Raw genomic sequence first — 142,548 nt, 5'->3', positions numbered from 1 at the left:
CTGCTGCGGTCTCGGAGGTGAAAATGCAGTCTGATGGCCAAAATGCAGAGACTCGGAATAAGTCTCTATCATTAGGCTGCCTGAATGCTAAACGAAGACCCTTAACCGCTAACATGGCACTTTAATGCACTTCACATTATTCCTCACTTCTCATTTTACATCTTCTTGATGTGCACTGCCCATCCCAGTCAGTATAGGCACAAGGCGAGAGGACACCCTTCGTGTATGGAAGATTATAAGCACAAAAATTCAAATGGCAATTCATTTTGCAATTGTCAATTCAATATTCAACCAGAGCATGCATTTGTCATTTCAATATTTAATCTGTGCATGTAATTTGAAAATACATTTTGCAATCGGCAATTCAATGTGCAAAGTGCTTATGCAATCCTTAATTCATTTCATAATGTTTTGAATAAAAAATAGAATGACAATTCACTGAATTGCATTTCGTTTTGCCATGGGCTTTTTGCCTCTTTATTCAAATGGCAATTCATTTGGCAATTGTCAATTCAATATTCAATCAGAGCATGCATTTGTCATTTCAATATTTAATCTGTGCATGTAATTTGAAAATACATTTTGCAATCGGCAATTCAATGTGCAAAGTGCTTATGCAATCCTTAATTCATTTCATAATGTTTTGAATAAAAAATAGAATGACAATTCACTGAATTGCATTTCGTTTTGCCATGGGCTTTTTGCCTCTTTATTCAAATGGCAATGGCGTCCCCGGGAATTGCATTGCATGTTGGGGAGAAAACTCAATTTGCAATTCCCAACTGTCAGATCGCTCATCAAGGTGGACCTTCATTAACGACGTCACTTCCTTGTTTAGGGCCTCGCTACCATTGATTTGTTCGTTTAGTTAGAATGAGTAATGGCGGCTGAAGAGCTTGCAGCAAATATTTCTGCCTTAGCAGATGACATGGAAATTAATCGGGTATCAGCAGTAGATGCGTTTGATAGGTTGTTTGTGTTGTCACAGAGGGTAACCAACTGCGTGACTTGATGTAACGCCTGAGCTACATTAGTTTGCACCCTTCTCGTATCAAGTCCAGTTAAGATTGTAAGTTCCTCTACCCTCTGTGACAACACAAACAACCTATCAAACGCATCTACTGCTGATACCCGATTAATTTCCATGTCATCTGCTAAGACAGAAATATTTACTGCAAGCTCTTCTGCCGCCATTACTCATTCTAACTTTTTTTTTTTTTACGTTTTAAAGAACTTTATTTAGAGCAAAACAATTACAAACTCAAACAAACAGTTACTTATAAAAGTCTACATAACAATATATCACACCTCCTGTGGTAAAAGCATGTTATTGCAATGATATAATCAGCATGTTACAATCAAATAAGGAAAAGTGCAACTAGTTATAATTATTACAAATAATAAAAATAATAAATAATAATAAAAAAATTTAAAAAAAATAATAAAGAAGATAAAGGGGGTTTACTCATTCTAACTAAACGAACAAATCCGTTGAATGGTAGCGAGGCCCTAAACAAGGAAGTGACGTCGTTAATGAAGGTCCACCTTGATGAGCGGTCTGACAGTTGGGAATTGCAAATTGAGTTTTCTCCCCAACATGCAATGCAATTCCCGGGGACGCCATTGCCATTTGAATAAAGAGGCAAAAAGCCCATGGCAAAACGAAATGCAATTCAGTGAATTGTCATTCTATTTTTTATTCAAAACATTATGAAATGAATTAAGGATTGCATAAGCACTTTGCACATTGAATTGCCGATTGCAAAATGTATTTTCAAATTACATGCACAGATTAAATATTGAAATGACAAATGCATGCTCTGATTGAATATTGAATTGACAATTGCCAAATGAATTGCCATTTGAATAAAGAGGCAAAAAGCCCATGGCAAAACGAAATGCAATTCAGTGAATTGTCATTCTATTTTTTATTCAAAACATTATGAAATGAATTAAGGATTGCATAAGCACTTTGCACATTGAATTGCCGATTGCAAAATGTATTTTCAAATTACATGCACAGATTAAATATTGAAATGACAAATGCATGCTCTGATTGAATATTGAATTGACAATTGCCAAATGAATTGCCATTTGAATAAAGAGGCAAAAAGCCCATGGCAAAACGAAATGCAATTCAGTGAATTGTCATTCTATTTTTTATTCAAAACATTATGAAATGAATTAAGGATTGCATAAGCACTTTGCACATTGAATTGCCGATTGCAAAATGTATTTTCAAATTACATGCACAGATTAAATATTGAAATGACAAATGCATGCTCTGGTTGAATATTGAATTGACAATTGCAAAATGAATTGCCATTTGAATTTTTGTGCTTATAATCTTCCATATTCGTGGGATGCCAGTCCATTGCACGGCGCGCACACACACATCGTGCAATTTTAGAGATGCAAATTAGGTTAACCGCATACCTTTGTATAACGGAAGGAAACCTGTGCAATTTGGAGAAAACATGCAAACTCCACACACAGGATGGAGGTAGGATTATAATCCGTGACCCTGGGAATGTGAACCGTCACGCTGGCACAGAATTACGGTACTTACCTACTGTGACTCATGATTCATAACGGTAAAACAGTTTCCCCTCCAGTACAGTAGGTAGCAGTATTACTCTAACTGGGATCTTCATGCTTGCAGTTTAGGAGAAGAAGAGTTCGCGTGGCTGCGTGCTGCCAGAGTACTGGGGGACTGTGTGTCCGGGCGGTCGGAATATGGATGATGAGATGTCAGATAGCTGGGAAGAACCGGCAGAGGGAGGGGTAAGAGACAGGACTCTAGTGGGTACTCGCTATTTACGAACTCTCGCAGGCTTAGGGGATACCCTGGGGAAGCGTTTCAGCCATCGAGGCGGCCGTGCTGCAGTAGACGTGGGGACGTCGTAGCGAGGCGCGGCGTGAGGAAGTCGGCCGACACTTAAAGGGGCAGGACGGTGATTACGACGGCGCGAGGAAGGCATTGTTCGTACAATTTTTACTTTAAAAGCGATACCTGAAGGTTTTGACAATATTTAGCGAGTGATTCCTCGAGTAAAGGAATGTCGTGTGTGTATGTTCTTCGAAAAAAAAAATGAAGTGAAGCCGGTCTCAAACTCCTGTCTTGTGTAGCACATGGGCTGGTAAAACTGTAACCGCGGCAAGGTTATCTAAATTTAACTTAGCTAACAGTCCTTTCATTATCCCCGAAGTCGAAACCACTTTTTTTTTTCTCTCAACCAGCTTTATAAAATTTATTGTTGTTGATGTGATTTATTTGATCGCAGACTAATGAACGTGATGCTTTTTTGTGTTAATTAGCAGGCGTTGGATACTTGGCTGATTTTGCAGACATTCATATGGTGATACAAATGTACACCGAGGAGCAAAGAAATGAAAGAAAAATACGTATGAAATGTATCTTGTTATTCATTTAATTTTATCCTGGATAATAAAAAATGCTTTTTGGCTCATTCTACACGATATCTGTCTAGACACGCCCGACTAGGGAATCCCTACCGCAAAGCAAACAAGCAAAGCTTTGACTTAGTCCCCATCGTGTTCCCTACATTTTAAGAACATATATTGCAGGGTTAAATATTTAAATGAAATTAAATTAAATTAATGACAAGTGCAGTGACCGTAGCCATAAATACACTTCTGATCTCTGCTGATCATAGTTTTTCACTGTCCAGTCTGCGGTGTTCAAGTTCTCTGTGTGTGTGTGTGTGTGTGTGTGTGTGTGTGTGTGTGTGTGTGTGTGTATATATATGTGTCTGTCTTTTATATGTATGATGTATGAAATTACTTTATGCAATAGATAACCCACTAACCAAATCCTTTGCCCCTTTAACATCACTTAATTTTGTTACATTCTCTCTGTTTTGACTTTTTTGGATTTCTGGCAAAGGGTGCCTGTTTACCTTTTCTCCTTTTCCCCGAATGCAGCAAATGCAGAGACAGGAGGAGAACTTGAGGATAAACCAAAAACATAGGTGGGTGTCACTAAGAATGATCTCAATTGCTGTCTGTCTAAAGTGTATGTCTTGTCTGTGGATTATGTCTGTATATGTATAGACTGAGAAATATATAGGATCGAAGTAATGATGCTGGTTAGTTTCACTTTGGAATATTTCGTTTGATTATTTTATGGGTTGTGACTACTGAAGAGCTGCATTAAGGTGTGACTCTGGTTGTAGAGTGGAGGAAATGGTGTAACAGTGTCATTCTAGGGTCAAACCACGTCTTAGAATGGTTAACTGGTGATTGAAGTACTGTTAGTTTTTGATGCTTAGTCAACCCTTGTATACGAGCATATTTTAACTAACGTGGTGACACTGTGATGAAACCTATGTTTGCTCCAGCAGAATTTTGGCCAGCAGTTCTGGCCACTGTCCACTTAAGACCACAGCCATCATGATCCAGGACGGTGCACCGCCTGCAGCACCCCAGCCCCAAATCCGCATCTTGAAGCGACCTTCCAGCAACGGTTCGCTGCACCCCCCTGCCGGGCCACCCCGACCTCTGCCTCAAGTAAAGTCCCTGGCCCAGAGGGAGGCGGAGTACGCTGAGGCTCGTAGGCGAATTCTGGGCAGTGCCAGCCCCGAGGAGAGCCCTCAGGACAGCCCGAATGCAGTCAGGTAAAGACCTCCATCCCATAGTCGTCTATACTCTCAACACAGAGATACTTTTATCAGGAGAAAGCTAGAAAAGGTGGCAGGTAATTGGTCTCTATAGGATTTTAAAACTTTATCACTGTATGATTAAAGCATGTGTGTCTACAGCATATTGCGCACATGCAGTTTGCAAGGATCTTAACAATCAGTCGGGTTGAAACCATTTATAATTTATGCTAAAACATTTGTACATTTGTTTTATAAGAAACAAACCTTGGCAAGCTTTGCGATTTTGGTGGTTGTTCCTTTTCAAGAGGATCTAGTATTTGTTTATAAGTCAGTGTAATGTTTACCCCCACAGTTTTGTATGAGTTCTGCATGCTCTGAAGACAGTTATAATTATTCTCTCTCTTGCTGTTGGACGCACTCATTAGGCCGCGTGGCACATTTGTGAGAAATTTAACAGAAATGAGTGGGGAGGAGAAAAGTGAACAAAAACTGTTCACCAATATACATTTGTCTCCTACTGCATGGAAATATTCTGGATTCCAAAGAGACACTATTAAGCAAAAGCAAGTGATTTGTCAGCGTGGGTTTTTGTCTATTGGTACAACTCATGTCAACATGAGTTAGCCAGCTTATTAGACAGACTCTATTGGTAGACAGTAACAAGTTCTAAATTAATGTAGCTTATTTCGAATAAATTTTCAACTCTTTTTTTTGTTTTATAACAATATTGCAATGTGAATGTTTTACATTTATTTCAGAATAAAAAAGGTAGATAGTTGTCACGGTAATCTGGATGTGGGTTTTTGTTTGTTGTTTTCAATCAGGACACAGTAGAACCTCGGAACTCGAATGCCTCTTAACTTGAGCAACTCGGACAACGGGTCTGTTCAATTGTCTTCGACTTCTACCTCGACCAAAATCTTGGAACTTGACTGTTCCTGCTAAAACTTTTATGGGTTGAAATGCATTTAACTCTGTGAATTTGGACGTTGAATGGGTTGGTCAAGAAAAATCTAGTGGCAACTTGACTGAAAACTTCGAACAGAACAAAACAAAACAAGACCGGATGAAATTCGCATTTCTGATGGGCTCACACAAAGGCAAACGGACCTACTGGGATGCCGATGCCTATGAATCGCTCTGTCTCACGGTACCTTTGGGCCGATTTTGATGTAGAAAAGCTATATTCCTGTGTTCGCTGTGAAATTTTTTGTTATATTTAGTGATACGGTAATCATGGCCCCTAAGAAAGTGAGCAATGACAGCAGCAACCCAAAGAGGGAAGTAGTGAGAGTAACCGTAGAACTTAAAAAGGAGATTATAGTGAGACTTGAAGGTGCTGCACGTGTGTTTGCTCTCGCTTCAGAGTGTGGGATTGTCGTTTATTTCATGTTCATTATTTTTGTATGTGTGCTTTTTCATATGTGTATTAGTTTTATATTGATTGTTAAAGCCTTTTATGACTAGCTAGGAAGGTATGTTTAAATGCGCAATCATTTGGGGGTCAGGAACGACTTAAATTCATTTACATTATGTCTTATGTTGAAATTCAACTTGGACCTCGACCAAATCGAAACTCGACCAGCTTTCTGGAACGCATTAAGTTCATGTTCCAAGGTTCCACTGTAATCTGTAGGATTGATGGTTATACCTATTTTTTTTCATGGATGCTTAGAACAATCCCGTCAAGCCTTAAAATACAGAGAATCCGAAATAGATGGTTAATCACAGGCAAACATTTAATTCTCATTTTATCACTATATAAAATACAAGTTAAAATACTACTAGTCTTCGGTTGATTGCAGGATCCTCATACAGGTCGATCCTGGTGGTTTTGATGCAGAAAAAATATAATTGTTGGGAAGAGGTGCGATTTTAGAACAGCTAGTTTAAAAAGTTTAGAGAGTCTGAATAGGCATCCCAATTTTCTCTTGTAAGTGGGGCCCTGTGTTCAGTTATTTTGTTGGGAAGCCATTTAATTGCTAACAACATCTTTGAAGGTTTGAAGAAAAATTGGACTTATCTGATTGGACTGCGGCACCGAGCACTTATTTTTGCACAGTTCTGTTTTGAGGTTCAGACTGAATGTTCATCGATATTGTGCATAAATATTAAATATCAAAGTGGTGTTTTATCATTCATTAATGGAGTGTCCATGTGGAGTGTGATCCACATGTTTGCTCCTAACCCTGCCTGTAAATTTCCGTAGTGTAACTGAATTGGAGTGCACAGTAACGAATGAGCCGTGCATTATGCCCCATGGGATATGTGATAAGGATAATCACTGCCCCACTTAGGTATTGTAAAAATAGAATCCTGGTTAATTTTGTGTGGATGGTGCTGCAGTGGAGTTTTTTTGTTTCCAAATGTTTTGAGTGTAACGTCTTTTTTTTATATATGAATGGGTGAATGTAGTGATGAGCAGAGGCATGCAGGTTGCAGATGCATCCGTTGACTGGTGTGCGCAGACTGACTGCTGTCTCCCTCTCTCCCCCAGCAGGCCCGTAAGAATGAACACACCCCAGTTCCCTGAAGAGTCCCGCCCCAACAATCAGGCTGTCCGCCAAACTGTCAATCCTGGGGGCGCGCAGGGCTTTCGCCAGCGCAGATAGAACTCACCGTCCCGCCCTGAGGGTGGGGAGGATGGGGGTGGGGGGGGGGACATGAGCTGTAGGTCATCTTGACCAAGGAGGCTGAATATTTGGAGGCACGAGGGGACACAGTGTTTCCTCTCTGCCCTGGGTGAGGATGTCCCCCACTGTCCCGCCGTGTGGGGAACGTGGGAGAGATTGGGCCGCACAAGAGGAAATGGGACAATGGACATACAGGCTAGGCGATTTCTCCCTCCTTTCACCTGACTACTTGCACTGTGCTGTTGCTTTTGCGAGACACTGTTCACTGTGACCCCCCCCCCCCACCCCCACCCCATGTCCTCTGAATTGCTTCATTACCTTTGTGTCCACCTCACCTGCCTCAGCTGGCCCACTGTGACTGGCACTCGGTTTCTGGACAAGGCAAAGCGGCCTTTGAGGACCAGGCGGCTGGCGGGGGGGGGGCTTAGGCCTTTGTAGTCGGCCTGGTTTGTGAGGCAGAGCAGCAGCGAGACCCTCTGAGGCTGGAAAGCAGACACTGGGAGTTCGAACTGTCAGCCATAGATGAAAAAAAGAATGGAAAAGTTAGCCAGCCAGCATCTCCTAGCAATATTAAGTATAGTAATAATTCTGATCATCCCTTTTATATACTGTCCACATGGTTAAGTTTGTCAGTGTTTTAAATTTGGCTTAACAATAGTCTGATTTTATAATGATAACCTGGTGGGTTTAAAATGGGCGCGGAGATCAGGTGAGTGTTGGGTTTGTGTACAGTGCTGTTTACAGTTGTTTTTGAAATTCTCTTTGCCTTCCTTAAGCTCAGATTTTCTATTTATAAATTAAGATGCAACGGCAACTAGAATAAAACATAATCCACTGGTAGACTGAAGTAAAATGTAAAACAGCTTTTCTGTTTTTTTAATTTGATAGCAATTTTAATTGAAATCAACAGGAAAAGTTTTTTTACAGAACAATTTGTACCAGTGTTTGAACTTGGCATGTGGTGCCTAGAACGATTCTAATAAATGGGTATTCTGTGCTTGTTTTTGCTAAAGTTTTTTTTTCCGCAGCGTATTTTGATCATTTTCCTTCCATGCCTTGCAGATGATAGAAAGAGTTTTAACTAGCACATTCCTTAATTATTTCCATCTTCCTCTGTATGTCATGGTTTTCCGGCTTCCAGTAGTTTGATCCGCTGCAAGGACATTCTAAAGCTGGCTGACGGCTTTGGTGATCTCGTCGGGAAAGGGGGATGTGCTTAAGCCCGAGAACATGTATAGAACAATCAATGTCAGGAGAAGTTTTATATTGTTACAATTACTTTTTACCGTTTGCCTGATTATTTAACACTAGGGTGGTGCCTTTAGTTATCTGCAAATAATCATATTCCCAGATGGGGAATGAAAATGGTTTTGGTTGTTTGCCGGAGACACTTGACCTTTGTGAATGTGATAAATCGGAATGTATTTGATGGATCTTATTACTGCTTCACAAAAACATTATTTGAATGAAGATCTACGTCTGAGTTCACGACAAGTCACATATAAAATGAAGCAGCAGCACTAGGTGGCAGCAAAGGAAAGGGTAACTGTAGAAGATGTTTGGTCTTGTGAACACAGTAGCTCAAAGTATTTGAAACAGCTGGGGATATTGGATAGGTGATGATTTGGAACCTATTTCATTTTGAGATAAGTTGCATCAAAATTGAAGCAGTGTCTGGTAAAACATGAAAGGACACAGATCTGGCCATACAAAGTTGGGCTTTTTATAGATTTTCTTTTTAGGTGTGTAGGGGGTTAGATTGTAGAGGTTGGAGGGTGTGGGAGGAGTAGGGATTAGACGGGGAGAGGGGAGGCGGGGCCGTCTGGGGACTGCAGTGTTGCTGTTCCGACTGCATCTAGTTTGAATAACTTGACTGATGTTTCAGGTATTTTATTGCACATTATATAGTGTAATAAAATTATTTGCCCTCAATTTCCATGTGTTAAATGTAAAACCTTAAGTCCCTGAAGTACCTTACTGTCTGTTGATTGTCTTGCTGGAAGAGTCAACTAGGTGAAGCAAAACCTTGTATGCTGCTATGGCAACCAAAACATGACAGATTTTTGTTTTATTTAAAATGGTTTTCTACTTCTCAGTCTTTCATCACAAACTTACACAAATTTGCAATAGATCACACAATCTTAGGACTTTGTTTAAATATTTATTAAATGCTGGAAGCTCTACAATTGCTGTTTGGGTGCTGGATAATTTTTAATAGATGGTCTCTCAGGAGATATGCATGATTTGTGAATGTAGGGTGTATTTTTAAAGGATTTATTGTAGCATTGTGTTTTTTTTAAATAACTTGCTTAGGGGATTCCATAATATTGCTTTAAAATCTTCAAATTTAACCTTTATATTTCACCTCTTGTGAAACAGGTCAAATTTCATAATTTTGTTATACAAAATAAATGAATAATAATTTTAAAACACTTTGGTATTATTAAAAGATATGTGTGGTTTTGCATCAAATATGTCTTTAAAAAAACACATTACTGCATGCAGGCTGGAGATCTGCTGCCTTTATTCATTTTCTTCTCCTCCAGGCAGGAATGACAGATGAAGCACTGAGCAACATTATCTCTTGAAGACTTGTATCCGATATCTCTGAAAACAGATTGTGGAAATATAATTACATTTGTTTGTATTTCATTGGTTTGTTTGCATGAGTATGACGTGTACAATCACCCAGTGGCCACAGGAATGCTATTCAAGAGGCTTGGTGATTCTGAGTTTTCCACAGCGTGAGCTTTGTGAATAAAATTGAAGAGCAGTTGATACTGACGTTCACCACTTTATTTTTAAAACATTGTATTTAAAAACGATAGGATTGCCTGCGAATGTAATACTAAATATAATACAGAATCCAGCTTCCAACCACTTACGCTGCTCAGGGTAACTCGGGGCACAGGGTTGGGGTGCAGCCTGGTCCAGATGCCAGTTCATCGCAGGGCAAACACTCGTACATTATGGGCAATTTAGAGACAGCATTAGGCATAACTGCTGCTCTTTGGACTGTAGGAGGAGACCCAGACAACCTGGAAAGAACAGGTTCTTCACACACCCACAAAAGAGGCAGAATTTAAACCCTCAAGCCCAAAGGTGTGAGACAGCAGTGCAACACAGAGCTCCTCCGCTGCCCTTTCATAGAATCAAAAATGAACAAACTGCCATCATTCTCCAATGACATATACTGTAGTATATAATTATAAAATCAGTTCTCAATCACTCTGGCATGGTGTGATTGTGCTGAACATCATTCAATGCAAATTGGAGCTGTAAACATAATTGCCTAATTGCTGGACTAGGAATAAGACACATTGGTGGTGACAAAATTCCAGGAATAGCAAAAGGACGGAAACGTCAATTTACTACACCAATGCCTGCAATTGCATTGTTCGTGTCAAACTACAGCTTGACGCAGAGCCGTCGCTAGACATAAATCTCTACTGGGGCACTGAACCCCCCCCCCCCCATTACTCAAATCACACAATTTTTTGAATACCTGCTGTATGTATGAAATGTGCTATACAATGTGCTCAGGTACCCAAAGGCCATTAACACACGCCCCCCCAGGTGTGTCCGGAAGAGTGACAGGAAGTGACATCCATGCAGGACAATTCCATCGAATGTGCCTAAGTATTCCATTCCTTGGACAGCAAGCAGAGGTGTTAAATATGACCGATTAATAGCACTTTAGAACAGATTTACCGGGGTGAAACCTCCCCCCACTCCGGCCAACAACTTTTACCGTTATCATCGCTCCATTCCCTGCAGTAGACAAATATATCATCATGGAAAACAGCCCAGGGGCCTCTGTGCATGTTAATGTGCCTCTGATTGGCTATCTTGCTCACCTGATTTAAATACCATTGAGAACATTGAGAATAGTCAGATTTACAGAAAATGAGATAACCACACGCATCTCTGAGCAGCACCCAGCAGGCTGCAGTGGCTGAAAGCGAGACAGACAGATAGATCTGGAAAGGGCAGTAATGCTATTTGTTAATTATGTTACTCTATAATCTTTGATCATTATACTTCTTCATTGTTAGATTGTAAAACACATTGATAAAAAAAATGTATCTGCTTCATAATTGTGCAAATAAATTTTTGAAAGAATTGTTATATTTTCCCCTGAAAGAGACATACATTTTTTTTTGTATAACGTATCTGTTCAACAATAAATGCAATCCTGCCTGATAGTTATGCAGAAACTGTAGACTGGGGTGTCTCCTGGGACTTGAACTGGTAACCTTCACATTGTTTAATCCATGTCCTTAACCTCGGCATAAAGTATTAAGTCCATACACCCATCTTCCATAATTACTTATACCTCACAGGACTATGGAGGAAACACCTTGGATGTGATGTCAGGCCATTGAGGACATGCATATACATACAAGGCTAAGATTCAACGCTACATCCCGGAGGTGTGATGTAACAGTACTAACCAGTAGCACCATGTATCACCATATCATCCATTATATAAAATGCAATCTAAAAATTGACATGGAATTCAAATGAAGTAAGATCCTGAAAAAATGTGTTTGAAGGTAATATGCTTCAACGGGAAAAGCATAGACCAAATATATATATATATATAATGAAAAGAAAAAAACTCAGTGTTATTCCTCAGTGTATTAGGTATAGTTGGTATTGGTGTGGTAAATACTACAGCACTATACTCCATTGTGCAGCAGGAGTACTTCCTTCTTTAGTATAGTCTGCCCAAGGTTCCCCCATTATTAAAGATATGAAGTCTTCAGCATATCCCATATGGTGTAACTACAGTGTGTGTTCTTTGGTCATAAAACCCTGCACTAGTTAAAGCTTTAGAAAGATAGATAGATTTCTCTTATATTTGGCTCTCATCTGTCCGATTATAGGAAGCACAGTTTAGTGCGAAATTATTACTGAACAAACTACACACAGTGTCGTATTCCTTCACAGGGTAAATAGTTAAAATATTGATTGCACACTTTATATTAAACTTTGTAGAGCGCAATTCTTTATCCCTCATTAGAAGGGAGATATATGATATTGTACACGTACAAATAAGTCACATACAACATAGCTACATTATGATGAGAAAATAAACATTTAATGTGGTGGATTAAAAACATATAGGTGAGAGCCCAAGCAGAAGGCCAAAGTATTGCTCAGATTTTGGCAACAAAATCCTTGGTTCTCCTGTCAAGGACTGGGATCAGTGATGCTAACTTAAGCCAATCACAGAGCACTGTGTAGGCGACAGGGTCTGATCAAGTGGGGGCCAGGAGGGGGCGTCTGACAGGAAGGTTTCCAAACGCTTGTACAGTTTTCTGGACTCCTTCTTCCGCCTTAATCTTCGGCAGCAGTCCAGTGCGCCTTTGTCAATGAAAATCTATAAACAAGAAGATAGACATTTCATGCGGATGTGTCATCGCAGTACGGATAAAAAACGGAGGCAAAAAGTAAGAAAGGACAGGTCAGCGTCAGACTCGGTATATGTGGTTCGAATCTTAAAAAAATCTTTATATGCAGACTGATTGGACAACAGGTAAAGATCTTACTGACCTCCCACAGGTAACAGGTGAACAGGTTGAGCGCGGCCAGAGCTACTAACAAAAGTTTATAGTTCATGTCCGTGACTTCGCTCAGCTTGAACAACCTTCGCAGGAAGGGCACTGGATACAAGACCAGCCAGCTCATGGCACCAAAGAAGAGCAGCAGCAGCAGGACAAACGGCACTGGGACCCAGAGAGACAAAGCGGACACAGCGTCAGGGGAAGAAACTCTGCTGCGATAAACCCGGCTAATATTCCAAACACAAGAAACACATAGCGATGAGTCCAAAGCAAAAGGTCTGCCACTGGATGTTTCTTACCATTCGCATAAAGAGGCTTCTTATACGGATACCCTTTGGTTAGCACCACAGCCATAATGATGTACTGAAAGCCAGACAAGGCAAACACACTGGTGTCCTCAAAGTTGGGCAAGTTGGCTGCCCCGGTTACAGTTGAGTTGAGGGGAATGTACCTGTGACGGATATGGGAGATTGGTTGTGGCATCATACAGGAGGTGCTTCAATTTAAAGTAAATTACAAAGCTTACACAACGGTTTAACAATGCTGAAACTGAGACAAACTGTGATACAAATGTACCACAATCTCAGGTTGTGGTTCCAGAACACAGAACTGCAATACACCCCCCCAACCCACTGCCACCACTGCAGGTGCAGCCTGTTATACTCTCATTAGGTTACTCATTTCACAATTAATACTATAAGACATGCAAAAGTTAAGGCAAGCTGTTTATTTTGGAAATGCTACACATTACACCTATTTTAGTGTCTTTCAACTGCATGTGTCACATGACTATTTTGGTCCAATCATAATCGAGTGTTCATGGCCATAGTATAAGCTAGGTTACTTTCCTTAGCTCAAGATGGATAATAACGCTCTTTAGTGTCCAAAATTGTTGGTAATTTAATAAAACCCAGAATTTTTCTTCCCTGTCTTTTTCTTATTTACCCCCCCCCCCCAAAAAAAAAAAAAAAGATCTGAACCGATCTATGGATTAGGAGCATTGTTACACCCCTAACATTTACCCATTTATACAGACTGATGTTATACTAAAGCAATCAGGTTACAGCATAAAAGCAAGATGCGAGTGGAAGCAGCATCTGCTACACTATGAGTGACGTTCAAATAGATCTTACTCCCCTCTTAAGCCCCCATGCTTCTCACCAGCTTTGAGTCCTGGTGATGAGAAGGGCAGACACCTGAATCAGCACCAGAAGTATAAAGTGCACCAGCAGGCTACCCAGAACCAAGAAGCGGAGCAGGCTGGCTGGGGGGCGCCGGGGGTGCAGCTCTGCATTGGGCCCGCCCGTCCCCATCACAATGGCCAATGATGTGACCAGCACCAGGTCAAAGAACAGGAACTGCAGGTCGCCGAGGTTGGTCTTCACCTGAAAAAGGGTGGGACAGATGCTGTGAAGCTCAAGTGTCTAGGATGAGTGACGCTACTGAGCACAAACATAAGTAGGTAACCAAACACACACAAAAAAACACAGACACGCACTCACAGTGTAGAGGATGAGGACAGAGCAGAACTGGATCAGACTGTAGACGGCCATGTACTTGAAGAGACTAAAAGACGTCACCAAAGAACATCTTCCTTCCCTAAAAGAGAAAGGCTGTACATGTAATTCAGGAATGAAAACATAATTGATCATCAAAAACCACATTCATCAGGACACCAAGATTTAAAGATTTAAAATCACTAAGGTAATAATAATAATAATAATAATAATAATAATGATTTCTTCAACTCCTTGCCTATTCTTACTATGACATTAATGTGAACATCAGTAATCCTCAATGAAAACAACCTGCATTATTCTTATTACAAACGCCGGAGATGTGTTTCCTACCTAATGAGCAGCGGCACACAGCTGATGCTGCCAGAGCTGGACGTGAATGGGGAGGCGACGGACGCCTCCGCCTGGGACAGGGACACGCCTGCATCGGCCGCCTTTAAGGCCCCGCAGTCATTGGCGCCGTCCCCGCACATGCCCACACAGTAACTGGCAGGCAAGAAGGCAATCCCTGACATTACATTACATTACATTGACATTACTAAACTCTTTATGACAATGCATCTTTTTCCCTTATTAGTTCATTCTTACATTTCTTTTAATGATGCCAGTTTATTTGGCCAATTTGCATTTATGAATACAGGTAAATGGGGATTATTTTGTTTTTGCATTCCCCATCTCTCTCTCCCATTTGATACACACATGGACACTAATGGTGTAACAATTTATTGATTAGGCTCAACATATGGATTGTTCAGACCACAATACAATTTAATTGATTCAATTAACAAATATCGATTAATATCATTAGACCATGACGGTATGCCAAAATGCTGCTGAACAAAAATAATCTGTGAAAAAATCTCTCAAAGCTATCTAGAGACTCAATAAATGACAGTACATTTTATGTAGTTTAGTACACCTGTGTTCCTATGGTGTCTAAGAGTGTGCTAAACATAGCCAAAAATAGTTTTTTTGTTAAAAGTACAAATACAAGACAACATGTTTCTTATGCAGACATTTTCTGTGTTTTTTGACACACACTAAGCTCTGCTGCTGCATCTCAGTGGCTCGTTTCTGGCAGTTTATCACAAGCTTTGATGAGTCTATACTTGTCATTTGGAGGAAATGATTTTCCTTTCCCCATCATGTTTTCTGTGCATGTTGCATTAGCCTCAGATAGCCTAGCTAGCCAGAAGCAGATGGGTTACTGCAAGGCACAGCAGGCAAGTAAAAAAAAAATTACCATAGTTTAAATTTTTTCCATATGTTGTCATGTATTAAAAAAACCCAAAAATGAACAGTAAGTGGACTACTTGATTACTAAAAGCAAATTATTTGAACAGTATATGCACAATGATTCTGTCCCAAGCTTTTTGATTCATATAAGTGGTTGGTCGCTATAATCATGATCACTGTATGATACATTTCCACTGTATCACCAGATATCAAATCGCTGCCTTGCAAAATTAAAACTGAATAGTACCGTGGCAAAACATTTACACCCCTATTAAACACAGGTGAAAGTAAAGCTTGGGGTCCAAGCGCAAGGTCGACCCATTTATCTGGCATATCTGGAGCAAGTCTTCAGGCAAAGGACCTTACTCAAGGGCCCCATGGAAATACTTAATGCATTTTGTCCCCCCCCCCTTTCTTTCATCCTTTGTCCTATCCCTCCCTCCCCTCCTCCCTCTGTCATGCCCGCCTCGTACGCTCCTCGTGTGTGCCACGCCCCCTGATTACCCACGTGTGCCTCCCTGATCGTACCCAGCTGTGTCTAGTTATTTTTGATCTGTCCTGTCTATTTAAATCCAAGTCTTGCATGTATCCCTTGTCCGTCACTGATGTTCGTCGATGTCAGTGCCTGCCTTTTGCTCCCGTCCGTCCCGTCCTTCAATAAATCCCCAGTTTGCCCCGTATTCCGCCTGCCTGCCTGTTCCTGCTCGCTCGCACTGCCTTTGCGCATTACCCGCGCTTCCGGATCGTGACACCCTCATTCACTCACTTGAGTTTCTGCAGCTCAGTGACCAGCTGAGTCTTCTGGTCTGGGGTCATGCGAGCATACACCGTGCCTCTCATCAGCACCTGTGTGCATGGGGGCGAAGCCAGCAGAGAAGGCAAAAGTCTTAGGCAGTCAGAGGAAATGTTTAAAGCTATTTATCTGGGTAGTAAATATATATTTGCCCAGAAAGTAGCACAACCGAACGTACGCAAATTAACAGTAACAATACAAGCTAACAGGAATTTCTTCTATCCCCCCAAAAAGTTACTGATGGCTAGATGAACACCGTTTCCGTTCCCAAACCTCTCCTCTGCTGCACCTCAGCCATTCCATGTATTCTTTACATTTCACCACCAGGTCTCTTAATTAATTTACTTAGTTAAATAACTCAGTGAGGTATTGATTAGCCATACAAGGTTTTCTAGTGGTCGAGTCAAAAAATATATGGGCATATTGGATGGTTGCTGGAAATGCTGAGCAGATATTAGGAGAGGTTTCGAAATGGCTAATTATCCTGACACACTTTGATAGACATCAAGTTTTATACCAACATGAAGATCATTTAGACATTTTCTTTGACTTTTGCACAGTACTCTATATAAAGGCCTCACAGATGTTGTTGAATGTTACCTTTGGTAGGTATTCAGGAAAGTGGTCACAAAGGACAGAGAAAGACTTGCCATTGATGGCCAGGTGATACCCGGAACTTCCTTGGTAGAGACTCTATGAATGGAAATACAGGCTTCATGAAGTTGCTTTCAGTGGATAGACCAGATTTACTTCTTACGCACAATCAATTCAATGGTAAAATATGTAATGCAGCTGTGAGAAGGTTAATGGCACATTGGTGCCAATTCCAGGACTGGGATTGAGTGTGAGGTGTATATTTCATATAACGTGAACGCATGGTAAATTCTAGGGATGAGTCATTGTTGAATATTCAAATGTTTCAAGAAAGCGTATAAAATATTAAAAAAAATAAAATTAAATAATCAATAAGTCATTTTAAAAATCATTTAGCAGTAATATAATTAGTTGTGATTCATCCGTTCTCCGTTAAGTTTTACAATTTATTCGTTAAATTTCCCTCCACTGTTATAGCATGAGCTCTGCATCCGCTCTCCAAGTCAATCTATCATTTTTGTGCTGCCTCACTCATAATGTGGTGTGTTTGTGGTAATTTTTTAAAAAACTTGAGGTGAACAAGCAAACAATGATCATTTGTCTTTCATTGCATAGAAATATGCTGGGTTCATAGAGAGGATACTGAGGAAAAGCAAGCGATTTGTCGGAACTGCTTTGTCTGTTGGCACAACTCGCAGGAACAAATGTAAGAGAATCTGACTATGCTGCTACTGTTAATTTTCTATGTACATTTAGATTATCATGGTTGTTGTTAACCAGAATGAACTACTGACTTGCTTTCCCAGTAGATGATGTTTTATTTTGCTTTATTTTCGGGAGATTTATAAGTCCTATTTTTGTTTTATAAATATCTTAATATTTAATATCAAATATTTCAAATGTGTCTTATTTTCTCCTATATCATTTAGCCCTAATTTCATGGCTAAATGCTCCAAATCATGTCAAATTGAGTAGGCTATAATCCAGAGCTTATGGTTAAGATTGTTAAAAATAAAGAAATCAAAGTTTTATTGTATGCTACTGCACTTGAGCTAATTTGAGAGTTTATCGGAGTTTAATTTCAGTTTCAATTTAATGCATTCAACTTACTTTTTAATGTTTCAGATTATCCTTTTGCAGCAACAAGTAATGCCGTTTTATATGGCAAAAAATGTGTTTTGGTCTGTACTCCGCACACAGTTCTCTGGGTGGGGTGGGGCTTATCAAATATTATTTGAACAATGACTGGCCAAATTTGACTAGTAATTCTGCCTGAAATGGCCATCCCTAATAAATTCCATTTATATGGGTTAGACAAACATTCATTTTCACTGCTAACACAATGAAAGTTGCCAGTAATAATTAGTACATTGCCACCATTTTGACTTCTCATTTCTTACCAGTGCTGATACATCTGTAAGTTACAGTTATACGTGTTTGATGCAAAAGTGCTTAGTCTTTGATGCTTATTGATTTACAAGTCATGAGTAAGCTGAAGCGATCTGCACTGGAGATTTGGTATAATGCAGTTAGTACAGTATTGTGCTATTACCTGCAGAATCTCAGTCCTGTTTTCTCCCATGTGAAATCGTAGCGTTGCCAGTGAACTGGCACCAGGGGGGTTCGCTTGTACAAAGATGACTCTGTCATCTGATGGTACCATGCCACAAGTCCGGGCCACATTCACAGCAGTCAGGATGTTGTCACCTTTGGAGATTCAAGTGTGGCACTATCAGAAAGGATTTACCTGTTTGTACACATGCTGATGTATGTACAGAGATGGAGAGAAACAGAGCGTCTGAAAAGCAGCCCCAGTTCTCGCCCACTCTCTCACCTGTGACCATGACAGTTCGAAGCTGGGCGTTCCTCAGAATGGTGATGACACCTGGCGTTTCCGGCTTCACCACGTTCTTCATCACCAACAGACCCAAGAACCTCATTGAGCTTTCTACGGCTTCCCTGTGGAACAGCACGGCTGCAGTTGTATGTCTCCCTGCTCTACACAGTACAACTATAAAATGTGTATCAAACACTGAATTTTAGGACTATTTAATTCTGACCTCTCAATGGTCTTCAAGCACAGTGTTTCATCAAGAGGTTTATAAGCCAGGGCCAGCACCCTGAACCCATCATTTGCAAAATGACTCAGAGTGTCAGAAAATGTAGCAGGAACTGCCAAAAAACAAAAGGAGATTTAAACACGTCCATTTTAACCACACGCAAAAAGAATGCACAAGCCCAGTTCATTTTTACACAGATCTCTGACTGTTAGACAGAAATCTCTCTCTTATCTATCTTTCGGGCAAAATTTTCATTTTACTATTCAGGAGGTACATGCAGAACGACAGGCACGTGCCAGCTAATGGACAGCAGAATTCTAACCACTCACTGCTCTCCTTCAGGCAAAGGCTGGCCACTGTTTCAGGAGCTCCTTTGAGGAAAGCGAGGGCACCATGTCCTCCTGGTCCCACAGTAACCACACTCATCCTCTGTAGGGTGGATGAGAATGGGAATCTCCGCAGGATAGCCACTGGCTCACCGATGGACTGACATAAAAAACAAAATCAGGCATTTGTCCAACACGTGTATAATCATACAAAATAAAATTAAACAAGATGCCGTCAGAATAACAAGGATATATTCCCCCGAGGGCCCCTTCCCATCTAATCCTCTCACACCCCCCCACCTCTCCAAAAACATCTTCATTAAAAGCCCATCTTTGTGTGACTTGTCTCAATGTAATCTGGTTCACCAGATCTGCATCTGTGGCTGCCCTTCAATGTGCCATGGGTAATTTGAGTAATTTCTCTAAAGATGAAAAAAGTTCCAAACCTTCTCCTATATAAAGTTAATGTGAAGTTTGAAAAATACCTTTTGAGTTCCGTTAACAAGATCAAGAGTCTGGGGCAGCCTTCCTGTTTGCTTCAAAAATGGATTACTTACAGTTCTTCACTAATATAAATGTGCCTACAAAGTAGGGATGGGCCATCCTATGATTTAAAATGTACTTTTCATGTAAATCGTATAAATCGTGACCTTTTATGTTCTCCATATAAATTTTCCAAACTTCACATAAAACTTCCATAGCCACGAATAATGTGGATCTGTGCTACATTCACAAACCAACAGAATTGGTTCCTACTACATGGCTGTGGTAATTGGCCAAATAATATATCAAGCATTTCTATCACAGGGTCTCTTTCATGCCTGACAGATTTGAAAAAACAATTCAATGTGAGCTACTGGCATGGCAGATGACAAGCTGGTGTCAAAAAAGAATTCAACATCATAACGTGGTAGTGGGGCGGCTTAGTGCGCAGTCAGATATTTCTCAAAGCAAAGTTATCGATAAACTTTTATGGGCAGTGGTCAGTATTTCCAGGGGTATTACGACAAATCTATTCAATTACCTTAAAAAGAAGAATCAGACAACTTTGTTTAATATTTCAAATAAACTTTAACTCAGGTTTAATGCCAATTTCAAAAACAGTGTCTTTAATGGAATATTGTGTTTTAAATGGTGCTAATAGAGCAGTCCTTCGGCCTGTCCATGTCTGAATATTCTTAACAGTACACTTCAAAATTGGGAAAAAAAGATCGCAATTCAGACAATGGATCGTGATTGTGTGTTTGATTTTTTTTGGAAGATTGCCCACTGCAAAATCAGGAAAAGATTTGTGAAATACTTTTTGAGTTATTGCGCTAACGAGTGTCTAAGGTAGTGGTGGTGGACCAGTCAGAAAACTATGTGTTTTCCTGTCCAGGAAATACAAAAATTTGGAGACAATAAATGCTGCCATTGTTTCCACTGGTAAACCAATCCCTAAGAAGAAAATTCCTCCTCATAGGTCACACATGGCATTAGTATTCCTTAGCCTTCCCTTCATGTCTAAGGGCATACTCACACTAAGCCCAGTTGCCTTGTACCATGCCCAAGCTGACTGACTGACTAGCCCGTCTCCTCACTCCCCTGTCAGTCTGTGCTCACATTGCACCTAATGCTTGGGACATGAGCACACTTTCAGCACAGTTAGCGATTACACTAGATGCATACTGTGCTTGAGGCCAACTACCCTGCTATGGCCCACCTCCTCAAGCAGACATGGGCACAGATATATAGTGTAGAGAATGGTACAGATCCACTAGACTCTGAAGGTCAAATGTGCTCGGGCATGGTACAGATCGCCTAGTGTGAATACATCCTAACTTTCCTTGAAGAAGGGCCAAACTCCCAGCCACCCCTTGGAAGATTACCCACAATGCCATGAGGTTGCAATTCAGATGCCGGTGGTCTCATCACTGCCAGGACACGAAAGCTCCCAAACTCCCCCACAATCTCTGCAGTTTGTTCATCCTCCACGGGCTCCTCTAGTTGCTAAAGACACCAAAATAGCCATTAGGCACATGCTAGAAGTCAAAGAAAGACAATGCACATGGTGAATGTATGTGACTGAAAAGTATAATCCACACAGCAGGCATCATTTGCTTTTACAAAGACCTCTCACACAGATCCCCTTCACCTTATGCCACATATATTATTTTCCAACACAAAATACCACTGACACAAACCTAAATAAATAGTCACCTACACTCACCGAGTACTTCATTTGGATTAACTGTACACCTGCTTATTCATACATTTATCTAATCAGATAAGGAGCGTAATGCATAAAACCATGCAGATATAGGTCAGGAACTTCACTTAATGTTCACATCAAACTCCAGAATGAGTAAAAAAATAAAAAAATAAAAAAAGTGATCTCAGGGAACTGTTGTTGGTGCCACACAAGTTGGTTTGAGTATTTCTGTAACTGCTGATCTCCTGGGATTTTCGCGCGCAACAGTCTCTAGGATTTATTCAGGATGGTGTACAATGACGAGAGCACCAGTTCTGCAAATGGAAATGTCTTGTTGGTGAGAGAGGCCAGAGGAGAATGGCCAGACTGTCTCGAGGTGATAATCTGAGTTACCGTAACATTTTATCACTCAGATTATGAACTGTGGTGAGCAGAAAAGCATCTCAGAACGCAGAACACATCGAACCTTGAGGCGCATGGGCTACAATAGCAGAAGACCATGTCAGGTTCCACTCCTGTCTGCTAAAAGCAGAAAGCTGATGCAGCAGTGGGCACAGGCTCATGAAACTGGACAGTTTAAGACTGGAAAAATGTAGACTGGTTTAACATGTCTTGATTTCTGCTGAGGCATGCAGATGGTAGATCAGAATTTTGCATTAACAGCATGACACCATGCACCCACCCTGCCTTGTGTCATTGTGGTATAATGGTGTGGGCAATGTTTTCTTAGCACGGTTTGAGCCCATTTATACCAATCGATCATTGCTTGAATGCCACAGCCTACCTGAGCATTGTTGCTGACCCAGGGCATCCCCCAATGTTTTTCCACCATGAAGATCAATTGTTGCTGTTTGTTCATAGTGAGTCAGTAAGCCGTCCTGGGGGGTGTACCACGAAGCAGGATTAAGGGAAAGTGTGACTTATTTCAACAAGTCTGGCTCATTTAGGTGGGAGTTCCATTCCATCAAAGTGTCTTAACCCCGCTGAGCTACCACGGTAACTCAGGCGATTGAACATGTCTGCTCCTGGACTAGGTTAGTTAAGCACTGTCTCAAGGAACGTCTGATGTGTGGGAACAGGTTCCTAAAAGACCGTTCTGTCGGACGAAATTCCGCGCTCTCACTACTCATGTCATGCAACAAATATAATAAAGCCTATAAAACTCACGTCTCAGCATTCCGATCAATTCCAAAATAATCAAAAATAAAGGCGTACCCATATTACAAAGGTCAAACATGAAATGCAATGACTGAAATTGAGAAAAAAAAAATCCGTTAAAATAATATGAACAGGAAGATATTTTTAGATTTTGTTTAGTCAGTGTCTACTTTGAAAGTTTATTTGTAAAAAGCAACAGACAAAACACGGTTATTTGTGCAGAACATTTCACACGGATGCGATTGAAAGTATTTTACGGAGATCAAATAATACTGAATAACATTATACCGAACGAATGAGATGTAACCCAGAAGGTTATCCCATTGGTTATGGGGATTGAACCAGGAACTTTTGCGGTGTAACGCGAGAGCATAAACCACTGTACCAGGCACTTGTAACATTTACATAACTTACGCATTAAATCTGTCTGCAATTCATCTCCCGGGCTTCATTCATTCATTCCTGTATGGCCGACAGGATTTATGGTGTTCATGTGTTTCTTTTAATGACAACAATAAAAAAAAATGCACAGATTTTTTCTGCTTTTCAAATAATTGATGCGGCACATTTTCAGACGCGCGCTCTGCGTCCGCTGGTGGGAGCACGCTCACCTGTGTGTGCTCACACGTGTCTGTGCACGCGCATCGGGGCGGAGCTCTGCCACGCGCGATACAGAGAACAGAGGAGAACTGTAAACGCGCGACCGTGTAGAGACAAAAATGACAAGCTGTTGTGTAAATAAGATAAATAACATAAGGTTATTTAATTTGTTTAATAAAAGGACAGACCTGTTCTATAGGAAAGGTAACCTTAAATGACTTCTGTTGTGATCTGGCGCTATATAGAAAAGAAGGGGCAGGAGGTGCTGTTGGGCGGGGGGGGGGGGGGGGGGGGGGGGGGCGTCCCCTTAATATAATGGTAGGAGAAACACTGCACAGAATTGCTTTTTTTAGCGATTACACCTCTGTATTTTTCGTACAGTTCCATCAGTAGCGTTTGTTCTGCAGCAGAGAAAAAAACACTGCTCTTGTTTTACATGCTTTCCGACTCATTTGATCGGTCTATCGTTCATCCATTCATGTGGGGTTCTTAAATATCTCAGGGTCTGCGCAAGTCAGACTAGTGTGTCTTGTATGAGCCTTGATTAGTTAAAGCTGAACTGCGTTAGTGGAATGACATGTGGCCAAGTTTAGAAATGGCGCTAGTTTCAATCTGACTTTTTCGGGAAAGTCTGGCTTTCTTTAGCTACTTCCGTGGAATAACCCCCTGGTCAGTAACATGAAACATTGCAATGGCCTAAGTGTATCACAAAGCCAAGGACATAACAGTCACCACTGCCACTCACCCAGCCTGTGGACTCGATCATCTTGAGCTCCAGGGGGTCTCCAAATGACTGGGATTCCAGCAGTGCCACGGAGTGGCAGGATACCATGGCCGAGAGCATGGGGCCCTGAGGCAGCATGCGGGGGTCGGGCACAAGCTCTCCAAAGCCTTCCCCACCACCCTCCAGAACACCCCACACGTCCAGACCGTCCTCCGTCAGCGTGCCTGTCTGCGGGCAGGGAAGGTGTTGAGGGTAAAGTACAGGAACAAGAGGCTACGATGTCTGTGTTGAAAATGCATGCAGAACCAAACTGCAGGTTAATGACAACAGACAAGGCAGACTGCAGAAATGCTAGTGGAAAAAATAATGTACGGGTTTTAAGTGGAACATATTCAGAATCTACTGCCCCAGCAAAGCAGCTTCTGAGTAAGTCGAATGCTACGCCTCCCTGAGGCCTCCCTACTGGCCAGCTGCCTGCTCACCTTATCAAAGCAGCAGAGTGATATCTTGCCACAGACATTGATACGGGGTGGACTGATGCAGAACACGCCGTGACGCTTGAGGCGTCGCTGTGCGTAGATGGTGCCCGTCGTCATGGCAGCAGGCAGAGCGGGCGGCACCACGATGGTGACGATGTCCAGGGCCCGGATCACCACCTCCACCCAGGGAGTCTGGAGCCAGAGGTCCAGATAGGTATGAATTAGTGTGTTAAGATGCAGCTGAATACATCTTACTGCTGTAAGTTAATGCTTAAAGGAGTGTTGTGCGGTTTCAAGTCTCAGGCTCACTGATCTTGCAAGTTTCATGGAGCTACTGGTCAATTAACACCTGTTTGATATAGTTCACAACTTACAGATCAGATAAAATAAATAAAATTACTATTATTATTATTCAGTAACAATAAGAGTAGCTACATACGATACTGTACCATACTTCAAAGTGATGAATCTCTGATGCCGCGTGATGTTTTCACAAGCGTCACAAATGCGTGTGTTCATTATTACGGACCACTGTATTTACCTCAAATTTTTAATACAACAGGCTTCCTGGCAGTCCCTTTGCAGGTACGAGTCCGTCCGCAAGTTGGACGTTCTTAACTTGGGGACTGCCTGTAAAATGACAACTGTACCCCTCGCACTACCAAGGGCAACATTTTGTATCTTGAGTGGTGCAGGAAACACCAGTACCGTAACTAACATAGCGCTTTAGGCTCATGAAGGAATCTCACGGCCACATCCTTCTGCTTGTTTTTAACTCATGTATTTGAATGACAGAATCTACCAATAAAATTAAATGGTACAGGTTTGCATCCCACCCTTGGTACGTAGGCATGAAGTCTGCATGTTCCCCCCCATGTGGCTCAGGGTTTCTCCAGTTATTAGCCACAGGGCTATCAGCACGCCTTACTTAGCAATATGTTAAGTATAATAATCAGTAGTGTTAGGCTCACCATGCTTATGCTTAGGATCACGGTGCTGTAGATTGTGCCTATCAGAGCTGTAACATAAAACAAGGGGTACGGCGGTGTCACAAATAAAACCCATTAGCATTAAAAATTAATAGCAGGAGTATTTCATTCATTTGCAAGACCTAAAGCAGTACACAAACAGATGGCACCACTGCGTAGATAGATGTCTACACTCAGTGAGAAAAGAAATTTACCCAGTGCCCCAAGGATGAGCAGGAACTTCATGGAATCTTGGTAGAAGCGGAAGTTTATTGGCAAAGGGAAAAGTATGGAGCTGATCAGGTCACCCTTAGCTGTGAAAAACCCTGAAAGGCAAAAGCGGTAAATCACAAACCCACATAAGCCGTTATGGGAAAGGGCTTCGAAAATCTGTCACCCTCACTAAAGCTGTGATTCACAGGCACGGCTCAGAGCTGATTTGACATTCTATCAGCTACACTGGGGAGGGCTCCCCCTATGTTCTGCTTAGTTTAACGGGTTGGTCTCCTCTCATGTCTTTTCTCGCATGCCTGGAACCTGCGACACTCAGCAAAACCCCAATTTAGTGCCGACTAACAGGTGCTGTCACATATTGAATCATGCCTTTCTGATATACCAGCATGGGTCACTAATCACCTTTTGCAACTCAACCTGTCCTCCGTGCAGCGGACTACAGAAACGCTATAATGTTAACATACACGTTATATCGATGTATCCATTCAACTGCTTCGACTAACCACAGAAGGAATGGCAATGCAAAACTAGACATTTCAACATGCACACAAACGTGTATGATCGCCCACATATAAACATACAATTGTTCACCTCAAAAGTATGTTTGTGGTAGAAAGCCCATATTAGCAAGCAAAACATATCAACTGTTAGCGAGGTCACAAGACTGGACTTTGACAGCAACACCACCAAAACACTATTGAAACTCTACTGCTTGAACCTATAACATCAGAGATGGCAACTGTACCTGCTGACTCATTTTTAACCTCAATTTCATGAGAAAAACATAACAGTTACTGTAATTTTAACTTTTATGGTAATAAAACCAATAAGAGGCTCTAGCCAAACACAAGTTTAAGGCATTCACTGAACATCATCTGTCGTTCCACATAAAAGATACCGGTACCACTTTACAATAAGGCTTCCTTTTGCCATTTGTAAATGGTTGTAACTCATTAATAAAAAGAAAACTGTGTTATAAGTTGTTTAAAATTGTCTATTAATAATTTACAAAGTGTTACAACCTAATAACCAGATTATAAACCATTCATAAACCCTTTATATGGGTAGCCTTATTGTAAAGTGGTGCCAAGATACTAAATTTTAAAAGGCAACAAGACGCCAGGTTAACTTTGACAAACAGAACTCCTGGCAATGCATAAAACCTGTCTGTACCGTAGATATGCCGACATCTTACCTGTGCGTGTGACCACAGCAAGACCTCCTCTCCCCCCCTGGCGGCCCCCCCTGGCCTGGATAACTTGTGTACCACAGAATAGGGTATGTCTGCGCTGAGAGTCAGGACTGTATTTGCCTGCACTGAACGGAAGGGGAGTTTTCATCACAGGCACGCTTTCACCTGAAAGAATAGCGGGGTTGCAGTGAGACAGCAGGCCTGCTACATTTACCAACATAAGGGGCCATATTATGCTTTTCTGGTCTTTCCCTTTCCTTTAGTGTGTTATAAAGTTATTGTGCAAGAAAATGGTCTGCAAAGTCATAAGAACCAAACTACATGCCAAACATAATAACTCTCACCACAGAAACCCCTCTTCTTTAATCTGCCTAAAACACCTTGTTGGAATTCCAACCCTTACTTCCGTGACATGGTGAGGTCATCTTGTAACACAACCCTTATTGGCCGCCTACCTGCAAGGATCTGTCTGCAGACTGCAAGACAGGGGCGGAATGTGTAGGGTAAGCTGACCAATCAGGAAAGCTGACCAATCAGAGCAAACTGGGCTCATCGGGGGGTAGGGCTTTAACATAGCATTCCAGACGGAGGGTGAATACAGATGGACAGCATAAGAAAAATCATGTTTTTGGAACATCGAAGCATGTGAATCTATTCTAGTAGACCCCAAACATTCACGAACAGTTAACTGTGGATCATAGGGCCCCTTTAAGATGGGACTGGAGCTGGAAGGTTAAATACCTGTATAATAAGCACGTAAAATTAAGCTCTAGGTAAACACTCTAGGTAAAACAACAAAAAAATCATGAATAAATGTAAGATGATCAGACAGAGTAGTATTATTTAAATAGTAGTCCAATTTTTCAAATGTAATATTCCAGATGCATATTAAATCATGGGCACATAGATTTTTGTAATCAGCACAAAGAACAGCTTCACCTCTAGTTATATTCGTATTTATTCACTTGCTTACATTATAAGTCTATTAGATTTTTGAAATTTAACAAAAAATCTTTAATGTTAAAACAAAAGAATAAGAAGAAAAAAATATTAAATAAATCTGAAAATGCAAAGCAAACTATATGACATGAAAAAGCTTATTAATAATAGATAAACAATCTGTGCCTCACCAGTGAGCATGCTCTCGTTGATCATGCACTCCCCAACCAGCAGGGCGGCATCACAGGGCATGAGCAGGCCCTCTGGAGGTATCAGCACACAGTCCCCAGGCACCAGGTCCATAGAGCTCACGATCTCCTCCTCTGCCGGTGAAAGGGAGACAGATGAGTAAGTCTGAGCTCCATGGAGGATCAGGATGTGGGTAAACGACACTCGAGGCCAGGATCGGGATGTGGGTAAACGACACTCGAGGCCCAGGATCGGGATGTGGGTAAACGACACTCGAGGCCCAGGATCGGGATGTGGGTAAACGACACTCGGGGCCCAGGATCGGGATGTGGGTAAACGACACTCGGGGCCCAGGATCGGGATGTGGGTAAATGACACTCGGGGCCGGGATCGGGATGTGGGTAAATGACACTCGGGGCCGGGATCGGGATGTGGGTAAATGACACTCGGGGGCCGGGATCGGGATGTGGGTAAATGACACTCGGGGCCGGGATCGGGATGTGGGTAAATGACACTCGGGGCCGGGATCGGGATGTGGGTAAATGACACTCGGGGCCGGGATCGGGATGTGGGTAAATGACACTCGGGGCCGGGATCGGGATGTGGGTAAATGACACTCGGGGCCGGGATCGGGATGTGGGTAAATGACACTCGGGGCCGGGATCGGGATGTGGGTAAATGACACTCGGGGCCGGGATCGGGATGTGGGTAAATGACACTCGGGGCCGGGATCGGGATGTGGGTAAATGACACGCGGGGCCGGGATCGGGATGTGGGTAAATGACACTCGGGGCCAGGATCGGGATGTGGGTAAATGACACTCGGGGCCAGGATCGGGATGTGGGTAAATGACACTCGGGGCCAGGATCGGGATGTGGGTAAATGACACTCGGGGCCAGGATCGGGATGTGGGTAAATGACACTCGGGGCCAGGATCGGGATGTGGGTAAATGACACTCGGGGCCAGGATCGGGATGTGGGTAAATGACACTCGGGGCCAGGATCGGGATGTGGGTAAATGACACTCGGGGCCAGGATCGGGATGTGGGTAAATGACACTCGGGGCCAGGATCGGGATGTGGGTAAATGACACTCGGGGCCAGGATCAGGATGTGGGTAAATGACACTCGGGGCCAGGATCAGGATGTGGGTAAATGACACTCGGGGCCAGGATCAGGATGTGGGTAAATGACACTCGGGGCCAGGATCAGGATGTGGGTAAATGACACTCGGGGCCAGGATCAGGATGTGGGTAAATGACACTCGGGGCCAGGATCAGGATGAGGTAAATGACACTCGGGGCCAGGATCAGGATGTGGGTAAATGACACTCGGGGCCAGGATCAGGATGTGGGTAAATGACATGCAGGGCCAGGATCAGGATGTGGGTAAATGACATGCAGGGCCAGGATCAGGATGTGGGTAAATGACATGCAGGGCCAGGATCAGGATGTGGGTAAATGACATGCAGGGCCAGGATCAGGATGTGGGTAAATGACATGCAGGGCCAGAATCAGGATGTGGGTAAATGACATGCAGGGCCAGGATCAGGATGTGGGTAAATGACATGCAGGGCCAGGATCAGGATGTGGGTAAATGACATGCAGGGCCAGGATCAGGATGTGGGTAAATGACACTCGGGGCCAGGATCAGGATGAGGTAAATGACACGCAGGGCCAGGGAGACACTCACCGCCAGAGTCCCTGCGGACGGTCACATTGACCACCAGGTGAGCCATTCTGCGCAGGGTGTTGCTTTGCTGAAACACAGGCAGCCCACCAGTCAGTTGTCCCTCTCATGTGACTAATCAGAGCATCACACAGATTTCACTAGTGTCACAACAAATATTCCTGCCCTTAAGTGACCCAAAAAAGCATGCAAAAAGGAAAGAAACTTTATTTTTGTATGCCAATCTGCATAAATATACATCCTGGCGATGCAAAAATTGACATGAGGCACAGATGACCTTTATCCTAAGATAATGAGATATTAGGTAGGCATGGTGACTCAGTGTGTAGAGAGTTCATTACGCTGGCACAGTGACTGACTGCATGTGGGAGTTCATATAAGATGGCATGCCGACCAAGAGGGTAACACTGATGCCTCAAGCCTTCTCCACGGGGGATTTGAACCCCATCCCTGCTGTGTGTGTTTGTTTCTCCTCCCCATGCTAAGTGGGCCTCGTCCAAGTACCCCAGCTTGTTCCCACTGTCCAAAGCTGTGCAGTTGGGAGAACTCAAGCCGCTAAATTACACGCAGTGTGTAACTACCATGTTTTATGTGCTACCCTGCATTTTGCGCCACGCTGTTTGAGATCCAGACCCACCCAGAACCTTGCATTTTAAACTCACAAGAAAATATGAAAGATTGCTCTTGCTCCTGCTCCATCCTCACCTTACGAATTTCATAGAGGGAGATGGCTATAGAAATAAGTGAGATGACAAGGATGCAGCCTGCATAGTAGAAGTAGTTGTCGCTCATCCATAAGACGATACTGAAGATCTGGAACAGGTAGAAGGGATTGAGGACCTGCAGGGGAGGAAGTGAGGGTCAGCTGGGCTAAGCAGGACCAAGGGGCTCCAGCAGACAGAAACAGACACGTGGATGGAATCCAGCACCTCCTCCACCAGCAGCCGAGCACAGGACTTCACAGGAACATCTATGAGGTTTGGCCCATACACCTTTCTCCTGCAACCGGATTTAGGACAGGACACATTTAAGCGTGAGCACAGAGCGAGCAGGGAGATGAATGTAGAGGTGCAAATGTACATCTGTAGGTGCATGACTGGACATATAATTGTGTGACCATCTGTATAAGAAAGAAGTGTCCGTTCACCTGGAACTCTGTTCGTGGCGACTCAGCCCCCCCTGCTGGCGGTATATGTCAGAGGAAGTCCAGTCCTCACTGAGGACACTGTGTAGAAAGACACTTTGAGACTTCTGCCCCATTTTAATGCATGAACATTATTTAGCTATCTTGGCGATGTTTTAAAACAGGGGTTCTCAACTACTTTTGGGTTGCAAAACCATTTTCATTTGGTCAGGGCTCGTGTGGTTAAAAAATATACGCATCTTTTGTGATGTCTGACTTTTGTGGTGGCAAATGATGCAAGATTCCGTGGCAGAAATCTGATGACCCCAATGTCACCATTTTTGGTGAAACAAACAAATACAAACAAAGCACTCAGAGTAGCAACTTAATAACTGAGGAACAATATGGATCCGCAGGCTGGGTCACTTGAGAACCACTGTTTTAAAACTTTCAAGATTTTCTTGAAGTCCTTCAGTGTGCCCCTCCTGCAAATCCTACCTCACAGGACAGAAGGCACCCTTCTTCATCATCCAAATGTAACGAATCCCCTCAAATATAAAGCAGCGAAGGGATGATTTCTAAAAAAAACCCAAAAAAACCAACATGGTAAGAAGAGGAATTCATGACTGACTGCACTCACACAGCCCCCAACCAATGTCCAAAAACAGCTCCCTGACCTGCTCGCTGTGAAGGTGCACTGTATCCCTCCAGTCAAATTCCTCAACATCACTGGCCGGGTGTTCAGTACTGGGGGGGAGGGACACGCACTCGCCTGTGTATGCTTCATACCCAAAGCAATCACACAGCTAATCAGAACTGAGCACACACTTTCCCTTGCTGGGCTTACCTGCCATCATCCAACTCCAGTATCTGTACTTCTACAACGAAGCTCTGCCCATGGGCATTCTGGGGCGGGGGGAGGGGGGGGGTACAGGACAATAAGCAGAGGAACCATCCAAGTCACATTCCAAAGGCAAAAAAACCATCTTCATTTTTCAGTCTCTAACCCATTAGCTTATCCAGAAATCCCTGTACTTGTAGCGGGAAAAGACAGAACTGTTCCAGTTTGAAAATTCAATACAAGACAAGCTGGCAAGACAAACTTATTAAATACTTAAAAAGAAGATGCAAACACAAATTACTTGACACTACAGGCTAGCCGGTCACGGATACAATGAAGCTGACAATGCAAGACAGAGCTCTCATATTTCTGCTAGTAGGAGTGCAGGGAAGGCAAACAACTGAACCAGTTGTACAACTTTCTCCAGTGTCCAAGGTCTTTCAGTTGCTTCAGTCTAACAGAGTTTAGTACAATTCATCTCGTATAAACACTGTTGTACTCTGTTTGAATGGGGGACCAAAACATTCGTTAAGTTTTTCATAATGTATAAAATAAAGTTGGGGCCAATAACACTGACTATGTTTACCACAGCAATTATAGAATACAGAATAAGAAAGAACTGAATAAATTTTTAATGCTCCCATTTCCAAACTACAGAAATCAAGTCAGATACTAATGTTTAGCGGTCCCTGAAGTCCAATCTCACCCTTACGAGTAGAGTATCAGCCAGGGCCAGGGGACAGAGGTTACATCGGGCTAACACGGCCAGACGGGGGCGCCAGTAGAACAGCAAGAGCAGCAGGCCCACGGACAGCACGGCAAACACGCGGCACAGCCACACGCGCCAAGGCACAAGCCGGTAACCCTGCACATCCTGGGGGAGAAACACAGGAGGTCATCAGCAAAGGCTGCTGGCCTGCACAGAAGGACAAGGGCACCAGGCATGGAGAACACTAATGACCCAGCACACCTATCAATACATATACAAAACAAAAACCCAGTTAACACATTACACACTGTTCATAGCATGCTGCTAAAACATTTAACAGAAATGAACTAGATAAGAACATCTCAATTTGGAATTATAAAACTGATTTATTTTTTATTGTTATCTTTTTCTTGGCTTGTCTGGTACCTGAATTCTAGATCACTTAAAATCAGTGTTAAAGTAATGAACACAATACGTTTATGATGGATTTCACACTTTGTTCCATTAAACATCTCAGAATGCTTGTGCATGTACTGCTTTAAATGCCATCAGCATGGCAGCGCGGTGAAAATGTCCCAAGGACTGAAGCATTGTATTTTATGATGAGGTCGGCAGGGAACACACCATATTGGAGATGGTGCAGTGACAGGGGTCACCAGACCCGGCCAGTAATGGCTGACTGTTACCTGCAAATCAAAAATAATACTTCAGTCCCTTTAAATTGTTACAGCATATGCTAGGATTACGCAACAGCAATAAAGCAAGAGCTAATGGTCGACAGCTAACAGAGTTAAACTGTACGCGCAAAACCAACTTGCCACCAATTGCAGCCTCACCTGTGCTTATTCTCCATCTTCAAAATGAAGAATAGAAATGGTCTGTGATGATTCAAAAGAATCGTCTAAGCAACATAAAGGAAAATGTGCTCCTACACAGCAGTATGTCGCCACTGGGCGTGCAACCCCGGGCAAACATGCACTATGTACACACACCGGTTGGTTTACCACGCTTTTGTTTTCCCCACATACCCTGCAGGGTGTGTGTCCTCCTTCCCTGTTTTATGCGTTTACAAGAATAGCAATCAAGAACTGCAATGCTGATTACACAGAAACGACATTGGTGATTCATCAAAGGTGATCAACAGGAGAATTAAATGACTGCTGCAATATCAGACTTATTTAATCATACAGCAAAATTGTTGTCAGCATTCATTCATTAAAAAACAAAACATACTGGCCTAAGTGCAACTGTTTTCATTACTGACAGCATATTCTGACTAATACAGCATAAAATCTGATGGGAAAAGTGACATATCAGTCTCTCAAAGAGCACTGTAACATTACTGCAATAGACTGTAAATTGTATTGTTCTGACTGCTTGAAATTTTTTTTTTTGTTATATTATACCTAAAAAAGTAACGTTTTGTTTAAATTTGTTGTAATTCAGACTCATTAGCTGGGGGACACAATAAAGTAGTTGTTATTGTCGCTGTTGGTGTTATTCAGATATACTTTTCTGTGTAATTCCGTTTTATGCCAGGGTTTATTTGCATTGGGCTTGTAGAAACGACGCAGAACGCAGGACACAAAAGTTGGAAACCAAAGAATTACATTTCGATTTGCTCAGTTTACAAGTACTAATTTAAATGCAACTTGATGCGCCTTGCTGGTTTCTCAGCCAGACTTAACTGCGAGTAAGATACGGAGCATATCATTACTGGTAAGTGTCGCGTTTAGTCCGGTTTATCTCTTAACGACAGCATTATTTCCGCCTTCACGAGTATCCCTACAACACACAGTGGCCATATTACTACACTGTGCGACTTACTTCTGGGTGTCAGGTCACTGTAAATTAATTTTAAAAGACGAGCCATTTTTCTTCCGGCATTTTTTCCCACCTGCTACAAATTTGAGGTAATCTCCCCTGTGTCAACAGACGTCTATTTCAGGCATATTGTAATGTTGTCATAATTTCTAATTGCGTCGATTTCTTTTACAATTCCAAATACTGTACAAAAGCGTCCCCTGAAGGTTAATTAATTTGACCCTTTAATTTTTATTCCAAGTAACCGGAGTCTGATCTGGACAGAGTAAAACTAGCACAGACGGTTGCATCTGCTTACAAACCAGTATTGCAGGTTTTAGACAGACCAGTAAGTGTAAATAATTTAAATTACTTACCTTTAGTTAAGAGTTACAGGCTTCACGTCTTCCGAATAATCGGCTCACTCCAGATCGATTAAATTAAATAGAACGATAATAAGTGACTCTCGAGGCAAACAGTAACCGCCGGTGTAGCACCTCAATTTACCTTGGGAGCGTGTAGCCGCAAAAGCCCGCCTCTCCTGCTACATTCTACAACGAGCACTCGGCTTCTTTCATTCTTTAAATATTTGCAATGAACATCCATATTTATGTCTTTCATAGCCGAGGTCTATCTTTAAATCCAGAACGGTTTATTTCAAAATTAAGATTCAGTACAGTGTTGTGCTTATACATCTGCTTATAGGGTACAATACGACCAACGCCAAGTCTTAAGTTGCAATGAGACATTAAATAAATGGTAAATAGGCCTATAATGTATAAAACATTTTTTTTAAATGTAAGTTTCATACCATAAATTGTCAGGGGTACTTTCACGTTAAACGCCATTCATTCATTCATTCATTCATTCATTTATTCATTCATTCATTTTCTCTCTCACACACACACAGGCTATTGATACATTCTTGTTCATCATATAGACAGCAACTGTATGAGACAGACAGGTACCAACGCTCATATTATTCTTTAAAGCAACAAAATCTCCCTCTTCAGCAAACGACATACAGCGTCATACATCAATCTGACCACTAGTTTTTGCAGTCTGCAGTAACATTTTTTATTTCATTCGTTTTGTTTGGCGTAAGTTACTAAGTTTTGCGGTCGCATTTTCCACATTGGTTATGTATATTTTAGTGAACGCGTGGTTTTTCCAGAACACAATTTCACCCGATGAAAATATGAACGAATATTTTGGGATGCTCAGGTAATAGTGTGGATCCAAAAACTGGGCATAGACGCGATAGAGTGAGTTCTAAAATCATATACAGCGAACACTTAAACTGACAAGCAAAGAAAACAGTATTTTTCAGTCAGCGTAATCATTAACACCAGTTCTCCTTAAATAATAAAGCGACCACTGTACTTTGCTGTTACTGTAAACAAGTGCAAAAACAACAACGGTTTCCCGTAAAATGGTAGGACGAACGGATCAGACGGTGCCAGAAAATGTAACGTGGTGCACGCACGCTCGAGACTACATGCGCAGACTTGCGAGGTACAAGTCAGGCAGGCGGATCCCGCAGTGACGCGCTGGAAGAGATTTGACACGAGAGGGCCAGCTGCCGAGTCTGACAGGCAGCTGATCGGGTAAGGAAATGCGCTCGCGCAGGAGAGATTCTCCCTTTAGTTGCATTTTTTTTGTACCAGTAATAAGTATGATAACTATCGATTTTCAGACTGTGACATACTGTGAAACCAGTACAACAATACAACCCTATTGCTGTTTCACTGGGCCTCATAGTGAGGGGCTCACACATGCACCACATTTCAAGCATCCTGGACACTCCCCCAGTGGGCTGCCCACAGTGACCCTAAACAGGCCCCAAAGCTGGCAATGTGGGCACACTGTGGGCATACTGGGGGCACAGTAGGGTTAGGGTTAGGACATACTGGGGGGAAACTGTGGGTGTGCTCTGTGGGTCTTTAACAAATAAAATAAGTTTAGTCCTATAACTGCAGTAAAGCACAACATTACTGTTAATGCACATGCAGAATAACTGCATATATTGAAAGTACACGACCCAGTAGGATAAGCGGTTTGGAAAATGGATGGATGGATGGATGTTGAAAGTAGCAGTAACAAACTAAGAGCCATATGTTTCAAAATACACATACACAAAGAAAAAATTTGTAAATATACACTATATGGACACCTCTTAATCATTGAATGCAGGTGTTTCATTCAGATCCATTGCCACAGATATCCACCCATCACCATAACTGCTTAATTCCAAATGAGGTTGCAGAGGGGACCGAAATCTATCTGGGGAACAATGAGTGCAAGCAGGAACCAACCCTGGAACAACACACCACAGGGCTCACAATCACAATTACGGGGCCAACGTAGAGTTGCCAATCAACCTATCCTGCACACTTTTGGAATGTGGGAGGAAACTGGAACCCCTGGCGAAAAACAAATGCAAATACGGGAAGAGCATGCAAACTCAACACAGAAAGGTTCTACACCTGACCTGGGGACTGAACCCACGACCTTCTTGCTGTGAGGCAGCAGCGCTAACCACTGCAGCACCGTGCCGCCCTGCCACAGATATAAAGGTACAAAATCAAGCGCTTATAGCCATGCAGTCAGGTTTGCAAACATTTGTGAAAGAACGGGTCATTCTGAAGCGTGGTGCTGTCATAGGATGTCATCTTTGCAATAAGTCCGTTTGTGAAATTTCTTCCCTGCTAGATATTCCATGGGCAACTATAAGTGGTATTATTGCAAAGTAGAAGTGTTTAGGAACAACAGAAACTCAGCCACAAAGTAACAGAGCGGGCAAAAATTCCCACAGACACACGAGAAAATCTAGTGGAAAGCCTTCCCAGATGAGTGACGGCTGTTACAGCTGCAAAGGGGGGACCATATGGATTTAGAATGGAATGTCAGAAAAGTTCCTGCCGGAATAATGGCCAAGTTATATTCTAGCAAAATACGGCATTTTCAGTTTTATAAGCTACTCTTACGACACTAGAGTATTTTGGGACTGCATAACAAGATGATGTCTGGATCACAGAGGAACATGACTTATTGTGAAATAAAGCTAATGATTACACACTGATTTAGCTATGATTATCGGAGATAGCCTACATGTAAGAATTTTAGTTTAAAACATTCAAAGATTAACTATTATCAACAGAATGCAAAACTGTAAAAATGCAAAGCAAAAACCATACCTCCAACATATGGCTCCCGGACACAGAGGTAATGAGGTTGAAAGTGCTTATCATGTGAATGGTGTGAAACTGAAAATTAAGGCATATTCACTGATAAGTAAAAGGTTGGTACATTGTGGTATTTAACAACTCTAAAAGCGGCTAAATGTAACAATAAATGTAACATTTTACTCACAGGGAATGCCTTTAAACAGGACTAACAATGGAGGGTCGCAAAGATCGATAAAACCCTTATGATGAGCTCACATTTTCTACGCAGTTATTCCTCGACTTTCCTAGGGTTTACGTTCTGACGAACCCATCCTAAGTCGAAAAAATCGAATATAATACGATAGATAAAAAAGTAACCGCACAATATGTTGTTCAACACTACAGAGACTGGAAGCGTGGCTGGGTGGATGCTGCCATCTCCCGGCATCAATAAAGTATTGTCCATGTGCTAGTTCAGTGTCCTCCGTGACATGGATTATCAGGTCACACTAATCGTAAATCGTAACTTTGTAAAGCGAGGAGCACACATACATGAATAATGAATTCATCTACTGATAATTTGGTGAATTTCTTTTATATAAGCCCACTTCTAATTCTACCAATTAGTTAAATTATATCTTTTAAAAAGGGGGTTAGTCATTCAGAACAAACCAAGAGTGAAAGTAGGTTTCCGAAGTGGCCAGGTAAATGGATAGTTGCTACTGCAATTCTGATATATATATATATATATATATATATATATATATATATATATATCAGATGGATGGATGGACATGAGATATATATTTTTTATTATATTGTATTTGTTTATTGTATTTGGTGATATTAGATATTGCGCTTTGTAATTCAGACCGCTAGATGGCACACAATGCATTCGCGAAACAGATGATCAGCCACTCATTAGCTGGGAGACACAATTTAATTTAAATGCAAAGGTCTGTTTACAGAGGGTGAATGAAATCAAATTAAATGCTAGGAAGTACACGCCCCCCCCCCGTTTCCCGTTCCTGAATACTAAATGTGTCGCACAATCAGGTACAACGGTACTACAAACCTCTCATAGGCTTGCATGGATTAGTTTCTCGTCGATTCGCCTTTTTCAAACTGAAAGACCTCTAAGCATGGGCGTCGTTAGGTCCGATCACGCAGGGTTACAGCCCCTAGTATTTTAAGCTTAGACCCTAGTATTCCAAGTCTAAGCTTATAAGTATTCCAAGTCTAAGCTAAGTATGTCCAAGATAAACGTGAGTTAGCGAGTTAATGATCTTTCAATAGTTAGAAACTCCCCTTTTTACTTTCGACTAAGCGACAGCAGCGCAAATGGAGCTGATCGATATGTATTGTGACGTAACATTGAAAGTAAAGTTTAATTATTTACAGCTGGATGAATTCTACGCCTCAGTTAAGAGTGAAAAGGGTGCCTCCATTCGCTAAGCAGCACAGAAAGCCATTGTGTTATTCGGATGTACATGCGTGTGACTAAAGGTTCAGTGTAATGAACATTAACACGTCACAGATCGTAAATGAAAGAACCTCTTGTGCTGTTTTACGGATCGTCAAGACACAGCTATCAACGGATTTTGATGCTCTTGCGGTCAGCAGTCCTGCTTTCACCGACGAAAAATCATCGGCATTAGTTACATTAAAAAATACACATAACTTGGAGATTAAATTTAGGCCGCTAATGTACTCCTTGGTCCAAAAATTGTACCCATCCCTGGTTTAGTCTATAGTGTTTTCCAAATAATTCCATAATTGCACCACTTACTAAAAGCTGCATATTTAACAATTTTAAAAGGACACAGCATTGGTCAGATATGATAATCTTAGTCATCTTTGTTTTAAGTTTTCCACCACTTCTTAAAGAGCAATCGGCTGATACACCTAATATACAGCACAATAAACTTGTCTGATAAACATCCATATATCAGAAGGCAGAACTAATATATTTTATGTAGTGTATAAGTAAAAAAAAGGCTGGAAAGGATTTGGGCCTGTTAGGAACCTGGATGGATGGATGGATAGACAGACAGACACAGACAGACAGATAGATAGATAGATAGATAGATAGATAGATAGATAGATAGATAGATAGATAGATGCTCTTCTATACACTGTGTATTAACTGAACATAACATACATAACTGTATTCAGAAATGTAAACATTACTACCTGGGTGGCAGCAGAGACCCCAGCGTATCGTTTATAACCTGGGCCGGGGGGGGGCATATATTTTTATACGTAATCAGATAAGCCTTTTTGCAGCAGGTCATTAGACCTGTACTGGAAATATTATGAACAGTTCTAACCATCCCCTTCAGGGGGTGCTATCTGGGAGACATTTAGCCACCTGCACATTCCACTGCAGTGTGCTAAATCTCGTTACTGGGGATCATTCCCGCCTGCTGCCATTAGACACCACAATGCCTCCTCCCAACGTGCCACTCCCACACAGCCATAAGATGTCAGCAAGTGACCCATCTTGTACAATGAAAATCCAATGCCATCTGCTCTTTAATTACACATATAACCACCAATTTGTCTACTGTGTACTTTCTGAATTTGTCTGCACTGTGTACTCTCTTTGCACCATGCCTGATTTGCACTATATGTTTGTTTGTCTGTGCACAACATTCCTGCTGCTGTATGCACCAGGATTTCCCCAAGGGGTCAATGAAGTCCAACTAGATCTTAAAAAAAATGTAGCTATTCATTATGATTACCATGTGAGAACTAGTCAGATGATAACCCCATCACAAGAACCCCCGAAATACAGAACGGGAACAGAGAATTGCTTTGCTAGCAAAGTGGACTAGACACTGCATATTTTCAGTACTGTATAATTACTGCATGTAATGTGACTTTTGTGCTCAGTGGAACTGTTAAAATATTGAGCTTGTCGCTGCAACAGCAGGCAAAATCCATGTTAACCACCAAGCAGTCTTTGATGTTATTAGTGGAAGTGCATTTAATAGGTGCGTTTACTTTGTTTACAGAAAATTTTAAAACATCAAGTGTGATTTTTGCCTCTGTAGCAAAAATATTTTGTAGTATATCTTTATCCCCAGTAACCTTACATAAAACGCATGCAAAAATTACAAGTGTAATTCCAATAAAATGACAGCATTCTCGGTGTCACGTGACTTAGCATGCACGAATCCAGCCCTTTGCATTGTTTTCATATGGCGACAAGGGAATCGGGGCGGACTCTTAGCAGAAATAACATTTTTATAATGACACTGACTCTGTCAACTGACAGTCATTGTAAGCGCTGAATATTATTTACGAAAACGCCATCAAATAGGATGATAGACCTGAGGATAAGAAAATCTGCGACACAGGCTGGGTATCCAGCACAGTCGCAGAGGTGGCTAACTAGCTGGATAGAAGGTAAAGGCACATACAACAGAGAAGCTTACATGAAACGCAATGTGCAGCCTCTGCCATAAGTCAATGACCAAATGACTGTTCAACGAAGGGTAATACATACATGGAAAAATATTTCATCTACCGTAACTAGGTAGTGCAGAAATGGCACGGAAGCTAGCTAATGATAATAACAAGTAAGGAATAAAGAATCGTAAACCGTATCAGTGGAAGTTGCTTCCCGAACTCTGATCACATTCATTTTGCTCATATTATAATACTTCCCATTATTATTTTTTTAAAAGGAAAAAAAACAGCTTGGCTCATTAAACAACATATGCATGTAGCATTCCGTTATTACATGCAATCGGAAAATCTAATTCAATCGAAACAAAAGCAGGTAGCAATACTGGAGAAAAAGTTTTATCCTGGTGTTCAGTGTACCCTACCTGGATCCATATTTCACTGACATGCGGGCCGGCACCCCACACTCCCGCACTCCGCTGCCGAGCTGCTCGCCGCCACCCTGCTGCTCGATTCTTTACACGTGACTATAACACGCCGCCCCAAAATAGGACAACGTAGCGGGGCGAGCAGAGCGAAGCCGCTCGGTGCGTCCTGTGTGAGCGTAAAACTTATATTGTCTATGTAAGGCTCATTGCATGCAGAGGCGATCAAATTAGAGAACAAGAGTCTTTTTCTAAAATACAAAGTCACAACTTATCCGGATTCAAAATTATTATAATATGAATAGATGTATTTCATCAGTGTCAGCCAATATAAAAACAAGAAATTTGAAGACGGCATGCAATAAGTATCAGGCAACAGTTATATATTTTTTTGTGTGGAAGAACCTTACAGTACAAATGAATTCTGTAAACTTTTTAATATGTTTCAGAAACTAAAAGGAAGCCTGGAAGTCAGGGGGCGTCAGAAGTATTTTGAATGTGAGGGGGAAACACTGGAATAAAACTAATATTTTATGTTAAATGTTGGGGGGGGGGGGGGTCCAAACGAATAATTATGAAATGTGAGGGGGACACGTATTTAATGGCGGCGACGCCCATGATAGAAGCCCTTGCTTTCAATGACTGGCAGATCAGTGCCCACAATTGATTTTGTCCCACTCGTCTTCAAGTTTCTTCCACAATTTAGTAACTGTAAGTGGGTTTGTTTGCCATAATTTTGTTGCCAGTTACCTTCCAGAGATTCTTGATAAAGTTTAGATCAGGACTGGGCTGGAACTTTAATCAACTGGATGTTCTCAGCTTTGAGAAATCTCTTCACCCGCTTTACAGTATGGTAAGGGATGTTGTCTTCCATCAAAGTGATTGGCTGACTGCGTGATGCTCGCAGGGATGGAACCTCATGTTGCAAACGGAGGTTCTGATGCTCATTAGCATTCACCTTACAATGTAGCCATGTGAGAGGCAGAAAACATACCGCATACAATGACTCCCACCTTTTCTCAATTCTTCACACACTTTTGGTGGCGTCTTTCCTCAATTCAATGCCACAAATAATGTATCCCATCTGAACCAGCTAAGTTAAACTTGCTTTCATCACTGAAATTAAGAGCTAGTCTAGCTTTCTCAGTCTTCTTGCTAAGTGACTTAGTCACCAGAGAGTGGGCTTTCAGTCCATATCTACCCAGATGATGTGACCCTTTCAAGACAAGTTCTCGCCCTGCCCAGAACTAATTTGGTGAGTAATTCCAGCTGCAGTGTTGAACAGACCCGCCCATCAACAGTTTCCCTATCATCCTGTTCACTTGCACGCTCATCATATGTGGGCAACCAGCCTTTTTTGGGACTTAAATTACTTACTTTTATTGTACAGCTTCAATTTTCGAGAAAGGAAGCTTTTGGAACAAATAACTTCTCTTCCAGTGGCTAAGAGGGTCCATCCCATCAGGCTTCATCTGAACAAGCTGATGTCTCAGGGTTTCAGGCACCTTGTAAAATACCTACCTATGTCGCCAAAAAGATTGGGGTTGCCAGATATTTCAAGATATTTCAGATTAGTTCCAAAAACTGTGAAGCATAACAAATTGCTCTATAATTTTGATCCCGTCCCTACACACTTCTTGTTTAAACCATAGCTTTCGCTGATGAACTATGATTAAAATAGAATTCAGTGATTAATTGTCATTGTTGACACGCCACAGCACACAACAACAAAATGTGTCCTCTGCATTTAACCCATATGTGACAATGTGATTTAGCAGGGGGCAGCTAATTCAGGGAGCAGTGCTTGGGGGCAGTACCTTGCTCAGGGTACTTCAGAGGTGCCTTGCTGGTCGGAGATTCTAAACATCAAACCACCACTACCCTAACCCACCACTGCTCATAGAAAATCTATTTGTGATAGAATAACACTGAAGTTGGATAAGCTGCGACTTTCTATATTACAAAAACACCCCATGTTCTGTAATTTTGATTGCCACTGTATATACACTTCTGTACTATGATATGTAATAAAACATTAATGAATGCTTGTTCATAACTATGTGCCTGACAGTACTAAATGAAAATGATGGATGTACTGTGTACATCATAGGTTATGTGTGGAGGGGGGATGGCGTTTTAATTCATTTGACTTTAATGACTGAATTTATTTTTGATAGACATTAACTTTTAATTGCGGTAAACATTTTGAACATTTTCGTAAACATTTCCCTGCTCAAAAAAAAAAAACAGCATAGAACAGCATGATTTCCCTGCCGGTCTGTGCTGGTTAGGTGCTGGTTTAGCTGGGCTGCTCTACCTGCACATGCAGTTGGACCAACAGCAGTATTTCATTAATGATGCTGGTCCACCAGCACTAAGACACAACATATGCTGGTATAACCAGCATATATTTCAGCAGGGTAAACATTAGTTTACAGGTATAATTGTGTTTTTCCCAGAATGAAGCTTCCTCTTTTGAAATGGCAGAATCATCTCGAAAGTGAGCTGCTTGGGACAGATTCTTAAACTTAAAAAAACTAAACAGAACAGTACAGACAGGATTACTGCAGGCACATGGTTTAGTGGCAGGGTTGGATTGGGATTAAATTTCTTGACAATCAGGCGGGACGACATAAATTTTGCAGGCCCATGTACCTGTCCCGCCGGGAAAATGGGCATCTTGATTCCATTATGACTTCAATGCATTTATTTCTTAAAATGTTTTATATGGTTTAGAATTTCTATGTTCATTTTATTAAGAAGTGTTGAGCTTCTGCATGGTGACACTTTGTTATGATGTGTAAAAGCACATGACTGCATTTGTGTCATTTGCAACTTTTTGTGCCTTTTTTGTGCATTCGTCAGCTGTTGTGTAAGTCACTTTGAACAAAAGCCTTCGACAAATGAATAAAACGCAAATACAAAATATCAAAGTGTATAAATGAGCAACAGTCAGTTTGCATTGTCACCTAAGAAAAGAATGTAATATAATTAAGACATTATTTTAACATTATTCATCGCCTATAGAAGAATCTGAATTAATCTGCGCAAGCATTTAAATGTGTGCTAACCTGACTACCTGTCACGGCTGCAGACGAGAGATGACCCAAATGCAGACTCGATCGAGCAAAACCCGCGAAAGGGGTCTTTATTGAAAGGAGTGGACAGGATACGAGGTACAACATGTTGACAGGTAACAATAGGAAAACTGGGAGCACTAGACTGGGAGATGCTAATATACCTGAGTAACAAGGGATCGAACACAAGGCAGCTGTGAATGATTAACAGGAGTGTAGGGACAAGAGATAAGACTAACGAGTGACCCAGTGCTAGTCAGAGGAAAGGGCTGGCTGCAGACAGGGAAGTGCTGGGATTAGAGAGAAGCCTCCACCCTCAACCCAGAGACCAGGGCCCACTATTTCCCTTGAGGAGCATGACGAGCCGCTGTTCCAGAGCTGGTGGTCCCCTGACAGTGACATTCACCTCCTGCAGCTGCTGGTGGACTGAAGTCTGCACACCACCATCCTGAAGTTGGTGCACAGCCTGATCGAGATCAGCCATTTCGGGATAGTAAAGATCCCAGCCAAGCTGTGAAGACGGCTTCTACTAGCCCAGTTGTGGGCAGGACATTGAGCACACTGAGCCGTTTGTACACTGCTATAACACTGCACTGCAAGGAAGGGCCCAGGCTGCCAGTCCCAGGTGCCTGAACAGCCGAATCAGGTGGAGGGGCACCTGTAAAGAGGGTCAGTAAAGCTGGGAATCACTATTGTGCTCATGGCTAATGGAGCAACAAGTGGCAATAGGTGTACACAGACACCACCACCAAAAAGCTTGTCAAGGAGTTCTTCTACCAGCCCAGCGACACCAAGGTGCAGCGATCCCTCTCAGGTAGAAGCACATCTGCAATGCAGGACCCAGTTCGGGTATACTGCCCCATTCAGAAAAAGGGGCAGTCACCCAAATTGCACAGCCACTGAAGGGGACTGGAGAGATCCTGGAGCGACCTCTCTGATATTGCATAGCGTCTACAATTGCCTACACCAGAAGTGGTTTGAACCATACCGGCCCCTGGTCCATGCCGACCTCCCCACATCGGGTGAGGTGGCCCTAGAGGAGGGACGTACTCCAAGGGGCATGAGGTCTGTGGCTCACTGCCCAAAGTGACAAAGCCGCCTCCCTTCACATCTCCAGGACTTTGGGGTGGACTTTGGAGATGCTGTGGATGGCTGATCCCTCAGGTAGGGACAGTGTGACACTGTCTTTCCGAACTTACTTTTGTGACTCCCAGTATGCTTTGTGGTATGCCAGGAGGTCGCATAAGCAAACTGTTTTTATTAATTTAATGCTGTCGGTGTTGCAAATAGTGAGTGTTTAATCTCTGTCATGTGTTGCTGTGGTGTGTTTGTGTGTGTGAATGTTAGTGTCAACCCTGAGTGTGAGTGCCATGTGAACTGTTGGCCCCTTCGCCTGTGTCGCTACAAGTTTGCACTAGTATCAGGCTGTCAATGAAATCGAAAGCTTATTTGAATAAAGTATTGTCTTCTTCAATACATCCCATGAGCTCATTACATTATTTTTAGTATATCATTTATTCATTTTAAAAAAGAATTTGCTCATTCAGAGCACCACACGCTAACTCAGCTGGTATATGGTCCATCCTTAAGCAGTCATTAAACTACCCAAAAATTTTCTGATTCTCACATCCCTTTTTATATCTATATTAAGACACTTTGGTGGAGGGGGATGGGATGAGAAAGTGACACATTAAATCTAGCTTTTCCAGTTTCTTTTCGATCTAGCTTGTCAACATCTCTACTCATTTTTCACTCGGGAAAACAGAGAATCTAATACCAAATACCGATTGGTCAGGCTTTTCAAGCTGATTGGCTAACTGGGATAAGTGTGAAAATGGGATTAGCCAAGAAGACCAGTCGATCTCATATATGACATAGGCAGCAAAGAACAGCTACATGATATGGGGGGAAGGTGTCAAAGATGCTATTAGGTTAGTACAGTGTGATAAAAAAAATTGTTAATAGAGCTGTCAAACGATTATTATTATTGAATTCAGGATTAATCATATGCCTCGGTAATTAATCGCATATACAATCTCATAGTCTGTTTATTCAGTATAGGAATTAAATTCTGTTCGAAATCTTTGCTAATCCTATTAACACAAATTAACGTAATGAATGCATCTCAGTTTGGACGCTGTCATGATCTGTCTCTGTCTGTCATGCTGACCACCCTGTGTCTTCTCCTCTTGTTTCTGTCACCCTCACTGGTTTCCCATTTGGTTTCTCCCGTTACACGTGATACCTAGTATTTAGTCAATTGTTATGGCCTGCGCCTGGTCCTCATGTAGCCTTTGTTATTAATGTATATATGTGCCTTGACCGGGCATCGCAGATGTTTTTGTTAATGCTGCCTGTTGGTTGCAGCTCATATTAATGCTGTGTGTTATTGTTTTCCCTGCCTAACCCTGTAGTTTGGCCCATATGCCTCCTTATCCATTTTCCCTGCCTAACCCTGTAGGTTGGCCCATATGCCTCATTATCCATTTTCCCTGCCTAACCCTGTAGTTTGGCCCATATGCCTCCTTATCCATTTTCCCTGCCTAACCCTGTAGTTTGGCCCATATGCCTCCTTATCCATTTTCCCTGCCTAACTCTGTAGTTTGGCCGATATGCCTCCTTATCCATTTTCCCTGCCTAACCCTGTAGTTTGGCCCATATGCCTCCTTATCCATTTTCCCTGCCTAACCCTGTAGTTTGGCCCATATGCCTCCTTATCCATTTTCCCTGCCTAACCCTGTAGTTTGGCCCATATGCCTCCTTATCCATTTTCCCTGCCTAACCCTGTAGTTTGGCCCATATGCCTCCTTATCCATTTTCCCTGCCTCCAGTTTTGACCCCTCACAGTCTCTGTGTGTGTCTGTTTAAAATAAAGTTCCCTCACTTTGCCTACTGCTGTATGTGGATCCTCTCTTCTCACACTCCATTACAACATATGCAACGCATCGAAATTCCCCACCCACTCAACATACATAAAGATAAAAGGGATGCTGGACACTTGACGGTCTCCCCTTTGTTATTTTACCCTCTCTTTCAGTTATCCAACAATAAGCATGCAAGGGTTAAGGGCAGATGGCAGCAGTCAGATGTCATTAGGGTAAGTCCCCTTCGCAGTTAAAAATCCACAGCCACATACAGAATCACACCCCAGTACTTTCAGGATCACTTTCAGTATTACAGTTGCACAAGAACAGCTGGGAAGTCCATTCCCCCAGTAACTAGCACCGCTAGTGCTGCAGCAGGCACATAGGATGCACTTACACAGCCTATTCTGAGAGATAAACATTGTAAAGGACCTTTCTCACGCACTACACGGACTCTTTTCTCTCTTATCGTCCGGAAAACGGTATCGCAGCTTCCGCTCCGTATCTACCCGCGGACCTGTTCTAAAAATAGCACAACACACCAGCGAGCGGCGTCTAAAATTGAATTTCATCCTGTTGCTATTCTTCTTTAATCACATTTGCATTTATATTGATTGGAAAATGATAATGTCTAAAAAAGCATTTAAAAGATGTTTATTATACATGAAGTTTAGATAAGTTTAGGAGGGCGTTTAAAACTGGTAGCCCTTCGTATGGCTCAGTACCCATGAAGACTGTGCAGCAGCTTCATACCACAAGCCACCAGAACTCTGAACACACACTAATATCTGTACTGTCTCTCTTTAAATTCCTCTAAACTGCAAATGCAAACTACCTCTAAATTGCAGCATAAATTTCAGCTTTCTGTTACTGTGAATTTAGTGCTACAACTGACCTGTGCAATATAATAATCATGTGCAATACCAGCCATTATGGTTTATGTCCCTCCACTGTTACAAATTGGAATTGTGTGCTGTCTGTTTATCGTCCTGTCTATTATTGTTTGCATTGTATTGTTTTTTGATTCTGTTCCTGCACTTTGTAGTGTCTTATTTTGGGGTAAATCCGGCCAACTGCCTTGTGCAACTGCACAAATCATACGAAGTTTACATCCCTGCACTATTTATTATTTCTGCACTATTTACTTGCTGCCTGTTTGCATCTTGCACACCCTGTTACTGTGATGTTGCATATATTATATGTAATACATGTATTTACTGTATGTTGCACCGGGTGCATGGAGAAACGTTGTCTCATCACTCTTTGTACATGTATGAGGCAATAGCTACAGACCTCCAAACTTCATGTGGCCTTCAGAATAGCTCAAGAACAGTGAGTAGAGAACTTCATGGAATGGGTTTGCATCCATACCTTACAGCAAGCCTTACACCATCAAATGCAATGGAAAGCGTCGGATGCAGTGGTGTAAAACACACCGCCACTGGACTCTAGAGCAGTGGAGACGTGTTCTCTGGAGTGACAAACCACACTTCTCTGTCTGGCAGTCCGATGGGCAAGTCTGGGTTTGGCGGTTGCCAAAGTTTGGTGGTGGGGGGGGGGATGGATTATGGTGTATGGGTTGTTTCTCAGGGGTTGGGCTTGGCCCCTTAGTTCCAGTGAAAGGAACTATTAGTGCTTCAGCTTTTGAAGCCATTTTGGATGATTTCATGCTTCAAGTTTTTGGGAACAGTTTGGGAATGGCCCTTTCCCTTGTTTTGAATTGTCATAAAATTCCCATAACAATCACCTAAACCTTTTGGACAGCCTTCCCAGAAAAGCTGAAGCTGTTGTAGCTGCAAAGGGTGGGCCAACTCCATATGAAAGCCTCTGTATCAAGAATGGGATGTCATTGAAGCTCATGTGTGTAAAGGCAGATGTCCCAATACTTTTGGCAATATAGTGTAGGTTAAAAATATTCTCTCTTCTTAAAAGCTACTCAAATACTGAACACATTTTAAATGAAAACATTTGAGATGGATTTTAATATTGTGGTTCTCCTATTGTTAAAACAAAAAGGTTTATTATGAACAACTTAGAATTATGTAAAACAAACAGCTGCTAACAGTTAAAACAGGCTTTGAACAAGCAGCTACAAACAGCTGAAGCAATAACAGGATAAAGGCCCCGGCTTTACTTACAGGCAAATTTTGATGCATATAGAAATTTTAAGCATGGGTATTAATTACCCTCTATTTTTTATACTACTTGTCGAATAAACTTGTAAGTTGGAGCACATGGCTTAGGAAAGCTGGTATCAGAAATACTTTGAAGAACACATCCACCACCTCAAGTAAAGTTCTCTTCAACTTAGGCTTGTCCTATGATGACAAATGCAAAGGGAGCAAAGGGAGACAGGTTTTCATCTCCAAGACACGGGATGTAGGAGTGTGAGTGTGACACCTCAGCCCACTGGAGGTACTCAACCATGGTGGTTCCAGTTGGTTCCAACCTGTGACTGAGAAAGAGAACATCATAGGAGTAGGTTTTTATATTATTATTGAATATGCTGGTATTGCTGTTATAGCCAGGTTATATTTGTTTCAGTTTCTCAGCAATTACTATGATGGTATTTTCAAAAGCAACACTAAATCTTGGCATTATGAGTAGCAGCCTCAAAGCTCCCCTTTGGCATCTGTGTAAAGAATATTATCATCACATCAGAATGTTATCACCAAATTGGAATATTATAATCAAGTCAAAATGATATGGACTGGCACAGCTGTGATCTGCAGTCTAATATAATTGCGATACTGGAATTGGAACTTCCCCTTCCCATTTTTCCAGATGATGCACCTTCTCCACATAAACTGCCAGCTATGTTTCATTTAGCGTTAATGCAAGAAGTCAAGAAGTTCTGTTCTCTCTAAAAGATTTAAAAAAATTCACATAAAAAAGGAACTGAAAGGAACAGCTGCCATATTCATAATATGGTTTAAAATAATTTCTTTCTATAATACATAATAATTGTGAGGATGGATGTTGGTCGCTGTCTAGAGTTACGCCCCTCACCTGAGGCTTAACAGTTGTCTTAAATTGCACTCTGTGATTACGCTGCATATATAACTTGTAGAACTGGTCTAGTCTTTGCGAGGAATTGTAGACAGATGTCCAATTACCAAGCAATACCTTTGTCAAATTTGACTGCTTGAGTTCCAGAGGTGGATAGTTCATGTTCAAAAAGTAAAATCCAGGCCAAAATTTTATTTCAACAAGTTGAGTATAAAGAATTACCTTCGTAACGTACACAACTGCATAGTTGGTTGAAATCGTCAGAATCTTGGTCTGATGTTTTACTTTCTGGACCTGAACTACCCACCACTGTAGAGCTTCCTCTTGTGTGGTTCAGTGCATGTGCTGATCTTAATCTCTAGTGTCCCAATCCCCCTCTTGATGTGAGGGTTTATACCATTTGTCCCTGCATTTGCACAAGTGCCTTCTTCTCCAAGACAGATGACCTGCTTTTCAACTTACTCTTATGTCCCAGACAACGACTCTCATTTTGCGGTTTTGGCTTTTTATTTGCTCAGTGTCTGGATTCTTTGTTCCTCAGCTGTCCCATGACGGACTTCATTGCTTCTTAATGCACCCAGCAGAGCTAGATCACGTCCACCCACTTGACCACATCCACCGTTTCCTCCGCATCACCACCTGTCACCACTGCAGCCGGCATCCATCCTCCCTCTTCCCATTAGCACTGCTGTTGATTCTTGATGCAATGTGAACTGTACCTCAAAAGCACCGCTGCCTAGTTCAGCACTGAAAATGAGAAATTGGATGCTGTGATCCCCCTTCTGACTTGGAGAGCCAGGGAATGGGCCACTGCCTTATTCCACCAGAGATCCCCAGTGCTTCACTCTTTCAGCTACATCTTCACTTGTATACAAAAGGGGCTTGATCATGCCAGAAACCAACTGTTGGAGCTTCGTTAATGATTGCGGTCAGCAGCTAAACTTGTGATTCAATTCTGTACCTTAGCCATGGCTAGGGAGTGGAGTGTGGTGGCCAACCTCACTGCATACCACAGAGGACTTTAACACTGAGATGGCTTGCAGATGTGAGGACCTTAGGCTAGAAAACTACACCCAGCCCTCCATCCCTTGGATAACCTGTTGTGGGAGTATCACTGTCATCTACTGGCCAATCCACCCACCGAACTTCTATGCCTACCCAAGCTCCATGCCCTAGTGAGCCCATGCAGCTGAGGAAAGTTCCTCTTACCCCAGCAGAGCATCAGTGATGCTGCCAGCAAGGCCTCTTCCTGTACTGCAGACTACCTGGACATCTTATCGGTCAGTAGCCAACCTGTCTTGCTCGATCTGTCTTTCTTATCAGATGGTCAGAATTTTCACCTTGACTCTGGTCTCCATTCCTCGGTGGCCCAGATAGACTCTGGACTGACTGGAAGTTTTCTTGATACCAACCTGGGCCAGTGCCGGAACCTTCCCCCTCATGCAGTGAATCCCCCACTCAACATCCACGTTCTAGATCAGGGGTCACCAACATGGTGCCCGCGGGCAACGGGATGCCCCCAGGACCACATAAGTTGACCTGTTCTAAAAATAGCACAACACACCAGTGAGCAGCGTCTAAAATTGAATTTCATCCTGTCGCTATTCTTCTTTAATCACATTTGCATTTATATAGATTGGAAAAAAAAATGATAATGCCTAAAAAAGCATTTAAAAGATGCTTATTATACAGGTACATGAAGTTTAGATAAGTTTAGAAGGGCGTTTCAAACTGGTAGCCCTTCGTATGGCTCAGTACCTGTGAAGTAGCTCTCAGTTTCAAAACGGTTGGTGACCCCTGATCCAGATAGTTCACCACTGGGAAAAAGTTACATAACTCACTGCATGGCACTGGTCCTCATCCAGCTGGGTCTGTATGATTAAGAACAGTTCCATTTTTTACAGAAGAAGCACCCCTAGCTTTTTCCCTCTAATCCCCAGTGCTCATGGAAGAGAAGACCGCTCCCATGACATAACTGGAGTGCTTCCTCAGCATCAGGGTTCTAGGTCAGCAGCTGGTGCAGGATCTTCGTCAGGGCCAGCGGCATTGGATCTGATACCATGTATGAAAGTTTGCAATCCCTCAGAACCTTTGCAGTTCCTTTTTGGTGTTGAGAGTGGACCATTCAGAGACTTTACGGGGTTCATTTGGACACCACCTGGGGAGAGAATATATGATAGAAAAGTGACCTTCTGGACATGGAATTTACATCTTTATCTCTTACATGCTCCTACAATAATTATGTTACTATGAAAAAAGCCTAATATGTGCCTTTGGGGCCAATTTGACCCCAGGGTAGGTATGAGAGTTAAGCTTTCACATAGAGTGCATTTTCTTGGAGTTGCACAGACCTTCACACTTGCTGTACTTGCTCAGCGAGATTTGTGGAGTGGATGAGCAGATCATCTATGTACACAATCAGACATGGGTCCACATGTTCTTGGAAGATGGTGTTTCTGAATGACTGGAACACGGAGCAGGCATTAGCAAGCCCAAAATGCATGACCAGATACTTGTAATGGCCACACGTTGTCATTAATGTGATCTTCCACTCAGTCCCTTCACAAATCCTGTTAGAGCACGGCTGGCATAAGTGGTCGAGGGAAACAAAGCCTGACAGTCATTTCATTAAGTGTCTGATAATCTATGTAGGGATAAAGCTTCCCATCAGTCGTCTCCAGAAAGAAGAACCCTAAGGCTACCAGAGAAGTGGATGAACGAATGAACCCTGGTTGTAATACTTTCTCTACATACTACTCCATTGCATGTGATTTGGGTAATGTTTAATGGTAGACAAGGCTCTTGAGAAATGCTGACCCCTGGAATCAGATTAACGGTGTAGTCCCAGGTTCGGTGTGGGGGTAAATGAGTGGCATTAGCTTTGCTGAACACATCAAGGAAGTAGGAAAACTTTGGTATGTCTATTGAGAGATCGGGGCTCTCTACAGACGTGGCATGCATGGGAAGTTGCAGGCAGAATGAGAAACAGGAGGGACTCCAGGATATCAGTTCACATGTTTGAAATTTTGAGTTTGGCCCGTCTTTTTTTGCCCAGGAGTATACAGTGACTGAACTAGCGAACTAACTTACATACGGGGACAACAAGGATCAGACGAGGGATAGATATGAGTGATTAGGAGCCAGAGGGAAGGGAACAGAAAGGCCAGCAGAGACCTCTGCTGGCCAAACAGGAACATGGCAGGTTAGACAGAGACAGACCATCACAATATAGGTATATACTAATACATATAGTAAAACACAAGCAAATAATACAACAATGATAATAGAGAACAAGAAAATGAAAAGTGAAATATAATTAAACACATTAGACAGATTGAAAACCAATGCAGAAAGATGAGATTTTAATAAGTTTGAATAGTGTTAAGCAACTCAGCTTTTTTGATGTCTTCTGGCAGAGTGTTTCATAGTTTTGGTGCACAATAGCTAAAAGCTGCCTTCCAACTGTATGTGTGTCTCACCTTTGGTGCTGTAGGCACAGACGACTAGAGTAGGTAGATTGCGGAATATTAAAATCAATTTTAAGATATGAGTAGCCAGTGTCAAATCTTCACTTCAAGTTATCAAGTAGTACCCGGGACCAAAAACAATTGTTTTTTTCTTCATTAAGTTTTAGGAAGTCATTGCACATCCATTCATTTACAGCAACATTGTTACATACTGCTTCTTACACCTAAAGCACAAGGTTTGACTGATGCATGCAATTAGAATTCATCTGCATAAAAGTGAAAATCCACAGCAAAGTTTCTAATAATTTTACCTAGTGGGAGTATGTAGAGGGATGTAGCAATAAAGCACGGATGCAGTCGCTCACTATTCCAAAGCAAGTCTTTACAGGGGATGGTCTGTAATTACCTAGTTTGACCTAAAAGCTTCTGCCTGTTATGTATATCTTAAACCAGTTCAAAATTGAATAGGAACGCCCCAAAGCTTCCAGGCCATGTAGCAAGATTTGGTGAGCAATAGTGTCCAAACACAACACTAAAATCCAACAGAACTGACGTTTTGTTTGCATCAGTTTTGCACCTGAGATCATTGACTACCTGTAGGCTGTTTCTGTACTATGGTGAGCAATACAACCTGACTGAAATTTATGAAAAATATCATGTCACGATCAGGAAATATCGGTAGCGGCGATCGTGCCGGAAACAGGCAAGGCAGGCAAGGTACGGGGAATAAAGGGGATTTATTAAGTTGACGAGGGTTCGGGAACATTCGACAGGGACTAACATTTAATCCACAATGACGGACGAGGGCAACAGGTAAGACCAGGACTTAAAACAGGACAGGACTGATCAAAGTAATCAGACACAGCAGGAGACGATCAGGAAAGCACACGTGGGTAATCAGGGGGCGTGGCACACATGAGGAGCCGACGAGCAGGTCATGACACATTATTTTGCAAGAATCCAGTAATATTTCTCAGAAATTATACTCATAAAAAGATTAGAAATTGGCTTGAAATCATTAAGAATAGTTTTGTCTAAGGAAGCTTAAGTAACAGTCCAGCTTCAGCACACTTAAAAAATCTGGGAAAATGCCTGTAGTAAGTGATATATTAACAATATGGAGTACACAGTCAGTAAGTACTGAAAATGTTTGCTTGAACACTGCAGTGGGGACAGAGCTATGGGAGCGTGGGGAGTGATGAAATTTTAATTGTAATGCAATTATAAACAATTATTTTCTATACTTTCAAATGCATTCTATTTCACCCTCAGAAAAAATGGTACACATTGGTTCCTTTGCTTGTTCCTCGGGCTGTACCTTACAATTCTGTACCTTTTAAGGTACAAAAATGGGCTCCCCAAGGTGCAAACAACTGGTAATGTTACTTTGGAAAAATGATACCCATTCTACACCTATATTATCTCTGATGTAGAACTGCCAGCACAGAGACAAAGCAGGCTCTCATAATTTATTATTCATTTCTGGGTCTCTAACACCCATCACTATCTCACAGGATGACAGTGGGATCAATGTCTCAGGTGAATCACTGATGATATGTCAGATAATGTCATATATAAACGGATATTTCACTGTTTTTTTGTTTTACAAAATATTCTGTATTTGCGCTATTCTTAACTGGGTTAAGAACAGACTTCTCTTTGTGTTGCAATACCTAAAGGCACCAGCAGAGGGAGCATGCAGTCTATCTTCCTTGCACTGCTCCTAGCTCACCTAGTTATGATGAAGTTAAGTGCCTCTACTTCCCTCATTTTCCCTCTGCCTACTAACACCCCAACTCCCCAGCTGTCCTCCTACAGACATTGCACCCCTCGACCATGTCTTCCTACCTGCGTGAGTCTTTGCCTTCAGTGTTAGCCACCTGGTCCTCCTTGCTGCCTCTGTCCTTGTCTTTGTCTGACTGCCCCTTGGTCCAGTTACCCATTCCCCGCTGTTACTTTGATTTTGATTCTCTGGACCAGAAGTATCCTCCTCGGATTATCACAAAACTTTAGATAAAATGTTAAATAAAAGCATGATTTCCTGAACTTGAAAAGTTGCATAATGCATGTTTTAAGCACCCCGTGGCCACCATCTACAGCAGTTCATTATGATGAACAACCTGCTTCTCCAAACAGTGAGCCTTGTGGCTGCATATGAAAGCATACAGCATGCGGACAAGGTTAAAGGGGCCACTTACTGCTCAGCTAAGTATTAGAATGACTGAGACACATGATCTGAGCAATTCAAAATGTGGTGTAATTGTTGGGGCCAAGCATGGTTTCAGCATCTCAGAAATAGCCTGGGATTATCATGCAGAACAGTGAATAGAGTTTAAAAGAATGCGGTAATAAACAAAAACATCCAGTCTATTCTGTGGCTGAAAACATCTCGTTAATGAGAGAGGTCAAAGGAGGATAGGCAAACCTGCTAATGCTAATAAGAAGGTGACAAGTGCAAAAATACAAGAGTGGTGTACAGACACACAAAACTCATAAACCCTTGACACAGCTCTACAGAGAAACGTCGGTCCAACCTGACCATACATATTAGGGATATCTATTAAATTGGCCACTGAGTATATATGGGGCCAATGAGTATATATGGGGCCAATGAGTATATGGGGCCACTGAGTGTATACAAGGCCAATGAGTATATTATGGGGCCACTGAGTGTATACAAGAACAATGAGTATATATGCGGCCAATGAGTATATACAGAGCCAATGAGTATATATGGGGCCACTGAGTATGTACAAGGCCAATGAATATATATGGGGCCAATGAGTATATGGGACCAATGAGTATATACAGAGTCAATTAGTATATATGGGGCCAATGAGTATATATGGGGCCAATGAGTATATATTGGGCCAATGAGTATATATGGGGCCAATGATTATATACAGAGCCAATGAGTATATAGAGGGCCAATGAATAAATATGGGGCCACTGAGTATTCAATTCAAGGCACACAGGGCAATTGAACAAAGAACACCATGAGTATACACTGGTCCACTGGTTATATACGGGGCTACTGAGTATTTATGGGGTTGTATACTGTTTCTTTTCTAATGAATTACTTTGTTATGTATTATAAGAATAAATATTTTCCGCATATCCCACCAACACCACTGAGACAGACATACCACACAGCTGGAGCAGCACAGAGAGCACAGGCAACCAGCTCTGTCTCTGATGTGAGCATGCATTAGCATAGCTCCCAAGCACAGAGGGACGACTTGATATTATTTGGCTCTCTTTGCACAATCTGTATGTCAAGCACGTTTCGGTCAAGATTTGCTCCTCATTGTGTAATGCATTAAGTGCTAATCCTTTCCACAGTGTGTGATTTTTCAGCCAGATCAGCTCCCCTATAAAGACTTAGTTTCACTCACGCCACCATGCTGCAGAGGTGGACGTTTCATGTCAAGAAAGCAAAAATCCAGGCCAAGATTGTTTTGCAACCAACCAGGTGAGCATAAAGAGTCACAGAATACTGAACTGGGGGGTTGAAATAAAATCTTGGTCTGGAATTTTACTTCCTGGACCCGAAATGTCTACCTCTGCTCATCTGTAAGTGTAACCATGATGTCACCTACAGGCATAAAGTGACCTTGAGATGTCCGGCCTCCAAGAGGGATCTGAGGTGGATGACGGGGGACAGGAGACACATCCACTCCATCCTTTTTCCACATTTCACCCCACATTTCCCCTTGCAAAGTAATGTATGCAAATTCCCATATGTTTATTCATTTTCAGCAGTCTGTCAGCTGCAGGCCACAGACTTCAGCCTGTCAGAAATCCATCCTGCTGCACCGCGCTGTTTTGTGCTTTCGCTCACTAACAGCATCCCTGAGCAGCCCGACGCCTGTCGCCCTTACTTAGCTGCCAGGTGAGAGGGGCTCTTATGTGTCTCTATGTTAATATGCTTAAGGTGACACTTGCCACTGGAGGCAGATTGTAAGTTTCAGGTGTCATGGAAGCAGATCCCATGAACATTATTCAAATATCCTCTTAGTCAGTACAGTTTTACTAGAAAGTTTGTGGAGCCTTCAGCATTTTCTTTATTTCTGCATAAATATCCTCCTGAGATCCAGCAGTTCATTTCTGCCCTCTGTAGAGCACATTATGTTTTTGCTCATATCTCTCATACTATACGTGCCACTCGGTTAAGTCCTGTTCTTATGTAAAGAGGACGGTTTTGTGTAGGAGTGTGATCTTCCCAACTTCCTCTTTCCATCAAGTCAAAACTTTAACCAATATTAAAAAAAAAAAACAACCTTTTTCCCCCAAGATAAAACAAAAGAGATGATGGTTGTCTTCAGGAAGGTCCATGCATACTGAGGTCTCTGTGGTGGATTTGGTCAGAAACACCACATTCCTTGGAATACACGTGACAGCTTGCCTCACCTGGACCCTCAACACCTCCTCCTTAGCGAAGAAGGCACAGCAACGTCTCTATTCCCTTCAGTGACTGAGGAGGGCAAATCTACCTTCCCCCATCCTTACCATGTTCTACAGAGGAACCTCTGAAGGTGTCCTAAGCCGCTGCATCACTGAATGGTTTGGGAATTGCAACATCTCTGACTGCAAGACCCTACAATGGATAATGAATGCAGCTGGAACACCTTACCCTCCACTGAGGACAACTTTTTGTCCCCCTCCCATCTGGCAGAAGGTGCAGGAGCATCCAAATGGTTGTTAGAACTCTGAAGTCTTTACCAGCCAATTATAAACCTGGTTTACCACCAACACTGCACCTTTTCCTGCATCTATGTCACATGTGTTGTATTTGTTCATTTATTATTTATTCACATTTTTTATCAAGACTTCTGCAGTCTCCACTAAATCTGTTGTACTGTGTGGGTACTCCCAGTTTCCCTGTAGGCTAGTACATGTATTTTCTCTATTAATTATATTTATTAGCTATTTTTCTCCTTTTCCTCTTTCCCTCACATGTTGCATTTGTCTTCTTTACAGTCTCTGCACTATGTATATATACACTGCACCCCAGCCCTGAAGACCTTTATTTTGTACCGCTGGATGCTGTGAATTCTATATTTAGATGACCCACTTGATCAGATTTTCATGAAAGTCCTAAAACTTGATAAAGAGACCCAATTTAAACAATAACAATAATGACATTTCCCCTGTGGGGAAAATTCTCTTTTCACCTTCCCCATTCTTGCTCTCCATGACACATAGACATCAGATGTGAGTATTCTGCCAGCATCACGCTTGAACGGGTGACCTTCTGATCACGGATACTGAGGCTCAAATACATGAAAACTGTCACGACACGGAGCAAGGAAACACAAACCCGAGTAAGAATCAGGGTACGCAGGGTTTATTAGGAAGGCCCCCCTAAAACAGGACAGTGAAGCACACGCAACCCTGCTCACACGAGGTATATGAGGGGGCGTGGCCGACGAGAGGGGAGGACGACCGGGGCATGACCAAAACTACCCCACATGACACAAAATGTTTTTCTTGTTGCTTTATTAGTTGAGGAAAATAATGCAATGTGTGTAGAAAATGAATGTGACTCTTTCCTGTCAGTAACTGGTGTGACCCCATTGTTCAGCAATAACTTTGAAATGAAATGATTATGTTTTATTGACCCCTGTGGGGGGATTCTTTTTTCACCTACCCCATCTTGCTTGCTGTAAGTGAGAGCAAGCGTGGCAGTGAAGGGCAGCCACCTGTAGTGTTGCCCAGGAAGCTGGAGGTTGAGGACCTTGCTGAAGGGTCCATAGATGTGCCAAGGCTCGGTTGACCTGGCAGCCTTCTGCTTACAAAGACAGAGGCTCAGAGCCACATGCTGCCCCTTTGACTAAATGATTCCAGTCCTGCACATGGCATTGGAGGAATCGTAGCCCATTCCTCCTTACAGAGCAGCTTTACTCAGGGACATTGGTGAGCCTCCTCGCATGAACTGCTCACTTCGGGTCCTTCTACAACACTTTTATAGGTTTAAGGTCAGAATTTTGACTTGGCCATTCTAGAACATAAACTTTCCCCTGCTTTAACCATTTTTTGGTAGAACGACTGGCGTGTTTAGAGTTGTCGTCTTGCCCCATGACTCACTTTCTCTTGAGATTGAGCTGGTCCCATTCAGTATTCATTGTTCCATCAATGACTGCAAGCCACCCTGGCCCAGGAGCAGCAAAGCAGGCCCACACCATGATTCTGCCACTGCCATGTTTCACAGATGGAATAGGGTTCTTATGCTGGTTCTTATGTTTGCTTTTTGCTAAACAAAAAGTTTCTTATTCAAGCCAAATCCATGTAACTTTTAGCAAACATCAGACAGATAGCAAAGTTCTTCTTGGAGAGTGGTGACTTTCTCCTTGCAGCCCTGCTATGTACACAATTGCTGTTCAATGTTCTCCTGATGGTGGGCTCATGAACACTGACATTAGCCTTACATGTTACTCTGAGGTTCTTTGTGAACTCCTGGACTATTTCATGCCTTTGCTCTTTGATCATTGTTGGGCAAACCACTTCTGCAGAGGATAACGTAATGATATTGAATATTTTCTATTTTGTACACAATCTGCCTGTGAATTGGTGGAATCCAAACTCTTTTGAAATGGTTTTATAACCTTTTCCAGCCTGGTGACCATCAACAATTTTTTCTGAGGTCCTCAGAAATCTCCATTGATCAAACCATGACACAAATCCACAGACCTCTCTTGTGAAAATCAAACTCTGATAGAGAAGTCTCAGATATATGTTCTTTTAATATGGCTGGGCCTCCCACACTCGTACTTGGTTGGCTTTAAATAAGGCTGGGGCTCTCACACTCACACCTGATTGTCTTTAAATAAGGCTGGGCCTCCCACATTCACACCTGATTGGCTTTAAATAAGGTTGGGCCTCCCACACTCACATCTGATTGGCTTTAAATAAGGCTGGGCCTCCCACACTCACACCTGATTGGCTTTAAATAAGGCTGGGCCTCCCACACTCACACCTGATTGGCTTTAAATAAGGCTGGGCCTCCCACACTCATACCTGGTTGGCTTTAAATAAGGCTGGGCCTCCCACACTCACACCTGATTGGCTTTAAATAAGGTTGAGCCTCCGAAACTCACATCTGATTGGCTTTAAATAAGGCTGGGCCTCCCACACTCACACCTGATTGGCTGTAAATAAGATTGGGCCTCCCACACTCATACCTGATTGGCTTTAAATAAGGCTTGGCCTCCCACACTCACACCTGATTGGCTTTAAATAAGACTTGGCCTCCCACACTCACATCTGATTGGCTTTAAGTAAGGTTTATTGTAATCCAAGAGACTGAAACACCTGACTCTAATTGCCACTTCAAATGAATTGATAATCCTAGAGGTTCACATGCTTCTTCACACATATATGTAACATTGGTTAATTTCCGTCAATAAATAAAGGAACAAATGTAGTGTTGTGTCATTTGTTTAATTGGGTTCTTTTTATCTAATGTTGGGACTTACGTGAAAGTTTGATCACAAAGGGTTCACAAACTTTCTAGCACCATTGTAGCAGTTCCCCACAATACAGAAGTATGACTTTGCCCTCTGTCCATCTGATGAGAGCTGCTGTGCATCAGAATGATGCTCACCAGCTAAGGGCTTTTGCCCCTGTGCTTCCACCAAAGAACTTGTAACATCCAGGACATTTTTTGATGTTTTTAACGCGGTTTCCCACGGGATCCTCTAGCTATAAGGCACACATCCTTAGATTGCAGCAAAAACCTACACCAACTCCACACAGAAACCGAGGCAAAAATGCCTCCCTGCTTAAAGGAAAAGGATTAAATTCTCAACTCAAATAACGATACCTTAAAACACTGACAGTCACATCAATGCGCTTCATCTGCACTTTTAATAAGACAAACATTTTATCCTCACAACAGCAATGTCTGGACAAAAGAGGAAGGTATGAGATTGGCTGATTAGCCGTTTGCTGGTATGATGTGAATATTTCAGAGCATTCTGCAATGGGGCTGTGAACATAGTAGGGAAAAACCAAAATACGTGCCCCCCACTTCCTTTGCTTTCTATATGTATTAATGCTTAATTAATGCAAAAAACTGTGTACCACATTCAATCCCCACAATATGCACAAATAAAGTTTAATAAATTCATTCAGTCACAATATAGCAAACCTAATTATCTACACTATACACAACAATCTCTTGTTCAATTTTGATTTTCCCTGTAGTCTGTTTCTTTCATTTCACATACATTTCCCCAGTCCCTCGCCTTTTTTCTCATCTCCTTTCCCATCTGCAGCAGTCCACCGTGGCACATTTCCTATTCCTCCAGTGCTCCACTTTCTCTGCCCAACGTATAAAACTCCCCCTCTAGTATGCTAATACGAGCGCCCCTTTAAACGACAGGCACGAACAATGTATGTACAGAAGACCCCTCTTTGAAAAAAAGTTAAAAAACAAGCCTATTCCAAGTACAACGGACAGACGTAAGGTAAGCCTGTGTGCCAAAAAGTCATTTGAAAAGCTTCTGCTGTCATCCAGACTGTCAAAGAAAGTGTCCAAGTTGGTCTGAGGTTTCGGCAGTTCCTGTCAAGGGCTTGAGAAGTAACTCCTCATAGGTGGGGAAGCCTGACAGTTACAGATGGCGGGGGCTTGGGTGCCCGTTGTGATAGAGCTTCTGTTTGACATGCACCATGTTTCCGCTGGAGTCCCCTGGCTGGCCCAACTCTGCACCCCTGCGCAGCTCTCGAAGATTGCAGAATCGCGGGATCCAGGTCCAAGAAGGTCCATCTGAGGGGTTTCAGGGCACAGTAGCGAGAGGAAAGGCCAGTGAGAAATATGGACAATAATGAAAAGAGTGAAAACATCAGGTAACGGATGGGTTCCATCGTCCATCTTTCTGCAGACTGACTTTCTCAGTAGTATTTTCATTAGGCAAAGTTTAACATGTATGTGTATGCGCATGTGTAACCACAATTAAATAATGCTGTTATTTGTATTATTATATTATTCTCTTGTTAATTTCTTAGTTATTAATTTGGTATCTGTTTATCCAGGGAATGGTAGTACAGAGCACGTAAAGTCAATGAATGCTGTAAATTACGTCTAAAAGAAAATTTCTTAAAGCATTGCGAAAACATCATTTTCAAATTGAGAGAAATTAGGTCAATTTTAGTCAAATCTGGGAGTCTGGACTACAAGAACCACAGAAGCACAACAAAAAGGTAAAGAAATTGAGAAACGCGATTGAAAGGGGCGTCGTATCCAAGATCTGTGGGATACAGACATGCTGTAAGACGGAGGTCTTTCTATGGAGAATGGTGGCTGAATATAGCATCCTCCATTCATTCTTGTTACTGCATCCTTTATTTTGCCAGTTTGATGGATGCTGCCTCATTCAGTGGGCAAGTAAAACCTGGTCTGAATTAGGAATGAGCTCAGCGGAAGGCCGATATAGGGGAATATGAGGCGGGGCCACATGGAGAATGAAGGAGCAAGAGGAATATCGAGCTGAAAACAAAGGCAAGGATGCCGTTTCGTAATCTTTGATGCAGTGTAAATGCGTGAAGGTGTGTGGAAGAAAAGACTTTCACATCTCTGTGCTCCCTCTCACCAGCTGCCGCTCCTCACTGGGCTATTTATAGCTCACAAAGACAGAAAGCGCAGGAGTAAGAGTGTTTGTGCATGTGTGTGTCGTCTGTACGGAGTGTGCGTCTCTCCTCCGTTCTCCCTCCCTGGCTGTCTGTCACACACTCCCCACCTCTACAGGGACTATGACCCGTCAGCAGCATCAAACATTCTAGGAACCTGAAGATTAACTTGACGTAGGCAAATGTATCTCTAGCATTTCATCACAACCCAATTAATAATACTAGTTTGAGATCCTTGCCTGAAACGGCTCTGCGTTTTCAGCAGGCCTCTCCACAAAACTAACGATACCATATGCCTGTAAAACAGGTTCTGGCAAAACAGAGTCACATCTACCTCTAAGCAGGGCATCCCCACAAAGCTGACATAGCAGTAATGAGTAACAGAACAGCAGTGTATCTTTGTGTGAGCAGAGAAGAACACCTATAATAAATCTAGGGGTTTTTCTTTAGGGACGACAGCCCAGCATGCTTTAGCCATCGGCCACAAACTCTCTAGCTGTCTATCATCTCCCACCAACAAGAAATAACATCTAGCACTGAAGTAACGTCTGCTATACATACCACCTTTTCGTGTTCCTCTCAGCTGCTATCAGACTCCACCCCAGCTCCCTGTACCTTAGCATCTGTCCAGGCTCACTCACTACTGCCAGCTGTCGCCTTGCTTTCACTCTGAGCTATTTCATAGCCCACATTCAGGTATTATCAAGCTCTGGAAACCAACATTTGCAGCATCCATCAAATCGCCAAGCTTCACATACTATAAGTTATATCAGGCAAATTTACACTTTCCTCGCACACAAACAAAACCTATGTGGTGATTGTCCACTAATTCCTTTAACGTCAGGAACATTTTAAATACACAAAGCTTCATAGAAAAGAAAAGATACACATTTCCACATAAGAGCTTCATATCCTACACACGACATCAGGAGACTCTGTTTCTACATCTTGTCAAGTTAATATGAGAGTCATTAACAGAAGTGACTTTTTGACTGTGACTATGAATGACTCTGAATGACTATCCCACACTTACAAAAGTCAGCTCCCTACACCCACTGACACCTTCTGCACTTTGCGTTCCATTGACTCTCTTGTCCTCTTCATGTCACCTCCTCCAAAGAGTATCGCAGGCCTGCTCCTACTCATCCCACACCTCTGAGGTGCTCCGATCCCCCGCTATACTTACCGTACGGTCCACTGCTCCTCCAGGCCCTCAGGGCGCAGTGCAGGGCCCCGTCCAGCCAGAGCAGCAGCCAGCTGATGCAGAAGCCCAACAGCAAGCCCAACATCAGGTCCATCTCCTGCTTGGTGACACTCTCACTCACGAAGTAGTTCTCAGATGAGTCCACCAGAGACTGGTCCCCATCATAAGGAATCACATAGTGAACGTGATGCCTGCAAGAAGGCAATGTTGGGAGAGATGTTTTTCATAATATATGGAAACAGCTGAAGAGGTGATGCCATGCAGTGTCGGCCACAACTGTAAGAGTGGCGACTGGAACAGTCTTTGTCAGCTGAGCCGGCTGGACCAAACAGAGTCGAGATGGTCGACTGACCCCAGCTGCATAACACTAGTGCAAAATAAAGGGACACGGCGCTAGGAAACAAGATGACGGCTAGTGGCAGCAGAGGGAAGATGAAGGAGGGTGACATTAACAACAAAATGTCTCAGAAGGAACAAGTTAAAAACGATGAGCTTGCCATTAATGGTTTGATTCCATTGTCTGTACATGTTAATTGGACCCGTATTTTCATGTATAGATGTACCCCTTCACTTTTTAACACCTCCCTGACCACAAAACCCTTTCAGGTGTCTGAAGGCAGGATGTCAGCATGAAGGGACTTTTTATGTCTCCCTTCGTATCTTCAGTAGATCTGTTATTACATCAAGGAGGCAGCTTGGCATAACCTCACATCTCCAGGCCTTGGCTACTGACACGTGCCCCTAGTGCTCTGTGTGTGTGTGTGCGAAGTTTTGTCTGGCAGACAAAACGGCGTCTCTCCATGTGTGTTCTGTTATGGTCTGATAACCTGTCCAGCGTGCCCTCTCACTGCAATCCTGTTCAGGATGACTGGTATGGAATATGGATAGATTATTTTACCTTTGATATTGAAAATGACAATATCAATGATAAAGTTTATCAGTATGACATATATTTATACAAGACATGTCAGGGATTAATTAATCACTCCTGGCTTAAACAGCTCAAATGAGATGAGTATAAAACATTGAGTAACAGAAAACAACCAAACAATATTCAGAAGGTACACTATAGATAGAAGGTATACATACTCTTTACATGTAAAACACTACATTTTAATTGCAACTACTGATGCTGTCATTGTGTAGATAACCTGTTTGAATGCACACACTGCATACACTTTGTAATTAATATAAACAATAACAGCACAACATTCTGCCACATGGGACAGACGTGAAGTAGGGACATCAGACACAAACAGCTCTACCGACATTCCTGTAGTATATCCTGTACCATACAACTTTTTAAATGAACTCAACAAACATTAAACACAATAATATTTGTAGTGTGTCAACAGAGAGCAACATCAGCTAAAATCCCAATACTAAAACCTATTGCATTTCATGACTTTTTAGAGCAACAGCATTATTACGTCAACACTCGAAAACTTATAAAAACACCATCAGTTCTGGTCTATATTTTGTATAGTTCTACATTTATAAGACTTTGTATTGACAAATAAAACCCTGTTTTACTGTTACACAACAGTCACTTCCAACTACACACTTCAATTATATAAACAGGAGAGAGATTTACCTAATAGTCCCTTCTCACAATTCAAATGTTTAATCTTCTTCATGAAATCCGGCATACCAATATTGGTCTTTAAAATCACATTAAGTTTGGAATTGGAAACCCAGTCAACCACTCTTGGGTAATGGTGGACCTGACTAACCAGGGCCCTGCCTGGCTGGGCGGCAAAAGGGAAAGTGTGTGTGTGTGTGTGTGTGTGTGTAAAGGGTGGGTGATTGAGAGCCCAGGCATTCTACTGTGTCCAGGGCCCAAAATTTGGTGCCACATATATATGCATCCATAACTGCAGTCCCACAATAAGGATGTATACCAACATATGAAGGAGCAAATTAGTGGAATCAGTGAATGCTATTCCCTATAAGATGTCATGGGCCTCTATCATCTGCAATCAAGGCTCAAGGCCGGACTTATGCATGGGCTAACCTCAACTTATATTCCCCCCCCCACACACAGGTATTTTTCCTGGTTGTTACAGCAGTATGTATGCTCTTAAATACAACTAACCAGGCCAAACACGGTAAGCGCTGCTGTCCATTAAGAGTCCTGGATTGATTAGGCTAGGTATAGAAATCAGTCATCTTCCAACGACATAAAGAACGTCGACTCTAATTTATTTTACATTATGTAATATTCTTTTTCTGTGACGTCGAGTAAATAAAATGTGTTAATTTCGTTATTATGGGGCAATTTTACCTTCCACAGTTGCAATGACAGACGCGGTCCTCTCCTCGTAAATGCGGTAAGATATAGTTGTGAAAGCGATCCAGTAGTGCGTTCATGTCCATTAAACACGCTATCGCCTGCAAAGAACCATTTGAGTCAATTGGGGCAAAGCAAGCAGTATTCCGACAACAGCAACCCCCATACGACCTGAAAAAGCGGTTCACGGGAGACAAATCACATAGATATCTATAAAAATCCACAAATGATTAAAAAACCAAAAAAAGTGCTCCAGAAAAAAAAATGTCCTTCGTTTAAGTATTACGAATACTGCAAATACACTTCAATTAGTCTGCATGCATTCTCAGAATCCTTATCTTCGTGTAGTTTTCTGTGCCAAAAATGTGCACTTATGTATTTTCAGAATTTCAACCAGGCAAAAATTACATTAACACCTTCTTTTGGAAATATAAAAGGCGCGAGGCATGGGAGTGTAGAAATTCTTCTTACCATGACCATTGCAGCCCCCAGAATCATAAAGATCATCGCGGAGGTGATCATATGCATTAAAACTTCCCAAACTGATCTTTCCTCCCTCCGTTCCCACGTTCAGTCCAAGGTTTCGGTCAAATCAAAAACCCTGCTCCATAGAGGTTTACCGCAGCTGACACCCCGGTACCTCCTGGCTCCCCGGCAAGGACCGCAATGGTTCGCGGCATAAGGTGCCCTGATTTCCGCGGCTCGGGCAAAAGTCTCTCGCCTGGTTGCACTATGCGGTGATTGTATCCTACGTTGAAGTCGAAATAAATGGTTTCCCCGGTAAGAGAATGCAGGTTGAAACGATAGTCTGGGTTAATGTTTCTTTAAAGATTTTTCTTTTAAAAAATGCATTCCTTTCCGTTTCGTGACCATTCACAAATCTGAGCAAGGTCGAAGGAGGAGGTAAAACCCAGTGAAGGGTACCACTACTCAGCTCTGATATATATATTTGTTCCTTCAAATGTTCAATTGCTTTCTTAATGAATTCCCTGAATCATTGGCTGATCGGCGTCTTTCATTAAGTGGTTTTCTCACTCGGTTAACACAAATCCTACTGTCCATTTCATAGCTGTCATTAATGCTGTAATTTCAGTAACGGTTCTGTGTGAGATCGAAGGCTTGTTAGAATTGGATCCTCCCCTTAATCCAGTCGAGATGCTGCGGTGGCTTTTGCATCATCGCCCGGGGAAAGAGATGTCCGTATCCAATTTCCTCGCTCTCTTCATCGTGGCCAGTTCATACGTACGATTCTCCGTGTGTCTCAGAGATATCAGAGGTCGATATACCTTACCGAAGGATGTCCCAGATTTTCCCCCGTTAATGTTGAGATGTAAAGCAATGCAAAAAACAAAACAGCGCCGAGATTTCATATAGCCACATTCAAGATAAGCGAATTACCCCCCTCTCGCACCATCACTCCGTCTTTAGTGCGTGACATTGCAGGTCAAATTTGTATTCTGCGCCATTCTGTAGGGCAGGGCTTGCTTTGTGTACGGCTCCCAAACCACCATCGCCGAGTCGGATCATGAGCCATAAGGAAAGGCAATTAACTACGGGGAGCGCTCATATTATATAGAAACAGTGAAACCGTATTGTCATTTAGTTTCAAGCAACTAGACTGATTGGAAAATGCGGCTACGGGCTCATATCTTGGTGATTCGTAAGGTAAGGAAGAGGATGTTACACAAGGGACTGATAGGCTGGCTATATTTATGTTTGACCTATATGGCTTTTAAAGAAGGTATTGGAAGGGTGGGATATAATTAAATTGCAAATTGTGAAACCTGCATTATCCGTACTGGTGAGCTCTCTTACGGTTTCTTACTGAAAGAACAAAACTAGAAGAAACAACTGAGAACCATATATAACGTAATTTAAATAAAGAGGCGTGCTTAAGCATTGCTACTTCTAATGTTTTTTCATTGGAGAATTGAAATGGAAGCTCCAGATGAGATACCATGTTTTAATTTTTAATGCGTTTTCACCCAGTGGTGGCGGTTCCTATTGAAATGCACTTTCCTGTTGTTAGCAGCATCTTCGAGGGACAGGACTGTGATCTTGGCGTGGCTGGTGGATGAGCCAATCAGAAGGTAGCTGCACAGAGACGCCGACATTCTTAGTGGATGTTTCGGCGGATGTTGATAACTGCAACATAGTTAGGCATGAATTCAAAATATTACAAATGTTAAAATATTGTGGACAAAACAGAAGTCTGTTGTATTCATTAGGCAAAATAATTCCACAGCTTACAGACGCATCAGCAAAACTTTCTAGGATGTGAGCCAACATCAATTGTTTGCCCACATTTTTACACGTCTTAACCAATAGATGGCTTGCATTGAAGAGAATTAAAAAAAACATTAGTCAGATCACATTAACTTCATTTATGCAACAGTGTACTTATGCTACAGTATTTATATAACACATATATAATTGATTTTATTTTATCTAGGTTTACATCAATATAAAGGAAATTTTACATATAGCTATTAAGTGAGTCTTCAGACAGGTGCATCCAGACATCATCCTAAAACTGAACAGCCTTTCATGTATCTTTCACCAATGACATCATTGCGCCCTGAAAACTAATCAAATGTTTGTGGGCAGGACTGTTGCCTCATATTTTAACGGCTATGGGTTCAAATCCCACCTCTCCTCTGTGCATCTGGTCTTTGCATGTTCTCCCTGTGTTACCTGGCCTTCCTCAGCATACAGCAGCTTCCTCTGGCTGTTCAACTGACTGGCATTTCTGAACTGCCCACAATGCATGATTTGGTGCGTGTGAGTTTGTGTAGTGCAGCGCGCTGCCATCCCAGCCAGGCTGTACCTCAGCCTTATTCTTGTGCGAGGATAGACTCCAGGGTCCCTCACTTCTCTGACCAGGATAAATGGTTAAAAGCCTGATGGATGTGGTCTATGTAACCTTACAGTAAGACAACTAAATGATAATACAAACCAAAAACAAGAGAAGCAACTCAGTCATTGGTAAAAAAGTTAAAAGAAAGCATTACTGGAAACATGGCAGTTCGGATGCTCAGACTACTCAGTTAAACAGCCCAGACCCTGTGCATGAAAACTCACTAATTGGTCAGGATGCGACTTTGACTCTGCACTTCCACATTAAATATTACCTTTTAAATCCTTTCCAAATGCTTTAAATTCTGAGTCGACATCTCAATAGATGCACTGTGACTGTGATCCAATATGGCAAACAATGCATGATATAGAATAAAGCAAAGACTTTAACCCTTTTTAATATTAAACTGCACTTCAAGTATTCACTGTCTCACAGGCACTCCAAAGTTGAACATTTTGCTTGATTTATAAAACCTAATGGAGCAAAATCGACATTTGAGCAAAGTTCAAGATTCTCAGATGTAAACATCAATTTATAAATAACTGTAATATATGAGGTTTTAACCCTGAGGTTTTTATGGTTCATTGTTGATCTGCATTCTTATTAATTTATACTCAAACACAAAAAAGGAATCAAGCACTCATCTGAATACACCAGTCTGATAAAAGCAATAAAAATAGTTGTTTCTTAAAGAGAATGAATAGATAATGTTTCATTTATGTCTCTGTCGTCGTTTCCCTTGATCAAGCACATGGACAAACCAGCAGCACAGAAGAGAACCTCTCACCTCACTCTGTCACTTTTCCTAGAGCTACAGCATGTTTTGACTCAACAGGAGGTGAGAAAAAGACGAGCCGACTAGATAAGATTTACCCCACTGGCTTGGTTCACACACTGGGAAGTGCACTCCATTCTGGCAAATGGACACAGTAGAGCATCATACCATCATCTGGGCATATTTGCCAGGGTGAGAGAGCCTAGCAAATGTGTCCAGAATTAGCTTAAGGCAACAAGGTGCTGCTCCCCCACCCCTCAAACAGCTGCTCCACGAATCTGCATGACTTAAAGCAGGTGAGCTCGAACACAGTGGCACTGCATGTGTAACAGAAGGAGATACTAATATCCCAGTGCAGTGTAGTTACCAGTAGCTATATGCTCATGCTACAGTACAGCACAGTCACTGGCTGCAATGTGTTACTGCTTCAGCACAAGGGTTAATGGAAGTACTCAGTGCTAGTGCCTCAGTGTTATACAGTCTATATAAATGGGTTTCTGCATTAGTAGGGAAGTGATAGCAAGTGGATGGTGTGCCTCTTGTACAAGTTTCAGCCAGATGACGCAGCATCACTACTTGAGTTCAATAGTCAGTAGAAACAGACAGTGTGCAGGAAGGATCGATTGCTCTTTTCCTCGAACTCCTGCAGCAGATCATCCATCTCGTTCTCCATGTCATCAGTATTCTGGATCTGTCAAACGATGAAAGAAGAGAAACAGTCACAAACATAGCCGACACCGTAATATTATTTTGCATAGCTTATGGTTTAATCCAGTGGTTCTCAATCCTGTTCCTGGAGGACCCCCCCTGCCAGAATGTTTTCATTCTAAACCTACCTTAATCAGGCACAGATAATCCTTAATAGGCTAGTAATGAATGTGGCTGGTTGAATGTAGTGTGGGTTGGAATGAAAACATTTTGACAGGGGGTCCTTCAGGAGCAGGATTGAGAACCACTGGGTTAACCCGATGCTACTTTCAAATTCACCATTTTACACATTGGGAAATTTTCATGAAGTAATGAGTTATACACCTTGATCATGTGCACTGTGGTGCTGTGAGCTTGTTCGGAGGCAGGTGGGTGTGTGCATGTGGCTTTTTGTGTATCTCAATATGATGCCCTCTACAGTAAAGATAAGGAAGCCAGTATCCAGGATATATCAAGAATATGGGAAATATTTCATGAGGTAGACATTTTTAGCACACAAACACAGCATAGTGTGGAAACTTGATCCATCCTATTTTATGAAAACAGGACTCTTCTCTGATTCGCTCACAAGTGCTGTGTAAGTATATTAAATCTAAAGAAAATGCAGTATAAGTACAATTACATCATGTCTCAATTTGAGTAATATAGAATATAGTCCTAGAAAACTATATGGCAACCTTCATACTGTTAGTCCATGTCACTCAGTAAATGCTGTCTGCTTTGCCTTAAACCACAAGTCTTTGCTTAGTGTCAAAACATTTTCATATGTCGAGCAAAAAATTTTATGCAATAACTGTAGTAAACTACAAGTTCACTTAGTGCTAAGAAAAAGTAAAGAGCACTTGAAGAAGTTTATCTTTTTCAACATTTTTATGTGTATATAATAAAAGTTTTTGTACTGATAGACATAAGTGAAATCTAACAAAACAATGACATTTGGATATCAATTATTCAACAAAATTCTACAGAAAAGTAATTTCTCTCTGTGGGGAAAATGTAACTACGTACATCCTTACATTTAGTACCTGGTACTGTCTCTTGGGCAGAAACACATTTATTATAACCGTCTCAGATTTGTACACAGACCTGTAGATTTTTGTTCCAATCCCTCTAAGCATGATTCCCCTAACTGTGTGATATTGAGGGGCATCTTGCATGTTCAGCTCTCCTCTAGCCCACCCACTTCAACTGGATTAAAGCCCAGATTTCGCCTTGCTCATTCCGTAACCCCATTCCTTTGATTTGAGTCACTCCTCTGTAGATTTGCTTGTACACTTGGAGTCATTATCATGTGAGGGCCAAGACCGTCATATTCTCTTCAAGCATTGGTATGATGCTGGACTCATTGTAGATGTTATGACGCGTTGGTGAGGCCCTGAAGTGCCAGAGCCACCACCAAGCTTCACACTTATGAAGTTCTTTTTCTCAAATGCTGTTTCTTTTCTCACAAAAAATGAGAAAGCTCATTTTATATATATATATATATATATGATTACTAAATGTAAACTACTGAAGTGCAACTTCTTCAACTTTACCATATTTTTCTAACGGTATTGTTGAAATTAAGATCTAAAATTTGTCACATTATGATATTTTTTTAAAGGGGTGTACTGTCTTTTCAATGGCACTGTAAGTACACATTACCAAGCAAGCACTTTGACTAAACTCAAGCAGTTACCCACATACAGGTTGACATCTCCAGGTTCAAACAGAATCCTGAGACCCAGTGATTTGTTTGACTCTCAAACATTAGAACACAGATAAACTTAGGAGAATCACTCACACATTGACACAGCTCGCAGATGACAAAGGCGCCCAGGGTAGCTTCCTCATGGTTATCCTGGATGTCCACGTTAATGACATGCACTGGCTGAAAGGTTTCCTGTTCCCGAGAGTTCAAGTCTGAAATAGTCAGGAACATAGAAAGCGAACTGATAACCGTACATTTACATGAAAAGCCAAGCTGGTAACTTTGAACAGGGTGCAAAATTGTAATACCAGTACAGTTTGCAAATGTGTTCTTTGACAGACTGACCTTCCAACACCTGATCGTAGACCCGCTCCTCACACGAGATGACTAAATCAAACTTTTCTTTGCAGTCCTGAAAACGCTCAGGTCGCTGCTTGATGCGTTTGTTGCGTTCTAACATGTGCAGGATCCCATTTTGTGTGTATCTGGATCACAGTAGGTCAAGGATGACCACATGTCAGGGCCCCTAAACAGCATAACGGCCACCCAGCAATCCATCGTCCATAGCTGGTTATCCAACAGAGGGTCACAAGGAACCTGAAATCTATCCCAGGATATAAAGGGCATAAGCTGGAGGAGTGTCAGCCAGGGCTGGCAAATGCTAAGGGAAATTCATAGACACAAAGCCACCAAACTGCATGTGCTTGCACTGTGGAAGCATGCCAGAACACCAAGAGGACACCCACGCAAACGCAGTGAAAATGTGCAAATCTGACACACAAAGCAAGGCTGGCAATCAAACAGCCTGGAGGTGTGGGCCCACTGTACCGGTTCCCAAAGCAGCAAGTACTCTAACTAATGTGTAACATTTATTTCAAGAAAAATTTATTTCAAATGATAAATTAATGGCTCCTGGTGGGACCCATATTCATAAAAGATAAAACTAAATAATACTGTTCAAGATTAGTCTTACATGCTCCTTTTTCCATCCAAGGAAAACCTTGATAGCAAGCCAACTGTAAGCAATAACAGATGTATAGGGCCTTCTGAGTCTGATTAATGATACTGTAAAATTAACAAACTTCTCCAGTCGTCCTAAACGAGATTAGCAGCTAAGGGTAGAAAAATGCTGCATCTCTCATTACACTGTTCAGCATTCATATTATGTCACCACTGTGCTACAGATATGAGATGGGTGTAGTAAGTGAGCAAAAAAATTTATATATATATATATATATATATATATATATATATCCATCCATCCATCCATTTTTGGGGGGCCAGCCCATCGCAGGGCACACTCACACACCATTCACTCACACATACACACCTACGGGCAATTTAGAAACTCCAATTAGCCTCAGCATGTTTTTGGACTGTGGGGGGAAAACCGGAGTACCCAGAGGAAACCCCACGACGACATGGGGAGAACATATATATATATACACACACACACACACACACTCACACACACTTCTAAGAATATTTTAATTTGAATTTCAGAAAATTGCATTCCCTACTCAGACTAATCAAGGTCAATCTTTCATGCTAAAATCATTCTTGCTTAATCCACTCCCCACATTTTCTGCCCACTCCCACTACATTATATCTAAGTCTGACATGGTAACCTGAAGGGCAAAGGAGAAGCTGTGTGGGCTTTTCTTGGAAGAGAACAGTGAGAGAAGCGGAGGAAAAAGCAAGGCGGACAAGGGGAGGATAGTGACTGGAGTGCTTGTGTACTGCTTCTTCTGCAGCGCCAGCAACCATCCACCTACCTTGCCTGAGTCTCTCTCTCACACTCACACACTCACTTCACGCAGAGCTGTGAGTCAGTGACAGCCACACACACACATATATGATAATAGCAGTCCATGTATTCATATCTTTGTGAGCACTCTACATTGGGTCCCCACAAGGTTGTATGTACAAAACCACACATGCACACACATATGTTTGTGAGGACTGTCCATTCATTTCTATAAGCATAACCCTAATCCTAATTATGACAACCCCTACTGAGCCTCCTAACCTTAACCAGTAACCAAACAAACAAGATTCTTGGCATATTTTATTTTTTTGATTGCGATTGCAGATTTTTATAAAATTGAGTTTCCCTTGTGGGGACTGGAAAAATACACAGCCACACACACACACACATACAGGTGTATGTTTCCTTGGTAAAATATTTATGTAATTTCAACCTGTGTGTCTCATGCTCAGAGAAAACATGAAATGAGTGGCTGCTGGCTGAAGTGACAGTACAGGAAGCAGGATATCACACATTTTGGATAAATCATTCTGAAGTGGCTGGATGATGCAGGTCTACTGTCATGTTACAATTTCGATATTTAAAAAAAAAAATGTATTTTCAACATACTGTTGTGACCTTGCAAGAATCCTGACAATGTTAGTTTTGCAGGATAGAAAATAAAAACGAGCAAAGGCAAGTATTAAGTGAATGGTTTGTGCTTGAAGAGGCCGTAGCCATGAGAAGCACATCAACATCAGAGCATCTCAACCTTTACAATAGCTATTATAACTGAAATTCATGTCGTCTACCACCAGGGAGCAAACTCATTTTTTGCACTGTGCTCTAAATCAAAAGACAATGCTTTTTTCTGTGGTATTTGAGTTAGGAACTCGATGAGATAATTCACCATTCAGTATGTCGATCATGTTTTCCCTCATTTGCCAGATGTATTAATCAGGCTAACCTCTGGTACAATGAAGTACAAGAAAACAGGCTACACTCCTGCTGCTATAACAGTATATGACCACAACAGAGAATCTATGAAGAATAACGACAACAGGTCGCATTTTGCTTTTGATAAAAAGGTACGACCTGTTTTCATTATCCTTCATATCCTCTGCTACACACTGACAGAAACATTCTGTGGTTTCACAGTATTTGCACCTTGAAATACTCAATTATGTTTAACCATGAATCAAACTCATGTAGCAAAAGTTCATAGCAGTCTGATTCTGAAGAGTTTTCTGAAACTAACTTAATTGAAAGCTCTTTGAAAGCAAGTGAGTAGGCAATCAGGAATCCACAGTTCGTGAAAAGCTTGGAGTCAATTTAGAATTGTCTCTACTTGATCTCAAGGTCATTGATTAATAATCCCTGTGTGTATGAAGAATAAGATGCTTTATATGCAAATTACTACTTTTTTACAAATTTGCTTCATGTCATATTGTAAATTGTAATGTCTTCCTCTAATTCTATGTCTGCTGCAAATGTTTGTGTGAATTCGAAATGAAGAGTAATTAACCAAAAATATATTTCCGATCCAGTTAACATAAGTATGGTCAGCATATTTAATTGTTTACAATTTTCTACATTAGTATAACTTCATTCCTTATAGTAACAATAGTAACAGTTTATTTGCCATTTAGGGGAACAGAAGGACCTTACATCCTTAAGGTTACGTATCTTTAATCACTAAGAGGTCGATTCACCCCTGAGCTTAAGTCAAAAAAGTGTGTAAATGTAAATATGTATCAAAAACTGTCCCAGTTTACCCTTTGTCCCTCTTCATCAATATTCTCCTCACGTCTTATTATATTGTCAGAAGTAGAAAATTCAGGTCCACAAAGTACAAATCCAGACCAAGGCTTTGTTCCAACCAACCAGATCAGTAGTCTGTGGCTGTCCTTAACTGATTGGCTTAAAGAAAAACTTGCCCTGGATTTGTACTTTCTGGACCTGAACTTTCCAGTTCTGTTGTCTATTGTGAGGAACATGCAATAATGTTTGATAAACATTTTATCTACTTTTGTGTTATTTGGTCTTAAAATGGCAACTGTGATGGGTAATTGTGGAAAATGGTTGAGGGATCATTAAATCAAAAGTAGCATTATTTATTTTTATTTAAGTTCTTGATGGGAGAATAGACACCATTTTGAATAATGGCAAATATATATTTATATACAAATTATATCAATTATTTTTCTCTAGTGCATGAGTTTACTACCATGCAGAAAACACAAAATGAAGATTTTTTTGCTAAAAGATGCCAACTATCATTCAGGCATAGGCTATACCTATAAATATTGAAACAAGAGTGTTAATCAGTCCTGCAGTGCTGTTAAAAAAACACTCACAAACAGGAAAAAGCAGTTAAATGTGGGTTTCCCAGTGGTGAAGGAAGTACTCAAATAATTTACTGAAATAGAAATAAACAGGCAAAAATGTATTCTAGCAAAAGTTGAAGTACTCCATTGGCTTTTCTACTTAAGTAAAAGTAATGACTTGCTTGTAAGTATACTTAAAGTATTAAATTAAAAGCACTTGAACATATAGTCCCTGATGCAAATGTACAATGTGACACAGAAATTAATTTCATTGTGTTGCAAATCACACTCTTATACATGACACAGATGCAAGGAGGTAAATTGCATGAAGGCTTCGGTTGTATGTCTGGATATGTTTCGGAGTAAATAATTCAAAATGCTATAAATTGGGATCCTTTCCATGTGGTCATTTTATATAAACCAAGATAATTGAATTGATTTTCCTGAAAATATACTATACTGTGATATATATCATTATCAGGATGAGATTTCGGTTATATCACGATGCGCATTATGTGCGTGTTAAATAAAACTTACCAGCTAATGGCCACAGGATTCAGATTTTAACACTACTGTCATGGCATTAACCACATGCTGTTCACAATTCTGATCACAAACATCTAAGGATCACCTCTGCCATTTCCAGAGCCACCTTCCCTAATGAATTTAAAGGTGTTGCATGTTGTACGCACTGTACAGCAATAAATCTCTCCAACTCTGGGGAAAAAAAATGTTTTATCTTGCTTTTATAAAAGTTTCTAATAGCTGACAGGATTCTAAACCTCTGATGCCTACATGCTACTTCGAGTCGCTGGGCTTCACTTTAACAAGCTCTGAAATCTCTGTATTATCTATCTATTCACTAACTTTACCTGTCATCGTCCAATTAAAAAAAAACTGCAATGTGATTGTAAAATGTAACGCAATGCTGTGTAGAAAAGTAGTAGAGTGGAAAGCAAAAATATTTCCTGTAAGGCGTAGTAAAATCAAAAGTTTCCACGGCTAAATCTACACAAATATAGATATGTGAAAAATGAACTTTATTACTTTCCAACGCTGAACTTTTCTAGACTCAATCTAGTCCAACAGACGTCAATAACCACTAATGTGCTAACTACAAAGTTTAATTTGTTAGCTTTAATTTGCCAGACTAGAGTGGTTGCCAAGGGATATTTAGGACTTATCCAACTGGGTATCATTGGATTCTGTAGTGTCTTTGGAATAAATCCATCCATCCATTTTCCAAACTGCTTATCCTTCTGGGTTGCGGGGGGTCCGGAGACTATCCCGGAAGCTATGGGCACAAGGCAGGGAACAACCCAGGACGGGGGGTCAGCCCATCACAGGGCATCTTTGGAATAAATCTGCATTGAAATTTTCTTTCTAGTATATTCTGTTTGCGTGATATTTCTGCCAGCGAAACCCTATTTCGCCAACTGGCCCATGCTGACATTTTGCTCTCAGTGATGCCGCTTAGGGACTACAAACTTGGCACTGTTTACCCAAAACTAGGAAGGAGGATCTCAGCTCTTATATTGGTCTATAGCAGTTATTCAGAACCCAGAATATACAGACACTCCTCTACTTCAACATCATTTTAAGGGTATACGCAAGCATTAAGTACTAGGATGCTGTGAGTACGCACGCTACGCTGCTGCGCGGCGGGAGGAGTGGCCAGAAGTCGTACTAGGCGGAAGTGGCACGCAGAAAAAATAAATTGATGGCTGCGGACAGGAAACGGGAGCCCAACGAACACAATTTGGACTTGCAGTCCTCTTCGTTCATATGTCTGAAAGTTCATAAGTTGAAAGTTCATAAGTAGAGGAGCGTCTGCATATCCAGGAGCTTGTATCACGAGGCAGGACTTCTTGCTTAGCTGGCTAACTTGCTGGATTTAAAGCTGTCTGGGTAAAACATAAGTGAACGAAGATAAAGTCCATTTAAACTAGGGCTGAATAAGAAATCCAGCTTTGTGATACATGCCCGTTTTCTGCTTACCTCAGTTTAAATGGGCTATCTTCGTTCACTTACATTTAGCCCAAACTACTTTAAATCCAAAAAGTAACTGACCAATCACATCTTGTGTCTACATGTAGTCAGCCAACAGTGTGCCAGATACTATTGTAGACATACTCACAACAGACAGGAACAAATATGTATAATTTTAGGGTTTACAAATGTTTTTGACTGTTATACTTTCTTCACTTTATCTGCAAAAAAATGTTACTGGATTTACTGATAGTGCACTACAAGTCTTCACTGTACTGCTTAAACATTTTGTACTGATTAGATGAGAGATTAATGTATTTTTCACAATTTTTGCAGTGTCTACTACAGACAAAAAGGGCCGATCGTGGTCTTTGCCTAGACCTCAAATTTTAGTTTTAGCTACTCGGTGCAGACATGATAAAGTAAACACACTCATTCACTCTCATACAGCGGTGGAAAAAATTGAGACCACTCTACATTTTTAAACAAATCTGCATTTTTAAATCATGGTTTAATTGTGGTTCTGCTGGCAGAAGGCTAAGATGAGCAGCATGCTTCCAGGTTAAAATATTCTAAGACAGCAATACACAAGAATAAGGTGAAGCAGGAGACACTGGGAATGACCAGAAACCAGCCAGGTAAAAGGCGGAAGCGACATTCTAATGCCAGAGATGACTATTAACTTATCCGATAGTTTCTCATGAATCGAAGAATGACATCAAGTGACTTTCAAAAGGAATGGGAAGCATTAAGTGCAGGTGTGAGATGCACTGCTAGGACAGTTTGTATCAGGCTCCTAGAAGCAGGACTGAGGCCCCATAAAGCAAGGAAGAAGCCCTTCATTAATAAGAAAAAGAGAAGAAATGAGTGAAACAAAAAAATTGTGCTGGGGTCTCAATTTTTTCCGTGGCTGTATATCGAAACATACAACATATTGGCCTGAAAAGCCGCCGGTGTATTTTTCCAAAAAATTACATCTAGGAAACTGGGGTCATCTTATATTCGCCGAGTAGAATTTACATCTCATTATACACATACAACAGTAGATGGCATAAATTATCTGTCCCCTGGCAGTACACATCAAATAGACAGAACCTGTGTGGTTTTAGCAATACGACATTGTACAAAAGGTGATCACCGTTTTGGTACTCCACCTGGGTAAGGTCTCCAAGGCAACCTATTTCATTTATTCTGATCCCACCTGGTGTCCATCGCCAGCTGACATAATCTGACGCCACGGGATCAGTGAGCAAGACTAATTACGCATTTTGCACCACAATGCATGCATCTTTAAATAATGCAAATTGACGTGTATTTGTATTACCGGTAAAGGTACATTGTGTTCGATTCTGTACTCGCAGTGAAATGAAAAACTGAGAGACAGAACCTAAATTCAGAATTCATCGTGGACAGCACTAAACTAATTGCGGCTTTGAGTTGATTATAGCTAATGCTGGGTACGGTAGGTCATAAATCGACAGATTTACTTGCTAATTTATAGAAAATGCATATAAACATCAAGTTTTTTCCCCCCCAAACATGTTGTTAGAGGCATTGCCTTTAGTTTACAAGTATTTCTAATTGCGTTTGTAGCTTAAAGAAATAACTTCAGTTGTCCCCGCTGAACCCAAATTTCACGAAACCATTTACCAAAAACTGATGTTTGCACCAAACTGTGAATTTCGTGTAATTTCGGTCTCTTTTCTCTTTCTCATTGAGGAAATATAAGACACAACACAGTAAGAAAGTATTCTTATGCTGTATGAGTGTTTGAGACCTGTGAGAAGTGTCCTGTGGGGGATACAGTTCCTTGTCCTTGCGGACCAAATCGTTGTACATCTGCTCATAGGTGACTTTGAAGTCATACACATTGGGCTTGTCCGGTGCTGGACCAGGTAGCTTCACATGGGACCCAGTGCCAAATGACTGCACATCAAAACCCCTCTTGCTGCACAGGAAATTCAGGAGGGAGAGAAAGAAAGATTGCCAGCATTATTCCTGTACTGGGCTCCTACTCACCAAACTGATCAACAAGACTATGGTTGAGCCCAAAGGTATTTCACAATACTTAAATGCAATGAACATATTTCTGCAGAGTCAATAGAAATTGCGATAGACAACCACGTAACCCATGCATGTTCAAATGATTTCAAATCTAAAATATCGGCATTAAAATGTGATGCGTCTGTGATTGAATAACCTATATCATTAAACAAAGATGAGGATCTTACTTGCACTAAGATTCTTTTATTACTCATCAAAACGGGAACCCATAAAAATAAAAATCACATGATGTATCATCCTGTGTTTCATAATCAATTGAAAGCTTGCACAACTATGAAGAAATTAACATTTTAAAACTATTAGCAGTCTGGACCAGTATTAAACTGCATCAAATGTACTATATAAAAAATTGATAGAGCTGTGTGATGCAGTGTTCTCAGCTCCTGATTCTTATTCATCCACATATCTTTACTAACACCTGTTGTCCGACTGGGCATTTAACCTCTTATACATTTATTGTGAATATTTAATGAGGAACATTTGTCTCGTTTGACACTTAAAGCTGTGAAAATAAAGCACCAATTTAGACTGCATGTTATTAACTGATGCGTCATTTATTAGGGCAGCTAACGGACCACCGTGGTCTTTATTACAGACGACAGCCCACACTTCTTTCTATATTGCCCTGACGATTCGATATAAACGTACCGACATTATATATTTAAAATAAAACTGTTAAAGCTTTGTTTACGTTTTATTCCCCGCGAAGGGGTGCAAAAACGATGCAAAAATTTACGCTTTTTAACTGGTCTGCTCCGTAGCAGTTTAGCCTTGTAGCAAAGGTCCATCTGGAAGAAGTAATATCCACCAAGACAGGTCCGTCACCCCCCATTTCGACTCATAGCACACTCTTCACACACACGTGTTCACCGGTCATGATCATTTTAGAACATACGGGACGTTGTTCATACGTTGTGGAAAATGTACCTGCTTGTATCATTGTACAATAATGCATTACGGGGAGGGGGGGCAATGAAACGGTCTTCAGTAGCTTAATTAACTGATAGAACATCACTAATAAGAAGGACCCTTTCCAGTTTCTGCCCATGCGTACCACGTACTGGGGAGGGGGCAACAAGCAGAGGAACACCCCCTCAAAAGCCCGCCCCGCGGTAGTATTCACGAATTCACTAGTTAAAGCGATTTCATAACAATATAAAGTCTTGTTGGATCTTTTAATTTGGCACAAACTGAAGACCCTATATAACCCATTTCGTATTTTAGATAATTTTCTGAATTTCTTAAGGGCACAGAGGGGCTGGGTGCGAACCAGCAGCTTTGATTACCAGTCAGACTCTACCAACTGAGTCACAGAAACAGTTACTTAAATACGCATTTAACCTATTGGTGATATTTTGCTACATCACTTCACTTGCCTTTTTAATAGTGGTACTGTTGTCTAGCTTGTAATTACATACTTGCAATCCTCATACAAGTACATAGGCCGGTTGGGGAGAACACGGCTTTCATTTCGCCTTCTTTTTGTGATATCCCTGCTCATATCGACAATCGTTTGTTCAGAGCTGCATAAGTGCAAAGTCCACGACGAGGGCTTTAACAAACTTGGCCTGAATTATCTGCAACAAGGTGCAGATCGTTGGAATGACTTTAGCTTTAAGTGGGAATCAACGCTAATTAAAGCCACACAGGTTCAATTACGCGCAGATTTGTTAGTGACCTTGACCGAATACCTCCAGAATCACAAAATTGAGAATCCTTTTAATCTTCAGCTGCCATTGCAGCCACCGTGTCTTTATCATATCGAAGATTGGACCACAACTAAGAAAACGTTATGTAACAAAATAGTAAACATTCCGATGCCGGCTAGTTTTTTTATGCGACGATGCGCCTTTATTTGCATATAGCTCATTTAACTTACTCCAAAACCAGTTTACTACAATGGAAATCTCATAGCATAAATATAAATTATTTTACCTCGTGTTTACTAAGCTGACAGATTTTAAGTATTCCCGTTTTCAATTACTAGCCTCAGCTACTGCACATTCAGAAACTGGCTATGAAACGGTTTATAATTTACTGAACTAAAGGTCGTTTTCCATTTACACCGTCCTGGCCTGCAAACACAGCTTCGTGTCATTTACCTGAGGATGTTATGCGCCTCCATACTGCGATTCTGGTTGCTCGAACACACCACCGCCACGCGCAGCGGGTGACTCGGCATAGCGTTTCCCTCCGACCGCCAACAAAGTCGATATCCAAACCCTAAAGGGAGTCTAAAATCACACACATACTTAACCAACTACTAATACGCACACAAAGTGGGACAGCTCTCCTGTGATGGAAGACAAATATTCTAAATTACACAAAGTTTCATCAGATAATGCGGTGTTCTCTCTGTGCGGCTCCCTTAAATATATTTTAAGATGGCGGGACCTTTAACAGATTAATCCAAGTTCACCCAAAGTAGAAGACGTTAGTTTACACGGAAAGCGACTAGTTTCAGTAAAAGATTAAGTTAAGTACCTAAACCACCTTCGTAACGACGTGTTTGGAGGAATGAAAATGTAGCACGCGCGTTAAAGAAATCGGAGTAATTCTGATTGGACGATGGCGTGCCGCGCACCTCTGGGACAGGAATCAATAAGTGAGGAAGTTTCACCATAAATTATCACCTTTTATACGTTGCTGGTAGAGAGAAACTGTTAGCTTTGTACTACAATATGTGATTATACTTACGTGCAGTAATGGCTTGTGCCACGGCCGCAGTTGCTGTGGTTATATAATAGATTTACGTAAACATCAGGCAACTGTCAGACTGCAATGATACAACTTTGTCCTGATTCCAGTGTGCAGTAGCACCCCCTTCTGATGGTATTCCTGAAAAGTTAATACTTAGTGCTATTATCAGTACAGAACTGGATCGGCAGTGATTGCAAATGAATCGACAAAGCGAAAAATACATGGCCTTTCTATATATTTCGTTAAGCGGAACAAAATATCCGCAAAGAAAAAATGAAGTTGAAGAGTTTGAGACAGACAAAAATGTAGACAAGTAAAAATGTAAAGTTTATATTTCCATTTAAGCTACTATAATATACCTTTGGGTACTTTGAATTTTAATTCTAGGAGGTAGACCTCCTTCCTTTATATGGTCCAAAAGGTGTAGTTATAGGAGCAAGTAAGAGAAAAAAAAGCTGCCACCAACTAAAGTGGAGCAATTGTGGAAGTTGGGTGGATGTTTTTAATTAAATATACTGTTACTGTTGAAAATACATTGTTATTCAAAAATTTGTAGGTTTATTCACCCAATAATTAAAGCATGAATAGTATTATGATAAACTGGGTAATCTCAGACATGCGTGTTGTGTAAACAGCAAGTGTAAACAGATCCATCACCTTGCTGCCTAAGTGAATGTGCAAGTACAGCCCCAAGAAAAAGAGAGAGAAAAATTTCTTGAGGATATTGAAGAATGCTTCCTGGTTATGGATGTAGCAAAACAGTGAGGTATATTCACTTTAATAAACTGACTGACATGATATGGAAAGTGTGCATGTATGTGTGGTGGATCTGTCTGGGAAAAAGCCCAGGGTCAACATTTAATCCCAGTCAAGCCCTGCATCTAGCCCATTGGCATGCAATTCTGCCCACCCACTCCATGGGGCGCTTTCTTGGAGCACCTACGGCTCTGGAAGAAAATGAAGAGACCACAGCACAGTTTTTTGTTTCACTCATTGCTGAATTTAAGGGTGTAATTTCTGTTGCAAACTGCAGCCTGGTTCTCCTCTGTTTAGAAAGACAGACAGTGAGACTGACAGATACTCTATTAATGCCGAAAGAAATTACTCATTAATGAAGGGCTTCTTTCTTGCTTTATGGGACCTTTCTTGCTTTGAGTGGTCATTAAATTTTTTTCCTACAGCTGTATATCTGCTGGCTCCTTATGTTAAGTGCTACTGGGAGTCCTTCCTGCCTTCTGATTTTTATGGTGCACCTGGATTATTGTTGTCAGGGTGAATCAGTAAGGAATCATTATTGCCTCACTTCTGGACAGCAGTTTCAATTATTCCCCACATTTATACCCGCTTAATTATTAAATAACCTAAGTAATTTAATAACAGCTTGGCAGACGCAGAGTGACAGCAGTCCTAATGAAGTCCACGGGTCACTTTCCTCGAGCCCGACTACTTCCGCCTACGAAACTGACATGACGTCACACGCCGACCTACGAACCCCCACACAGGAAAAAGTGACAGACTAGTAGACGGTTTCGGTAAGAATTTGATAATATTCTACCTATGTTACGTAAGCTATACCATTGTTTAGTTTTGATCGAACAAATCATTGGCTAAGCTGTTAAGGTAGCAGATATCGGAAGTTGTCGATGTCGACATTCTAATACTCATAGGAGCAGACGGAAAGCTAACCTGCTAACTAGCTAGCTAGCTTGATTTATGTGTTTCCAAATTATGCAAGAATTTTTTATTTTACCCGAAACCAAGGATATTTTACTAGTGTACATTTAAAAACTATCATGAGGGTATGAGATACCACTTATTACTTGGTTGGAAGAATGTCTGATGACATTAAATGACATGTTAATACCTGATGGCGTTTGAGCCGGGATACAGCACCGACAGGATTTTTTGTGCAGCTAAAACTTATCCAGCTCCAACGCTAGCTGGTTAGGTAAACTAGTAATGAGTGCGAGGATTATGCGAGTAAATACGGAACTTAATACAATTAAATAAATCTAAATAAGAAGACGACTGTAATTTTAATAGCGTATTAAAAGCTAAACCTTCAGACGAACTTGATGTTTCATGTCTAATTTGCTAGTTAGCGAGCAGTCAATTACACTGACCCTATAATGCTGCCACGTAAACGTGACGTGCGATAATTTTCATTTATTTTCCGCCGGTGTCAACTAAGCAGACTAATTTATTTGCTTCTTTAATCACTTAACATATTATTTGCGAACATTCAATTGAAATGAATTTTGGTATATGACAACTGACCTCGCTAGTCCCCTCAAATCGTACCCTAGTCAATTTGGGTGTTTGACATGATTCTGTTATGATTTTTATTGTTTATCATGCTATTGTCATGTATAACGGGTCATTTAATATTTTGCATTTTTGTCCATCCATTGTGGTAGTTGAATTAGTCTCCTGTTGTTTATTTGATTAAATATTTTTAAACAGTTCCTTGAACAAAGCCAGATTCTAGTTACTTTAAGCAGGTTGCCTTCATGTATACAGTTATATTTTCTTATCCAGGAGAGGATAAGAAAAAAAAACAAGTTTTAGGAAACTAAGACTCAGGGATCGGATATATACATACTGTAGAAAAGAGATTTTTCTTAAACACATAGCAGTTTTGGCAGAAAACTGAAAGCACAGAATACAGAAACGAACAACACACATGTATATACACACACACATGCACAAAGAATTTTGTACAGTTTTTTACATAAAACTTGATATTTTTTTATGCAAACATTTTTTATCATACTATTTGCAAGTGGCCTCTTTGCCGAACAAGCGAATAAAATATGTTCACGTAGGTATTAAGGTAATGGTTATATTATAATATGAATACATTTTAGGTATGTTTTTCTCTGAGATCTGTTCCATTCCTATAAGATCCTTTGCTTTTCTTTTTCAAAACGTATATCCATAAGATTTTTTAAAATGGAGTAACTGCTGTTTTTTCCTCATTGTGGCTATGTGAGCTGGAAGTTAAATTGGGTTCAGTTACTGCACAATCAGAATGGTGTTTATGTCTGACAGAATGTTCATTTTTCAAACAAGTGATGAAAATCTGTTCATTTAGGTGGTGAGAGAATGGTGGTATCGTACTACAAATACAGCTTAAGTAGGTTTTCTCCATTCTTAAGTTTAATTGGATTAATGTTTTATTTGAAACTATGAATGTTTATTGGATGTTCAAAGCTCTAATTTAAAAACTCTTTCCACAGATGAATTACAGTGAGAAACAGATTGGAGGAAGATCCCTATCGGAGCTGCCTGTGGTATACTGCACAGGGTTTGATCAACGCAGTCTGAGTTTACCCAGCAGTGAGCATTTGTGTGTGTGAGTGCTTGCGAGCAGGTGCTCTAGGGTGGGGGTTGCGGGCAGGGAGGGCTGGACGAAGGTACCCCCATGTCGACCCGCAGCTGCCCAGCCAGCGATGTGGACTGTAACATCTCTGAGGAGAGCCGCCCCTTTGGTGATGTGGAGCTGACTGAAATGGGGCCTCTGCTTGAAGAGGTAATGTGTCTGTTCCAAGGCAGTGGTTTTGTCAATGTGCCTCTATGTGAAATGTGTGTGTTTCACAGAATAAAATGCATAAAATTTTGCAGGGAAAGTGGGTGGCTTGAGGTGTATAGGGCACAGCTAGTGGCTTACACCCTTTGTGAGCGTTACTCTGTACGGATGTCCAGTGAAGAGCTTGCGTTTAATATTAGATGTATCTGAAACTTCTTTGGTATACCAGTGACCTCCTTGAGAAAAAGAGGATGTTTATGTCACCAGGGGTCCACAGAACAAGGAGGCCCCTCGACCCTTCGAGACACAGAGGATGAGGAGGATGAAGACAGCGTACGGGTGATTACATTGCCTCTACAGGCCCACCATGCTATGGAGAAGATGGAGGAGTTTGTGCACAAGGTCAAGTCACCATCAGTAGTTTGGGCTTTTTTGTTAATGGCAGATGAGGGGTCACTCGGTTACACTGGTTTCTTCGCCCCTTGCTTGTGACAGGTTTGGGAGGGCCGCTGGAGGGTCATCCCATACCACCTTCTACCCGAGTGGCTGAAAGACAACGACTACCTTCTGCACGGACACCGGCCGCCCATGCCCTCCTTCCGTGCATGCTTTGGGAGCATCTTCAGGATCCACACAGAAACAGGAAACATTTGGACGCACCTCCTGGGTCAGCAGATAACTCCCCCTTAAGCCTGTGGTTCTCAGACGTTTTCTGTCATGCCCCTCTTTGGAAGTAGTTGACCTTTCATCACCCCCTTCACGTACCAACCCTACCCATACAGACAAAGCAATAACACCGTCATACATGTAAATGTGTGTGCAGAATTGTCTGGAATTGAAAATCTCACTCCAGCCAGCTTGGCAACTCTGCTTTTTCATACCGGAACAGTATCGGACCTGCTTACATCTTAAATAATTTCTGCTTTAATGTGGATCTGGCTGCTCAGTTATTTTGATGCTAGGCTATAGTTTAAGTTAAAATTCAAATATTATGGAGATTTTCTTTGTTGGAGTGAACGGTGAACGATTTCCTTGGAGGGGTGGTGAAAACTGACTGGAGCGGGGAGCGGTCTGCAGTGGCTGGGAGCGGGGGAAGCACACCGCTCCGTGTGCGATGAGCGGAAGTTCTCATCGCTCCGCTCACATCCTCTGGTACCAGAACACGTTTTAGCACACTTTCAACCTGGGATTTGTTATGCTTTACGCCCCCCTCTGCAGTGCCACAGTGCCTCCAAGGTGGGGGGGGCGCCACACATTCTGAGAATCACTGCTTTTAAGCTGTGCTCACACAGTGTGCAGACCTCTAATGGCTGCTTCGTATATAAATATTCTTGTACAGTCTTATGTGGTTGCATCTTATGCACATGCATCTTATGTTGTTTTTGAATGCTTGTGGCTCTATACTGTACCTTACCGTATTGTGCATGCATGTTTTTTTTTTTTATAATTCTTTCCTTAACCATACATTGTAGCAACTACTATACTATCATTACATAGAATTTGCATTGTATAATTACAGTTTTGTAATCTAGGCATGATTTAAAGCATATAACCGGTTGGGATTAGGTGTATATGCAAAGTAAATAGGCACTATGCGGTTTTGGAGTAGCGCAGTGGGTTGTGGAAACGAGATGCCATAGCATTGTATATAGATATTTGTATATGCATATTTCTTTAACCACAACTGCAGTAATCATTATTAACCCTACTCATATATTCAGTTTTAAATCTGGAATTGCAATAATTGAAAAATTATTGCGTTAAAATGCCATATCAGCTATAAATGAATATTTGTTTGAGTCTAGATTATGTGAGATAGTATCCCCTGGTGAGTGGATCTGTGTACTGAGGTCTGCGTACACAGTTTGAATTTGTCATGATGTCCCTGTGCTGCAGGGCTGATCCTGTTCCTGTGTTTGGGCACCCTCACCATGTTGCGGCCCAACATGTCCTTCACGGCCCCACTGCAGGAGAAGGTGGTGTTTGGGATGTTCTTCTTGGGTGCTGTGCTCTGTCTCAGCTTCTCCTGGCTCTTCCACACAGTCTACTGCCACTCTGAGAAAGTGTCCCGCACCTTCTCCAAGTACGTCTCCACCCTCCCTCAGGCATTCTGTTACTCTGCATGAATGCATGTGGATGGAAGGATCGTGTACTGCAGGCGTGTGTGTGCGTGTGTGTGTTTGTGTGTGTGTGTGTGGGGGGTGATGTCCTATTTGGGCAAATTGTTTGAAGGGCTACTGACAAAGGGCTGGGTGGTATGACGATAGTCCTGGTAATCGATGATATTAGACAGCTAACTTGGCGTTTATGTCTGACAGTGACTAGCCAGCAGTTATCGCCATTGTCGGGGAGGTAGACCCAGGCTAAACACCAAGCATGATAACAGCAGAACTTGTGATTTGACCAAGCAAACGTTTCCAACGCAGTTTAAATGAAAAAAAAAATAGCTGTTACTGTGCAGCGTTTCACAAGCACATTGCAGTAATAGTGTATTAACTGTTCTTCTGAGTTGGGAAGTTTGGCATTGCCACATTAGAACTATTGACAGTTGTGCTGTGCAGACCATCCCGTACTGAAAAATAAAATGCTGTGTCCTGTACTGATCCATGAAAATACATGATTTGTTCTGTATTTTTCTATTCATTTCCATGGAACCCCTAATAGGACATGGAAGATGAAAAAAAAAATTAATGGAAGAAAAAAGATCTTTTCAAAGATGAAAACATTCAGATTGACAGAAGTGACATTTCAGTATCGATTCACACATCCCCCAATTGATATCCTTCTTTAAGCACAAATAGTGGAGTGTACTCCAGAAAGCGGGTTCGAGTTTACGCCTTAACTCCGACAGCATGGTAAATTTAGTTTTAGACTTAATTTAGTTTTCCAGCTGTAATGTCTTTCAGCAAAAGCAAGCAACACCCTTTGGTTTTCCAGATTTTTTTTTACTGGGAAATTTTAATTAATTTTTGGCTGTTTGCATAAACACTTGACATGAAATAGCTGTCGTTCGCTGATAGTTACCAGTGATGAATGGATACGGGGCAATTATTAATAAATACATAATCTGAAAGTTAAATGGGGTACATTGTCCCATAGTATCATGCTTAAAGGCCACTTTACTAGACATCTCTGTCATTTAGTTTTATAATTATTAATCTAGTTGCACTTTCTACATACACAGACCAGCTATTTATAGTAACACAAAAGTATTGGGAGATTCTGCTTTTTTTTCTTTCTTTTTTCTCCTCCTGTGTCCCTTTATTGGCTCCCCCATCCCACGCTTCACAATCTGTATTATGCATTCTCTTCATATCTAAAAAAAATAATAATTAATGTAGAGCTTTGACTGTTTATCTAAAGCAGTTAATGATAATGCATGTTTTTTTTAGAAGGGGGGTTGGACAATACTTCATTCTGATATTTTTAAATGAAAATATTATTTTTTAAGGTAACGCCCAGCCATACTGAGCCCAACCCCCCCCCCCCCTATTTTCTTATACAGTTTTTTTAGCTGACTTGGTCTCAGGTCAGTGATATGTCCTGAATTTGTAAAGATAGAAAATACTCTACAGACTGGCTGTGAGTCTGTACAGTCCGGATAACAGACAGTGAGTTTTACATAACGCACAGTGGTTTCACATAGACTTGTGGTTCACAGAATAGCGTTTGGGTAACACTTTGGTTTTATGTGGGTAAAAGTGTGAAAGGTCTGAATTCTCCCTTGTTCCGGTGCCCCCTAGGCTGGACTACTCGGGCATTGCCCTCCTGATCATGGGTTCCTTTGTGCCCTGGCTCTACTATTCCTTCTACTGCTCCCCACAACCACGCCTCATCTACCTCTCTGTGGTGTGCATGCTGGGAATCGCCGCCATCATCGTCGCTCAGTGGGATCGCTTCGCCACACCCCGCCATCGGCCCACTCGTGCAGGTGATCAGCCGCCGGCGTGCTTATCGGACAACGTGGCTCCACATAGTTTCATACTTAACGTCATACTTTTTCTTTATTACATTTTTATTAAACGTGTCGTTTAAGAACCAGTTAATACTCAGCTGTATGATTATGTGCGCCCCCAGTGGGATCCTGCAGTGGCCAAGACAATTCCTCTCTACTCTAATGCAGTGTTTCCCAGTCCCATCCCTGGTAGGGATGTGGGAGGGAGCAAAAATGTGGACTGTCTGGGGATCGCCGAGGGACTGGGTTGGAAAAAACCGCTCTAATGGTTATTAGCTATTTGCCTTTGTTCTTCTCAATCACAGGGGTCTTCATGGGTCTGGGACTGAGTGGGATTGTACCCACAATGCACTTCACCATCGCGGAAGGCTTTGTCAAAGCCACCACAGTGGGCCAGATGGGCTGGTTCTACCTGATGGGTGCCATGTACATCACAGGCGCTGGGCTCTACGCAGCTCGTATCCCCGAGCGTTTCTTCCCCGGCAAATGCGACATCTGGGTAAGCCTGCCAAGGCCCTCCAGCTTCTCCTGTGTTTCTCACTGACGGAAATTCGTGCCTTCCTCACTCACTTGGCCTTTTCTCTGCCGCACAGTTCCAGTCACACCAGATCTTCCACGTTCTAGTGGTGGCAGCTGCCTTCATCCACTTCTATGGGATATCCAATCTGCAGGAATTTCGCTATGGGCTGGAAGGAGGATGCACAGATGATTCTCTGCTCTGAATGAAGCCTCATCCCCTCCCACAATCTCCCCTTTCAGTGAAGAAGGCCCTGGTCCTTTACCAAGTGCCTCTCAGGTTATGTTATTAACATTACTCCTCCCCCTACTTCTTCCTATTGCGGCTTTTTGATGACCAACATTTTGGGCTGATTTGATCTGCCCTTCTGAGCACTCTGGTTTTGGTCCATAATGGTGGTGGGTAGAAACCAGACAGGGAGTGGGAGGACATAGGGAGGAGGGTGTTGCAGTGCTGCTTCAGCACTGCATGTTCCATCTTTGTTCTTAGTCCTGAGGGAGTTGCTTTGGTGGGCACTCATGTCTATCATGGGAAAATATAAGAACTGAGGAGCTGCATAAGTAAGTACTGAGGACTTACGCAGCACAGAGCAAGTATGAAATAACAGAAGCCATGACTAGGGACTGAAGGTAGCAGAGGAGTACTGCTCAGCTCTCATTCCTGCAGCCTGTAGTATTGCAGGAGCTTCTTAAAGTAAATCTATTGTCTCTTTTTATTTAAACTGATTTAGATTGTTTCACTAAAAGTTTTCACTTGGTAAATAACTTAATTCATGCAGGACACAGCAGTGGCTTTATTATCTGAAGAAGCTGGAAGTCTTCTGCTCTATGCTTTGAAGTCCCTATAGTATGTGGCCTTACAGGAATGAGAGTTGAGTAGCCCTTTGGTGCACCACCGTCTCTGAGAAGAGGTGCAGGAGCTCAGGTGCCATTCTTGGCTCGGACTTGCTGTCCCTCGTCACAAATCTTCATGGCAAACACATGTAGAGTTAGGAACCAGTCTGTCACACGAGTCTCAGTAGTTTGTGACCGCCTCGTGGTCACAGGTAACTTTTTAATGATTAAACTGAGTGGAACGAAAACACTCAAGGTGACTAAGTAGCATCAAACAATAAACTCAGTCAAAGTAAATGTGAAACTCTTGAAATTAGCATATAGCCACATAGAGGGGTTTACACTTATTACAGTGAACAAGTACTGCTGAACATAAAAGTGAACATATTACACTTAAAATATGTTCACGCAATAATTGTCAGGTGTGATTTTAATGGTGTTAGGCACACTTATGCGTCTTGAAATATTTGACAGAGATTTCAGTGGCTGGAATTGTGGGTGCAGGGTCATTGCATTCCCTACCCTAGGTCTATTGGTAGTTGTATTTAAGAAAGCACCTCTGCTGAAAATAGCAAAATCTGCAGTATCGGAGGCTTATCATTCACTTTTGTTTATTGTTGAACCTGCTGTAATTGTGTAAAGAGCACACCACTATAAATGTACCCATTCCAGGACATTGTTTTGTAATAGATTTTCTCACGCATACACAGTTCGAACTTTCGCTGAACGGTAATGTGACAGATATCGCTATTTCAGTATGGAGCTACCTTGCTACTCATCTAATGTTTGTGCATAGTAAATAGAAATGTTGATTTAGTGACGCTAACTGTAAAATACAATTGAAAATGTATATCGTATATAATTTAAAATTATTTAAAAAGATCTAAATTTAGTACTCCTGTGCCTTATGCCAATGAAAATAAAGTATGTTATTGGGAAGAGGGACACTTTAATGGCCTGATTAAGTGTTAATGGCAGAAGATTCTGGTTTCAGAATTAAGTAGGTCAACCTTAGCTCTTTGAAGGAAATATTTCTACTTTATGATTTTGATGCTTTATACCCAAAAAATAATGGCCGATTGAGATGACTTAAACCAGTGGCTGAAGTGGAGAAAAACACGTGCTGGACCTCCCGTTGTTATTCAGCACCAGCAGATACTGAAAGGTGCCAGTACTTTGAAGAGAAAACCGAAGAGGCGCAAGTACTGCGTAGCGGCGAGTGCGGGCCCACTTCAAATACTGACTGAAACACAAGCTTCCCAACTGCTGTAAACTGAGATTTTAGGATTGTTAACAATGACTCGATTATGTGTGCGCACACAACTCTGTGCTCGGTTTTTCGTTGTCGATCAATGAACAACTGAAATACATTGTCCACATAAGTGTAAACTGTTACATTAAATATTTAACAATAGCAAAACAATGAGCTGTTTCTATTTTTTTTATAGGAAAATCTGAAGTTTCTCCGTTTAATTTAGAAATCACCGAAGAACATGTTTACCACACAATAGGCGATGGATAGGCAGACCAGGTAATCCATGTCAGGGAGTACACTGAAAGCTACTCCAGGTTTTACAAACTACTTTAGCCAAGCACAGGTGCCTTTCATTTTAAATAGCTCACTTCTTCTTGTGCTTTGACTGCTTTGATTGAAAAACGCATCCAGCTGTTACACATTAACATTAGTAGTATATGCATGATTATAGGCGACTGACAAATCAGCACGCAGCAAGAACGCGGTGCTTAACTGAGATCCAGGTTCTTTTAATTAAAATAGTATTTAAAAAATCCTGTCCTAGCTGAATGGATTATCTGGTCACCCTAGCGATAGATGGTGGTGATTGAGCATTTAAGCAATGTGGTAATTTTTCAAGTCCCACCCCCCCCCCCCCATCGCATTGCGTGGGGGGATGAGCGTTCACGCGCCCCGGAGCGCGCCGAATATGACGTAGCTATATTGGTGTTTGCGCGTGAGAACGTTTTCCTCTGTGGGTGTAAGAGGCAGATCCAGTCCGGAATGCTCGAATTACACATATAAAACACTGAATGTATTTTCGAAAAATAAAACAAAAAAATAACGTGTAGGTTCGCTTTAGTTTGTCGTGACTTTTAGTGAAAACGTAACCTTAATCTGATACAGGCCGCCGGGAGAACATACCAGCATTCGGAGTGGTGGTCTCGACGGAGAATGAAGCACAATCATCGGCTTCTGTAACTGCAAAATTCCGGACGTCTTGATTACTGCAGTTTGTATGTAAAAAAACATTTCGAAACTTCCGAATTAGATGTCAAATTAAATCGCTTTATTGCGGCAATTTCGAAAGCAATTTACGTGCATTGGGTTCGTAACTAGCTTGCTAAGTGTTTGCTAGCCCTACGGTGTTGTGAACTGTAGGTGCCTAGTTTTAGGTAGCTAATAATATTACTGACATACTGGGGTGCGACCTTATCGCTGAACAAACGCAATTTGCCGAATTTCTAGTGCCGTATCTTTCCCTTTGTATTATTCCATCTATTTATTATCTGAATAGCTAGCAAGCTAGGTGCGCTTCGCGAATCATCGAAGGTTTCGCTGAGTTTTATTTAAAGACTTGCTTTGGACATGTACGTTTTTTGATATGGGATTATATAGACATGTAGTTAAATTTTATTGACATGAAATCGCCGCCGTCATGAATGTGGTTGATTATTTGTGGCTGTCAATATTGTACACATGCATGACATGCATACCTGTTATAGTCGTGTCATACAAAAATATAAATCGGGTGTCTAAGGTTGAAGGACTGTAAATGGCCTGTTACATTCGAGATCAGAGTATCCTGCTTTATGGTTTATGTGTGAGGCTGAATCACCGTCGACACCTTCACCGCACCGAAGTCTGCGCTTATCATGCTTACTGAGGTCATCGAAGAAAACGATGCTAACTTGAATACTAATCTGTCTCAGTGACATTCAGAATGGCCAAGCTGCTGAGAGAAAGATAAAGCTTTTCATTTTTGTTGCTAAAGGTAATACCTGCGTAGTCGCATATTGCATATTCGCTTGTCTATATATGGCCGCTTAAGACTTGGTTAGTGAATTTTGTATTAAATATCAACAATTGTGGTTGAAGGTTCATAGGTGATATTCACATACCTAAATAAATGGGCGGGATCAGTACTCCTCTTTCAAAGACTTCTCCTACCTGTCTCTCTATATTAAATAAGAAATACAATATTTTAAAAATAACACACATTAAGAATCTTGCATACTTAGTGATTGAGTAGTTTGAGCTTCATAGATCCATGAACTGTCATTTCATGGCATTTCTGGTTGAATGTCAATTTTTGCTGAAAGTCCGTAGTTGGCCTTAGTAGACCCAAATGAACGGACAGGACCAGTATTTTTGCTCCACACAGATTTCTCTTCCCTGTCTCTCCATGGCCTTTTGTGGGGCATTAGCTCAGGCCCCGAGGTCAGGTTCCCTGGGCTCCCTTCCCCACACCAGCATGGCCCCCAAAGATATCATGACGAACTCCCACGCCAAGTCCATCCTGAATGCCATGAATGCCCTGCGCAAGAGCAACACCCTCTGTGACATCACGCTGAGGGTGGAGAACACAGACTTTCCTGCCCATCGCATTGTCCTGGCTGCGTGCAGCGACTACTTCTGTGCCATGTTCACCAGTGAGGTAAAAGTGTCTGCCTTTGGTCTTAAAACTCCCTCCTTCCCATACCAACCTCTATAGAACCAGCCACCCTGCACTAAATTGCTTAGTAGATACGTTTCATTACAGATTTTTTTTTTTACATTTTCACATTAAAACATTATTATTTTATTTACACAATACGGTTAAGCACAGTTTACTTAAGCAAAGTTAAGTTTGTATATTTCAGAATCATAATGTCTTCCTGATCATGTGCAAGTATTGCTTTAGAATTGCGTGTTTAGCCAAATGCCATACAAATAACAAGAAACAACATATCTAGGAAAAAAAATCATTCTGCAGTGTAGTGAAAACACGGCTTGCTTCCTTTGTAAGTGGCTCAGGTTTGAATCAGCTTTGGTTCTTTGCAGCTTTCAGAGAAAGGGAAGTCCTTCGTAGATATCCAAGGGTTGACAGCTTCTACCATGGAGATCCTATTGGACTTTGTTTATACAGAGACAGTTCTAGTGACTGTGGAGAACGTGCAGGAGCTGCTTCCAGCTGCCTGCTTACTGCAGCTGAAAGGTAACTCTAGAACCCGCAGTGAAGCTCCCTTCTTTCCATAGAAGAGCTTAACTGTGTTGGTTCTGATTTTTTTTTTCTCTGTATATTTTAAGATAACTGCTCTCAGTGTGACTAAATCAATAAATAGGCAGTATCCAAAAAAGCAGTCCAGTGATAGCATCTGTTCTCTTACTTGTACAGTGTTCCACTTTTTTGCCTACCTGATTATCATAAACACCGAACTTCTATTTGTTTCTTGTATGGTTCTGTTTTTTAGTATTTATTACATATGTGTATGTAGTAAGTGAGTGCTGGAATTTTCCAAATTACTGCTTGCCACAGTTCCTCCTGTGGCAGCTCAGTTTTCATTTGGCATCAAAGTAAGGGTTCAGGTATTAGGGTTTTTGTGCGGTTCCTTAGTTAAGATGGACCAATATTTACTGTGTGTGATTATGCATGTGCAATTAAATGGTATATAAATAGATTAGATTTTTTGTGGCAGCTGTAGCAACCATCTGACTTGTTTTGGCAGACCGCTGAAAGGCATATGTGTCACATGTATGCATGTCTCTGAATATGTGTGCATGGGTCTTTTTATGAATCTGTGCTCATCCGTGTGTGTGCATTTCCTCAGGGGTGAAGCGAGCTTGCTGTGATTTTTTGGAAAGCCAGCTGGACCCATCCAACTGCCTGGGCATCCGCGATTTTGCGGAGACACACAACTGCCTGGACCTGATGCAGGCTGCCGAGCTCTTCTCCCAGAAGCACTTTGCAGAGGTAGTTCAACATGAGGAATTCATGCTGCTCAGCCAGGAGGAAGTGGAGAAGCTCATAAAGTGTGATGAGATCCAGGTACTGCTCCCACACCCAATCCATCCCACGTGAGACGTGAATCTCTGCAGGACAGAGTAGTAGGCGTGACAAAAGGTCATTTCTGTTGGCTGTAAATGATGCTGGTAAACTATTTCAGAAAGAGACCAGATATTCACCAGACATATAGGTCAGACAAAGACTATGATTAATCGGCGTTCTATAATTAAATGCTTTTTTCATATTTCTTCATGTCGCGTAAGACATTTCATATGCTTGTTTACACTTCCATACTTTCAAAAAGCACAAAGGAAAAACCGTACGTAGTTCCACCCAGTTCGCTACACTCTATTCCTTTTGACAGCCAACTAAACCTTTCGAAATGCCACCAGCCTGCAGACACCTATACCTGCTCCATGGGAATAGCCACCCTATTCACCACAGTCCTAACATAAGCAATAAATAGAGGGCAAGAAGTGTAGCCGAGCGTGAACAGCACCCACCTGCCAGGTGTACGTGTGTTTTCATTTCTTTCTGCAGTTGGGGTGGGGTGAAACATGAATCCAAATCATTTTCAGATAGGGGAGTGCGCTTAAGCCTTCTGTATTCTCAGAATGGTTAAGGTAGCAAATGAACTAACCAAATTATTATAGATGTGACATATCAGCGAGGCTTTCAGCAGAGAAAGCTTGTCTTATGCCAGGGTTGTCCAGTCTTATCCACAAAGGGTATGCAGGTTTTGGGGGTAATCTTTAGGTTAGCTGTTCAAGTGCAGGTGTGAGAGGACACTTCAAGCAATCACTCCTCTGATCAGGGGGAGCACTACGTTTTGGACCCATTATTAAAAATGCTAAATTAACAGCACTGAAAAGTTACTGTGAGAAACGTGAAATTCCACAGTTATGAAGACTGCTAACGTGAGTAAGGCTAATTACTGAGATCAAAATGCACGGCGTACCCAAGTGGAGACTTTTAGTATTAAAGATACAGTATGCCCTTACACTAGGAAACATTACCTGTCACTGCTATTTGTATATGATTTTATGTGATCCTGACTATTTTCAATATTGTTCAGTATTTGTCTTATGTACATGCTTCGTAATAATCTGGGACTCTGTATTTTGTGTTTTTCGGAATATATGACAATCGTTGCTGATATCCGATTTTTCACTTTGTTTTTTAATGTGCGTGTAAATCATTGTTCACAATTTTTAGAATAAACCGAAGTAGCATCTACGTGATAATTAGGAATGCATTGTATGAAGAGGGGAATTTTAAAAAAGACTTTGTGTCAAGATGACATATGTTTCAAGAACAGATAAAGATCTTAGATTCTATGAAACCTGCTGAATGGATTCTGATTTGATGGTATCTAGATCTCCATGTCGTCTTTCAGCTTCTCAGAGATTTATTTCACAAAGCCACATGCTTCCCACCTGTGCCACCAGCAAAAACTGCAGGGGGGCTGTAATTTTAACCTTTATTGGTTAAAATTATTCCGGCAAGTTTATTCTTGCTGCTTTCAGAGAGTATTTTGAAGCATGTCAATTATGGGAGGCAGTATTATGAAAACATCTAGAACTAAAACCCTTCTGTGTGTAAAATCCAGTAGGACTAGTGTTTAAAACTAGTTGTGATGTCTGATGCCAGGACAGCTTGATTAATGGGACAGCATGACAAAGGATATTTGTGTTTTGCATTTCCCGTTTTTAGGAATTTTACTGGGGGTTTGAACTGCATAGCACAAAATTTTATAGTTAACCAAAAATGCTGTTCTGACAAGAAAGAGAAGCTATGGCAAATTCTGCACACATAGGCAAATGATGTTAATATGTAGGCATAATGGCGAGAGAAGGTAACCATGACAGGTCACTAGAAGGAGATGGCCACCCTGAACCTCCTCACCCAACATTCTCACACTGAGTAGCGGACATGGGTGCTTATGTGACATGAAAAGCTACAAATGGCATAATTTCTTTGAAAAGGAAAACTATGTATTATACAAATGAGCTCTTGGTCATTGGCAATTAGGCTGTTATGGTCGATTACCAATAAGCGGTACTATATATGGCAAGGAACCCAGTATCAGTATCTGACAGTGACTATCACTTTTGTCAGAGACACAGGCTTAGGCTACACACGCAAGATTAATTTTTATGGTTTGGCCTTCGGTCCTAGCCATGCGTTTTCAATGTGGTTTATAAAAAATTACATTCCTATCTTTTTGTAACTCTTCATATGGCACATGAAGGTGCCAGTGTATGTAAATGTCACCCATGAGGGCTTATTGTGGCCTCTGGTATATCGAGAGCGCAATGCTTTTTGAGGTTGAATGTGATGTTAAAAGCGAACCACGCTTTCAGAGTCATAATTTAAGTCATAATTAAAACTAGTCCACTGATCATTTTTCACAGAGACAAAAAAAACGATGGTCAGTACTGCTAATCAGCACCACCCAGTCGCCGGTGTATATTTCCCAACAACATGACACTTGCTCTAAAAAACACTACAAGCTTAGCCTTATTACCCTTATGTTGTATAAAAAGATATCCATTCGACTGTTTTGGAGGCTTACATGATATTCTACATGATTTAAAAAAAAATTTTGAATCTGTGGAATGTAAGCATATAAAATGTGCTTGTTACCTTTTGTGTGTAGTTATTCTGTAAATGTTAATGTTTAAAGTGCTATAGCACCACAAACATTTTGGGTCTAAAAGATGCTTTACAAAACTTAGATACTATAATGTGAAGGATGTTTCTTACGTTGCGTCAGTTTTCTATATTGTTGCATACCCTTTATATTTTAAGTTGTTAGTGACTGCTGTGATGAGCCACGATCCCAGCAGAGATGGGGTGTGTGTGTGGGGGGCATCATGCAGGTGGACTCTGAGGAGCCCGTGTTTGAGGCTGTGCTGAACTGGGTGAAGCACAAGCGGAAGGAGAGAGAGCCCTTCCTGCCTGACATGCTGGAGCATGTGCGCATGCCGCTGCTCACACCTCGCTACATCACAGACGTCATTGATGCAGAGGTGAGCTCTTCTGCACCATCTCTGCAGTGGGACTTTCTGCAGTGTAAGCGGATGATTAAGCGGCATCCGACCCAGGATCAGAGCTGATACGTACTTTTTGGTATGTTTAGTATTAGCTGTTCTTGGGAAAGAGAATTAGAAATTTTTTTATTTCTTTCCACAACCGTTAGTGATTGACCGAGTGCTTTAAATCAGTCTGAGCACCACTGTGTACCGAGTTTTGATTCCAGCCACCTACTGAGTAGGTTGTTAAATATTACCTACGTGTTGCAATCTCAGCAGGCAAAAGCTATATTATTAGTATATGCCCCTTGCAGCCTTTGCACTTTCATTGTCTTTTTAAATTATTGTTGTTTTTAGCCCCTAATCCGATGCAGCCTTCCTTGTCGAGACCTTGTGGATGAAGCCAAGAAGTTTCATTTGAGGCCAGAATTAAGGAGTGAAATGCAAGGACCTCGGACTCAAGCACGACTAGGTATATTGCAATACAGCAGTGGTATCTTCGCCAGAAAATAGACAATGATGGAGCTGAAGTACGGTGTTTTGACAGTAGTGTACTTGGGAAATTTCTTGTAGTTTTGGACGAGAAAGTCAACCTGCACCCAGTGTAGTAATAAGTGAATTAGTTGTGTAGGAAACTTTGCAATGGAGTATATCATGAGCAGAATACCATGGTTTCAGGAGCAAAAGAGGTTCTTCTGGTGATTGGAGGATTCGGCAGCCAGCAGTCACCGATCGATGTTGTGGAAAAGTACGACCCCAAGACACAGGAATGGAGCTTTCTTCCAGTATGTGAAGTTTAACATCTCCCAGCCCGGTAACCATACCACAAAATTGCACATTCCTGTTAATGTACAAAAAGACCAGGTAACATCTGCTCGTACTTAAAGGAAGGTTGAAAAGAGGTCCATTACAAACTGCCTGTCAGAAGGATATAAGCTGAGAAAGTGATTAAATTGATACAACTACTTTGGGTTAGCACTATCAAGTGAATAAAATATTACCATTATAATATGTCTAATCGGCAACGTATACATTGAAAATAAAGCCAAAATAGATCTTTAGGCGACACCACAAAATACTGGAAATGTAATTTTGACAAATGGGAAAGTGGAGTTAAATTATTAACTGTTGCTTTTAATGGTAAAGATGTGCTTATTGGTAATGAAATACACTCAAAAATATTTTTGAAAGCCTCAGACTTTCAAAAAATAAATCATTTATGAATCTGACAGGCTCTTTCATAGAATAAAATCTGCATATATTATGACCTTGACCTAATTTTTAGACTGGAGAGCCAAGTGCTGTTAAGATAACAGAAAGAAGAATTTGCCCTCGGTGCTATTTCACCGTACTGCTTTCCAAACGAGCCTCATGAAAGCATTTGTCTCCGCAGAATATTGCCCGGAAGCGCCGCTACGTGGCCACTGTGTCGCTGAACGACCGGGTGTACGTCATAGGCGGCTATGACGGGCGGTCTCGCCTCAGCTCAGTGGAGTGTCTGGACTACACGGCAGACGAGGACGGGGTGTGGTACACGGTCGCCACCATGAATGTGCGGCGCGGCCTAGCAGGGGCCACTACCCTGGGAGGTAGAGCACTTCTGAGCACTGTAATCACTGCCTTTTTGTAGAAAGCAGTTACTGTGAAGTGAAGTTTGTATATTCCCTATTAATACATGTCTATGACTAGTAGCAGTGTGAAAATTAGTGAAGTCCACCGACTTGACAGCTTTTCTCAGTCATGATATTTCTTATTCACAGACATGATTTACGTGGCTGGGGGGTTTGACGGCAGCCGTCGGCATACCAGCATGGAACGATACGACCCCAACATTGACCAATGGAGCATGCTGGGAGATATGCAGACGGCCAGGGAAGGGGCAGGGCTGGTAGTTGCCAGTGGACTCATTTACTGCCTCGGTATGTGGTGGGAGCCTTATCGCTGGTGTGTATCTGAAATGCACCGAAGTGCCTGAAATTAATTGTAAATGTGGTTTGCCGTGATTTCAGGGGGCTATGATGGACTGAATATACTGAACTCAGTAGAGAGGTATGACCCTCACACGGGACACTGGACAAATGTAACCCCTATGGCCACCAAACGCTCAGGTAAATTTGATGTAGGGCGTCGTGTGTCTCGGAATACCTGCTGGTTACTCCTGGCTAAGTGCCTAACCCCTCCTGATGTCAGGGGCCGGCGTGGCCTTGCTCAATGACCACATTTACGTCGTGGGAGGCTTTGATGGCACGGCCCACCTTGCTTCTGTGGAGGTCTACAACATCCGGACAGACTACTGGACGACTGTGTCAAGCATGACCACACCGCGCTGCTATGTGGGGGCTACTGTGCTTCGAGGCCGGCTCTATGCCATTGCTGGGTAACGTAGCACATATCGTCTTTCACGATAGCATCTTCATTTCTATCACCAGCTTAAGCTGCTCCATTAATTTTAATTTTTTATATATTTTTTTTAAATAAAAACACTGATCAGTGGCATAGACATGACACATCTGACACAGTAGAAGAGGGAATGAGATTTTTTTTTGTGTGTCACACTATAGGGCTGACAGACTGTACCTTTGCTGCATCTCTGTCTTGGCCCCTAGGTACGATGGGAACTCCTTGCTCAGCAGCATTGAATGCTATGACCCCGTGATTGACAGCTGGGAGGTGGTGACATCCATGGCAACCCAGCGATGTGACGCCGGCGTGTGCGTGTTGCGGGAGAAGTGAACAATTCAGGAATGCCACATGCCTCGTGCGCAGAAAGGATAAACGAACTGATCGGTCACAGAGCATTGTTGGATGGTAGTAGGTCCTGCCATGAAATGTTTGTTCTATGTTGGAGGTCAATGTGCTCTCTTCCCGAATCTGCTCCCACTCCAGCCAGCACCTTTGTGGGGCTCCCTGCTTCCCCTGTGCACTGATGTAATGCTGTCATGAGATTCCCTTTGAAAACAAAGGGGAGGAGAGCTGCGTGTTGAGCTTCAGTTTCATTCCCTAAGTTGTGGTCCTCTCCGGCACCAGCCCCCACGTGTGGCCTTTGCTGGGTGACTGTCCTTGATTCTGAATCAGCTCTGTGTCTTTACTACACTCATAAAACATGACATGGAGGGAAAGAGCCTGCAGTCTTGAAGCTGAAGCCTTACACGTGGTGACAGACTCTAGCACCCGTGCCCTAGGACCGCTGTTCATGTAGGACTAGATGTCACTGATCATTTTAATGTTTTTTTTTAAAAAAAAAAAAATCCTCATACTTCTAAGTATGTGACATCCTCAGCAGTGTCTTTCTGGGTTGTGAGCCAATCAGTATTAATTTTTTTCCATGTAATTGTGCTGGGGTAGGATTTAAAAATAAATGACTAAAGCGAATAATGCTGTGTTTGCATTTTGTAAGATAAAGCTACATAAGGGCAGATAGTTTTACTCCAGTTCACTGTAGTTGCAGCAAAGCAGAGTTCATCCGCAACTATCAGCTATATCTAGGGAGTTATGGGTATTGACCATATACTTGGTAGCTGATTCACTAGTTGGAGAGTGAGCTGGCCATCCGTATATAATGAAGTTCTGACGTGGACATGTCTATACACACTTTTCATATTAACATTACCTACATGAAATGGTGGTCTGGCCACTCTGTGCCCTTCCCCCCCAAGGAACAGGTAACCTGCCAACAGTTATGACCCGAAATCAGGGTGCTGCATTCTAAGAAAGCACTGAGGTGGGGGCGTTAAGTCATGTGCCACAACGTGGATGATATATGTTTACTTAGTGCCCATAAAATACTATTGTACAAATCTCTTGTTTACTATTTTGTTATTGTAAGTGCTAGATGGATTAGTATGTGTTCCTTATCCTCCATAGATCGCATGAAATCTGAGAATGGTTGCATCCTGTGCATTTCTGCATGCATGCATTCAACTAATACTAAAGAGGTTCGGTGTAATACTGGCCTTAGTTGACCTGTGAAAATGTATAATAGTGTACAACATACATACAGTATATAGTATCAGGCATCTACATCAAAGCTGAAAGTATAAGAGGCTTTGTTGCTTACCTTGCATCTCCATCGATAAGCCTGTTGCACCTTTGTAAATATGTGAACTATATGACATAATATAAGGTACCAAATTTTGTCCTGGGTCATTCAAAGAGAGAGCAAATATGGGAAATTTCTTAACGAATCAAGGAAAAGTGAACATATGCATTAAACATGTAGGGCTGAATGTGTATTTTTCTGCATTCTTATTTTTGGACAATATTTGTGATGTTGAAAGACTGCATTTTTTTCACAAACATCATTTATGGATCAGTAATTTAAAGGTGGTCTGTAAATGTTTTTAACTTGACAAAATTCCTTATAGCAAAGGGGGTTTCATGGGAGTATTGCAATAAAGCAATGTCACCCCTGGAGAACATGGTCCCTAAACCAAAATGTCACCCCTGCTGCTCCTGTGCTGCTGTTTTCAGGTCTGCTGTGTACTAAACAAAGATTTCCTGAAAGTGCAAAAATATGTTTTAAGTTTTGTCTATGCTGTGGTCGCTTAAGATGCAAGGCTAAGTAAGGTATTCATTTGAAATGTAAAATTCTTACTATGAATAAATTTCTGCTACTTTCATATCTGTTACTTAAAATGCTTTAAAATTGTGATTTTGGTATGAATTGGACTAATTATGTGATTTTATGACCCTGGAGAAAAAAAAATCAACATACACAACTAAAAGTACATTGTATATACTTAAAATGTGGCACATACTCTACATATGGAGGCTATTGTCGTTTTATGTTTTACCAATGTACAAGTCTCATTCCCCATAACTATTAGTATTTACAAGTATATAGATTGTAGATGTTTCTTCATAGATTATGCATGTTTATGTATGACCATGAATCTCTAATTTTCCAAGTTTTTTTGAAGCATTTATATTATGAGTACATGTATTATAAATATGTTAAATATGTAAAATATTATACACTACATAATATAGTATTATGCAAAATGAAATTAAACTCGTTATAAATGCTACTTCCCATCCAACGTGGATACCGCTTAATGCCCTGTGCTGCCTGGGTCAAGCTTCTCTGACCAGGATGAAGATGGATGGATAGATTATGAATGCTTAACCTCCGGAGACCCAAAGAAAAAAAGTGTCCTTCAATTTTAGGTTATTTGTGATTTTCTATATCTTTGGAGGAAATAAGTCTTCTTACAGTTTAGATTTTTTTCAAATTTATTTTTAATTTCACAGCATGTCCTCTTCAGTGTACAACAGGGATAAGTACGTTTCCTTACATCAGTGAAAAGATAGATGCAAAAACAAAATGTCCACTACAATGGACATAAATGAATGGAGATAGACAACTTTTATATCCCGCCCCTCTCTCGTTCTCTGTCTGTGTGTTTCTATCTCAACTAAGTATAAATTAATACGCAATCCTCAGCGCACATGTAAACCTATCATTCTCTCAAACAGTCTACAACCACTTAATGGGGAAAAAAAAGTTTAAGCTTCAAAATCGTGGCATTTAAATGATACGCGCGAACACCCCGACAAAGTTAGAAAGTAAAATAAGCTAGGTCTTCACGGTGTCCAATCATGCTATTAGATTTCATTTCTCTGCGCCAATAGAAATTGCCGAAAAAGTTTTTTTTTATTTGACCTGTACCAATTATATTGTTCGGAAGGCGGAGTATATTTCCATCGCCATATAAAATACCTTCTTACCATTGCACTTCGGCATTGCTGTGTTGGCGTAGACTCCTTGCACGTCTTAAGTCAACGGGGTTCATTGTCGTTTAAACCAGACCTTATTAAAACTATTAGTCAAGTGATACATTTCACCAGCCTGAACATTCAAAATGGTAAGTTTAAAAAAGTCTTATTTACATTCTAAATAAAAAAAAAACTGAAAACAATGAAGTGGTCATTGCTTTGAAAGTTTTTTTTGGGCGTTCTTAAATTTCAGTAATTTGCTTGAAATGTTAATAGACGAATAATTTCTTTGATTTTTTTTATTATGCTACTTGCTTTTTACCACTTAAGGTGGACCTTATTGAATTTATCCAGCAAATAGTTAAAAAAGAAAAACATTCTGATTTATGTGCACTTAATTTTCCGTTGGTGGAATTCGAAGAATGCCAGTCCTGGCCCACAATAGCCTCTAGTGATGAGGAAGTGGGTAGGTGGGGGTTATTTCACGCTGGGGGAAGGGTGGATACATCTCAGCGACTTTACAGGTACAGTCGACTTTCGGTGTTTTTAGGCCTGTTCATATTTCACTTTTCCGCGAACTACTACGGTCCGCGCACAGGATGAGTGACGCAAATTTCGTCATCAAGGGCGTCCGGCGGACAATGCGCATGCGCATGTACGTGATTTCCAACTAAGTTCCAGTAGTTCGCGCTCTCGATGTGATTTCATATACCGGAGGGACATTCTGATTGGCTGTAGAAAGATAAACCCGGACCGTGATCTGATCGAGTGATCGTCAACTGTCTTGTTCTGTCTTAAATTTGTGGCTTAGCCACGTTAACAGGGTAGATTTGTTCATTTTACCTCTGTTTATAGTTAACAGTGCCCGCTGTACGACTGACGGCACACACATGATATTGTCAACTTTAACATAACAATTGAAAAATGGTAACGACATTAAAAGAAAGTTGATGGATGATTGTTTTTCAGTCTGTAATGGTATCCGTCATATTAACAGATGCAAACGCAACGCAATAAATGTACAGTAATGTTTCACGTGTTAAGCCTATTAACTGGCTTCACGATAGAGTTAATATGTTGGGGGTAACGTTAACTGATAGGATAGTCAACTTGTATCATTGAAGGTTGTCATTGTAAGCTTACTACAGACCGTATAATGTGGCTTGTAAAACGAATACTGTAGAGACATACTTGCATGGGTGCGAAAAGACGTTTTGAGCTCGGGGTGCGCAAGGTCGGACCGGCCACTAAACTTTACTGAAGTTTTTTTATATCAGCGGTAGTCTTTCTGGAGAAATAATAATCTAGTCGCCTGAGCAATTCTGAGATCAATAGCGCTGTTTTCCTTTGACGAAACCGACAAGAGGGAGTGTTTCAGCACTAGAGTCCAGCTGATATTATCAGCCGATGTGCGCTAATTGGTATCGCCGTTTATGACGGCCGATAAATGACAGAGACTGAGGCGGTGACTGATGCCTCAACAGTGTTGCGTAGTTTGTCCACCAGAGGGCATACCGGAACTCACGCCGGCAACACGTGTTCGGAACATGCATTTGATTCTAACTTATAATAATTTTAACGTATTTTGTTGTACTTTTGTTCAGAGTAGTATTTATGACTAAAAATGTTTTGGGCTGTTTGTAAACTGCATTACGTCATGTCTGTAGTGAGGACTTTTATGTGACTACATATACATGTTAGGGAAAATCTTTGGGGTGGAGTATCATTATTGGATCATTATCGGATTTTTAAATCCTTGGGTATCAGAAAGTCCTGTGTTTGATCGGCCTCTACTCAGCACTTCTACTTTCAGCGCTACTGAGTACTTGGCAAATTACTTCAGAGTGGTTGGGGTTTAATGATGGTATGTCTAGCACAAATAGCTGCAAACAAAATATTATGAATGAATGTGTCATTTGTGCTATTTATAAGATGACATAAGATGTCACTGGGTTCTTGGGTAGCAATGTTCCTTGTACATTACATATATTTAGTAGTCACTCTTGGTGAGGGCACAACAGTGAAATCACTGCCGACTATGGGAACCAGTGACCTAAACCCCGAACTACATACTGCTGTCTGAGGCCTATTCACTGAGTCAAATGAGAAGGCAGAATGAGCTATGATTAACCACCCATTTCCCTTGTACCCCCCACCCCTTTTGTGTTTACTAATTTAGCGTGAGTGCATCTCCGTCCACGTGGGCCAGGCAGGAGTGCAGATTGGCAATGCATGCTGGGAGCTGTATTGCCTGGAACATGGAATCCAGCCTGACGGAAATATGCCGAGTGACAAGACGATTGGCGGCGGAGATGACTCCTTTAACACTTTCTTTAGTGAGACGGGCTCAGGGAAACACGTTCCTCGGGCTGTGTTTGTGGATTTGGAGCCATCTGTCATTGGTGAGTGTGATTAGAAATGGGTCAAGGACCAGGGATCCTCTCTTCACACATGGAGACTAGTGCTGGATGGTATACCAGTTCATACCGGAAACTGTTTTTTTATTATTGTTGTGTTACGAATTTCTTATACTGCAACACCGGTTTAAATAGCCTACACAACGTTTGGAAAGTGGTGCAGCTGGAAACTGTTTAAGGGGTGACCTCTTTCACTGCTGCACCACTAAAAATGTACCGCGAAAGATCAGAGATGGAAAATATAGCTGACGCTGGAGCTGAAAATTATAAGACACTGAGGTTTTCAAAAATCGATTCTCAGATACAAGTTTTTAATATTGATTAGTATCTGATTAGACACGCATTTACACCATTATTGATACCAACAGTGCGGTTTTCCCCTCATTTGCTGCACTTCGCGCGGCACCACTACAGCGCAGGCACGCCTGCTCGCGCAGCCCCTCCCCTCCTCTTCATAGGTGCCGAACGCATGCACGCTGGTTAACACACACATACAGAGTTGGCACTTGGCAAGCTGCTTTAGTTAAAAAAAAAAAACCGCAAAAGTGTCGTTTAGAAGTATTTTACAGACCAGCATGAAAAGGCGAAGGATGTCGATAAGCCTCTATGCAAACAGTGCTACAAAGTTATGGCGACAAAGTCAAGTAGCATGTCAAACCTGTGGGAACAAGGCAAAAACGTAAAACAAAAATGTGTCCTGTAAAATCCCGTAAAATGTAAATGCACAGTCATACTTAAAAAAAATAAAAATAATAATAAATAAGCCGTATACCTATATAACTTGAAACCTATATAGCTTTGAAAAATACTGATATAACTTTTTTGTCATACCGCCCATCTCTAATGGAAACTAACACTTAGCAGTTATCTTCCAAAAAGTATTTCTGCATGCTAAAAATTTGTTTTATATGTATGATTCTTTTGAAAATCGCATTCTCAAGCGTATAAATTTGAGAACATTCATATATATTTTTTTGAAAAGATGGAAAAATATGTTTTTCTTGTATCTTCCCTATTCTGATGCAGGCGGCTTAAAATTTATGCGCAATTTACATTTCTGTTAGGTGAGCTCGATGGATACGGAGCAGTTTTGCATTTGAGTAGTGATCTATGGTATATGTGTCTTTGAAACCTCATTTTCAGATGAAGTCAGGACTGGCATATATCGACAGCTCTTCCACCCCGAGCAGCTCATATCTGGAAAAGAAGACGCAGCCAATAATTATGCCCGTGGTCACTACACTGTGGGAAAGGAGATCATCGACATGGTGCTGGAGCGTGTCCGCAAACTGGTAGGTAGTAGTGTTGACTGTATCTGTGTATGGAGATCCTTCAGCACTTTCAAGTAGTCTTGCAATTAAGATTTGTTCTTTTTGTTGCAGACTGATCAGTGCACAGGTCTGCAAGGATTCCTCATCTTCCATAGCTTTGGAGGTGGAACTGGTTCTGGGTTCACCTCACTGCTCATGGAGCGTCTGTCAGTTGATTATGGCAAGAAATCCAAGCTGGAGTTTGCCATCTATCCGGCCCCCCAGGTGTCCACAGCTGTAGTTGAGCCCTACAATTCCATCCTGACCACTCACACCACCCTGGAGCACTCTGATTGTGCCTTCATGGTGGACAATGAGGCCATCTATGATATCTGCCGCCGCAATCTTGATATTGAGCGACCTTCCTACACCAACCTCAACAGGCTCATTGGCCAAATCGTATCTTCCATCACAGCCTCACTGCGCTTTGACGGTGCCCTAAATGTGGACCTCACCGAGTTCCAAACTAATCTTGTCCCCTACCCCCGCATCCATTTCCCTCTGGTCACCTATTCACCCATTATCTCTGCTGAGAAGGCCTACCATGAGCAGTTGTCTGTTGCAGAGATCACAAGTGCCTGTTTTGAGCCCTCCAATCAGATGGTGAAGTGTGACCCTCGTCATGGCAAGTACATGGCCTGCTGTATGCTGTATCGCGGGGATGTGGTGCCCAAAGATGTCAACGCTGCCATTGCCAACATCAAGACCAAGCGTTCCATCCAGTTTGTGGACTGGTGCCCCACAGGCTTTAAGGTAAATTATGTTTCCACTCTCCCGGAACAAGATCAAACTGCTTCTTTTCAAGTGATCTAAACTCTGTTTTCCTACAGGTGGGTATCAACTATCAGCCTCCCACAGCGGTGCCCGGTGGGGACCTGGCCAAGGTGCAGAGGGCGGTTTGCATGCTCAGCAACACCACTGCCATTGCCGAGGCCTGGGCACGTCTGGATCACAAGTTTGATCTCATGTATGCCAAGCGTGCCTTCGTCCACTGGTATGTGGGAGAGGGCATGGAGGAGGGGGAATTCTCAGAGGCAAGAGAAGATCTGGCAGCTCTAGAGAAGGATTATGAGGAAGTGGGGGCAGACTCAACAGAGGGAGAGGAAGAAGAAGAATACTGAATGTCTCCAAGCAATGTCTTTAGTGCACTTGACGCCCAAGCTAACAAGATAGTAATGGTTTTTCTGTCAAGTGATATCTTATGTGAAAGAAAATAAGTCTGTTATTGCCAGTTGCAGTGAAGCATTGATGGTACTTCTGTGGTCCATCAAAACCATACACTGGCCTTTGTAAGCAACAGGCAAGACCCCTGTTGGCAAACTTTCTTTTATTCTGTTTTTTCTACTTCTAAATAAAGGTTGTAAAAACTTCTGTGTGTTTAGATCCGAGAAGCAATAAGCCAGACATTTGCAATGGCTCAGCACACAAACCCAAATACAATTTTGAAGTTAATGTCGAAATAACATGTTCTTTGCCTTGTGGGAGTAAACTAGTATTTGGGGTCAAAGCCAGTGCCAAACATGGACCTTTAACCTGAAAGCCTAATGCAGAAATATTACTCTTTCATACCAGCTAGTTCAGTTTCAGTTTATTTTAATCAGTCCATATAACCACTTACTCAAAATGTTTGCTGGTTTCTCAAGATCTTTCCATTTATCTAAGGATACTGATTGAACCTGCTCTTAAGCCCAAGATTTTATTTTGTTGCTTTGGACCAAAGTAACCACTACATAAATGTAATATAAATTCCCCATATTGTGTGGGTGTGTGCATGTCCTGTGATGGGCTGGTATTGTATTCTGGGTGTGCCTGTTGTGGCCTGGATTAAGATCCATGTGATGCTGTACTAGGAAAGCAATCAAAAGATTGCATTAATAGTATGCACGGAGTTAAGATCACAATGCAGGAACGTTCTAGTTTCTGTATTTGTCATTGGCACACAAACAAAATGCTGCCAAACAAGATAAGTATGACGTCACGACGAAGTTTAGCATGACTGCCCAGAAGATGGCGTTTCACTACAAATGAAGGAAATATAAACAAGCCATTGCTGAAACAAAAAAAAAGCATGTGAGTATTGCCACACCATCCATACACGTATACTGTAGCGTTATCCCAGGACCACGGTGCTACGTGTAATTAAATCACCGAATATTCTTCATCATTAAACCATGACTTACAATACTTAAGGACAATGATGTGATGTTTATTTGTATATATACCCGTAAAATGACAAGAACAAAGGGTAGGACTGTACTCGGTCGCACATGCTAGGCCTTCTAGCAACAAAAATTCAGAAGTAAAAAGTCAGATGGCTGACTGACATAATAATTGGTCAAATTATTTATATAGCTTGTTAGTTACTAATCACGTCATTAATCCGACTTATTCGAGACTAACTTTATTCTGCTCAAGTTCATACATACTTATGGTCACCCAAGAAGAAAGGCCTCCCTTGCTGGACACCTCTAATTTCCAAAAAGTGAAGCCCAATCAGAAACGCGGCAGCGACTATTTAAAGAAAAAGTCCCGGTTATTATCGTGCCGCCTGTCACCTGGAGTATATCCATCCGCCAGAATAAGCAAAGAGGAATAATAGTATTTTAATATACACGATTGCACTGGTGCGAATGCAAAAGATCTACATTTTGGTCTCAACATAATTTATGTTGTCGTAGGCCTACACATTAAGCGAAAGCCGAATTAAAATGAACCAAAATTAATCATTCAAAATTCCAGTGTATGAACCTTTTGAGCCATTGGCCATCAAAATGACCGAGGTTTTTCTCCAATGTAATATACTTAAATCTGGATTTAGCGTCTTTAATGTACCGTCTTTAACCTTTAATGCTGCTTCTAACTTCTCCCTTGATAGCCACAATTTTGTGACGCAATAGGAAGAATCTAAACGACGATTCGTATTTATGTATATTTTCTTTTACTTAGAAATAAGAAGTACAGCTGAAATATATGCAACGGAATAAAACTTCAATGAGATCGGGTATTTATACAGCACGTTTGGGATAACGATAATGTATTCAAAATTCAATAAAAAAAAACGAACCACCCTCCATTATGATAAGTCTTGGGTACACGTACCAGGATGACTCTGTCACATCTCTTTGGTTAAACCTTGTATACATTTAGTATTCTGTAAACGTAAGAAAGTACAAGATACATTATATAAGGTCAATTTAAGTGAAAGAACAAACATCTTACAACAAAACACAATAAAGAAGTGGAGTGAATTCCTCCATAGCAATTTTATATACACCGCGTATTTACTTCATATATATTAAGGCAGATAAGAAACAATTACGAGGCATCTAAATTTACAATAAATTTTAATATCAAAGGAATTCAGGCGTAAAATCTTCGGCCACGTTAATTAAAAAATTGACAATTATGACAAGGTTTCTACTTTCTGAGGCGGATGTGCTTGCGACTCCCGCCGTGCGCGCCTTTGACTGTGCTGATTGTTTGAGTAAAGGGAAGCCATCGCTTGAGTAATAGGTACGAAGTTACACGCTTCTACTACACTTGGCACTTTGACCGGTTACTACCAAGATTCTGATTATAGCATCGTTTAGTAACCGGGAGAGCGCGATGACCCAGCCTCGATCCGATGAATTCATTCTGCCTCCAGAGTGCCCAGTTTTCGAGCCTAGCTGGGAGGAATTTGCCGACCCTTTTGCCTTTATCAACAAGATAAGACCCATTGCTGAAAAAACGGGCATCTGTAAGGTCCGGCCGCCGCCGGTGAGTATGGACAATGGATGGAGGATGGTCCCGAATGCTCTAGTCCGGATATATCATGGACATTGCACATTTTCTGTAAGCTTTAAAAATAAAAGTTTTCAATATGGCGGCTTAGACTTAGGAGAGGACTTGCACATAAAACCAGGTCTTGTTGCATAAGCTGGTTAGTCGTATGGCTAACAACTAGCCTCAATGGGTAGTTAAGTCAAAGCTAACAAGCCTGCAAGACGACAGTTGGTTATTGCCATTAACTTTAATTGAGTGAATAAAAAGATCCGAAAGCTCTTGCTATGGAAGACAATGATCATTGAATCCAAGTGCGACCCAAATGTAGATGGATAAATGAAGGCCCTTGTAATTAATAACCGCATGATAACGGCTGTAAACTACAATAAACGATTTAGTGAGTTTCGTCCTGAGAGGAAAACATAATTAGATAAATGGTAATACAGGCGAGTTTAATTTCTAGTTGGGGATTTAAGAAAAAAATTACCCACTGAGGCCCAGATACATTGATGTTTTTTTTATTTATTTCTAGCAGTGGGGCAGCAGTTTTTATGGATTTATCCAAATAAATTGACCGATCTTACATTAATAAATGCTCCGTTGTTTAGTATTTCGCATACTGCAAATTACTGTTGATTACGCCAGTTCAGCTGTCTTCTTCAGTTTTATAAGAAGTATTGCGTTTTTGGAGTGTGGATAATAGATTTAGTTACCCAAACCCGAATGCTAACCCATATTTAATCAATTATACAATATAGTAATCGTTCTGCTACCACCATAGCTCAAACAGAATTAAACAACATCTCATATAAAATGTGCTTTGTTTAACGAAACTGGTTTGACGAGTGCTGTGTTTATCGGCTCGGTTCATATAATTATACAAAATAATATATTTCCAAATTAACACACGTTTAGGAATTTTGATTAACATTTATATCATGTGGGTTAAAAAGTTATTTTTTTCCAGGAAAGCCACAGTACCCCCCTCATATGAGTCTGTTTTCACTTGTGGTTACAATGCTTGATTCATAACTAATGCTGCACGGAGGAACAATTACAGTAGGACAAGTACATAAGAGGAATATAATCAAACAGTTCCTAGCATGGATATTTAAAAATACACTTGGAGGAATACACTTTAAAAAAAAATGTCCTGGTTGGAAATGTTATCTAAGGGGAAATGCTGTCCTTCAGGTTGTCTAGCTACAACCCTTGCTTATTAATATGCAAAGCAGCTCTGACGCTAGTTTTGAATGTGCAGGGAGAAATTGGTAATGAAGCCATTGGGTATTAGGGAAGGGATCACCTATTTTTTTTTGCACCATCCTTGCCATGCAATGAGTGAGTGAAGATATTAGATTGCTGTTAAAATAATTCTTTCGTTTGCTCTGTGTGCTGGATTTTGGAGATCATGTCTTTTACTATGGTTATCTTCTAATGGCTGTTTCTGTCTTAAGCTAAGTACTTTTTCTTTTTATATTTTGTTATTCAGTTTTGTGAGACTGTCATGGAATATGCAGACTTTTCAGTTATACAGGATTATTAATACTTTAAGCAGTTTCGTTTCAGTAGTAGGGTTGTTTAAGATGAGGCCTAAACTAACAATGGTTGTATTGAACAGCGTAATTTTTCTCTTTGCCGTAGCTTCAGACTGCTGTGTCTTCTACCATTTGTCTAACTCATCTTTGGCTTAATTGTAATGTTGTTATTGGGTGGCTTAGTGACTGGGACTGTTGTCTCACGTCTCTGGGTTTGGGAGTTTGAATTTTCCTTTGGAAATATTTTGGATTCCAGAGGTATCAGTGCAGGACATGTTTTGTGGTGGGGACATATTTTAAATATAAAGGTTTATGTATTTGGGTAGGGGGTGGGGGTGGGTCCAAATTAAATGTTGGGGGTACTTGTCCCATTTGCACTCCGCCCCCCTAAGTTCCTCCTGCTGACCTATGCTTGCAGATGTGTAATTCTGAAGGTGTATGGATGGATTATTAGTATGCCAAGTTTATTGTACAATACAGGGGTTTTGTTTTATGAAAGGAAAATAAATTCTGTCCTTTCTTTTTGAAAAACTTATTGAATCTTATTGTATTCAGGTCTGGAATATCTGGTGGGCAAAAATGCTGATTGAAATACTGCACATCTAGCCTGCTTTAATTTGTTCTGGTCATTCATTAATGCATTCCTAGTTTATAGGATATTTCACCTTTTTAATAAGTTATTTATTTAGAGCCAATATAGCATTTGCAAAAACGTGTTAGTATGTGCCTGATAATTTCAGCCTTCCACCAGCATGTCTGTGAACTTCAAACGTAACATCTTAAAACTGCAACCTAACGTTTCGTTCCTTTATGATACAATGTGCACAAATTGCATTGCTATAATTTATGAAGATTTCATTGTTTTGCCAAATCCACGAGATCACACTTTTGTTGAGTATGGTTAAAACAAAATGCAAATATATGATTTCCTGTTCGCAAATGTACATGTACAACTGTTCAGTATAGACATCTTGTATATTCCAAACAGAAGTATCAAAATGGACAAATAAAGCAGCTATAAGACATAAAAACCTTTATCTCCACTATGTGCAGTCCACCAACACACCAAATATCTAAATTTAAAACCTATTTGGCAAATGGCTCTAAAAACACAAGCCTGACAACCACAAAATTGCACTTACCTTAAAATGAGGATCTGTCCAGTTATTAGCAAGTTGTATTTTTAACATTTGGCCTGCTTTTAAAATGAAACAAATTAAGTAACAGTGCATTTCCCTGTGAGACGATAACTGAATAGATTGATTATAATCTGTGAATTCTTGGATTCTGTACAACGTCATGACTGAAGTGCTCATGTACTTTGCAAACAGGAAGAATAGCCGCAGGTCTCTAAAAATCTAATTTTAACGCACACTAAGTTTTAGTGTAAACAGTACTGTCTCATCCTATATCTTGTTTGAAAATATACTGATACATCCTAAATATTTGATATGCTGCCCAGCCCTAGTTCAGTGACGATAATGGCCCTTTTCCACTGCCACCAAGAACCGAGCCATGCCCGACCCATACCGCAAACTGACAGTTTTCCACTGCAAAGTATGCAAGCTGTACTTGAGCCGTATGTGAACTGAAACTGCGTTGATGTGGTCCTGCTTGATACGAAAGGCCAATTCATGCTTCTTTTACACGTGTGTTTTCAGTTGCAGATGAGGGGGCGGGACATAAATATCATCGTCAGGGGTTGGCTGTGAACGGCTGTGGTCGGTGTGCATGTAGTCCAGACTAATGTCTAGTGGAAACCTTGCGGGTCGACTGCGTATATGCAAGATGATTGACTAGGTATATCCAGTACGTGGCATATATGTCAGCTTTGTACTTTCAGTTTCTTCATCTCAAAACAAATATCAATAGCTTTGGAAACCTCATCTCTATTTGTTCAACATCAATGATATATTACTACGGAGCCCCTAAGAATAAAGGATAAGAAAATATTTTTTGAGAGTTTTACGTTCCCTCACAGTAGATTTCCGTTACTAGTAATAACTGTACTGTCTCTTTAATTCTGTGTTTTGTACTTTAATCGACTAATTATGAACCTAAATGATACAGACATGCCCAGTTAAGTTTGCTTTAAGCATAAAACTGTGGAACAATGCACACCATTTAACTTTCGTATATGTGTTTTTATGCATGTTTACTATTAATGGCACTGTGTCAATTCACCACCTGTAATATTTCAAAAAATAATTTCCCATCCTAACGTCTTGCATACTCTGTATATTCCACCTATGTCTTACCATTGATTTCTACTCAAAAAATCATATTTTCTCATGAATTGAATAGTACTTTCAACGAGAATTGTGATCAGGCAGACGTAAATAGTAAACGTATTTACTAGTGATGTGCGGGTTGACCCGTGACCTGAGGGTGTGGGTGGTTTTAGGGCAGACATTTTTAAAATATCGTGGGTCAAAAAGTTATAAAATGCATTTCATTATCGATTAAAACGTGCTGTAAACGGGGTTCAAATTACCACGAGGATCTCCTAGTTCCACTCGCAATCTCAATCAGGGAAATAAAAGGGAAATAAAGCTATCCGTAGCTTTAGTTTGCACCACCGAAAGCTCTCCTAGACCTCCGATGAAGACATGGCTAACCTAATCAGAGAAGAGTTAAGAAAGGGCGATGCAAAGCTTGTGCAGAAAGTGGGCCAAAAAAGCAAGGTTTGTGAGAAATTTGGACAAGTCGTCTGGTCCGATGACACCTTTAAAAGCTACGTTATCTGCTTTAATTGTGAGGTGCTTTACAAATACGGCAGACCTAAAACAGGTACATCGGCATTCATGCGGTGGGGAGGCTCCACGGCCTAACACGCTTTCCACACAAGGTCATCCAGAACACCACTAATGTCAGCATTCATGAAAAGCAAGGTGCCACTCGCCACAAAATCTAAACTTGTGTATGACTTTGTAGCATTCTGCTGCTCGGACCTACGTCCATTTGATGTCTCTGGAAATAGGTTTACTCGTGTGGCACAAGGGCTTATAAATATCGGTGCACGTTTTGGACCAGTGGACATAAACTCTCTGCTCTAAATGGGCACTCCTCTATCCTCCCTCTCAAACCATTTGCGACAGGGCCAATGAGCAGGCCAAGAAAGAAAAGGAGAGCCTAATCTAGCAGATTAAATGCGACATGGAAAATGGAATAGGTATCACAACAGACATGTGGATCGACAGCTTTAATATGAGGTCGTATACAGTACTAACGTCATTTCGTTATTGAAGATTGGAAACTGTTGAGTGATTTCTACGTTAGAATTTGACCATGGGCCCCAACATTAAGGCTGCACTCAAATTATTCTTGGATAGCCTGCGCAGCACATGTAATCAACACCGATCTGAAGCATATATTTGAAGAAAGGGACGCACCACATTTTGAGAGATGTAACTGACCCAATTACTCAATGCAAACATCTGGTTGCTTACCTTAAAAAAACCTGGCAGCATACACAGCCTTCCGCATGCCGTGGTTCAGGAGAGCGAAACAAGGTGGAACACTAAGGCTGAAATCAGTCGTGAGGCAACACAGTGAGATTCGACGACTGCTCGAAGACGGGGGTCAAGAACATCGCTTCGAGGGCGTACAGGTGGAGGTCCTCAATGCAGTTGGTGAATTCTTGACCCCCTTCAAACATGCCTCAGAGGATTTGGAGGCAGACCGCTATCCAACTATCAATTCAGTTTTTTTGTGGCACCACAGGCTGCAAAGACGCTGTGAGCTGAGGTGCCGGGACCCATTGTACATGCAGCACATCCGCAGACGTGCCAAAGGGCTCTTGAACGAAAAGACGATCATCTCCCCTATCCATAAAATTGCCACTTCCCTCTCGCGCGTTTCAAGACCCTAAAGATGCTCTCGCCCGATGAAAGCTTGGCACTCCGCGTTCAAACAAGGAGACTGACAACAGCCCTCATTCCAGCTCTGCAAGCTGCCTGCGCAAAGTACAAGTCAAGGTAAAGTGAAGCCTCAGCTTCCAGCCATATTACCAAAATTAATAGGCTATATACTGAAGGATATCTGTATATTATTATTGTTAATTTAATATTGCGATTGTTAATATTGTCAGTTATTATTGTTGTAAGTGGCCCTCCTCTGACACCACGCAAAACTCTCGAACTCAAAATCTTCTTTAAAAAATGTTTACTAATAAAATATATCAAAGGAAAACATTTACATAACCAAAACATTTAAGATGTTCATTCTTCCACTAATCTATTGAGTTTTAATCGTAGTCGGTCAGAAAACTGTGTTACTTCTACACCTGACCGTCTCATAAGAAAAAACACGTATGTCACGTGACATATTACCTGCCGTTACGCAAGTACTTTCCACCTAGTGGTTAAACTAACAAATGCAACAATGAACCAAACAATAATGTTTCACATATTCTAATGAATAACACAATTTAAACAAAAAACCAAAAACCTATGCTTTCCATATGGCTCTTACAATTATTATTATTGTTGTTATTATTATTATCATTATTAATATGGGATCCCTTTCACCTTTTAGCAGCGGGACAAGTGCAACACCGAGAGAAGAGGCAGAAGGTATAGTAACATGCAAAGGACCAGCCACATATTGTGAACCGTTTCACACAGCTTATTTCAAACCTTGACAGATCTAATGTATGTTTATACTTTAGTTAAATGGTGACACCCCTTGTTCTTTTTGACAGAACATTTACTGAAAAGGCGCAGAATGTTCCTGAAATGGGAAGACACGCCTGACCTTATAGAGCCAGATGAAGTACAGCGCTATGTGCAGTCACACTTCAGTCGTGAGGAACGCAGTGAAGACGTCCTTGGCCTTTGGAGGGCTCACAGTCACGATTTCCTTATCCTCTCGATGCTGGCAAGAGCGGTGCTTTGTGTTCCTGCAACCAGCGCATCGAACGAGCGCGCGTTCAGTTCAGCAGGTTGCGTGCTGAAAGCGTGTCGAAATAGGCTAAACCCCAGCATGGTGGATTCCATCCTCTTTCTCCACAGCGCTTCCAAACAGCTGTCATAAATGCAGTCGGTGTATATTTTTCAATTTTGGAGTTTGTAGGATAAGCTACTAGTTTGGTGAAATATCACGGTTAAGTATGCTTTACTCTATTTCATTTTAGGCAAAAAAGTTTCAAGTTCATTCAAATCTGATAGAGTTCTCAGATCTGATATTACGTCAGATGTTAGTTTTGACAACTAGTGTGTTTTGCATACATGCACGCTTGTGTGCGTTTGTGTGTGTGTGAGAGAGATGTCTTTTGTGCAATTTTCCGCAACCAATAAATAACGACGTAAAAATCGATCTTTCGGTTTCTTTGTTGTTTGGTACACAGTTAATCTTGCATAAAATTGTGTCATCTTCAATGAGAATTGAATCGAACACAAATCTATGTCATCTGTGGGTTACAGTGTCACAAATGACACTTCATTGGTAGGTTCCATGGCAATACAATCTCACTGGTGTTTTTTCCTCGGGTTGGGTTTTGGGTCATTATCCACGTGTTTTTTTTTTTTTTTTTTTTGCGGGTTGGGCGGGGCGGTTTGGGGCGAGTGTTAAAAAAAAGCCGACCTGCGCAACACTAGTATTTACGGTCCATATCGTATGCGAGACAAAACCAACATCAGTTAAGTAATGAAGTTAAGTTTTAAAAAAACCCAAGAAGGCTTGAAACGTATAGTGATAAACCGTGCCTCATCCTGGGTAAGTTTCATTCAGACCAGAGAGATGTCATCTGCCCTCTGCTGGTCTGGAGGAATATCGTTAGTATACATGCGCTGACTGCAACCTTCTGCATCCACATTATGGACATAAGCTGCTGTGCGGTTGACCATCCTCAGACCAAAAGCACATGCAGAAAGTGTAACGTATGACCAAGCTGGTTGCGTCACCGTCCATCTGATTGGTGGAAAGGAATGGAGATACTGATGTTCTCAGTAAAGTTGGCAATTTTATCTGGCACGACGCTTATGGCAAACTATATTATTGCATTATGAATCTAAAATTAGCTATGTCTAAAGCTTTAAGTCTTGCAAACCTTACAGAATATTTACAAGGTAATAAAGTGTACGTATTTTACATATACAGATGCTCCTCTACGTATAACTGAGATGCGTTCCAAACGGCCGTTCGTAACTTGAAATGTTTAAGTCATTATTCAACAGCAATTTAAAGAGCATACACAGGTACAAAGAAGTAGGATGCTGGGAGTACGCACCCTACGCTGCTGCGCGGCGGGAGTAGCGGCCAGAAGTCGTACTAGGCGGAATTGGCGCGCAGGAAAAAAAAATTTGATGTTGCGGACAAGAAACGGGAGCCCAATGAACAGAATTCGGACTTGCAGTACCCTTTGTTCGTATGTCTGAAAGTTCGTAAGTAGCGGAGCGTCTGTATATGCAGACTTGTCTTGAATTGAAAGCAAAGTGATTTATCAACATGATGATAGACAGGCTAGGCTGCTCCACGACACTAAATGGCACATATTTATGGTTAACCTCGCACTTTTTCCTGATTGTCGTCTTTTAAAATATACTTGAATTGCAGTTGTTCTGTGGTGATGTTTAAATTCTGCTTTGCAATACTTAATGCAGTCGTCTTTCATTCACTTTTAATGTGAATGAAATTATTGTAACCCTCCTACGCGTCTTCCTTCTGCCATATTGCTACGATGTCGAGAAGGAAAATTTGAATCGATGCTTTTTAGTAATCAGGTTTGAGTAATCACGACCTCTCTACTTGCATAGCACGGCGATTCCCACAGACATGCTAGTAGAAGTTAGCACACAATAAAAATAATTGCACATGGTAAATCATGATATGCACTGTGTGAACAGTAAATAAGCGTCTCTTCAGTTTAATGTAACTGTCGATCTCTAAACCTGGTAAACCTGGTAATGCCTTTACTGAGCCGATCCTTCTGCAGTGGAAAACTGAACCGAGTTGGAGCCACACTTTAACTAGTCTCTCATCGCGGCACCAACAGTATGGGTTGGTTCCTGTATGCCAGTGGAAATGCAAAATATATTTTCCCTTTTAAACATGTGGATATCTGCCAAGAACAATGTAATATGTGTTTGAATATATGAAAGCTAATATAAATGATTGACAATTGTGTTCTTTTTCTAATTATATAGGGCTGGCAGCCTCCCTTTGCTTGTGATGTTGAAAGACTTCACTTTACTCCACGGATTCAAAGGCTCAATGAGTTAGAGGTACCTTTTTTTTCCTGGTTTGTTTGTTTATTCTGTGTCCTTAAAGATAAATGTGATTCCTTGAATTATTATGTTGCATAATGATGATATGCAGGACAGTTCATTATCATCTCCATGTTTGAATGCACGTGAATGTGAGTTCTTCAAAATTGATTTATTTTTCTTTTGGAAGGCCCAGACGAGAGTCAAGCTTAACTTCTTGGATAAAATTGCAAAGTTCTGGGAACTTCAGGGGTGTGCTCTTAGAATCCCACATGTTGAACGTAAGATTTTGGACCTGTTTCAACTGAACAAGGTAGGTGCTTTGGCGGTGTTGGTGTTGCCTCACGCCTCGGGGATTGGGGGTTTGAATTTGAGGCCCTCCCCGATTGTATGGATCTTGCATCTTCTCTCCATGTTGCCTGGGTTTCCTATTGATACTCTAGTTCCTTCTTGCTGTCTGTAAATTCCTTCTGTAAATTGCCAACAGTTTTATAGCATAATTTTTGTGCATTTGAGTATAGAGCAGTTAATGTTTTGATGGTATCTCATGTGGTAATGCTCCATCACGTGTTTTGAATCTGTTACACAGTGAATATTATTGTTATTGAATACAGAAGCTTGACTTTAAAATTTATTGTAAATCAAATCCTAATCACGATATCTGTCAGAAAAATCGTAATTGGATATTTCCCCTAATTCGTTCAGTACTACCTGTCATGACTGCATGTTCACAGGCTGCAGTGGTACCACAAGTAAAACAGAGCAATGTGAAACAAAGCAGTTTCAGCCAGCATGATATTTCAGAGCTGTCTGTTTATCTGTTTCATTGGATCTCAAATTAGTAACTAGTTGTTGAACTAAAAACTTGTCACACAGTAAACAGCACGTGATCATAGACAGATCGGCAACAGTGTCAAACAGTATGCGGCATGGCTGAGGAAGAATAACTGGCGCCAAAAATAAGGTTCTACTTAGATTGTGTGGAAATGGATTTGATTTGCTAAATCTGGCGATTACCAGTGTACTGCAATTTGCAAATTTTGCAAGAGACCAAGGAATTTATATTGTTTTGGCACCAATCCGCTGCCACCGGCACAGACACTTTGCTTGTTAAGATAATAACTCAAACTATTTGACAGACGTGTAGCATATATTCTGTAATAAAAACTTGCAACCTTTGGCTTCCATTGTTTGACAGCTCTGGGTACTTTTTTTTTTTTTGTCTTTTCACAGCTTGTGGAGAGTGAGGGAGGATTTGACACAGTCTGCCGTGAGAGACACTGGACTAAAATAGCCCTGAAGATGGGCTTTGCACCTGGAAAAGCTGTGGGTTCCCACCTCAGAGGACATTATGAAAGGATACTCTACCCATTCAGCCTGTTCCAGGCAGGAGCCAGTCTTTTGGTGGGTGAGCGGCGCCCCCCCAGCAACAACACTGCCCTGCTTACACAAACCAATGGCTCCAGCAAAAGCTTCCAGGCAGCTGAATAAAACCAGTCTACGTTTGGTCCATTAAATTAAAGCATCTATATATTTCAAACTATATTTAACCATAGAGTGAAACCCAACTTAATCGGTCATCGGTCTTCAATACCTGCTACCTGGGAGGCACAGTTGAAGACGACAAAGACTTTTCTCCTAACATATTGCCGTCTTGAGTTTGAACAGATTCATGGTGTTTTTCATCAGATGAGGTAGAATTGTACACATAATATTCCAGAAGGAATAGTGTCGTTACAGAACCTGTTGAATGTTTGATCTATATCTGTATCAGATCAATTTCTAGTATGTCGTGTACCTGTAGAATAAGTATCGGTAGTGATATTTTCGTAAGAACCAATTTTGCATGCTTGAGCACTGGCTAAAAATGGCAAGTAGTATTGGTTGGTCCTGCAAGAGGATGTACACCAGAAACATGATGTTTACATAAGATGTTATCTTATAGTATTCTATAACTTTCCTAGCTCTCTCTTGCATTAGGCACCTGAGCTCGCTTCTAAACTGGTGCACTTAATGGGCGGCCCGGATCCGAATGCAGACACAGATAAGGTATGCCTGTTTCTTAGTGATGTTCACAGATCATTTAATGATATAAACTAATCAGGTAACCACTATTAAAGCATTGTTCTTTGTTTTATTTATTTACTCAAGGTTCCAAACCTTTCCCTTTCTTCCTCTGCCTTTCCCACCCACCAGTACATGCATGAGAGGTCTGCCGTTTTCACTTAGCAAATCTCTGGTCGTCTTGCAAAAGCCTTTTTTTTTGTTGGGGGGGGGGGGGTAGGGATGTTTTAACGTGGGAATGTATAAAAAGATTTGAAAGGATGCTTAAATACTTAAAATGCTTAAATACATTCCAGGGTTTTTGTGTCCTTTTCCATTCATGTTTTTGTGCACCTTGCACATAAATAACATTTATTTCCCTCTTCACCTGCGAAATGATTAATTCCAGTCTGTAATGATTTTAATGGCATTCTGCTTGCAGTGTATCCAGAATGCCATCCTGACCAGTGACATCAAAGATGAGGAGTATAAACCACATGAGTTGGCCCAGAGGCAGTCAGTCCATCCGGCAGAGACCTGCCCTCCAGCTCGCAGGGCAAAGCGCATGAGATCAGATGTAAATATATGTTATAGTTTTACAGATGGTGTCAGATGAATGGCTAGATGTTTACTAGCAGTATTTGAGGTAAAGGTGGACAGAATACTATACTGCTACTCGGAGTATTTATAATTAGAATGGCATCATTATCTGACTTTTGGTATATTGGCAGCATGTTGAGGTAAAGGCATTGTTGGTCCTTTTAAGTTACTTTGTGAAAATGGCTATGATGTTTTTCTTAACTTTTCCGATTGACTGACTGGGATCTTTGCCCCTGCCCCATAGGTAGACCATGTGAAAACTGATCCAGAACAGTCAAATCCAAACCGACCTAATCTGAGGAGGAGAACAGGATCTTCTGTCCCCAAACCAGAGCTTGGTGTGACCCAGCCTGCTCTTCACCCAGGTTCACACCAAACCAATCTGATTCAGAATGTTCTGGGTCAAAGGTCAGCAGCCCTGTTCTCAACAGCTACAGGTTATTACCCTTCTTGCCTATTTGTAATCTTTCTGTAGGTAGATAAAATTTCTCAGATTTTTTTTAAAATGAATGTTTAATTTAAATATTTTACTCATCGCGGATGAAATGATCGCAGAGCACAGTGTGGTTAACACTTTTCTGACCAAGTAATCGACATGCATCATACAATTATTTTAATACTGCTGATAATGATGACAGTAATTGTTTTTTTTTGGCCATGTAAGATGCAAAATTCGATGTGTCAAGCAACTACTGCGCCATGTTTTTCTGGAACCATTCCACCTACTCAGTATAGCTTCTGCTTAACAGGGAAGGAGGTTCCCATTCAGGTGAAGCAGGAAAGCATTGAGACAGAGTTGCTGAGCCAGGCAGTAAAAGATGTGCCGCAGGAGCAGGGCAGTAACACCATGGTGAGTATGGTGTCTGTAGCACATTGGCTATTGAGGGCAGCTCCGTGGGCATCCCTGCTGGTTGGGGGCTTCGGTTCTACCTCCATTCTGTGTTTGGAGTTGGCATGTTCTTCTGGTGTTCTGCTCATCTCCTGCAGGTACTCCCACAGCGTTTGACCTACCTTTGACACTGTTGCAGATCCCCTCTTCCTGATGGTGTCCGACGTCACTCCTTTTCAATGAGCGTATTATGAGGCTTAGGCTAAGACACTCCGGATGTCTTGCCTGTGTATGTTCCGACCGCGGTGATTGATGGCTCGATGAGGGAGACATTTTGTTTGCAGCTTTGCTCGGTTGTTGAGAGGTGCCCACGAGGTCATGTGACCACTGGCCCTGACGGAGCTGGTTATGACGATTGTCAGTCCTCACAGGTCTGGCCACCATGGTGAAAGTGGCTCCATGTTCTTTGATTTTGCAAAAGGTCTGGGACTGTGGCACACTAGATCCTGGTTTCAGCACCTTCAGGCACGTTGTTGGGCTTGTGATCCATTTCCTTTGTCCCCGTCTTTGATGGCAGACACTGGGGGCTCCTACAGAACTGCAGGGTGCCCCGTTTGTGAATTCTGACCACAGACTTGTTGCTACTCTGAAGATTCAGTTTGGTCCTAGTAGGCTGCCATCTTTTAGGAGAATGAGGCTGGAACTGGGCAAGACTCCAAGATCAAACTGTCTCTAATGAGTTTGCAAGCAGTTTGTGTGAGGAATTTGCAGGTGTGGGTGCGACTGCCGATTCTAATCTGATGTGGGAAACCTTCCATGATAAGATCCTGAAGGTTGACGAGGGTTGTGCTGGTGTTGCTGATGTTTCCAGAAGGAGATATTTCCCATTTGTTGTGCATTTCTGGCTGGGTTCATGAAGGCGTGACATGATCTCTGGATTGGGTTCCATGGATGCGGCTGGTTCTGCATGTCTGAGGTTCCTGCCATGTTTCTAGGTGGACCAGTATGTGTGCTTGGTGTGCAGCAGCGGGAGTGAGGAAGAGCGCCTGCTGTTATGCGACGGCTGTGACGACAGCTACCACACCTTCTGCTTGGTCCCGCCTCTCCACGACGTGCCCAAAGGGGACTGGAGATGCCCCAAATGTGTGGCCAAGGTGAAAAGCTTCACAATTGTTTCTGAAAGTTGTATTTGTGCTCAAGTCCAACAGCAGCTGTGGTTCCAATTAAATGCTACGTGGTTGTATCTCTGATGCCCATTGTTTTGTGGAGGACAGTTTGTTCAGTAGGGTTTTAACAATGCAGCACACTGCACTCACCATTTATTCAACAAAACACTGGAACCAGACTAAGATCTCAGTTCTTATTTCTCTTTAAGCATGTGAATTTTCAAGAAAAAGTTGTTTTCAACCATTTCTTTTTTCCTGCAGATTTTTCTTTATTTTGCTGAATCCAGTGCCAAATGCAAAAATAAAATCTCAAAGCAAAACTGAGACTGCCTTTTGTACCCTCTTTTGTGTTAACATTACTAAATGATTTCATGCCGCAGTACAGTCCTACTGTCCAGAAATGCTTGGACGCGCTAAAACTTGTGTGCGGCAGCAATGAAATATCGGTATCTATGTGTATGCAGCACAGGTTAACGCAAAACAGCACTTTTTGTCGTATTTGAAATCTGTATGTAACGTTAGACAGCAGACACTTTGCACTGGGATTTACTTGAATGGGAGTGACTGAATGTTCCTTTAACATGCTGCTCAGAATTGTTCTTTAATTCCTTTAAAATAACTTCTTTGACAGGAATGTAGCAAACCTCAGGAGGCCTTTGGCTTCCAGCAGGCTCACAGAGACTACACACTCTGTGCGTTTGGAGAGATGGCGGACGCTTTCAAATCGGACTACTTCAACATGCCAGTCCATGTAAGTAAGGCTATAGAGGCTTATAAAATGGCTGCTTTACCTGAAAGGCATTGTTTGGGAACATGCTGAATGGTTGAGATTGATCGCATGATAAAAAGAAGGGGAGTGTATATGCTTATTAGTTTATCGAAAGACTTGCACTACAGCTGTGGGTGTAGCTTGTTTCTGCTGTACTGTAGCTTATACATATTTTTGTACAAAATGATACATATCTGTGATGGTGTGTGTGTGTGTGTGTGTGTGTGTGTGTGTGTGTGTGTGTGTCAGATGGTTCCAACAGAGCTGGTGGAGAAGGAATTCTGGCGACTTGTAGGTGCCGTTGAGGAGGACGTGACTGTGGAGTATGGCGCTGACATTGCCTCTAAGGAGTTTGGGAGTGGATTTCCAGTCAGAAATGGAAAATTTAAAGTTACCCCTCAAGATGAGGTAGTATAGCCTAGTGTGGTATAAAGTTCAGTGTTCTTGGACAAATACTTCGTAACCATAAGATGTTTTCTGGATGTGCACTTTACTGGCAACACTTTTGTACAGATTGATGTTTCATTCGTTCAGAAGTTACACCAATCTCTCATAACTCTTTATATTGCGTTGTCAACCCTTTAGATAGCCAAGTTCTTGGTGTTTATTCCCTTAGTCAGTATGGTGTGGTGCCACAACTTACCTACAGATTTGCATATATCCTGTGGTTTACTGACTTGATTTGGCACAAAGCCTAAGTACAGGCAGTCCTCTTGCAACGCAACTAATGTGTTCCTGAACAACTAAAATTGTGTACTAAAATACACATATCCAATGGGAGAATAGGGCTTGGACCATGTGACTCCAGAACTTATGTAAATTAATTAAATAATAAAACACAGTGGTACCAGAGGCCAGTAATTTTATTTTATACATGATAGAATCAGTACTTTTGGTACTTTCGATACTTTTGACAACACTAATGTAGAGATGTATATCGGTTAACATAGTGAAATTGGCATCCGACATTTAAATTTAAACCACTGAAATAATGGTAATTATAGTATCAGGCATTTTTCTGTAGTGCAGGACGAGGGAATTAGCCTCTTCATTGACTAAAAGTACTGGCCTGTGAAATGTTTGGAATTCATCATATAAATCAGAAAAGTGCACTTATTAGCGATGTCCGATTTATGAACAAATCATGTTTTGAACTGGTTCTTATCAGCGAGTCGGTTGAACCGGTTTTCAAATGTATATGAATCAAGCTTTTTGTAGATCCATGCATTGCACAGATCAAAGTACAAAGTCCCGAGTTTCTGTTATGGCTGTTTAATATTTGATCAGGGGACTTTATTGCTATTTTGACATTAATGATCAGAGGCTGGTGGTTCTTCTGTTAGACTTACCTTGACTGTGGCTGGAACCTGAACAACATGGCCCTCATGGACCCATCAGTGCTGACCCATATCACGTCTGACATCTGTGGGATGACACTGCCCTGGCTCTATGTAGGCATGTGCTTCTCCTGCTTCTGCTGGCACATTGAAGACCACTGGAGCTACTCCATCAACTACCTGCATTGGTACGTAGAACTCCTTGCTTCTTAAGGCTGTATGACTTCCATCCATAATCATTCTGATAAATGTTTCACTCGTGTGAAATTAGTGTATTGTGCAGTGAATTTCAAAATGAAAAGGATGCATTAAGTAATCCAGTTCTTTACCAGTGAAACCCTTTATTCTGTGACCTCCAGGGGTGAGCCTAAGACATGGTATGGTGCCCCTGGTTTTGCGGCGGAGCAGTTGGAGGACGTGATGAAGAAGCTGGCTCCGGAGCTCTTTGTATCTCAGCCAGACCTCCTACATCAATTGGTCACCATCATGAATCCCAACACCCTGATGGCCTATGGTGTTCCAGTAAGACCTTTCTCTAGTCTTTGTCACTGGTTTGCAGTGTGTCTTGCAGGATGATGCCAATGTTTAATACCCAGTATAATTACTAATAGTTGTTGATCTGTCTGTGATTTAATTGATCTAGGTTCCCTTGTCTGCTGCCTGCTATGTTAGATATTTTTTAGTTTTATGTAGATAACATACAAGTAAGAATTCATGTATTTGGTACCTATGACAATTTAGCCTGGGTGACATCGATAAAATATCATATTGTGACTATGAACATTTATATAATGAATTTGAATATTGTATCGTGATACAGCCTACACACTTGTTTTCTTGCATAATTAACAATGCACTATTTTTATATGAATTCCATCATGGTGTGAGTCTAGTGTTGGCGCAGTTTATCATTATATTTCTCATGCTCCGCAGCTCTTAGTAAAACAACTTGCTCATCATAATCAAAATCCCGTCGCGTTTCACTGTTTCCTACATTTAGCCTGGGTGACATGGATAAAATAGCATTTCTTGATAAATATCAATTTTGTGAAAATCTCTGAAGTTATAGTGATAGAATTTTTAGCGCCTGTTACCCAGACCTAGTGACTGTGTATACTTTTTGTTTGAATTTTTGGTTTATAGATCATTTTATGGATAGCGCTGGATTCTCATGTTAATATTTAATTAACTGTATTCTGGATCCCACCACAGATATATCACACCAACCAGTGTGCTGGGGAGTTTGTCATCACCTTCCCCAGAGCCTACCACAGCGGATTCAACCAGGGATTCAACTTTGCAGAGGCTGTCAACTTCTGCACCGTGGACTGGGTGGGCGGCTTGTCGTCGTATTTGGCAGTCGGTGCCACGGCGATTCTTCCTGTGATTGGCTGACAGCGGAGATGGCAATGTCATTGGTTATTCCAGATGCCTCTAGGCCGCCAGTGTGTGGACCATTACCGGCTGCTGCATCGCTACTGCGTCTTCTCCCATGATGAGATGGTGTGCAAGATGGCGTCCAAGATCGAGAGCCTTGACGTGGTGCTGGCTTCTGCCGTGCAGAAGGACCTGGCCATCATGATCGAGGAGGAGCAACGCTTGCGTGACAAAGTCCAGAAGATGGTGATGCGTTAATGTTATTCCTCCACATTATTAAAAAAATGTCTCGGTATTGCCAGATCATTCCCGAAGACTGCTATATATTTAGGGGTCTCATTTGCCTCCCAGGGAGTGGAACGCTGTGAGAGTGCGCAGTACGACCATCTCCAGGATGACGAGCGCCAGTGCACCCGTTGCCGCACCACCTGCTTCCTGTCTGCCATCACGTGCCCCTGCAGCCCGGGGGTGCTCGCCTGCCTCCACCATGCCCAGGATCTCTGCTACTGCCCTCCCTCCAGTTACACACTCAAGTGAGTCCCATCTGCTTTTACGTGGCTCCCATGGAAACTCACCTCTAGCTTGTCAGTTTGCTGCTTAATATGGCAACTGCCAGATCACGTAAATTCTTGTTCCGTATCACCTATCTGTTACGTCTGGGTGAAGCCTTATTAAGTTGGGGGGAGAGAGTAATCAGGTGTCTTTTACATGGGGCAGTTCCCACATGTGCCTGTTAACCTCCAGCTACAGATTCACAGTGGATGACCTGTATCCTATGCTGAGGGCAGTGAGGCAGCGCGCCAAGCCCTATGATGACTGGGCCTCTCGTGTTAACGGGCTGCTGGAGAATAAGTCGGACCAGAAAAAGAGTGAGTCATCACGACGTGGCGGGGTTCTCATATCGCAGGGAGCACTGGTGGATTGTCGCACTGCTTTGAAAAACAAGTGGTCACGTTCTGAGCTTTATCTTTTGGCTTGAATAAAGGAGGAGAGAACAAGATGAGGTGTGAATCGTGTCCGGACATTGTTGAAAGAGGAACTGGTATGATTTAGTTCATCTTTGCAGGCGTAGTGGCGTTCCTGTCCCTGATAAAGGAGTCCGAGGCGAAGGCCTTCCCAGACAACGACCTGCTCCGCCACCTTCGCCTCGTCACTCAGGAGGCTCAGCGCTGCCAAGCACTTGCCCAGCAGCTGCTCAGAGCCAAAAGACACACAAGGTTTGAGCTCAGTATTTAGCTCACCTGCCACGTTCTGCCTTCTGAAGGACAATCGAACCTGTTAACTGAATATGACAAGTGCCTCACGTTTTACAATAGTTTAGTAATACTGTATTTAGCATATTGCAATTTTATAAAGCCTATGTATTCAACTCGTGTAGCAATATGCCGTGCATGACATGGTTGGATGTATATGACCTTATACAGCAAGCAGCCTATAGGCCTGTTTCAGTTTAATTGCACTTTGTAAATAACAAGATCCGTCCCACAGGTACCGCCCAGGGGGAGGCAAGTGCTGGAACAAGCTGACTGTGGAGGAGCTGAAGCAGTTTGTCAGGCAGCTGTACAGCCTCCCCTGCAGCATTAGCCAGGCTCCTTTACTGAAGGTACAGTCAGGAAATTAACAAATACCCGTGTACCTACACACACATACGAAACATACGGGTATCCTGCCGCTTTACGATCATTCACTTTGCACCACGCTCTTACCACCTGTTTTCGATAACCGAACGAAATCCGAAGAGATTTTTTGCTTTTACAAAAGGAGAGCAGTGAAAATAGCAATTAGCATTTGTTTATCACTGCGGCAATTATAGATATATGGACGAGTCCCCCTCATAATTCATAATAATTCATTTGGACCCCCCCCACAGTTAACATAAAATATTAGTTTTATGCCAGTGTGTCCCCCACCCCCTCACACACATTCAAAATGCTTCTGACGCGCCTGCATTTCGGACAACAAAGGACCGCATATGCAGTGGTGTTCCTATAGCATTAAAAGGAAGCTGAGAAGTTCCTGTTGTGTTGTCACACCATAGTGTAGCACCCGCGTTTGTGGTGATGCTGGTGTAAACAAACCTACTGCACTCTCAGCTGTATAGAAGTATACCAAATACAGTTATGTACAGTAGATAATACTTGATAATGATAACTGTTAGCATATGCATCTACTATACTATACTTTTAATCATTATTTAGGCTGTATAATATAGCCTAAGTGTGTAGAAGGCTATACCATATACTCTCAGATCAGCAAGTTCGCCTACCGACATTTCTCAGGATGTATAAATGACGAAATACATGCATGCATGTATATGCACTGACACACACATTCTGTCCTGCATGTGCAGTTCATGACTTGAAAGACCATGAATGTATTTCTCAGTGAGGGCTTTTATAGAAGGCCTTCAGTTGAATGCACTGCATCATTTTTAGACATTTATTGTTACTGTAATCCACTGTGCGGTAATCTCTGTAGCCAGCCAGAGGCTGCTGTTCCCCTATCAGACACTCGTTTGATAGGCTGCCCTGTGTCTTCACAACAGGAGCTCTTAGATGGTGCAGAGAATCTCCAGCAGCAATGTGAGGAGCTGCTGGCGGAGGAGGCTCCCTGTGTGGGACGGATCCAGGCCCTGCTGGATGCCTGTGCTGAGCTGGGTGTGGCGGTACCAGGCCTGTCAGCACTGCAGGGGCAGCTGGAGCGAGTGCACTGGCTGGAGGCCGTGCGGACTGCTACTTCGCGGCCTGCCTGCCTCTCCCTGGACAGCGTACGCCAGCTAATCGACCGCGGCGTGGGCCTCACTGCTCACCCTACAGTGGAAAGAGCCTTAGCGCGACTCCAGGGGCTGCTGTCTGTGTCTGAGCACTGGGAGGACAAGGCCTGTGCCCTCATTACTGCCAAGTAAGCAGTGCAGAAGAGCATTGGTCTACTTTGTTGATCTGTTGCAGTTGTTGGTATACCTCTTATTGTTTTTGTTCTGTTCTATTCACTGTTTTTAATTGAATTTTAAGAAGCTGGTATTTAATGTCATAAAGAGGAAGGACCGAGGAAGCCATTTAGGCCTCTGAGGGGTTGTGTGTATTTACAGTTCAGGTAGGGCAGTGAGGGCATTGAGGAGAAAGGTGAGTTCTGATCTCCTGGTGTCTTGCTTGGCAGGCCATGGTCTTGGTGGAGTTCTAATGCAGTGCCCTGAGGGTTCAGTCAGGCAGATTGGCAGTGGCTGGGTTCAGCAACTGTCAGTATGTGGATGGTCCGTTGGAGTGGAGCTCTCGAAAGCCTCAGGGAAACTTGAGTTGATTGTCTTTAGCTGGCAATTATCACTGATTGCCATCTGGGTGTTGTTGGTATGTTGTTACTGCCCCGCCCTGTTGCACTGTGTTCCCCACCGTGTCCTGTTCTCCCGGTCCAAGGCTCCGCCTTCATGATGCTCCCCGGCATGACATTTAGTCCGTGAAAAGAAGCACTCAGTGGAAAGTTAAGGGTCTGACAGAGAGCTGGAGGATGCGTCTACCGTACCAGAGTAATGCACCCAAGAGAGCCTTTCTGCATTACCTGTGTTTGTCCCGTCCAACTCAGGTCAGACAGAGGGGCAGCTTTGGAGAAGTGTGGCACAAAGCATTGGTAATAGCCCCCCAGTCGCTGGTACCTGGGTTTTTGTCGTAGGGCATGGGATTTTACGGACAATTGACTTTGGATTCTTGGAGACGCAGCAGCTGTCTGAGAGGCAGAGATGGCATCAGGCTGACCTGCCGGAAGGTGTGTAGCAGTCCAACGTGTCCTGCCCAGGTCGTATCGTGGATGATTAAGTCATCCAAGTAGCATTTCACCTGAACCACGTTCCACCAATTCACCCAAACCAGGCATGGGGTACCTATCAAACCAAGACCATTGAAGAGTTTCAATGCAGAGGGACGGGTGTGGGGGATGCGGGTAGAGCGCGTAGGGGCGGGCGTGGGGGATGCAGGTAGAGCGCGGAGGGACGGGCGTGGGGGATGCGGGTAGAGCGCGGAGGGACGGGCGTGGGGGATGCGGAGGGACGGGCGTGGGGGATGCGGGTAGAGCGCGGAGGGACGGGCGTGGGGGATGCGGGTAGAGCGCGTAGGGACGGGCGTGGGGGATGCGGGTAGGGCGCGTAGGGGCGGGCGTGGGGGATGCGGGTAGAGCGCGGAGGGACGGGCGTGGGGGATGCGGGTAGAGCGCGGAGGGACGGGCGTGGGGGATGCGGGTAGAGCGCGGAGGGACGGGCGTGGGGGATGCGGGTAGAGCGCGGAGGGACGGGCGTGGGGGATGCGGGTAGAGCGCGGAGGGACGGGGGTGGGGGATGCGGGTAGAGCGCGGAGGGACGGGGGTGGGGGATGCGGGTAGAGCGCGGAGGGACGGGCGTGGGGGATGCGGGTAGAGAGCGGAGGGGCGGGCGTGGGGGATGCGGGTAGAGCGCGGAGGGGCGGGCGTGGGGGATGCGGGTAGAGCGCGGAGGGGCGGGCGTGGGGGATGCGGGTAGAGAGCGGAGGGACGGGCGTGGGGGATGCGGGTAGAGCGCGGAGGGACGGGCGTGGGGGATGCGGGTTATTCATTTTCTACCCCTGTGAATGGACATTTACATTTTGCATGTCACCCGTCACCCTCTTGTTCCCCTTTCACCTGCTGGACATGCTCATCGATGGTACGGTAGGGTGAAGGCTGCTACTGTCAGGCCTCCTTGACAATGTTCCATAGACTCCTGGGCTGTCATTCGTTCAGAAGCTCAAAGGGCGTGTAGCCAGAGGAAGCTTGGAGCACTTCTGTACTCCGAACAGGAAGTAGGGGTTTTCAGCCCCGAGTGTTCATTAGTTTGAAGTACTTTTGGTGTTTGTGTGCCCCTGCATATTGCTGTCTGCATTCAAGTTCACATATGGAGTTTTGTATTAGTGGTGATATTAACAAAACATTGCAAAGTATGTATCAGTGTGTAAAATGCTTCATTTCCAAGGAACAGCAAAGGTATGACATGAATCGATTGCACATTATGTTCTGTTTCATTGCTGGGTCTTGCCTGATTAATCATAATGCACTGACTGAGCTTACAGTAAAAATAGCCCGAGTGCGTCTATCTCCTCAGGCCCTACCGCTGTTTGGAGACCCTGGCAGCTGCTGTTCGAGAGGTGGAGAGAATTCCTGCTTACCTGCCCAACTGCTTGTTGCTTCAGGATGCTGTCAGCAGGGCTAAGCAGTGGGTACAGGAGGCAGAGTCCATCAAGGTGGGCTTCGAGTTGCCTGCTGTATTTCTGAAACGTGGTCTTCTTGGCTGTTGTTGCTCCTGCTAGTGTGTCATGTGCTTTTGGTGTTTCTCTGTCTGTCTGTTACTATAATGTCTTCACTTTACTCTTGAACCCAATTTATCAGATTTAAATGTACACAAAGAGGTTTACTTGCCAAATTGTGCCACTAGACCGCAAATTGACCTCATTAAGTGTCAATAGCAGTTTTACATATGTGTAGGATGCCAACTGAGGTTCTTGGTGGATAATAAAAAAACATGTGGTTTGTTCTGGAAATGTGTGTTTAATCCCCTGTTAAACTTTAAGGTTTGTCTGGTAGGAAGGAGACACCAAGTCGTTCTGTTCTTTCAGCTCAGGAACCAGATGCCTCAGTTGGGCTCCCTCTCTGCTTTGGTGTCTAAAGGAAAGTCCATCCCTGTCCACCTGGAGGCGCTCACACAGCTGGAGAGCCTCCTCTCAGAAGGGGAGGCCTGGAAAGAAAGTGCTGGTGAAGTCTTTCTCCTACCAAACTCCCCGTTCTCATTGCTAGAGGTACTCCAGTGCTTCTCCGCTCACATCATGCATTTTCCTAAATGTTACAGTTTGGTTATTTGTTTTTAAATTCTTAACTTCTTTAAAGTTACAAAATAGGGCTGCATGATATCACAAAGTTTCAACAAATAATATTTATAAAACAAAAAAGGGAGATGAAATTACCCCAAATAAACTATAAAGAACATATAGAAGAAACTATAAAGACATAAAGAAGAAATTGGTTAAAATAATCCTCTGATTATAGTGATCAGTTTCGCCCAGACAAACCTGATCATTATATGCGGATAATTACGCTGTAATTACATATACAAATACAATAACATTGTAACTCATAAACACGTTTTGGCAGCTCCCTAACTTGAGTGAAAAACCAGCTATCCCGTGTCACGACTGGACTGAAACGCAGGTCATACCTGTGAGAATGACTAGCAAACTTTGGTACAGGTGCTTTGCCCCAGGTGTGAAGCTCCGAAGAAGAAGCCCAAGAAAGCTCTGGAGGGAAGTCAGCACAGCATGAAAGAGACGGCAGCACATGATCCTGTGAATGATGTGGAGAGAGCCCTCTCAGAATGCAGGGAATTTGCATCTTCTGTAAGTGCACAGAGCCAGTATGCGTTTACCACTATTTTTGGATTTGATGAAACTGGAACACAAATTATTTGACTGAATGTGGTGAGAGAGAGCCTCTGATTGAAGGAAAATGTAGAAATAAATGGGAATCTTGCTGTGGCTAAAATGAAACTGGACTCTTCAAAACAATGGAAGGTCTTGCACTGAAAGAGAAATTATTAATATCAACTGATACTTCATTGAAGCTGTCTTTACACCTCCCCCAACTTCCTCTTGGTAGGGGAGAGCCAGCTGCCTGCGAAGGGCAGCCACCCGTTGTGGTGCCCAGGGAGCTGGGGGTTAAGGGCCTTGGTCAAGGACCTGCAGACATGTTAAGGCTGGGCTTGAACCAATGACCTTCTGATCACCGGCACAGAGGCTTAGCCCACTGATCCACACACTGCCCCTTTCAGTGAAATTAAGGGATAGCTAGGCTGTGCTTCTTGTTCACAAAGCTCTGTAGAGATTACCACTAGCTTTGGTTGCCCTATCCAAAGTCTTTTTCTTCTTCGTCTTCTTCCAGATGGCCATCCTTGAGAAAGTACGGTTAAAGGAGATGGAGGCACACTCTGCTTTTCGGTTAAGTAATGATTCCAAGCTGCACTCCAAAACGGATGCAGATTCTCAGGTGTGTGTGTGCCACAGCGCCCCCACTGGAGGCATGCTGCAGTGCCGCCTCTGCCGGGACATTTACCACAGCAGCTGCATGGAGCAACTGGCGGCCAAGGCGAGCAGTTCTCCCTGGCTATGTCTGCTCTGCTGTCGCTCACAGCGACCCCCCCTGGCGAAAGTCTTTCCCCTGCTAGCTTCCCTGCACCGTCTCCGTGTGCGCCTGCCGGAAGGAGACGCACTGCGCTTCCTGGTGCGCCGAGCCATGAGCTGGCAGAGCAAAGCGAAGAGGGTCCTTGTCCCCAGTGAGAGCAGGGAGATACCTGCAAGCTATTCCACTGACGCTGATGAAGAGGTACTTCACTCGTTTTGTGTTGTCATTTAGACAACTAGCTTATGAACATTGAACAACCATTCATCCAGCTTCAAATCACTTATCCAGTGCAGGGCACGTGCACGCACACACACACACACACACACACATATATGTGTGCCTGATTCAAACCTTGCACTCCTGTGCTTATCCACTAAGCCTCCCTTTAATAATAAAGGTTTATGGTTATGTCTGTGCAGGAATATCTTGTTACATGTTGTGCTCTGCTGTACTGGTTGTCTTATTTTCTCTTCTTCATTTTGATGTAATTATCAGCAGGTGCCGTCTTGCCCTGAATCAGCTTCATGTCCTCTCCAAGAGCAGCAGCATGATCTGTCTCAGGGTGTCTTCCAGCTGGAGCAGCAGTGTCTCTCTAATCACGGTCAGGAGTGCTGTATAAGCCCTTCAGTTACTAGTTAACAAAGCCAGTTCTCGGTTGAAGAATTGTAGAGAATATTTGATAGTTTACGTAATGGTTTCATTTTTTCAGCCTCTTGTTGCATTAATTAAAATTGCCGACCTACAAATGCAAAATTTGATCTGTTTGCCTAGTAAGTTGCAATCTGTGAATTCACCAAAAGTTTTAAAAGTTCTGAAGAACTTTGATCTGATTTAATGTAATTTAAATTTAATATACACTATCTATTTCATAAACTGGCATTGGAAAGTTGAGTGAACAACTATAAATAAAAATATACGTCAGATAAAACAAGCTTTCTTTATAACATGGAAAGAGAATGTAACAGTGCATGTCTGACATCCTATTAACTGGTTGTGCGGTGTTTGCAAAGTCAAATTCTAGACTGTCTTAACTTTAAATGCACTAGTTAAGTGTTTTATCCTATGAAACAGAGCAATTTGCAATATCCCTTGTACAAAGAATGCTTTGAATTTTCTCTTATACCTGCTAAAGGAGATTTATTTGATGAATCAAAGATATATTTTGCTAATAAATGTATTCAAATGAACATACTGTAAATGTATTTGTAAGCAAAGAGTATTGAGTGTATTTTTAGTAAATGTTAAGTGAATAACGTAAATGTGGAAAGTCTGTGTGTGGAAAACTCTTTATCTGGCAGCGTATGTAATTTTGGACATGATGAATGCACCTCCTAATACAGATGTGAGTCCTGACCTGGAGGAAATCATCACAGAGGGTCTCCTGCTGCAAGTGAGCTTGCCTGAGCTTCAGCAGCTGCACTGCATCATGGGAGATGGGCTGGCAGCACAGCAAGCTGGCACAGTCATGTCAGACACAGTGCCCCGTGTACTGCACAGTTCTGATTCTCAGGGAGTGTGCCCCTCAGAGGTGGAGGTGGGTGTCTTGGGTGATTGGAAGGCCGTCTAATGCAGACTGACTTACACACGGCATACGCGTGGGTTCACTAGCTGTGTTTACGCATTAATATTTCATCATTTCAATTATTGATCATGTCTAGTCATGTGCATTAAGCAGTGGTCTTATAAACTCTGTTAATATGTCAAGTATTTCCATGCTTAATCACTATGAAACCCCTGTTTCGGGTGTAGTAGTGTAAGTTCTTTCAGTGACATATTTGGAGCAGGATTTAGTTATCGTTATGCAGCTGCTGAGAGCTCGCTGTATTGCTTTTCCCCCTTTTCCAAGGCAGATTGTGCTTTTTTTTCAGGAAAGTGTCTGTGGTCCAGTAGAGGAAAATTTAAGGGAGGTCGGGAGGATCACTAAGCGACACATAGAGCCCCACAGCTCGCAGGCAGAGTGCTGGGACAAACCAAAGAAAGCAAAATGGAGCAGGGAGGAGGAGGACCCTGAGGGGGAGGCGCGGCCTGCCTTTGACACGGAGGAGGACATCAGTTTGTGTCCAGCAGAGAAGTGTCTGCAGCCAGAAGGAGATGAGGTAGGAATCCTGTTCATTCGCATCTACCCTGCCTTTACAAAGCATTTACACCACATTGATGTTCCTTTCTGTTGTGGAGGGATACGTACTTTTATGTTTTTTATGCATATAAAAAGGTTTTATTACATCAATAGATGTTGCATTAACCCCGCGACTAGGCTATTTGCATGACAGGTCTCACTCAGTTATAAATGAGATTGACCTGTTATGAGCCCAATCACCTAGACGACATCAACATGCAAGTGGCAGTGCCTGGCTATGGGCTAACCCAAGTACAGGAGTTTAAACTGAAACAGGAGGTTAAATATAGAGAATCCACCAGAAAGTACTTGGCAAGCACAAGGGGGGGGGGTGTAATGTACATGCATTTCAGTGGGATATGTACATCTCCAGTTTTATCTGTAGGGTTGTACTGATCCTGGGTGATTAGTTGCATGAAGGAAGGGAGCCACTTTGTTAAAATTGTATGCGAGTGTCCTACTCTGCAAATGAGATAATGTGTGGGATTCTGTTTAGGTGGACTGGATCCAGTGTGACGGTAGCTGCAGCCAGTGGTTTCACCAAATGTGTGTGGGCGTGAGCAGCCAGCTTACTGGGGAGGACTTCGTTTGCGTCAGCTGTGATGTCAGAGAGAAGCCTGTGGCCGAATGAGGACGCCCGTGATGGCAGTCCGTGCCGCCACAGTGCCCGTACTCTCTCATCACTCTCTGACAGTGGTGCTACTCCAGCCCTGTGGGGTTTTTCTCCACAGTGGTCTCATCAGAGGGGGATTCATGCCCTCCCCCCAACTTTCTTATGAAATGTTTCCACTCGTCACGTGGAATGTGAAAAGGTGTGCATGTTTCCATTTTATTGCTGTGAAGTGCTTCATTGAGAAGGGGACTCTTACTTCTTCCTGCATGCTAAACCAAAAACACTGGTTACCAATATTTCATTAAGGATTTTGAAGATGTATATGATACAGTAAAAAAAATCTTTTTGGAAAAAAAAAGCACTGATTAGTGAGGAGGACATTTTTTGGGTGTATATATATCTCAAAGCAATAATTTTGAAGTTCTGTGGGCTCTGTACAGTTTCCTTATGACTAGATTGGATTATTAAAGTAGCTGACAGAAGAGCATCCTTGTTTTGCTTTGGGGTGGCTTGTTTCAAATACTGCATATTGTGGAATAAATCTGTGTTCTCATACGATTTCTCATATCTCTTTTTAACTCTGTAACACTAAACTGTAATTTAGTGGTATTCCAGTTAAGGTAATAACTAGTGTCTTACAATAGTTTGGGAGTCAAACTATGTGCTGAATGACACCTATACTGACCTCCATCCACTGAAAAAGCCATATGCTATAGTATGAAGAAAAACATTCTTTTGTGGTATTTTCATATTTATTATGTATGTCAAATTCACTGGTATACCTTGTATTTCAAACTGTAAACTCCACATGAAATCATGCAACGAGACGTGCAGCAAGATTTTGAGGTTTGACACGTAAACCTAGTTGCCACATTCGACACACCTGCTTGTTACCCTAAATCAGCTTTCTCTTCCAAGCACATGATCATGTGACTACAACCGGATTTTTACAACAGGGAGATAGGGCGCAAACGTATAGTTACTTTGTGGCTAAGCATTAGAACAGAAAGTGTGATCTAAATGATTTTAAAATGTAGTATGATATTGCCAGACATGGTGGTTTCAGTGTCTCAGAAAGACCCTCCTTCCAGATATGGCGTCTAGAGCAGTGTTTTCAAAACTTTGCGAGGACCCACTTTTGAAAAATGGCAAACCACCGTGACCCAGTTCACAATTGGCACTATACATCAAGGGAAGTATGAATATGTACATTAAAAAAAACGTTCCTGAACATTTTTACTGCTGTTTTCACATCACCTATTATCTTGATTTGGTAAATGTCAGATTTCCTTTCTTAAATCACAAATGCGTTATATACCCCAAATGTATGTAGGCAGTTAATCTCGTGGTTTTTATTTCTTCTCACCAGTAAATCAAAATAAACATTTTTGATTATTTAGAAATTATTTAAGTGCAATTTTTCATGGACTTTTCTCACCCCCCCCCCCCCCCATCAGTAAAACAAGCTATGTATTAGTGATGTACTGAGACACCGAAAGCGAATTCCAGTTATTTTTTTCAGCCGACAACTGAAATAGACTTGGGGTAATTATTTGGCCATGTATGTATCAATTTGTTCAAAGAAATGTATTCAGTTAATTTTGCATTTGAGAATTATATCAATTAAAAAACATAAATGCTGCAACATATGGAGAAAAGTAGATGTTATTTCTTCTGCACGCACTGACCATAAACAGATTAGGTTACAAACATTTTCTAAACTTAAGGTATTTTTTCAGCATACAATGTATTGTATCCTGTATTGAATTAGGGATATTGGTGATTTCATGTTCGTCAGTGTTCCCGCTTTCTAATAACTATATAAAACAACATTATATTGTTATACAAATCATCTCAGGCGAAACAAATTTTTAAAGTACGTTCTATGAAATGAATTGTAAATTGTACTTAAATGTTGCATAAAGCCCCTTGCAATAAACATAAAGCACAACAAATGAACCAATACACACAGTTGTTACTTGTAATCCGTGTACGTCTTGATGGCGTTTTTTTTAACAATTCCCACACACATACCGACTGCATTTTGCGCTGGTACTTTTAGTTTTATTTCAACATTTGCATTGACTCGTTTTCCCGGCGGAAAAGCAAACCTATGACATAATCAGGA

General features: G+C 41.9%; 8 protein-coding genes and 1 long non-coding RNA gene across 25 annotated transcripts; 6 read left to right on the top strand and 3 right to left on the bottom strand.

The window, feature by feature from the left end:
• Positions 1-2,359: 2,359 nt before the first annotated feature.
• szrd1 (SUZ RNA binding domain containing 1) lies at positions 2,360-9,902 on the top strand. 7 transcript variants are annotated; one of them, XM_048983310.1, is made up of 4 exons: positions 2,360-2,503; positions 3,946-3,992; positions 4,362-4,637; positions 7,120-9,902. In XM_048983310.1, the coding sequence occupies exons 1-4, from the start codon at positions 2,498-2,500 to the stop codon at positions 7,232-7,234; spliced, it is 444 nt and encodes a 147-aa protein (XP_048839267.1). In that variant the 5' UTR covers positions 2,360-2,497; the 3' UTR covers positions 7,235-9,902. The 7 variants fall into 7 exon arrangements, with proteins under 7 accessions (XP_048839267.1, XP_048839268.1, XP_048839265.1 ...); XM_048983311.1 differs by having other exon boundaries at positions 2,363-2,503; positions 4,365-4,637; XM_048983308.1 differs by lacking the exon at positions 2,360-2,503 and adding an exon at positions 2,626-2,784 and having other exon boundaries at positions 4,365-4,637; positions 7,123-9,902.
• A 2,435-nt stretch (positions 9,903-12,337) lies between these two features.
• atp13a2 (ATPase cation transporting 13A2) lies at positions 12,338-41,355 on the bottom strand. 2 transcript variants are annotated; one of them, XM_048983303.1, is made up of 29 exons: positions 41,193-41,355; positions 33,011-33,072; positions 32,384-32,551; positions 31,684-31,742; positions 31,514-31,583; positions 31,335-31,414; positions 30,861-30,938; positions 30,643-30,712; positions 30,419-30,553; positions 29,717-29,783; positions 28,028-28,159; positions 26,901-27,062; positions 25,687-25,797; positions 25,475-25,521; positions 24,507-24,695; positions 24,046-24,252; positions 21,224-21,340; positions 19,355-19,511; positions 19,026-19,137; positions 18,800-18,924; positions 18,518-18,672; positions 16,972-17,064; positions 16,345-16,424; positions 14,676-14,828; positions 14,328-14,424; positions 13,987-14,210; positions 13,125-13,276; positions 12,815-12,987; positions 12,338-12,641 (listed from the first exon to the last, which is right to left on the bottom strand). In XM_048983303.1, the coding sequence occupies exons 1-29, from the start codon at positions 41,200-41,202 to the stop codon at positions 12,474-12,476; spliced, it is 3,453 nt and encodes a 1,150-aa protein (XP_048839260.1). In that variant the 5' UTR covers positions 41,203-41,355; the 3' UTR covers positions 12,338-12,473. The 2 variants fall into 2 exon arrangements, with proteins under 2 accessions (XP_048839260.1, XP_048839261.1); XM_048983304.1 differs by lacking the exon at positions 41,193-41,355 and adding an exon at positions 34,567-34,923.
• A 19,680-nt stretch (positions 41,356-61,035) lies between these two features.
• tmem240a (transmembrane protein 240a) lies at positions 61,036-67,333 on the bottom strand. The gene is made up of 4 exons (XM_048982710.1): positions 67,202-67,333; positions 66,725-66,831; positions 64,423-64,631; positions 61,036-62,376 (listed from the first exon to the last, which is right to left on the bottom strand). Exons 1-4 carry the CDS (start codon positions 67,256-67,258, stop codon positions 62,222-62,224), a joined length of 528 nt encoding a protein of 175 aa, XP_048838667.1. The 5' UTR covers positions 67,259-67,333; the 3' UTR covers positions 61,036-62,221.
• An 882-nt stretch (positions 67,334-68,215) lies between these two features.
• Positions 68,216-70,449, top strand: LOC125712545 (uncharacterized). Of its 2 annotated transcripts, none has more exons than XR_007383340.1 (3): positions 68,216-68,395; positions 68,763-68,820; positions 70,336-70,449. It is a non-coding gene; the product is annotated as an uncharacterized LOC125712545 (long non-coding RNA). The 2 variants fall into 2 exon arrangements; XR_007383341.1 differs by having other exon boundaries at positions 68,760-68,820.
• LOC125712543 (RNA polymerase II subunit A C-terminal domain phosphatase SSU72-like) lies at positions 68,693-83,699 on the bottom strand. Of its 2 annotated transcripts, none has more exons than XM_048982708.1 (6): positions 83,585-83,699; positions 82,990-83,121; positions 80,628-80,771; positions 73,106-73,245; positions 72,854-72,972; positions 68,693-71,053 (listed from the first exon to the last, which is right to left on the bottom strand). In XM_048982708.1, the coding sequence occupies exons 2-6, from the start codon at positions 83,067-83,069 to the stop codon at positions 70,952-70,954; spliced, it is 585 nt and encodes a 194-aa protein (XP_048838665.1). In that variant the 5' UTR covers positions 83,070-83,121; positions 83,585-83,699; the 3' UTR covers positions 68,693-70,951. The 2 variants fall into 2 exon arrangements, with proteins under 2 accessions (XP_048838665.1, XP_048838666.1); XM_048982709.1 differs by lacking the exon at positions 83,585-83,699 and adding an exon at positions 83,372-83,564.
• Positions 83,700-84,968: 1,269 nt separating this feature from the next.
• On the top strand, positions 84,969-93,844 carry LOC125712542 (adiponectin receptor protein 1-like). 3 transcript variants are annotated; one of them, XM_048982705.1, is made up of 9 exons: positions 84,993-85,119; positions 86,682-86,723; positions 86,827-87,119; positions 87,384-87,518; positions 87,612-87,783; positions 89,013-89,199; positions 90,860-91,047; positions 91,377-91,570; positions 91,665-93,844. In XM_048982705.1, exons 3-9 carry the CDS (start codon positions 87,012-87,014, stop codon positions 91,791-91,793), a joined length of 1,113 nt encoding a protein of 370 aa, XP_048838662.1. In that variant the 5' UTR covers positions 84,993-85,119; positions 86,682-86,723; positions 86,827-87,011; the 3' UTR covers positions 91,794-93,844. The 3 variants fall into 3 exon arrangements, with proteins under 3 accessions (XP_048838664.1, XP_048838662.1, XP_048838663.1); XM_048982706.1 differs by lacking the exon at positions 84,993-85,119 and adding an exon at positions 85,136-85,386; XM_048982707.1 differs by lacking the exon at positions 86,682-86,723 and having other exon boundaries at positions 84,969-85,119.
• Positions 93,845-94,340: 496 nt separating this feature from the next.
• On the top strand, positions 94,341-105,075 carry LOC125712541 (kelch-like protein 12). Of its 4 annotated transcripts, XM_048982703.1 has the most exons (13): positions 94,341-94,671; positions 95,368-95,429; positions 95,863-96,092; positions 96,479-96,632; positions 97,246-97,463; positions 100,304-100,453; positions 100,814-100,928; positions 101,135-101,241; positions 101,850-102,045; positions 102,217-102,375; positions 102,466-102,564; positions 102,647-102,833; positions 103,063-105,075. In XM_048982703.1, the coding sequence occupies exons 3-13, from the start codon at positions 95,910-95,912 to the stop codon at positions 103,187-103,189; spliced, it is 1,695 nt and encodes a 564-aa protein (XP_048838660.1). In that variant the 5' UTR covers positions 94,341-94,671; positions 95,368-95,429; positions 95,863-95,909; the 3' UTR covers positions 103,190-105,075. The 4 variants fall into 4 exon arrangements, with proteins under 4 accessions (XP_048838660.1, XP_048838661.1, XP_048838659.1 ...); XM_048982704.1 differs by lacking the exon at positions 95,368-95,429; XM_048982702.1 differs by having other exon boundaries at positions 95,368-96,092.
• A 1,089-nt stretch (positions 105,076-106,164) lies between these two features.
• Positions 106,165-111,269, top strand: LOC125713049 (tubulin alpha chain-like). The gene is made up of 5 exons (XM_048983831.1): positions 106,165-106,320; positions 108,351-108,573; positions 109,732-109,880; positions 109,971-110,651; positions 110,729-111,269. Exons 1-5 carry the CDS (start codon positions 106,318-106,320, stop codon positions 111,017-111,019), a joined length of 1,347 nt encoding a protein of 448 aa, XP_048839788.1. The 5' UTR covers positions 106,165-106,317; the 3' UTR covers positions 111,020-111,269.
• Positions 111,270-113,349: 2,080 nt separating this feature from the next.
• LOC125712877 (lysine-specific demethylase 5B-B-like) lies at positions 113,350-140,978 on the top strand. 3 transcript variants are annotated; one of them, XM_048983420.1, is made up of 28 exons: positions 113,350-113,657; positions 122,347-122,424; positions 122,597-122,719; positions 123,640-123,810; positions 124,387-124,455; positions 124,892-125,026; positions 125,294-125,486; positions 125,799-125,899; positions 126,874-127,032; positions 127,676-127,795; positions 128,063-128,221; positions 129,157-129,338; positions 129,510-129,672; positions 130,363-130,482; positions 130,579-130,773; positions 130,879-131,060; positions 131,272-131,396; positions 131,594-131,744; positions 132,016-132,130; positions 133,073-133,428; positions 135,626-135,764; positions 136,137-136,316; positions 136,764-136,910; positions 137,452-137,892; positions 138,190-138,292; positions 139,032-139,225; positions 139,560-139,787; positions 140,304-140,978. In XM_048983420.1, exons 1-28 carry the CDS (start codon positions 113,505-113,507, stop codon positions 140,436-140,438), a joined length of 4,617 nt encoding a protein of 1,538 aa, XP_048839377.1. In that variant the 5' UTR covers positions 113,350-113,504; the 3' UTR covers positions 140,439-140,978. The 3 variants fall into 3 exon arrangements, with proteins under 3 accessions (XP_048839377.1, XP_048839376.1, XP_048839378.1); XM_048983419.1 differs by having other exon boundaries at positions 113,351-113,657; positions 138,187-138,292; XM_048983421.1 differs by lacking the exons at positions 113,350-113,657; positions 122,347-122,424; positions 122,597-122,719 and having other exon boundaries at positions 123,679-123,810; positions 124,371-124,455; positions 138,187-138,292.
• The last annotated feature ends 1,570 nt before the right edge of the window (positions 140,979-142,548 follow it).

Source organism: Brienomyrus brachyistius, chromosome 18 (genome assembly GCF_023856365.1).
Source record: "Brienomyrus brachyistius isolate T26 chromosome 18, BBRACH_0.4, whole genome shotgun sequence".
NCBI classification, from domain to species: Eukaryota; Metazoa; Chordata; class Actinopteri; order Osteoglossiformes; family Mormyridae; genus Brienomyrus; species Brienomyrus brachyistius.
Note: the sequence above shows the minus strand (reverse complement) of the source record. Positions and strands in the feature narration are given on the sequence as shown.

Excerpts from the sequence above, each read along its gene's own strand:
- LOC125712543 (XM_048982708.1), bottom strand. The coding sequence starts at position 83,069 with ATGCCGAGTCACCCGCTGCGCGTGGCGGTGGTGTGTTCGAGCAACCAG. Across the intron at positions 72,973-73,105 it reads CTACGATCAGGTGTTGGAAG|ACTTGAACTCTCGGGAACAG; the intron begins GTCAGTCTGTCA and ends TGACTATTTCAG. Across the intron at positions 71,054-72,853 it reads TCTGCGAGCTGTGTCAATGT|ATCCAGAATACTGATGACAT; the intron begins GTGAGTGATTCT and ends ATCGTTTGACAG.
- LOC125713049 (XM_048983831.1), top strand. Across the intron at positions 108,574-109,731 it reads TTTGGAGCCATCTGTCATTG|ATGAAGTCAGGACTGGCATA; the intron begins GTGAGTGTGATT and ends CCTCATTTTCAG. Across the intron at positions 110,652-110,728 it reads GGTGCCCCACAGGCTTTAAG|GTGGGTATCAACTATCAGCC; the intron begins GTAAATTATGTT and ends GTTTTCCTACAG.
- LOC125712541 (XM_048982702.1), top strand. The coding sequence starts at position 95,784 with ATGAACGGACAGGACCAGTATTTTTGCTCCACACAGATTTCTCTTCCC. Across the intron at positions 96,093-96,478 it reads GTGCCATGTTCACCAGTGAG|CTTTCAGAGAAAGGGAAGTC; the intron begins GTAAAAGTGTCT and ends GGTTCTTTGCAG. Across the intron at positions 100,454-100,813 it reads CAGACGTCATTGATGCAGAG|CCCCTAATCCGATGCAGCCT; the intron begins GTGAGCTCTTCT and ends TGTTGTTTTTAG.
- atp13a2 (XM_048983303.1), bottom strand. Across the intron at positions 31,584-31,683 it reads CTGGAGTTGGATGATGGCAG|TACTGAACACCCGGCCAGTG; the intron begins GTAAGCCCAGCA and ends CCTCCCCCCCAG. Across the intron at positions 18,925-19,025 it reads TGCTTGAAGACCATTGAGAG|GGAAGCCGTAGAAAGCTCAA; the intron begins GTCAGAATTAAA and ends GCTGTTCCACAG.
- tmem240a (XM_048982710.1), bottom strand. The coding sequence starts at position 67,258 with ATGCATATGATCACCTCCGCGATGATCTTTATGATTCTGGGGGCTGCA. Across the intron at positions 66,832-67,201 it reads TGGGGGCTGCAATGGTCATG|GCGATAGCGTGTTTAATGGA; the intron begins GTAAGAAGAATT and ends GGTTCTTTGCAG. Across the intron at positions 64,632-66,724 it reads TGTCATTGCAACTGTGGAAG|GCATCACGTTCACTATGTGA; the intron begins GTAAAATTGCCC and ends GCCTTCTTGCAG.
- LOC125712542 (XM_048982707.1), top strand. The coding sequence starts at position 87,012 with ATGTCGACCCGCAGCTGCCCAGCCAGCGATGTGGACTGTAACATCTCT. Across the intron at positions 87,519-87,611 it reads TGGAGGAGTTTGTGCACAAG|GTTTGGGAGGGCCGCTGGAG; the intron begins GTCAAGTCACCA and ends TGCTTGTGACAG. Across the intron at positions 91,048-91,376 it reads CCATCGGCCCACTCGTGCAG|GGGTCTTCATGGGTCTGGGA; the intron begins GTGATCAGCCGC and ends TCTCAATCACAG.
- LOC125712877 (XM_048983419.1), top strand. The coding sequence starts at position 113,505 with ATGACCCAGCCTCGATCCGATGAATTCATTCTGCCTCCAGAGTGCCCA. Across the intron at positions 133,429-135,625 it reads TGTGCCCTCATTACTGCCAA|GCCCTACCGCTGTTTGGAGA; the intron begins GTAAGCAGTGCA and ends CTATCTCCTCAG. Across the intron at positions 136,911-137,451 it reads GCAGGGAATTTGCATCTTCT|ATGGCCATCCTTGAGAAAGT; the intron begins GTAAGTGCACAG and ends GTCTTCTTCCAG.
- szrd1 (XM_048983305.1), top strand. The coding sequence starts at position 2,737 with ATGGATGATGAGATGTCAGATAGCTGGGAAGAACCGGCAGAGGGAGGG. Across the intron at positions 3,993-4,361 it reads AGGATAAACCAAAAACATAG|CAGAATTTTGGCCAGCAGTT; the intron begins GTGGGTGTCACT and ends TGTTTGCTCCAG. Across the intron at positions 4,638-7,119 it reads GACAGCCCGAATGCAGTCAG|CAGGCCCGTAAGAATGAACA; the intron begins GTAAAGACCTCC and ends TCTCTCCCCCAG.